At 50.7% G+C, this 138,451-nt stretch overlaps 1 protein-coding gene and 2 long non-coding RNA genes across 13 annotated transcripts; 1 reads left to right on the plus strand and 2 right to left on the minus strand.

Moving 5' to 3' along the window:
• Positions 1-66,439: 66,439 nt before the first annotated feature.
• LOC138428639 (uncharacterized) lies at positions 66,440-115,164 on the plus strand. Of its 7 annotated transcripts, none has more exons than XR_011252524.1 (4): positions 66,986-67,098; positions 69,228-69,635; positions 108,283-109,431; positions 114,856-115,153. XR_011252524.1 is itself a non-coding variant. In XM_069569358.1 (3 exons), exons 1-3 carry the CDS (start codon positions 67,080-67,082, stop codon positions 115,143-115,145), a joined length of 717 nt encoding a protein of 238 aa, XP_069425459.1. In that variant the 5' UTR covers positions 66,986-67,079; the 3' UTR covers positions 115,146-115,153. The 7 variants fall into 7 exon arrangements, 1 of the variants encoding a protein (XP_069425459.1); XR_011252527.1 differs by lacking the exon at positions 108,283-109,431 and having other exon boundaries at positions 67,035-67,098; positions 69,228-69,415; positions 69,502-69,635; XR_011252529.1 differs by lacking the exons at positions 66,986-67,098; positions 108,283-109,431 and adding an exon at positions 67,118-67,513 and having other exon boundaries at positions 69,228-69,415; positions 69,502-69,635; positions 114,856-115,164.
• Positions 68,610-87,373, minus strand: LOC138428642 (uncharacterized). Of its 5 annotated transcripts, none has more exons than XR_011252532.1 (4): positions 87,062-87,227; positions 86,647-86,926; positions 70,355-70,617; positions 68,610-70,132 (listed from the first exon to the last, which is right to left on the minus strand). It is a non-coding gene; the product is annotated as an uncharacterized lncRNA (long non-coding RNA). The 5 variants fall into 5 exon arrangements; XR_011252535.1 differs by lacking the exons at positions 68,610-70,132; positions 70,355-70,617 and adding exons at positions 73,898-74,873; positions 81,654-81,723; XR_011252534.1 differs by lacking the exons at positions 68,610-70,132; positions 70,355-70,617 and adding exons at positions 78,965-79,634; positions 81,654-81,723.
• On the minus strand, positions 111,377-115,023 carry LOC138428641 (uncharacterized). The gene is made up of 3 exons (XR_011252530.1): positions 114,584-115,023; positions 114,340-114,429; positions 111,377-111,602 (listed from the first exon to the last, which is right to left on the minus strand). It is a non-coding gene; the product is annotated as an uncharacterized lncRNA (long non-coding RNA).
• Positions 115,165-138,451: the final 23,287 nt, after the last annotated feature.

A 138,451-nucleotide genomic window follows, 5' to 3' on the forward strand; every position in this document is an offset into this window, starting at 1 on the left:
CTAAGGTACATTCATTTTAGCAGCCTGTGTGGACTAAGATGCCAGCCTAAAACACAGTATTGAATATACATTCACTAACGCCTGTTGACTAACAATTTCAGGTATTTTAGATTTTTTGTCCCAGAGGGATGTTAAAGCTTCCTGAGGGCAAAGACTACAGCTTTTATTTCTCTTGAGTAACAATCACATAGGAGAGCTTCCCGGTGGGCCGGGGACACTCCACAGGGATTAGGGCAACGGCCCTCTTGCCGTCTAGTCACCGAGTCGTGTCTGAGTCTTTGCAAACCCACACACTGCAGCCCGCCAGGCTCCTTTGTCCACGGGATTTTCCAGTCAAGAACTGGAGTGGGTGGCCACGCCCTGCTCCAGAGGCTCTTCCTAATCCAGGGGTTGAACCCGCATCTCTTATGTCTCCTGCATTGGCAGGCGGGTCTTTGCCACTAGCGCCACCAATTTTCATCTAAAGTGATGCATTTGAAATGCCCTTCCGAGTGGGTCCAACATGAGGCCAAAAGCTCTGAGCTCACCTTGCTGCCAGGCGTCAGGTCCCGCCCCGGCCCAGCCCAGCCCCACTCCCAGGGCACCCAGAGGCATCAGCCATGATCTCATTCTGTAGGAGGGTGACCTGGGGCTCTAAGTTTCCCTCCAAAGGCTCTTAGCCCTGCAGCTCCAGGGGTGATGTGGTCGTTACTTCTCACCAACACTCCCCAACCCACCCCAGAGTCGGATGAAGACCGTTCGTGTGTCAGCAGCTCCCCGGAAAAGGGACAGGAGCTGTCTGTTTGCAAAGCCCCAGCTCTGAGTTCAGATGGAATGCGGGATTCTGCTCCCAGTTTACCCACAGTGGCTGCCTCACTTAGTACTGAGAGCGAGACAGCTCTTGGCAGGGACACGTGACACCTGGCTTGATGCACCTGCCGGCCGGGACAAGAGGGCTGCTACTCAGCCAGCTCTTCCACCTTGACCGACAAGCCGGCTCCCTGACGCCACACAGATGCACAGCAGAAAGGAGAGCACTCGCTCTCTCTCTCTCTCTCCCCTTCTCTCTCGGTGTCTTTCCATCTCTCCCTCCCTCTGTCTCCCCCTCTGCCTCTTTGTCTCCCCCTCTGTTTCTCTCCCTCTGTCTGTCTCTCTCCCTCCGTCTCCGTCTCTCACTGTGTGCATCTCTCTGTCTGTCTGTCTTTCTGTCTCTCTCTCCATCTTTCCTTACAGAGAGGCACTTGAACGCGTTTCAATTCTTGGCACTGGCGTCACGCTACCACACCGCCTGAAGCACAGCCCTGAGACCTGATAGAGAATGTGATTCTTTGATTTTTGCGGCAATTAGGTGAAATACACACAGAGGAGTTGTGTTGTGTGTTTCTCTCTGCGCGTGCATTTTGAACTGTCCCAGGCAGGCCACAAAGGAGTGGCGATCTGAAGGCCTCGTGCCTGTGGAGAACGCAGGAGGAAGATGGGCTGCTGTTCAGAAACACAGCGGCAGCATCGGCTGCAAGTTGGACTCGGAGCTGCCAAGACGCGTTCTCCCTGATAGCGGTCTCTTTTGTGAGATACTGATACGCGGGATCCGTGCGGCACTGCCAGCAGCTTTGTGGACAACCCTGTTATAAGCCCTCCACAAAGATCCAGTGATTTGGCTGTTGTTATGGGAACAGCACAATTATGGCCAAATTGGAGTGGCGATGGGGGATAGAAAAGAAAGTGGATTGAGGGTGGGTGGAGCTGCTATTTTCGTTCACACGCGTTTTGGCTGATCACCTGCACTGAATGAGAACAACCGTCAGAAGGACCAGAGGGCAGAAACCCTGCCTGGGTTTGGGGGTTATGAGGCCCGAGTCTGTGCTGGAAAAAGAAGCTGCCTTTCAGAGAGAAATATCACATCCTCTTCCTTTCTTTGTAATTTTACAAAAATACCATAATTGTGCACCAGAGCAGGAACTTCACGATGTTCAGAGATTCTCTGTGGCTTCTCTGCCTTTGTCACCCAAGGTAATACATGCCTGAAATATGTCATTTTGCAATTTAAGGTTTTCGATTGAGAAATCTAACGTATAGGTCAATAATCTTTTTAAAGTATTGTTATCATTATCTAGACTTAATACAGCTATCAAGCCAAAGCCTGACTACAAACTAATAAAGATAGCAACTGAGACGCCAGGGTGATCCATGCTCCGTGCAGCCCTGCTGCTCTGTAGGCGGGCAGCGGGGGTTACCTTCCATTAAAACGGCAACGTGAGCTCACACAGCCCTTCTCCTTTCCAGTTCCAAAATCACAGAAACAACGAGCAAAGTATAAACATATTCTAAGACGTAACTGCCTTCAAAAAATATATAGATGCTTTGGGAGCTAAATCCTGCAAGACAAAGAGAACAGAAAACGGTCTCCATGTATCCCAGAACACGGTCCAGTCTGGGGAGGCCACTCCCATCCACGAATGGAGCTCAAACATTGCGTCTGTGGTCCAGGGTGATTGCCGGGGGTGACAGGGACCAGCAGAGGCACCTGTGGTGCTTAAGTCAAATCACACCTGCTCAAGGTCACTGTAAAAGCCCCCTTGTTACTCAGAAGCACCCCTGTTACTCAGAAACCCAATGGGCTTGGTGTGACCCCTTGGTGGTTACAGTGGGCAGTCCCAGGGTGGGGAAACGTACCCACAGACACAGAGAACTTCAATTCAAGATGGGCTTTCAAACGAAAATCCCAAAGCACGTCTCATAGGAGATGAGCAACAAATTGATCAATCCCAAGGAAACAAAAATGTGACGGTGGCATGAAATGGATTTAAAATAAGTATGATTACAATCCTCAGAGATAAAGAGAGGACTGATACCCACTGAACACGACCAAGCTGACGAAGCAGACAAGAATGAGGGAAAGAGCAAGATTTTTAAAAATTAAAAAATCTTGGAAATAGGAACTTCCACTCACAGGAAGATAGAATTCATGGACTTTTTCCTTAAAACCTTGTACATTATATTGAAAACAAATACATAAAGAAGCTGAAAGGTAGAAAGAAGAAGGCAGAGCTCTGAGGAAAGGAGAAATGAGATACAGCTCTGAGTGCTTTAGTTTCCATCTGCTTCATCTATCCCTTGTACATCCCACTGAAAAAGCTAGCAGTTTGAGAGCACCAAAAGGCACAGACCAAAAAAAGTTCCAAGGAAAGCTGGCTTTCTCTAACTAATGAACCAGGAAAGGGGCAGCCTAAAAGAAGACTTTAAGACAATAGCTGCTCTACTGCGGGTAAACGTCACAGGAGACACTGTGACCCCACCTGCGCTCAGCAGTCCACCAACAAAGGCCAAGTGAAAGCCAGAACTTTCACCCCCACTGAGGCGGGTATGAGGCCGCACCGCATGGCGTCACTGGAGACCACAGGGGGAGGGGGCCCTGAACGTCCACGTGTGCCCGGTAGGATGGCATGACCGTCCACCTCCCTGCGGCAGTGGTGTCAGAAGAGCCAAGAGGAGAATCAGACCGTTCGGCACCGTCCAGTGGCCACAAGGCTCCCCTCGCCTGACGACAGTGGACACCGCGCAGAGAGGAGTAAGGAAGGCCACGTGCTCGCCAGCCGGGGCAGCGGTGGTGGCCCCTGGGAGCCTGAGCCAGCCCTCCACCCGGCTCCAACCAGGAACACCTCTCCCTCTGATGTCACTGCACACCAAATGGGAAACCTGTGTTCCCCCCACCTCCACTGAGAGCAACAAGGGAAGGACCCCTCCAACAGCCGAAGGAGCGTGGAAAAGGCATGCTAAGACAGAAGGTTTAAATAAAATCCAAACTCTCATAACATAACACTCAAAATGTCAAGTTTCAATCGGATTTTACTCACCACATAGAGAACCAACAAGACTCAGCTTGAACGAGGAAAAGTGAATCGGCAGATGCTACATTGTGTTGAAGGGCATCCCCCCAAAGTCCATGCTGACCCGGAACCTCAGAATATGACTTCTCTGGAAATGGGCTTCCCAGGTGTCTCAGATGCTACAGAATCTGCCTGCAATTAGGAGACCTGGGTTCGATCCCTGGGCCGGGAAGATCCCCCTGAAGAAGGGAATGGCAACCCACTCCAACATTCTTGCCTGGAGAATTCCATGGACAGAGGAGCCTGGTGGGCTACAGGCTAGGGGGTCACAAAGAGTCAGACACAGCTGAGCGACTACAACACTTTCAATTCAATATCTGGAAACAGGGTCTCTGCAGATCATCATCCTTGGTTAAGGATGTCAAGATGAAATCACCACGCATTTAGGCGATTCCTCTCCTAATCTCATCGGAGTCCCAGGTGGCTCAGTGGTGAAGAGTCTGCCTGCCGACGCAGGAGACGCAGATCCAACCCCTGGGTCGGGAAAATCCCCTGGAGGAGGGCATGCAACCCACTCCGGTATTCTTGCCTGGAAAATTCCATGGACAGAAGACCCTGGTGGGCTACAAATCATGGGGTCACAAAGAGTTGGACATGCCTGAGCACGCATTTTTCCTCTTCTTACAGGAGTAAGGACACAGCAAGATTGACAAGGAAGAAAGCCATATGAAGACAGAGGCAGACACTGGACTTACAAGCCAAGAAATGACAAGGATGCTGGCAGCCACCAGCACCCCACAGTCTCTCCCTCAGACCCTTGAGAAGCAGCCAGGCCTGCTGACACCTTGATCTTAGACTTCCAGCCATCAGAACTGCGAAAGAATAAATATTTCTGCTTTAAGTTACTGAGTTTAAGGTAATTTGTTGTGACAGCCTTGGAAAACTAAGACAGATGCCAGCACGGAGATGATGCAGATGATAGAACTGTCTGACAAAGATTTTAAAGCATTCGTAATAAAATGCTTCAGTGAACAATCATGAACATACTTGAAACAAGTGAAAATAAAAGAAAGTCTCAGCACAGAAATGGAAAATAATTTTTAAAATAAAAATTTAAAAACTGAAAAATGCAATAATCAAAATAAAAACCTCAGTGGACAGCCTTAAGAGAAGAATGCAGAGGACAGAGAGTGAACGTGAACAGAGGACAATTGAAATGAACAAATCAGAACAACAGAGAAAATACACAGACACAAGAGCAGAGGCTCAGGGGTCTGCAGCGCGGTAACAAAATATTTATATTCATGTTATCTGAGTTCCAGAAAAAGAGGAGGAAAGGGTGGGACTGGAAAAGTCTTCAAAGAAATAATGGTTAAAAATTTCCTCAATTTGGCAAAAGACACAAACTTACAGATTCAAGAAGCTGAGTAAACCCTAAACAGGATATACTAAAAGAAATCCATATCACAAGCAAATTTATGAAAACCCTTTGGTTGAAAAAGAAAAAAGGAAAAGAAAAAAACTCTTGATAGCAGTGAGAGAAGTGAGACCTCATCTAACGGGGAAAAGGCAATCCATACAAGAGTGGATTTCCCACCAGAAATCGCAGAGGCCAGGAGCACTGACACGACATTTCTCAAGCGCTGAAAGAAAAGATCTGCCAGTTCAGAATTTTATATCCAGTGAAAACTCCCGCAGGAGTGGAGGAAAAGTCAAGACTCTTCGGAATGACTAGAAGCTAAGAGAATCTGTCACCAGTAGAACAATGCTAAAGAATAGCTAAAGGGAGTTTTACAAACAGAAAGGGAATGATGAAAGAAGGGATCCCAGAACACAAGGAAATAACAAAGAACACAGTGGACTTTTCCTCTTGAAATCTCCAAATTATGCTTGATGGCTAAAGTGAAAATTGTAACACTGATGTGTTTCTCCATGATTGCTTTATCATGATAGGGGAGGATAAAGGAATATTAAAAATAAGTAAAATTTCTACATTTGCTCAATCTGCTAAAATACAGACACCAGTAGACTGTTGAATATTTTGCATATATAACATAGTACCTAGAGCAACAATGAACAAATCTATAAAAGAGACACCGTCATCAAAGGCACTACAACAAAATGGCAATAGAAAATAAAATGGTTATGTAGCCTATTAAGAAAGCAAGGAAAAGAAAATGGGAACCTGATTTCCAACTTTCAGTTCCCATCCTCCCAAGTTATCACTCCCATCATCCCAAGAAGAAAAGATGCTGAACAAACTGAGTAACAGCTCTTCTTAGGTCCCTCATAGAACTGAGGTCACAGGGCAAACCTCTGCTTTGAAATCTGGAGAGATGGGTGAATACAGGGGAAAACAGCTTATGGGGAACAGAAGCTCCTGGAGAATTTAAATTCCTAGGGGCCCAGTTTTGGGGGTCCCCCAGTTACACAAGTTTTACCTTTTATTTACACCCAGAACATTCACTTCTCAGCCACACAGGCCTAGTCTCAAAGGAAACTTCCAGACTCTCTCTGATCTAGGGTAGGGGCAATTAGACAGCTGGAACCAACTCTAGCCTTCCTATCTCACATAAGTTGAAGGGAAAACAGCTGATAAACACTTCTGAAGGGTGCAGTCCATGGACTCCAGTCCCCGAAAAACAAAAACGACCAAAATCCAAGCAGAAAAAGGCCTGAGATTTAATCATAAGATGATAGAATGTCTCTGCTCGCCAGCGCCTCACCACCACCTCAGTAGGGCCCCGGCATAATCACAGTGAATTACAACTGAGAAATCTGCAAGACACAGACTCTATTTAAAAAGAAGTTTCCACAGAAACTCAGAGACACAGGGAGGAAAAAAGCAAGGACACCAGAGGCAACGGAAGCCTCTGACACTGAAGCTGCTGCAAGCATTAACACAGCGTAACCTCCAGCTGGTAAACAGAAAACCTCACACGGAAAGCGAAAGCCGACTCACTTCAGCTCCTATTGCCTGATATGCCATGTCTGACTTAAAAAAAAAAAAAACTACAGGCATGATAAAAGGCCAGGGAAAAAAATTCAGTCTGCAGAGACTAAAACGAGTGCCAGAATCAAACGCAGGTATGACACAGGTGTTGAAACTACCGGGCTGTGGGTTTTAGTAACAATGATTAAGATGCTAAGGGAACTAACGGGAAAAGCAGTGCATGCAGCAAAGGCGGGTGATGTAAACAGAGAGATGAAATTCATCACGAGCATTTTCATCTCTCTGCTTGCATCACCGGGAAACGCTATAAAAAACATAACAGAAGTGAAGGATTTTTTTTTTTTAAGATTTTTTGACGTGGACCATTTTTTAAGTCTTTATTGAATTTGTTACAATAGTGCTTATGTTTCACGGTTTGTTTCTTTGGCCATGAGGCATGTGGGATCTTAGCCCGCCAACCGTGGGTCAGACCCACATCCCCTACGCTGGAAGGCAAAGTCTTAGCCGTCTGACTGCCAGGGGAGCCCTGCGAAGGGTGCTTTCGATGGGCAAGTCAGTGGACTGCACACGGTCGAGGAAAACCACTGAGCTTGAAAAATGTCGGAAGACACTTCCCAAGCTGGAAAACAAAGAGAAAGGTCGGTGGCGAGAAACGAGGAACAAAACACCCAGCAGCTGTAGGGTGATTACAAAAGGCGCAAAGTTTGTGCAATGGGGACAACAGGGAAAGAAACAGGGAAAATAGAAGGGAGATTTAAAGTGATAATGGCTGAGGACCTTTCAGAATTACTGACATGCACCAAACTGTAATTGCAGGAGAATACCAAGAAGGATACATACCAAGCCATCTACACCGAAGCGATTCACACTCAAACTGCAGAAAATCAAAGACAGAGGGAAAAGTCCTGAAGGACGACAGAGGAAGAAAACACTTTACCTAGAGAGGAATAAGAACGAGAATCTACCTCACAGATCTCTTCACAAACCATGCAAGCAAAAAAGAATGGACTGGAATGTTTAAGATGTTGAGGGGAAAAAAAAAAAAGGCTTCCAGCCTTGAAACTGTATCTAGTGAAGTTATACTTAAAAAATTAAGAGGAAACACTTTCTCGAACAAACAAAAAATCAGGAATGTACTGCCCGTAGACCTGCCTTGCTAAGAAATGCTAAAAAGAAATCCTTCAGAGAGAAGTAAAATGATTTTTAGAGCAGAAACTCAGATCTGCATAAAGAAGGGAAGACCCGTAGAGAAGAAATAAGTGAAGATAAAAGTTCAAAATACTTTACTATTCTTAACTGAGCTGAAAGATAACTTCAAAATAACAACAGCAACAATGAACCAGGCGTTTGCAACTAACAGAGAAGTGAAATGCACGGCAGCAGCGTTATCACAGACGCTGGGACGCTCTGTGTAAGGATGCAGTGTAGGGCCGTCTGGAGGGAGGCTTGGACTAGCTGCACATACACACTGAAACCACTGAGACCTTTCTTAAAGGAAACGTAATTCACATGCTGATAGAGGAGTAAACTGAATCACATAAAATGCTTAATTCAAGGTGGTCAAGGCAGAAGCAACAAAGACACCCCCCAGAAAAGGAAGAGACAGAGAGAGGAGGGGTGTGAATGAAAGGCAATCACAGACATGGTGGGGCTTCCCGGGTGACTCAGCGGTAAAAAATCCACCTGCCAAGCAGGAGGCGTGGGTTTGATCCCTGGGTTGGGAGGATCCCCTGGAGGAGGAAATGGCGACCCACTCCAGCATTCTTGCCTGGAGAATCCCATGGACAGAGGAGCCTGGCAGGTGACAGTCCATGGAGGTGCAAAGACTCGGACACAACTCAGAGAAACAACGAAATAGATATGATAATTACACAACCCAACTGTAAAAAGTTATACTCAAGAAATCTCATTTCCTATCCCAGTCCCCTAACCTTTTAGGTAACTGTTTTCATTAACTTTTGCTTTTGTTTCCTGTATTGCTTTACAGAAAAAAAAAAATCAAATACATACATACAAAACTCAGCATATTATAACACTCTTTTGAACTTTGTTTTTTTTACTTAACAATATATTCTGGAACAGTGGACATGGAACAACAGACTGGTTCCAAATAGGAAAAGGAGTACGTCAAAGCTGTATATTGTCACCCTGCTTATTTAACTTATATGCAGAGTTCATTATGAGAAACGCTGGGCTGGAAGAAGCACAAGCTGGAATCAAGATTGCCAGGAGAAATATCAATAACCTCAGATATGCAGATGACACCACCCTTATGGCAGAAAGTGAAGAGGAACTCAAAAGCCTCTTGATGAAAGTGAAAGAGGAGAGTGAAAAACTTGGCTTCAAGCTCAACATTCAGAAAATGAAGATCATGGCATCCGGTCCCATCACTTCATGGGAAATGGATGGAGAAACAGTGGACACAGTGTCAGACTTTATTTTTCTGGGCTCCAAAATCACTGCAGATGGTGACTGCAGCCATGAAATTATAAGACGCTTACTCGTTGGAAGGAAAGCTATGACCAACCTAGATAGCATATTCAAAAGCAGAGACATTACTTTGCCGACTAAGGTCCTTCTAGTCAAGGCTATGGTTTTTCCTATGGTCATGTATGGATGTGAGAGTTGGACTGTGAAGAAGGCTGAGTGCCGAAGAATTGATGCTTTTGAACTGTGGTGTTGGAGAAGACTCTTGAGAGTCCCTTGGACTGCAAGGAGATCCAACAAGTCCATTCTGAAGGAGATCAGCCCTGGGATTTCTTTGGAAGGAATGATGCTAAAGCTGAAACTCCAGTACTTTGGCCACCTCATGCGAAGAGTTGACTCATTGGAAAAGACTCTGATGCTGGGAGGGATTGGGGGCAGGAGGAGAAGGGGGCAACCGAGGATGAGATGGCTGGATGGCATCACTGACTCGATGGACGTGAGTCTGAGTGAATTCTGGGAGTTGGTGATGGACAGGGAGGCCTGGCATGCTGCGATTCATGGGGTGGCAAAGAGTCTGACACAACCGAGCGACTGAACTGAACTAAACTGATATTCTGGAAATCACTCTATCACCTCTTAGGGATTTTCCACATTGTTTTTCCTAGCTGCCTAGTAATCTATTGCATTTCTAATTTTTCCAAGGCATCTTCTATGGACGGGTAATTAGGTTGTCCCTGATATTCTGGCATCAGAAATGGGACTGCAATAACTGCCTCACATCAAGTCGTTTCATATTTGTGGAGATGTGTCTTCAGGGTGAGATTGGTGAGACAAAGAGTAGACGCTTGGTATTTGGTTGAACACTGTCCAGTTCCCTGCAGGAGGTGGTCTCTCTGCACCCCACTACATCTTCCCCTGGGGGCTTCCCAGGTAGCTCAGCGGGTAAAGAATCTGTCTGCAATGGAGGAGATGCAGAAGACTCGGGTTTGATCCCTGGGTTGGGAAGATCCCATGGAGGAGGGCATGGCAACCCACTCCAGTATTCTTGCCTGGAGAATCCATAGGCAGAGGAGTCTGGCAGGCTACAGTCCTTGGGGTTGCAAAGAGTCAGACATGACTTAGCAGGCATGCACACATCTTCCCCTAGAGTGTTACTCAGTTGTTCTTAAATTTTTGTTAAAATGAAAGATAAGAAATGATACTTCAGTGCAGTTTTAATTTGTATATCTTTTTGAGGGTAAAGTTGAATACCTTTTCATTTGTCTAAAAGGACTATTTGTGTATTGATTTTAATGAAGTATGCGGTTATATCTTTTGCTCCATTTTTCAGTCAAGTTTGCCGGCTTTCATCCCTCCCTTTAAAAGGCTTTTCATATTTAGGAATAGTAACCCTTTACCTGTAATGTAAGTTATACTCCTGTCCCCTGGCTTCTCATGTGTTGTTTTTTACTCGGCTTACATTGATTTTTTTAAATCATAAAAGGTATATATTTTTCATGCAGTCAAATATACGAATCTTTTTATTTATTACATCTAGATTTTTCATCATAATTAGAAAGAGTTTCTCTACAGCCAAGTTGTAAAGGAATTCATCCATAATCAAAAAAACACACTTGTGCAGTTTCATTGTTTACATTAGACTTCTAATCCGTTTTGAATTTATTGTAGCATATGATATGAGAAATGGATTAACTTTTGATTCTATGTCCAAATACATATCACAAAACTGTTTATTTAAAAGTCTGTCTTGATAAAGACAAATACTGTATGATATCACTTATATGTGAAACCTAAAAAATACAACCAACTAGTGAATATAACCAGAGAAGGCAATGGCACCCCACTCCAGCACTGTTGCCTGGAGAATCCCATGGACGGAGGAGCCTGGTAGGCTTCAGTCCATGGGATCGCTGAGTCGGACACGACTGAGCGACTTCCCTTTCACTTTTCACTTTCATGCACTGGAGAAGGAAACGGCTACCCACTCCAGTGTTCTTGCCTGGAGAATCCCAGGGACGGGGGAGCCTGGTGGGCTGCCGTCTCTGGGGTCGCACAGAGTCGGACACGACTGAAGCGACTTCGCAGCAGCAGCAGCAGCAGCAGCAGCAGTGAATTTAACAAAGAAGAAGCCAACTCATAGATCTAGAGAACAAACCAGTGGTTCCAGTGGGGAGAGGGAAAGGGGGGAGGACAGTATTAGGGTAGAGGATTAAGATGTACAAGCAAAAAGTTTGTAAAATAAGCCACAGGATATATTCTACAGAGAATATACCCAATATTTTATAATAGCTATAAATGGAGTATCTGCTAAGTCACTTCAGTCATGTCCGATTCTGTGTGACCCCATAGATGGCAGCCCACCAAGCTCCCCCGTCCCTGGGATTCTCCAGGCAAGAACCCTGGAGTGGGTTGCCATTTCCTTCTTCAATGCATGAAAGTGAAAGTGAAGTCGCTCAGTTGTGTCCGACTCAGCAACCCCATGGACTGAAGCCTACCAGGCTCCTCCATCCATGGGATTTTCCAGGCAAGAGTACAACCTTTAAAAATTGTAAATCACTATATTATATACCTGTAACTTCTATATTTTACAGCAACTATACTTGAAAACAACAAAAAAGAAGTCTATCCTATCCCCCATGATTTGAGATATCACATTAACCACATACTAAATATTCATATGTCCTCGTATCTATTTCTGAACAATTTCCTACCACTCTTTCTGCCTGTTTATGCACCGAATCAACATTCTTAGTTATAGAGGCTATATAATGTGTTTTAATATCTTGAAGAGTCATTAGCCTTTATTGCCCTTTTTGTGACTTTCCTATTTTTGCATGTTTATCTTTCTATTTGAGCACTCAAATCAACTTGTGTAGTTTCAGGGGAAAAATTCTGGTATTTTTATGAAGGATTGACATCTTCATGACATTGAGTCATCCTGTACAAGACTAAGAAATGTCTTTCCATTCGCTCAAGTTTATTTTTGAAGAAAGATATTGGATCCTTAATTAGAAATTTCACATCTTGTGGTGAGTAGGATGGATACAAATGAGCTCACTCAGATGATTCTAGTGAAACAGCAGAGTATTAAGGATAAGCAGAAAAAGACTCATAGCTGCCAGGGGGAGGGTACTGACTGCCCACAAAGCAAAGACAATTAGGCAGAATCTCATCAGCAACATGAGATACCATAAAACTGCTAAGCAAAAAAATTTAAAAAAAAAAAAAACAGTCAGTCTAGAATAATATACCCAGATAAGCTATCATTCAGAGGTGAGGGCAAACTAAAGATATTTTCACATATAAAATGATTTAAAAGAGTTCATTTCCACCGATGGCCCCACCCTCACGTGAGAAAGCTACTAAAGGATGTGCTCCAGGAGAAAGATACGTGTCTCCTCCGGAAGGAAGAAAGGTGAAAGACTGTGGCATAGGGAACTCGAGTGACCAGAAACATCCTTAAGTGATTTGATAAGTCTTAGTTAACTATCGATCATAAGAAAAGCTACTTCTGTGTTTACAAAAGATATATACGAACCTCTATAGAACGGCAACATGGAAACTGGGAGGGAAGAGGCGGAATTTGCTAAAGCCCTTTTCTTGCTTGGAAGAACGGAGACATGGCATGCTGCTGCTGCTAAGTCACTTCAGTCGTGTCCGACTCTGTGCGACCCCACAGACCACAGCCCACCAGGCTCCCCCATCCCCAGGATTCTCCAGGCAAGAACACTGGAGTGGGGTGCCATTGCCTTCTCCGAGACACTGTATACCTTTAGGCTTTTGAGAAGAGTATCTATGTTTAAGAATTCGTGAGTTACAAAGGAGAACAGAACCATAAGCTGTCATTTCCATCCCAGTGAAAGAAACAAACGAAAATAAACACAGCTCATCAGTACATAGGAGAAAGGAAGGGGCAGGAACACGGCAAACAGGAAAAAAAGACAAAATCGGGTGACAGAAGTAGATCCTGATATATCAGCAACCACAATAAATGTGACTGGGCTAAACTCACGTATTAAATGTCAAGCTGGATTTAAAGTAGAGTTACATGCTGCTTGTAAACAGGAGACACACTTAAAGCAACGGCTCAGAAAGGTGAAGGTCATGAGGTGGCTGTTAATCTTCGTACACCCTGTAGCTGCTTTTATTATTCTTATCCCCGGGACAGAATTTTATTTTGGAAAACAGCCGCTTGTTAAATAGGCCCATCACTCCGGCCTGTTGATGAGTCTGATTCTGTCCTGCTTCGTGACAGGTCCCTCTTTGATAAGCCTTGAATCACTTCAGAAAAAGGCTAAGGAAAGGGTCCTAAAGCAATCCACTCGAGACACCAACTCTCTACTTGTCCTTATTTGGACACTTTCACTCTCTAAGTTGCAAAGTCACCTGGCCATCTTCATCCTATTTCCCCAGCTCACCCAGATATCTTACTATGCCAGGGCTTTGACTGCCAAGACGCAGAGAGAACTTGTGTTAAGCACAGACTTAACCACATCACAGGTTGTTTTGTTGTAAAGCCTCAAACAGCTTAAACCCCTTTCTTAAACTGGAGAAGGCAAACACCAGCTGACAGAGGATACTGTGTTCCTGCTGCTTAATTAGCACATCCTGTACTTCAAAAATGCCTCTGATGTCAGTTCTTTTGTTTTCCGTTTACAGTAATTGAGAAATGAAGGCTCCAAGTCAAGAAACAGTGTCAGAACAAAAGCCATAGCTGCCCTTACCAGTCACTCAGCATGTTTAAGTGGAGCCATCTTAAAAAGTTCACTGAGAAGTCCGGGCAAAGCACGCCAGTGGCCGCACCTGTCTCTTTCAGCTGATACAGGAATAATTAATTACATGAAAATGACTTCCATTGGAGGTTAATTTATTTTGGCTGACAGTCACATACATACACAGATACGTCTTATGCCGCAGTGGAGCAGAGCTTTATTTAGAACATTTTATTTATATCTTGGGTGATTTCATTCCTAAGAAATTGAGGGAGAGAAAGAGGAGACGGTGCAGGAATGCGAGAAGGGAAGGTTTCTCACCATTTTTTTAAAAAATAAAAGGGGAAATAGGGCAGTGTCACAACTAAGAAACTGGTTTTCCTTCCAGGGTGCAGTACAACTCGGGACACATCAGAAGAGGGGGTCAGATGTGTGTTGAGGGCAGGGGAGCAGGGGAGGGTGAGGGCAGGGGTGGTGGGACCTGCCAGGTCTTTATGTGTTTACTTTCTCCCGAGAGGTCGGGCCAGAGGCCAAAGCTGCCACAATGATGTGCTCGAAGGAAACGCAGTTCAAATGCAGGGCCTCGGATCAGCCCATACCACCGCATATGTGCAGGCACACACACACATACACGCGACCCCAGCCTCCCTGGGAGCCAGGACAGGGCCTCGGATCAGCCCACACCACCGCATGCGTGCAGGCACATACACACACACACACACACACACGTGACCCCAGCCCCCCGGGAGCCGGGACAGGGCCTCAGATCAGCCTACCCCCACCCTCTCCGTCACACACACACGTGACCCCAGCCCCCCGGGAGCCGGGACAGACCCATCTTTCCGAACAGCGGCTAAACTTCGCTGTGGGTTTTGTCATGTGCGCGTCACTCCACACGCATCATCTCACTCCGTCCTCACCCCAGCTCTGAGCGGTGGGCGCTTTCATCGTCACCATTTATGGATGGGGAAACTGAGGCTCACAGAGTTAGGGAATTTGCTCAAAGCCGCACAGCTAGCAGCGCCGGAGCCGGGTTCTGAACCGAGGACTGGAACGGACTCTCCCCATCCATACCTGTCTCCAGAGCACAGTGCCTCTCTGTCATCACCGTTACTATTACCATCGAGACAAGTGGCCCCACACACCTCTGGAAGATCTTGTGGATTCCTGGTGTGTATTTCTCAATACATGTGCTGGGTATTTAAATTTAGGCACAGACAGCATCATCACCTCTGGGGGGTCAGGGGAGCTTTAGCAGACCCTCTGCCTCACTGGCACACACAGAGAACAAAGTGAGGCGTGAGAGGACACTGTCTTTAATGACCACCGTGCAAGCCCCCTCCTCATCGGTGCTGGTTGTTACCATCAGCCACAGACTTACTTCACTCTCCCGGGGCGTCGGTTACAGTGGGGCATCAGCTCAAGCTCCCGGGAGCCCGAGCCACCAGCTTGTCATAATAATACTAATATCACCATTACCATCAATACTCTCCACTTGTTCATCGCTTACTGCAGCCAGGATCTGTGTTCAGCCACCCCCTCCCCGATTTCACCTCCACCACTAACTAGCTTTGTCATTTGGGGACAAGTCGTGTCCCTTCTCTGAACTTCATTTTCTGTTGGGTACAATGAGGCTAGCAATGCCCATTTAAAAGCGAATATTCGTCTGGTGGTGACGGTACATGCATGATGTACTTACATGCATGCTTTTATTCATTCTCACAAAAGCCCTGTCAGGCAGACACTCTCAGGATGTCCACCCTTAGATGAAGAAATAGAAACTTACAGAGGGGACTGAACCTACAAAGGCCACAGCTTACTAAATGGTCGAGTAGGGATCTAAATTAACTTCGGGTGACTCCAAGGCCCCAGCTTTTAGTCATCACACACCTCCAGGGTTTTTGTAAGAACTAGATACAACGTGTATGAAGGGCTTAAGCTGGTGCCCAGCACACAGTAGGACAGAGTCATCTACACATTACCATCTCCAGGGTGAGCCCCGGATCACAGGCTCCGCGGTCGGCAGCCACAGGAACACCCCCTCCTAGGCAGGCTGAGGAGAGAGTGAGTGAGTCGCCTGCCTGCAGAAGGAGGGTCACCAAAACTGATACTCATCTGATTTTAAAATAGGTACCTATTTTACAGCAAAACAAAGCCAAAACCTGTTCCGCCAGACTGCCCGGTTCCCTTACACAATAGCTATCTTAATGAAATCTCGAGTTCATTTAACTCCATCTGAGAGCCTGTTGAAAGGGAAATCCAGGTTCCCAGCCCCGGGCCAGAAAGAGTGCGCTGGGTGACCAGCCCACGTGTCTCAGCAAAACCTGGCCCTGACTCCACAGCAGGTAATCCTTCCGCTCCAGCTGCCAGGAATGGGGAAACAATCATTTATGGGAAAGGAGAGGGTGCCGCCTTGGAGCCCTGAGCGTGCTTGAGGGTTGTGGTGAAAGGCCTGCTATGTCTTCTGGCTGCCTGGGTTGAAACCCCAGCTCGGTAACAACGCTCCTGTGCCTCAGCCTCCTGCTCTGTAAAATGGGAAAAATAAGATACCTACCGCTGCAGGGTTGACGCTTGGACCGGACGAATTAGTCCCGCCACGTTAATAAACAAGGATGTCACAGTCATCAGCTATTCCGGCCCTCCAAATGTGAGGTTCTGAATCCAGAAACTGAGAATGTCAGTGGTTCAGCTGTGTCCGATTCTTTACGATCCTATGGACTGTAGCCTGCCAGGCCCCTCGGTCCATGGAACTCTCCAGGCAAGAATACTGGAGTGGATTGCCATTTCCTTCTCCAGGGGATCTTCCCAACCCAGGGATCAAACCTGGGTCTCCCACGTTGCAGGTGGATTCTTTACTATCTGAGTCACTGGAAAGAAACAAAAATACCTGTGACGTGGCAGCTATCAGATGGCTGCCACTCCCTATGATGAGGACTGAGGAACTCAGGATGTGAAAAACCAAATCGCAGGATGCTGGCCCCAGGTAGCTCAGAGGCGTGCGAAAGGAACAGTTTCAGTGAGCCCAGACTCTTGCGTCTTCCCATACACAGAAAAGCGCTACATTCTTTAACTTGGGACACCTGCTGTTCTTTTCTGATGCTCAGACTACCTGGCGCTTGTGGCAAACTTCTGTGTAAGCTGGCTCCCCGCCCCACCTCCTTGGAACAGTTCTCAGGTCACTTGAGACGCTGTCTCCCAGGCATGGAGTCCTAACATTCACACCAGATGAGACCTAACTCTCAGCTTCTAGGCTGGGACTACTTTTTAAGTCGACACGTGTAATGTGTTTCCAGCAGCACCTGGCACGTAGTCACACCCATGGGCCTTTCAGTAGTTGTACTATTTATCATGATAATGATCACAATGAATATTAGTTTCACTGTCATATGGAAATAGGTCTCAACCCTCCACATCCTGTGGCAACCCAGCTCCTGGAAATTCTTTTACAGGCAGATCTGCACAGTCAAGAAGATTTAAGTCAACAGGCTTGAGATTTGCAAGTCTGTTGTTGGGGTTTTGCAACAGATCATGGTGGGGGACGGGGATGGGGCAGGGTCAGTGTCTGCTGTTGGGGACAGAGCTGGTGGGAGATTAAAGTGAAAGAGCTTAGGAGAGGGGCAGAGGCTGAGGGTCCCCACCTGACAACGGGGCCTGAGTTGGGGTCCAGGATGCAGACTTCAGGAGGAGACTTCCTCAAACGCTAGGGCAGCCTCTCTGCTCAGCCCCCACTTCCTACTGCAAACCCTTCCAGAATTTGAGGGACCACCTCAACTGGGGGGGGGGGACAGGGTAGAAGGGAAGGTTCTAGAAGGGGTAGGCCCAGAGGATCATCAGATAGTTTTAGGCAAAGATGACAGTCTTCTAAACTATTCGTACACCGTGCAAGTGTTTTAGGTGACCCCCCCCAGGGGTGGCAAAGCTGAATTTTATCTGAGTCCCGTGCTCTGAGAAAACAGCAGGGTTAAGAAATCCCCCACCCTCTCGTGTTCTGGAAACAGCTCACTGAAAAGAAACACCCTCCCCCAGTATGACCTGGATAAGACTCAAGGGTGCAGATGCAACCACGAGGCCAGACTCAGACCCTCTCCCCACAAATCCCTATCTTTTGCTTCATAGATGATTCGCTGGATTGCTTGTCTAGCTGATCACACAGAACCAACCCGTTAACAGAGCTTGCGTTCACTCTCTCTCCGTGCGGGTCCCTGAACTCTGGCCATCCTTACGTGAGTGAGGCCAGCGAGCCCGCAGACGGGCGCCTCCCCTCCCGGGAGCAGGCTGGCCTCAGGGGAAGGCGCTCTCTGATTTGCTGCCGCAATCTCCCTGCCACTCCCGCCCTTTAGAATGACTCCCCCACAAGGTTTCTTCCTAGCCTTGCTGACTCTTTTAAAATAGGTATTTACTTGGCTGTGCCGGGCCTTAGTTGCGGCATGCGGGAACTAGTTCCCTGACCAGGGATCAAACCTGGGCCCCCTGCGTTCGGAGCACAGAATCTCAGCCACTGGACAGCCAGGGAAATCCCACTTACTCTTTTCCATAAGAGAAAAACCTCGTGATGCTAACGGATCTGTGGTCAGTGTTCCCCAAACTGCAAGGATCCCCCTGCCCCACCTCCCTGCTCACAATGATCCCGCCAGATAGCCTTGCCATAACAGATCTAGACCTGGTTTTTATTGGACAGAGACGGAAACCTTGGCGTGGGGTCTCCGAAGAGTCATGGTTTTCTAGACGGCTGAGGCCTGTCTCTGCTCCTGGCGGCTTTCTCGATCTTTAAGACGCAGAGGACTCCGCCCGCGGCCTAGTCTCCCCGGAGGAGCTGTGTTTGCACGGTGCCTCTGGGAGGTGGGCACCTGCTCGTCTCTCCTCTCCTGGAGCACCCCCTCCTTTTCCACATGGCTCCTCCGTACTCTCTCTCTCCGCCTCCTCCTGTCTCAGCCACTCCAGGACGTCAGCCAGAACTTGGTGAGCAGGCCGCCCACATGCCCCACGGCCTTGCAGCCTGGAGCCCAGGGCAGCAGCCAGCTTCCCTCCGTGTTTCCTGCGCAGGGAATCCCACCAGGTCTTTCATCGACTTCCGTCACCCTCTGCGTTGGCTGCACGAGGTCAAGTCCCCACGACTGGCCCCACCTGCCCAGCCAGGTGAGGTCACACGAGCAGGGCAGCAGGCGGCATCCTCTTCAGAGGGGGCACACGCGGGGCCGGTGGTGATGGGTGTTTCCTCCTCCGCGCCTCAAGGAGGCTTTGAGAAAGCCAACAGGCCTCTTAGCAACTAAAATGAACTCTTCTTTAAAAGCAAGTGTGAACCTAACCTCAGCTGCTTTATTTGCTCATTTCTCCACTTTCCCAGGACATCACTTTGTTTAATTTTTTCTATTTTACATGATGAAGAATAACTTAAAGTGACTTTGCGCAGTACTGACTCCCCTACCAAACTCTGCAGTTTGACCACCAGCCCCAGGAAAAGGAAATCTGTCCACCGCCTTGCTCGGTCTGGAGTAATTCTTTGTTCTATGTAAAAAAAAAAAAAAAAAATCTCTGTATTTTTGCTGGTGCTGCAGCAAACAGAAACCCTTTCTTCTTTTTTTAGTTTCAGCGGCTCAGGATGCTACACCGTGCGTGGATATGGAGGAGAACGGCCCACTCCGAGGGTGCTGGCGGTGCGGTCTGTTGAATAATACAAAGGCAGCGCCAGAGAGAAGCAGCGAGGATGAGCCGCGGGAAGCAGTGGCCCTGGAGGGACCAGATCAGAAAGTCCCAATTAGGGGCTCGGAACAATGGTAAGCGCCGTGGCCAGGACTGACCGCTGGCAAGGACGCTCCGGATAATTGAAATGTCAGGGTTCCCTGGCTCCTCCGGATTGATCATCCGGCCCGGGAGGTAACACTTGTCTGCTGGTCAGTTCCTGCTGATAAGAAACTCTGCCTGACAGTTACTGAGGTCTTTGATAAATAAAATATATAGGAAAACAGATGAATTATTACTTAATAAATGCAGTGTTTTTGGGGAAGCCTTCAGAGCGCACAGGCCCTATGCTGGCAGCCAGCAGATCACGGCCAGCGGTTGGGCATCTTCTCCTCGGGTCTGCACAGGATTCGGGGATCCGTTTCACTCATTTACAATATTAGAAAACAGAGGTCTCTCTCTCTCTCTCTCTCTCTCACACACACACACACACACACACACACACACACACACGCTCCCCTCAAATCCAGACCTGTGCCTTCGCTTGGGAACCGCCCTGTGTCCAGGTGGGGGTCAGCGAGTGGCTGAGGCTAAGTGCCGGCCACTGCCCACCGATGGGCTCGTGGGCACCGCCCCCTCCCCTCGCTGGCGGCCACAGAGCAGGCACTTGGGCTGCGTCCGCTGTCTCCCCGTCTGGGGACGAGAGGGGCTGGAACAGGTCAGGGTGTGTATCAGGGTGGGTTGCTTTTTGGTTTGTTCTGCTCCTGTTTTACTCATTGACTTGATCCGCTGGCCTTTTCAGGTAAGGGGTCAGCACACAGTGACACCTGGCCCAACACTTGTTTCCCTAAATAAAGATTCTTTAGAATGCTGCACGCTCAACCGTCTGCAGACTGCCCGTGATGGCGCTCACGTTTCAGCGGCAGAGACGAGCAGCTGCACGGGGCCCATCTGGCCCACAGCGCCTCGAATATCTACAGTTTGACCCCAGCAGACAAAGTGTGCTGCCTCGGTTCTTGGCACTTGAGCTTCTGGCCCTTGGGGAAGTGACTCACCCGGCTGGCTGTTCAACCGTGGGCAAATGACTTAAATTCTGAGCTTCAAGTGCCCCGTCTCTAAAATGGAACAGTATGAGATTCTGTTCCATTGGATTGTTGGGGGATTAAATGAGATGAAATATGCCTGGCATGCAGTGCGGGCAGGCTTTTCAATACATGTTATCTGCTGTTATTAGTCAAAACGCTGGTTCTCAAAGGGTAAAAATAACAAAAGTTACTCCATGTGTTTTATTTAATGTTGAGAGAAGTGACGTGGGAATTTTAGGACACTCCAGAGACTTTGTCCTCCCCCCAAACCAAAGGGCTCCAGGCGCCTCTTGGCCGAGCCAGTGGTGGGAAGAACACCATCTGGCTCCAGAGGGAAGGTGATTAAGAAACACGCCGGGGGCAGCCGGCTGGCCGAAGCGCGCCTCCAGGGGCTGCGTGTCTGCAGCTCCACGTCCCAGGTTTGCGTAAAACTCTAGAGAAACTGGTAAGAAAGCAGGCATCCTGCCAGCCTTACTCAGAGCCTCAGGTGGACCCGCTGTACCTTCATGCCCACACACCAGGAAAGCCGGTCCCAAGAAGGAAGGGAGTGGGGCGTCACTCTTGGCAGTGGGTCAGGACTGTGGAGGAACCAAAATGACTGAATAGACGGTCTCCTGTCTTTTAGCCTAGCTTGAGTGCTCAGCTGCTAAGTCGTGTCTGACTCTTTGTGACCCCATGGACTGTAGCCTGCCAGGCTCCTCTGTCCCAGGCAAGAATACTGGAGTGGCCTGCCATTTCCTTCTCTACTATTAGCCTAGACTGAGGCCACAATTCCTGGGCCCAGAGCCCAGAAGAGGACTACCTTACAAATCGGTTCTCTACTAAGGGCAAGTTGGATGACTCATGCTCACCCTCACCTTTGACCCTCAAACAACCTATTGGGGTTGGCACCTTTGCCAACTTCAACTGATGGAAGGAGAAACTGAGGCTCAGAGGGATTAAGGAACTCACCCCAAACCACACAGACTCAAGGTGGCAGAGCTGAGACTCAAACCCTGGAAGCGCACAAGCCTTTGTCTGCCTGGAACAGGGAGGAAGAACCCACGAGGCCCAGATCATCCTGGCTGATAACACTGGGGCCACTCCCGCGGGTAGCCCTGAGTAAAGGTGACCATCCTGAATGCCTACCCCTGCCCACTCAGGCCCCCTTTGTGACTTGCTCCTTACCTCCCAGTTTCGGCACTTTTTTCCCTTTTGTGATCGTTTTCCTGGAAGTGGTGCTTGCAGACACCACCCTTGTCTTGGCCACGAACCTCACTACATTCAATTATCCTGGTTTATTAGGCTCTTTAAAGCTACTTTACTGCTATCTCCTTGCCATGACCCTAATCTTCACTTTTCCTCTCGCTTTCTCCCGGGTTATTGATCGTCAAGAGAAAGTTGCCACAGACTCGAGAGAGACAGGGAACTAGGCAAGAGAAGGCTGATCTCTGGCTGTGAAGTCTGCTTTCGCCAACATTAAACTGATAGATGGAGGGCCTCCACTATTTTTCCTGTCTCTTCTCAAGATACATCTTACCAGACTCTAGTTTCAGAAATAACAAATCGTTATAATAAAATTCTCTACTAGCATCAGAGTCCCCAGTGTACTTTCATATACACGTACATCTTAGTTAATTCTCAGAACAGTTCCAGATGGCAGGCAGAGTAAGTGTTTTTATGTCAATAGCCATTTTGCAAAGTAAGAATAGAAAGGTCCTCTCACACCTGAACTTCCAGCTCAGGACGAAGTTGAGAGGCCCACGCCTCCCAGTACTCCTCCTCACAACTGAAGACCCCTGGACATGACGGAGCCAAGAAGCTCAAGCAGCGTCTCCGCCTCTGGCTGTGAGCCTGCAGCAACACAGCAGTGGGCTTCACGTGCCCGCTTCTCCCATCCCTGTGTCGGGGGAGCCTAGCAGCAGGGCTTAGAAGACAGCACCAGCTGTCCTCCGCGTTCACTGCAAAGGTGTCTGCAGAGCCAAGGGGAAAGCAAACTGCTACCAACCCAGCCCCAGCGAGGCGGTGAGAGTGGGCAGTCACTTCAGCCAGGATGGCACGGGGGCTCAGCTGGGAACTGGCCACACAGCCTGTCCACCCTCGTGCTGCCTCCCAGAGGAGGCTGCCTGCTCGAGAGAAAACTGGAACAGGACCAGGGCCTCATAGTATAATACTCCCAATGACCGAGACAGAATGGAAAAGTCGCCCTTCTTACCAAGAACCAGGAAAATCACAACTTGGGTGAAAAAACAGACAGTCGACAGGCATCCTACTGAAATGAATGGGAGGTTGGAATGGCCGAGAATCTAAGAGCAGCCATCATCAAAGAGGCTCAAGAAGCAATTACAAACTCTTTTGAAACAAATAAAATAGAAACTCTCAGTAAAGAAACAGAAGTTATTTTTTTAAAGCCAAATGGAAATTTAAAAACTGAAAAATACAATAACCAGGAAAAGACCTCACAGGATGGGCCCAACAGGAGAGTGGAGGTGACAAAGGACAGAGTCAGCAAACTTGAGGCCAGAGCAATAAAAGTCCCTAGTCTTAATACAAACATAAAATAAGCTGAAAAAGAAAAGATTCTCAGGGACTTTGAGACAGTGAAAAAGGATAGATATTCACAGCTCCTGAGTCCCAAAAGAAGAAAAAGTGGGACTGAAAAAGTATCCAAAGAAATAATGGCTGAAAACTCGCCAAATTTGGAGAAGGACAATAAACTATAGATTCAAAGGCTGACTGATCTCAAGTAGAAGAAGTGTAAAGAAACACACATAAAAATTACACATCTGCAAATTAAGACAAAGAAAAATATTTAAAAACATTGAGAAACAGCACACTGCTTACATGGGACATCAATCTGAATGATAGCAGATTTCTCATCTCAAACTATGGAAGCAGAAAGTCTTTCAACATTTTTCAAGTGCTATAGAAAGAGCTGTCAACTGTGAGTTCTGTATTTGGTAAAAATATCCTTCAGAAACCGAGGAAAAGAGAGATTCTCAAATGAAAGCAAACAAAGAGAATTTATTGTTGGCAAACATATCCTTAAAGACTAGGTAAAAGAAGTGGTATAAACAGAAGCTTTTAAAATAGAACTTCTGTTTCTTTACTGAGAATTTCTATTTTTTTCATTTGTTTCAAGAAAGCTTGGTACTTCAGAAAGAAAAAAAAGAGAAGTTTCGAATGAGTAGAAATAGGGATAAGTATAGCAGACTGTGACTTCTCCTGAGCATCGTAAGTTGTGTTTCATAAGCGAAGCAAAGTTACAACACCTGATGTGACTTTTGTATATGTAAGAGATGCTTAAGACAATCACATACATCATCGTACATGTATATTCACACATTATATGTATGTGTGTGATGTGTATTTATTTTTTCTTATATGAGGCAGTAATAGAGACCTAAGTGAAAGGAAGCTTACATTTTACCCAAGTGGTGAACCAATAATACTAGCAGACTGCACAAAGCTGTGTTTATATAGTGGAATCCCTACAAAAATCAACAATTCTACACAATCTCTCCCAGAAAATAGAAGAGAAAGTAACAATTTAAGCTTATTTTATGAGGCTAAGATTACCCTGACACCAAAATTAGATAAAGGCAGGTAGAAGGAAGAAAAATATAAGCTAGTATCTCTCATGCATTTAGATTAAAACAACATCAACAAGAATTTTAGCAAATTGATCTCAATAATACATAAAAAAGAATTTTATACTATAACCAAGTGGAATTTTACCCTAGGATGCAAGTCTGGTTCAATATTCGAAAGTGAATGTAATCTCCCATGCTGCTGCTAAGTCACTTCAGTCGTGTCCGACTCTGTGTGACCCCATGGACGGCAGCCCACCAGGCTCCTCTGTCCCTGGGAGTCTCCAGGCAAGAACACTGGAGTGGGTTTCCATTTCCTCCTCCAGTGCATGCATGCATGCTAAGTTGCTTCAGTTGTGTCCAGCTCTGTATGACACTATAGATAGCAGCCCACCAGGCTCCTCTGTCCACAGGACTCTCTAGGCAAGAGTACTGGAGTGGGTTGCCATTTCCTTCTCCCAATGTCATACTGACAAGCTAAGGAAGAAAAATCATATGATGTTAACAATTTGTGCAAAAAAAAAACAAACCTACTACATTTGGCAAAATCCAACATGCATTCATCACAAAAGCTCTCTGGAGACTAGGACTAGAGGAACTTCCTGAACTTGAGGAAGCATATACAAAAACCTTTCAGCCAAGATTGTATTTAATTGTAAAATACTAAATGTTTTCCCCCTAAGACTGGAAACAAAACAAGGATATCTTCTGTCACCACCTTATTCAACATAGTACTAGAAGTTCTAGCCAGTACAATAAGGCAAGAAAAGGAAATAAAAGTTATATAGCTTGGATGAGAAGAAATGAAACTGTCACCATTTACAAATGGCCTGACTGCCTATACAGAAAATTCTAAGGAGTCTACCAAAAAACTTGCAGAACTAATAGCGAGTTCAGCAATGCTGTAGGGTGAAAGATCAACTTACAAAAATAGACCACATTTCCACATAATAGCAATGAACTGCGAGGAGCGGGACTGGGAACAGTGACAGTTGCTTCAAAGAAAATAAATACTCGGGTATAAATCTAACAAAGCACGCACAGCATCTGTGTCTTGAATGTCACAAAATACTCACAAAATAAGCAGCAAAAGACCTACATAAATCGAGAAATCTACCACATTCATAGTGGGAAGATTCAATATAGTGGAGATGTCAGTTCTTCCCAAATTGATCTATAGGTTTAACACCAGTACCATCAAAAGTCCAGCAAGATTTTTTTACAGATAAGATTATTCTAAAGTTTCTGGGGCAAAGCACAGGACTTCAAACAGCAAACATGTTCTTGAAAAAGATTAAACTGGGAGAAATTTTTCTAATATTGAGGGTTACTATATAGTTACCCCTGGAATAGGAAATGGCAACCCACTGCAGTATTCTTGCCTGGGAAATCCATGGACAGAGGGGCCTGGTGGGCTACCGTCCATGTGGTCGCAGAGAGTGGGACATTACTGAGCACACAGGCATGCATATATAGCTACAGTGATCAGAACTGTGTGGATTTGCCAGAGGGATTAGACACATAGGTCAGAGAAATCAAACAGAGAGCTAGAAACAGACTCACACAAACACTCAACTGATTTTAGAAAACAGGAGAAAAGCAATTCAATGGAAGAAGGACAGTCCACTCAATAAACAGTGCCAGGGCCACTTTGCTCTTGCTCGGTTGCTCAGTTGTGTCTGGCTCTTCTGTGACCCCATGGGCTGCAGCCGGCCAGGTCCCTCTGTCCACAGGATGCTCCAGGCAGGAATACTGGGGTGGGTTGCCATTTCTGTCTCCAAGAGCAGCTGGACGCCTGTAAATAACAACCACCACAAAATGAACCTCTATCTAAGCCTCACACGTTATACACTTTATACAGAACTAACTCAAAATGGGCCATGGACTGAAAATACACTTACAGTCAGTGATTAGACAATGCAGGGGCTTCCCTGGTGGCTCAGGGGCAAAGAGACCTCCTGCTAATGCGGGAGACATGGGCTCTGTCCCTGGGTCGGAAAGATTCCCCAGAGAAGGAAATAGCAATCCACTTCAGTATTGTTGCCTGGGAAATCCCACGGACAGAAGAGCCTGGTGGGCTACAGTCCACGGGGTCACAAAGAATTGGACACCACTGAAGTGACTTAGCATACACATTCAACAATGTAGGGCTGGGGAGCCAGCCCTCCACCCAGTTGAAAATCCATGGTAATCTACTTATAGACAGCCCTTCATCCAGGAGTCATCTCCATATCCATGGTTTTGTCATCCACGGACTGAACCACCTGAGCATGCGTAATCCTGTAGTCTCTACTACTGAAAAAAATCTGCTTGTAAGTGGACCCATGCAGCTCAAACCTGTGCTATCCAAGGTGAGCTGTACACAATCCTTAGAGTTAAAATAGGAGAAAGCCTTGACAATATAGGGCTGGATGAAGAGTTTCTTGAAAGCACGTTTAATAGAAGGAACATTTGGTTAATTGGATCTCATCAAAATTAAAACCTTTGCTCCATGAAAGACCCTGTTAAGAGGATGGAAAGACAAGCTACGGACAAGGGGGAAATATTTACAAACCACATATCTGACAAAGGACTTCCGTCGAGAATGTAAAAAGGATCTCACAAAATTCACAGCAAATAAGCATTCCAATTAGAAAATTGGCCAAAAGCATAAACAAACATTTCACCACAGAGGACACACAGAAGGGGAAAGGGGCTCACCATCCTTAGCCAGTGAGGAAACGTAATTATACAGTCACGATGACCTCGCACTACATGCCTGTCCAATGGCGAAAAGGAAAACCCAAGGTAAGATCAAGTGCCGGTGAGGAGGTGGAGGAAATGAATCACACAGCGGTGGGCATGCAAAGCAGTGCAGCCCCTCCGGAAAGGAGTGCGGGAGACCCTCAGAAAATGGAGTGCGCGCTCGCCATCCGACCTAGCCACTGTCCTCCCAGGCGTGCATCCCCGGGAGATGGAAACTCATGTTCACACTAAAATCTACACAGGAATGGCCACAGCGGCTTATTCATAATAGCCCCAAACTGGAGACAACCCAAATGCCCTTCAAAGGGTGGTGACTAAACAAATGGCAATGTGTCTACACCATGGAATGCGACTCCGTAATAAAAGAGAAAAAAGAACAAACTATTGATACATATGATAACCTGGACAGATCTCAAGAGAATTGTGCTAAGTGCCAAAAGCGAAACCTCAAGAGATTACATAGCGTATGATTCCATTTTTATAACTCTCTTGAAATGATAAAATTAGAGGTGAGAACAGATTAGTGGTTGCCAGGGGCTTCCAGGGGAAGCGGGGAGGAGAGGTGGCTCTGGCTATAAAAAGGCAGCACTAGGGATTTTTTTTTTTTTTTTTTTTTTTGGACTGCTGCTACGTTTGGCTTGTAGGATCTTAGTTCCCTGACCAGGGATTGAAGCTGGGCCCTCTCAGGTGAGATCGTGGGGTCCTAACCACTGGATTGCCAGGGAATTCCCATGAGAGGTCCTTTTGCTGGAACTGTGTAGACTGTGGTTGACAGAAGTCACACAATACACACAGTTATAAAACTGCGTGGCACCGAACACACACATTAACATACACACGTGAAACTGGGAACAGTCTCCCGCTGGGGTGTTGTAATGGAGTCACACAGGTTGGTCTCGTTGGGGGAAGGTAACTGAAGGGTGTAACAGTATTCTGCTTGTTTCTTACCACTATATGCGTATTTACTGTGGTCTCAAGTTTTCATAGCAGGTCACACCTGTGTAATACACAGAGGGGACTCAAAGTTATGTCATTCATCAATCCTGATGTTCACGCTAAATGGAAGACGCGATTCTGGGTGAGCCAGGGGGACACAGCTGCTGCTGCTGCTGCTAAGTCACTTCAGTCGTGTCCGACTCCGTTGTGACCCCAGAGACGGCAGCCCACCAGGCTCCCCCGTCCCCAGGATTCTCCAGGCAAAAGCACTGGAGTGGGTTGCCATTTCCTTCTCCAATGCATGACAGTGAAAAGCAACAGTGAAGTCGCCCAGTCGTGTCCGACTCTTTGCCACCCCATGGACTGCAGCCTACCAGGCTCCTCCGCCCATGGGATTTTCCAGGCAAGAGTACTGGAGTGGGGTGCCATCGCCTTCTCCAGGGGGGCACAGAGCTGGAAACAAAGCCCAGAGCTTGTGCTCTAGCATCTTCCATGGGAAGAAGGAACTGGGTTGGTGGGTAAGGAAGATCTTGCAGGCAACGGAGGGAGCCACCAAGACCAGGTGGTGCCAAACACACGATCAGATGTTCCTGGAGGGAGCTGAGAAATGCCTAGTGGTGGCCCAGCCACCAAGGCAATGGGGTCAGACAAGGGGAGGTCCGCAGTGCAGGAGGGCCTGAGGAAGCGTCACAGAAGAGGCAGGACTGAACAAGCGTGAGTGTGGGCTTAGCCCCCAACTCACTTCTAGGGACGAGATGACAGCAACCGTGATGGACGTCATTCCTGAGATGAGGACACAGAAGTCTGGCTGACATCCTGATAACATTCTCTCCGTCTCTTTCTCTTTCTGACAGAGCCAGCTGCCGTGCTATGACACTGCCCCATGGTGAAATTATGCAACGAGAGCCTGGGGCGTGTCTCCAGCCAACAGCCCGAGAGGAACTGAATTTCACAGTAACAGGGAGCTGAGCCTGGCAGCGGATTCTGCCCCTGGTCAATCCCGCTAGGACTCTGGTCCCATCTGAGCCCTGTGTGCAGCCGCACAAGAGACTGCAAGCCAGAGGACCCAGCCAAGCCAAGCCTTGACTCCTGACCCACAGAAACCACGAGTTCACACTCGCGTGCGTTTTTGTGCTGCTTAGTTTGGGGGTGATTTGTTACACCTCCCAAGTGATTCAGTGGTGAAGAATCCACCTCCCAACACAGGAGACACAGGTTCGATCCCTGGGTCGGGAAGATCCCCTGGAGGAGGAAATGGCAACCCACTCCAGTGTTCTTGCCTGGAGAATCCTATGGACAGAGGAGCCTGGCGGGCTATGGTCCATGGGGTCACAAGAGAGTCGGGCACAACTGAGCAACTAACAGCATGCAAAGCAGCCTGGCCCAGGGTCAGCACGGAGGGCTTCCCTGGTGGCTCAGATGGGTAAGAGCCCGCCTGCAACGCAGGAGACCCGGGTTCAGCCCCTGAATCGGGAAGAGTCTCTGGAGCATTCTCTGGAGATGGAAATGGCAACCCACTCAGGTATTCTTGTCTGCGAAACCCCCAGGACAGAGGAGCTTGATGGGCTACAGTCCATGGGATCGCAGAGAGTCGGACGTGACTGAGCGCGGCTTGCTATGCAGCGAGCGCAACAGATACAGGAAGTGATGTCTTCATTATCCAGCGGGTGACAGCCCTGGACTCACAGGACAGCTGTGGGGTCGAGAAGAGAGAGGAGAGGAGAGCACGCAAAACACCACGGGGCCCGCACTTAGAATTCGGGCCTTTTACTTCTGACAAACTCTACTGGCCAAGGCAAGTCCCGAGGATTTGGGCGTGGGGCAACGGACTCGTCTGCAGATGGGAAGAGCCTGGAAGTCACTGTGCAAAGACGCATGGATACAATTTTGCAGACAATCGAAAGGCCCCCAGGGTCCGCAGGTGGCTGCCAGAGCTGCTGTGAGACCCACAAGGAGCGGGGTCAGAGGTTACAGCAGGCTCAGAACTGGAGACTACAGTCCAGCGGGTGCTGTGGGTGGCAGCTAGCTACAGAGTCCCCCCATGCGGCGTGCTAAGTTGTTCACTTGTGTCCAACTCTGCGACCGCATGGACTATAGCCCGCCAGGCTCCTCTGTCCATGGGATTCTCCAGGCAAGAATACTAGAGTGGGTTGCCGTGCCCTCCTCCAGGAGGTCTTCCCAATGCAGGGATCACACCCACGTCTCTTGAGGCTCCTGCATCGCAGGCGGGTTCCTTACCACTATCTGCGAATACTCCGCTCTCCCTCCAGTCCCTTCCCCACTGTAGCGGGAAACGAGCTTTCGAACAGGCTACCTTGGCACCCTCCACAGCTCCCCAGGCAGGCAGGACAAAGCCCTGCAACCATCACCAGGGTCTGGCCTTGGCTGGCCTGTCCAGCCTTCTACCAGAACCTCCCACTCTCCACCCCTAAGCGGCCTGGAGCCCTTGGGATGTGTTGGGGTCTCTCTCCGTAACCTCCCGCGGCCCCTGGACTCCTGCCTGGGCCCCACGCACAGCAGCCTGATTTCCAAAGGCCAGAGCCTCACGGCTGTTGGACAGTCGCTGGAAAGCGGCCGTGAATTCCCAGAACTGCCTAGGAACCAGCCTCTCCGCACCACAAGAGGCAGCCTCTCACCAGGCCGGGCACAAACGCCCTGGCCCCGCACTCGGGATCCCTGCTGTTTCCCTCTGGTTTGTTCTCCAGACTCCACTGGGAAGTGTGCTCTGCGAGTCTCTCCCCGGCCACCCTGCAGCCCCTCACCCGCGACCCGTCTGGCCCAGGCAGCTGAGGCGGTGAGGAGGCGCTCTCGCACCTTCCCGGGGCCAGCGTCCAGAGGCTCGGCGGACAGAACCGCCCCGAGTGGGCTCCCCATCCATGCGGATGGCATGAGAAGCAGGCTCCCCACACAGCAGGCCGCTTGCCGCTCCCAGCACGAAGGATGGAGACAGTCGGGTCCTCCTGGTCCCCGATGCGCGGGCTTCCGGCGCCCTCAGCCTCGAGTCTCCACGCGGAGGAGTCCCGGGCTCCTCCTCTGCTCACAGCCGCACCCGTGAGTTACGGGGGCCCAGGTCCACGCCTGCCGCTGCGCGCTGAGACCATCCAGGGCCCTCGAGAACATCCGGGTACCTAGAGAACATCCGGGTACCTAGAGAGCATCCGGGACCTCGAGAACCCGGAGGCCTCGAGAACATCCGGGGCCTCGGACCTGATCTCGCGGGAGGAGAGAAACGTGAACAGAGGCTGCACCCGCGGGCCCGGCCACGCTGCCGGTGCGATGGCGCCGGAAACTCGAAAACTCACACCACGAAGCTCAGACCCAGGGCCAGGGGAAGGGGGTCAGGGCGGGGCAGGGGGGCAAGCCAAGAAAGGTTGGCTGATGGGAGCGTGTTCGGTTCTCCGTCTCTGTGGGAACTGAGCAGTTCTAACCGTGCCAGGCACAGCTTCCAGGCTGGACGGGGCTCCAGGTGACGAGGCCGCGCCGTCCACGTGGCACCGCGCCCTGTGGGCGTCTCTTCTCCTCGCTGCCCGGTGAGGAAGGCGCTCGTGGAGGCCCCGCTTTCCTCTCCGGGGCCGCCTCGCTTCCACCGTCCCTTCCCTGACACCCCCCGGCCGCCTCACTTCCTCCCCTGCTGCAGAACCAGAGCTGGGCTTCTCCCCGCTCCCCTGGCGCTCTCCCCCTGGGGTCCCCTCCCCCGGGGGTCCCCTGTCGCTTCCAGAAAACCAACGTCTGCCCCCAAACCCCAGGCTCCCCCAGATAAAGCCCGCCAGCCAAGTTCACGGAGCTCAGAACTGAACTCATGGTATATTCCACCCTGCCCCGACCTCCCACCGCAGCTGCCCTTCCAGGGGCCGCACACTCTCCTAGCGGACTGGGGAGGCGGGGAGGAGCGCCTCCCTCCATTCCTCTCATTCGTTCACAAGTTTTCATGGAGAGTGTTCCCTGTGTTGGGCCAGGTCATAAGACGCGGAGCAGGGGAAAAGCCGGTTACTATTCTCGGGGCTCGCACAGGGGGAGCCGAGGAAAGAGGGTGTGCATCCCAGAGTTGACGGAGGGGCCTCATGAGTCCTGATCCATGTGGCTTCTGACAGACACCCATCTCGGAGTCTGGGCGGTCCTCGGTTGGTTTCTAGGTAGTCAGTGCATATCCGCACCGTATGGGGGTGAATTTCCTTTCCGCTCGGCTTCCCAGAGGGCCGTAGACAAAACTGCAATTTAGATTCAATCAATAAATGTTTATTGAGAGTCTGTTCTTTGCCTGCAGATCGTGGGCTTTGTGGGGACACAAAAGGAGAGGCTGTGGGGGGAGCTTGCCATGGAAACATCTCCCGCCTGCTTTGCTGTGTTTACCATGGCCAGGAAAACAAACAGGGACGGTTTTGCCCACAATGGAGGCAGGAAAGTGAGAAAAAAAGTGTCCTTCCTCTCCACACAGGACAACGTTCCGAGTGGGTGAGGCAGTCAAATAGACCCCTCCCTTCTCCAAACTTCTGCTTTCTAAAATTCTACCATTAGAGATTTACTCCTCCGATTAAACTCTGCATCCCTAGGACAGTTCTTATTTTTCCAAATGAAAATACTGATACTTCTATAAAAAGGACACAATGCCCTTAACCTCTTAAATGGCACATAATTTGACACGTGTGCCAATCTGGACCTGTGGGTAGTACTTGCCTGAAATAGTGTTGAGAAAGCCTCTGAGGCTCTATATGGCCTCCAATCCAAAGAATGCCTATTGATTCGTTATATCTGCTATAAATACAAGAAGGGAGGAGAGTATTTACTTTCCCTGTCTTAGAGGAAAGGAGATTAAGTGACTTTTTTGTCTCCTACTTTAACAGGAGAGAATCCGCGTGCTAAGTCCCTTCAGTTATGTCTAACTCTTTGGGACCCCAAGGACTGTAGCCCACCAGGCTCCTCTGTCCATGGGATTCTCCAGGCGAGAATACTGGAGTGGGTTGCCATTTCCTCCTCCAGGGGATCTTCCCAATTTAGTAATCTAACCCATGTCTCGTATGTCTCCTGGATTGGCAGGCAAGTTTGTTACCAAAAATCTGATGGTGCAGCCCCTGAAGGAGGGCCTTGAGACCCTAATCTCATCGTTAGCTGTGCCCACTAATCTCATCATGTTACCCCTGGTCTGTCCATGGCCCAGGCTTCCAGGACTTGCAGCGGGAGGTCTGGAGCCCCGCCCCTCCTCTCAGAGCCACCTCAGGTGTCAGCCCACCTGGGCTTCCAGCCATGTCTTTGACCACACTCCTGGTCCTTTCCTGTTCCAGCCACTCTGAACTCTTCCCCCCCCCCCCCCCCCAGCTTCTTGAGGTTTAATGGCACACAGAGAAATATATATATTTAGGTTGTACAATGTGACTTTTAAAAAGTGTATAATGCAATGATTTAATATGTGTATACAATGTGACTACCAAAATCAAGTTACTGTATCCATCACCTTCCATAGTTAGCATTTTGAGTGTGCTGAGGGAGGGGCTTTCAGCAACTTTCAGACGCTGTTAACTATACTTGCCATGCTGCGCGTTGGAGACCCAGAACTTGTTCGTCTTGTAACTGGAGTCTCTGCCCTTTGGCCAGCTTCCGCCATTTCTCATGTGGCCACTGCTCTAGCCTCGGGTTCTGTGACCTTTCCAAAGTGTGTGTGTGCGCTCAGTCGTGGCTGGCTCTGCAGCCCCATGCACTCTAGCCCACCAGGCTCCTCTGTCCATGGACTTCTCCCAGCAAGAATACTGGAGTGGGCTGCCATTTCCTCCATCTGGGGATCTTCCTGACCCGGTGATCACACCCACATCTCCTTTGCTTCCTGCATTGCTGACAAACTCTTTGCCACTGAAACACACATACATGTAAGTGAGACCCTACTTTAACTGTCTTTGTCTGTCTGGCTTATTTCACTCAACACGGTGTCCTCTGGGCGCCTCCATGTTGTCACAAATGGCACAGTTTCTTTCTTATTAAAGGCTAAATAGTCTGCAACCTCTTTCTCCGTTTATCTGTCACTGGACACTTAGGGTGTTTCTGTGTCTTGACTGTGGTGTGAATAACGCTGCAACAGGCAGTGCAGATTTGTCTTCAAGACGCTAATTTCATTTCTTTTTGGTGTGTATTAATAAATACACCCGGAACTGGATCGTATGACGGTTCTACTTTGAATTTTTTGAAGACCCTCCACACTGTTTTCCATAATGACTGCACCAATTTGCATTCTTATCGACGGTGTACAAGGGTTCCCTTTTCTCCACATCCTTGCCAACACCTGTCATTTCTTGTCTTCATGATAATAGTCATCCTAACAGGTGTGAGGTGATATCTCGCTGTGGTTTTGATTTGCATTTCCCTAACGGTTAGTGATGTTGAGCATCTTTTCATATACCTCTTGGCCATTTGTAGGTCTTTGGAAAAATATTCAGCTTGGGCCCATTTTTAAAGTAGTTATTTTTGCCCCACTGAGGCCTTTGCCAAGCCTGGATGTGTGTTTATCTGCTTTTCCTAGACCACCTAGAGCGTCCATGCCCACTGTCTCCGCAGGAAAACTCTTATGTCGTTCCGTCAAGACCCGACTCAAACATCGCTTCCTCTGAGAAGCCCTCCCTAATTCCTCCACCTGAAAAGGAATCACTCCCTGAGTCATCACTGTGGACCCATCCTCTGTCTGGGTCTGCCCAGCCTCTATCCTGGCCATCTTCACCCTACCCTTCAATGCATCTTACTTTCTCTTAAAACTGAGAGTTCCACTGAGGGCAGGGCTAGAGTTTGACCTCTGAGAGTCCAGACCCAGCACTGGGCCTGACACACAGCTGATGTGCAGTCACCACCGGTTGAATACAGGATTGACTGAGTGAGTGAATCAACATTTTAGACGTCACAACGTTGTGAGACTCAGCTCCACAGCCAAGTTGCTGTGCTTCTCCTCGAGTTCCTACGACAGTGCTCTACCCTAATGTGGTGCATCGCCCCCAGATCTTCATGGCTCAACATGACCCAGGTTAATTCCCTCCCAAAGCCCAGCATGAGCTGTCTTTGTATTAACCATGTCCCTTGTTTTCTGGTCTGATGCTGTCACATCTCGGGAGGAACTGCCCCTCCCAAGACTGGCTAGTTCCTAGAGACAGTAAACAACCCACCTGTGAGCACACCTTTCCAAGGCAAACCAACCGACCCAGAGTCCATCCACCACCCTCCCCCTCCTCCACGGGGCTCCCACACTCTGGGCCACTGTCCACCTGTCCTCTCCACCCTGGGCAGGTTCCACACAACCGGGGACGGGCCCTGAGCCTGCGGGAACGATCCAGACCAGCCAGTCCTCAGCTGCCCACCCCACCTTGTCCACTCCTTCCACAGAAACCTCAGTGAGGTCTCTGGTCCGCCCTGACCCTCCCTCCCTCTGCCTCCAGCCGCCCTGGGGTCTCCCCGTGCAGCCCTGCCTGGCATCGCATGCCCCCTCCTCTCGGGAACTGTGAGTAACAAACGCTCTTTCTGAGGGCAGTCGTCTCCTGACCTGCTGATCTTTCTGTACCTCGAGTTTTCTATCAATCTATATTTTTAAAGTCTCCCATTCAGTGACTCTGCCATCCAGGGAGCTTCCCATACTGCTCTCCACTTCACCACGTGGCCCCTACATTCTGTAAAAGAGAGTGGGAACATCTCATGCCAGCTCTTAACTACTCCTGCCCTGAAGTGCCTCGTGCCACCTCCTCAGGTCGCTGCCCATCGGCCGGAAGCAGTCACACGGTGCCCCTGAGGCATGAGGGTGGTGACTGGGGAAGCTGGGCGTGGGGGGCTTGGCCGCCTGTGCTTCTGGTCTTGACCCTCCCCTTCAAATTAGGAATGAATCAGCAACCTAAGGTCAGTGTGTATTTATTTAATAACGATGGCATGATATGATGGTAGAGTCCCCTTTGCTGTGGATATGACCTAGTTTGTCACCAGAAAATATGGAAGCTGAAAGTTAAAAAAAAAAAAAAAAAAGCAGAGACTGCAAGGAAATGAGGCCGAGGACTGACTGGGCCATAAAGGTGCTCAGGCATCAGGGCCGCCAGTGAGATTAATGGGCCTAGGCCCCAAGTGCTGACCCGCTCTCACCTCCGTGGGCCAGCGCAGATGGGGGCCGTCTGGGGACGGCTGGCTTAGGCTGGGAGGTGGCCAAGGAGGAAACGTGTCCAGCACCTCCCTCTCCTGCTAATATCCTCCGGGTGTGGTGTCTCTGGGGCCCAGATGTTCGCTCTCGGTGGTTGCATTAAGCAACTGGACCGTCATCGGGCTCTCGAATATTCATGACCAGGGAGGGGTCATCTGAGGAGAGGCGCTGAGAATCCTTGAAACACAGTCCTGAACGAGATGATGATTTCAGCTTCTTCCCCCCAGATATTAACTGCAGCTGCTCAGAGGTGGTAAAACGAGCGAGATTTCATCTCTTCCTTGTCCCACCCTCGGGACACAGAGGCGGAACACCGGATGGGGGAGGAGTCTGACGAGAAGAGAGAGACTGTGCAGGAGGCAAGAGAGCGACCGGACGTGTGACTCGGGCCCCGAGCACGTGTGCGTGGCCCCTCAGTCGTGTCCAACTCTGCGGCCCCGTGGACTGTAGCCCACCAGGCTCCTCTGTCCATGGGATTCTTCAGGCAAGAATGCTGCAGCGAATTGCCATTTCCTTCTAAAGGAGATCCTCCTAACTCAGGGACCGAATCTGCGTCTCCTGCTTGGCAGGCTCTTCACCGCTGAGCTACCAGGAAAGCTGGTAACTGTCTTTACTCCTCACGCGTGGAAGGAGCTTCTCACTTTTACAAATGAGGATGCAGAGGGAGTAGGAAACCCACCTGGAATCACACAGGATTTGAGTGGGTGGCTTTGACCCAGTGCTCCTTCTCGTACACAGGTCCGGCCTGCAGCTCTGGTGTCACTGAGAAGATGGTGTCCCAGTCCAGAGCCATTGCCCGCCTGAGGGATGGCCATTGACAGAGAACAATGGCTTTAACCTCATGGAGGATGCCTTCTGGAGGCTGGTGACAGCTGCACATGGTTTCTGCAGAAAAATACATGAAGCCGCAGGCGGTCACATGCTCCGTGGTTCCGCCCACGGCTTCAGGGTGTTCCTGGGTGTCCCAGATGGAAGCGCAGCCGGAGGGGTGCCAGTGAAGCACTTTCTCCCCAGCCTGGTGTGTTGCCGACTCCTTCCAGGCAGTCCGCGGACACAGAGCAGTTAGAGACCTGATGGGCCAGTGTGAGAGGAAGCAGTGTGACCCAAAGTCAGGGGGCCCCAGGGGACCCCTAAGGGCTTGTCACTCCAGACTCATGCTGTTTCCTGTGTTCCGCCCTCCCCGGGTGAGAACCCGGCTTCACCTTTGCCCCGCGAGGTGCGGGGAGGCTCCTGCCTTTTGCGTCTCACCCCCACACCCTCTCCCGGCCTCAGAAGAGGACCTTTCCTCCTCAGTATCTCAGGACTCCTTCTTCTCTCTTCCCCCAGACCCTTTCTCATGATCTCCATTCTCCCACGTGGTCGTCAACCTCCTCGATTCAGAAAGCTGGCAAGGAAGGTGAGCTGCCAACCACAGAGGGGCCAGGACATGGGAGACCCCACTTGGGTTTTGGCAAAGGGGCTTCTGCTTTCCAAAAGCAGCGGCATTGCCTGTGGTTACGCGGCCTCTTGTGTCTCAGTTTCCCCATCTGTAAAATGGGTCAATGTCAGTTCTAACCTTATAAGGTTGTTACACACCTGCAAAGCAAGGAGCACAGTACCTGGAGCACAGGACTCACGACACACCCAGGAGCTGAAGTCACTCCAGCCCCTGTGTCCACAAAAATCAGGTGATGGGGTCCTGGGGCTGCAAGGGGGTCTCCAGTAAATAAACCCCTTGTTCCCTGGGCTCTGAACAAGCCAAGTGAGACCAATGAGATAGCAAAGCATCTCCCTTGTCCTCCATGCCCCCGAAGTCCATCCCACCACCTCCCAGGAGTGTGCAGAGGCCAGGAACCAGGATGAGGGATGGGCACTGCTCTCTGCTCCGTCCTGCCAGCCCCAGGCCTGCGTGGCTCCCGTGGCCTGAGATGTGTGTATGTTTGTGATCATCGAGTCGGCTTTGCCATCTGGTTAAGCCCATCAGCGGAATCGTCTATGTGGGCTTTGTATAGAGACGCAGTCTCTGTTGCACTTGGGTTGTTTTTCCAAATCAAGTTCTTTGAGAGTCTCCATCTACTTGGTTTGCTTGTGGTCAGTAAGTCAGGAACACAGGCAGAGGCCAAGGGCGTGCTCCCCACCAGGTCCCCACAGGGCAGAGCACAGCCACTTGTACCCTGAGGATGGAAGGGAAAGGCCCCCCACTCCTAGGGGAAGCCCTGGCGCAACACAGCAGCTGACAGGGCAGTTTCTCCTCCCGCGCGGCCCTCGTGCGTGGTTGCAGCGGCCCCATCGCTTCGCTGCCCTCCTGTGCCGGCGGGTGCCCCGAGAGCGCCAGGGCACCTGCACCCCCAGTGACTTGGCTCAGCATCCGCCTCTGATTGGAAATGTCTGAAGCCTGAAAGCCAATAACGAGGGCTTCTTGGCTTCAGCTACCTCCAATTTAGTTTTTCAGCAAGAGACAAGCATCTGTATTATTAATGAAATCAAGATTTGGGCATAAAAGGCATACTTCCAGCTGACTCCTCAGTTCAGTTCAGTTCAGTTGCTCAGTGGTATCCGACTCTTTGTGACCCCATGGACTACAGCATGTTAAGCTTCACTGTCCATCACCAACTCCTGGAGCTTGCTCAAATTCATGTCCACTGAGTCGGTGATGCCATCCAACCATCTTATCCTCTGTCATCCCCTTCTCCTCCTGCCTTCAGTCTTTCCTAGCATCAGGGTCTTTTCCAATGAGTCAGTTCTCATCTTTTGGCCAAAGTATCGGAGTTTCAGCTTCAGCATCAGTCCTTTCAATGAATATTCAGGACTGATTTTCTTTAGGATGGACAGGTTGGATCTCCTTGCTATCCAAGCGACTCTCAAGAGTCTTCTCCAACACTACAGTGCAAAAGCATCAATTCTCAGCTTTCTTTATAGTGCTCAGCTTTCTTTATAGTCCAACTCTCACATCCACACATGACAACTGGAAAAACCATAGCTGACTCCTGCTGCTGCTGCTGCGAAGTCGCTTCAGTCATGTCCGACTCTGTGCGACCCCAGAGACGGCAGCCCACCAGGCTCCCCCATCCCTGGGATTCTCCAGGCAAGAAGACTGGAGTGGGTTGCCATTTCCTTCTCCAGTGCATGAAAGTGAAAAGTGAAAGGGGAGTCACTCAATCGTGTCCGACTCTTCATGACCCCATGGACTGCAGCCCACCAGGCTCCTCCACCCATGGGATTTTCCAGGCAAGAGTACTGGAGTGGGGTGCCAATAGCTGACTCCTGGCCTTACATAAATACAGTCCACTTGAAGGAATGCAACAGACTGGGAAAACCATTGACACTCCTCACAGAAAGAAGATTACGTTTGATCATATGTAAAGAGCTCCTACAAATCAAAAGCAAACAGAAACCACCCAGCATTAAAAGGGGTGATGAGCATCGTCTCGAGCTGTGCTGGTTGCCTGCTGGGGTGGCCACTCCTGCGGCCCCATCCCAGGGCCCCGGGTCTGCTTGCGTCACCACTTCCGCGTGGACTTGTGCTTGGGGCAGGGCCCAGCCCCAGTGCCCTGGGATCTGGGCTCACCGTGGCCAGTCGCCCATAGACAGGATGGGTGAAGGACAGGTGATGTCACTTGTCCCATCCACTGGGCGGGGGAGGGGGAGAGGAGGACAGGGGACTTCCAGGAAAAGAGCTTCCTCAACCTCAAAAAAGAGACGCCGCCAAGACAGGCCCCCTTTCCTGCTTGCTGTCACCATGGTGAAGCTGTGAGATCGGAAGAGGCCTCAGAGGTCTTAGACCAGGAGGGGAGATGGCTAAAGACGACAACGTCCCGAAGGTTGGCAGGGCAGAAAAACGGAAGGAACCAGGGCCTCCCTGCCATCACTGGGCTGCGGAGTTCACCAACCCAGGAGATTAGTTTATTTTTACTTAAAAAGTCGTGTCTACCTGTGATAAAGTGCATGTAACGTAGAATGTACCGTCGTGATGAACTGTTGCTTTCAAGTACACAGCTCAGCGGCATTAAGCACATTCAGGGTGTGGTGCAAGCCTCCCCGTCCTCATCTCCAGCACTTACTCATCTTCCCAGGTTGAGGCTCCGTCCCCATTAGACACTAACTCCCCATCGCCCCCCACCCACAGCCTCTTCTGCTTTCTGTCTCCATGAATCCGGCTCCTCCAGGGATATCGTGCAAGTGGCATTGCGCTGTTTGTCCCTTTGCAACAGGCTCATCTCATTTCACATGACATCTTCTGGGTTCACCCACATTGTAACATGTGTGAGAATTCCCTTCCTTTTTTAAGGTTGAATAACCTCCCACCGTTTGGTCGGACCACACTGAGTTTATCCCATTCATTCGTCGATGGGCACGTGGGTTGCTTCTGCCTTCCGGCCGCTGTGAATAATGCTGCTGTGAGCATGGGTGAAGAAAGGTCTCTTTAAGTCCTTGCTTCAGTTCTGGGTATAAACCCAGAAGTGGAGTTGCTGCGTCATAGAATGATTCTGTTTATGTTTTTTTTTTTTGAGAGAGAAAGACATACTGTTTTTCAAAGCAGCTGCACCATGTTGCATTCCCCCATCTCCAGCTCTTTTAATATAAGAAGATATATTCCTTATCACTCAAGCCAGTTGAGCCGTGGTTTTCCGTTCCTTGCTCCCCAAAGCACCCTAATTACTACAGTTAGGAATAGGCACTTTTACAGATGAGATATGATTGGCCAATTAACATATGAAAATATGCTCAGCCTAAGTAGTTACATCGGGAAGTGCAAATTGCAATAACTGATATAGTTTGTGGCCATTAGACTGATAAAGAGTAAAAAGATCGGTAATAGGTAACATCAGGTCCACACAACCAAAGCTAGGGTTCTTCCAGCAGTCATGTATGGATGTGAGAGTTGGACCCTTAAGAAGACTGAACACAGAAGAATTGATGCTTTCCAGTTGTGGTGCTGGAGAAACCTCTTGAGAGTCCCTTGGACCGCAAGGAGATCCAACCAGTCCATCCTAAAGGAGATCAGCCCTGAATATTCGCTGGAGAGCCTGAGGCTGAAGCTGAAGCTCCAGTACGTTGGCCACGTGACGCGAGGAGCCGACTCATTGAAAATGACCCTGATTCTGGGACAGATTGAGGGAAGGAGGAGAAAAGAGCAACAGAGGATGAGATGGGTGGATGGCGCCACTGACTCCATGGACATGCGTTTGAGCAAACTCCGGGAGATGGTGCAGGACAGGAAAGCCTGGTGTGCTGCGGTCCATGGGGATGCAAAGAGCCAGACCAGCCTGAGTGACTGAGCACCGATAAAGTCAGTGAGGCTGTGATGCATGAGCTCTTGCACGCAAGTGGAGGAAGTGGTCACTAGAAAACATTTGGGGAAGGCAATTCGGTGTCACTAAAACCTCTTTTGTAAATTTTCACTGGAGTATAATTGATTTAAAATGTGTTTATTGTGTACAGCAAAGTGAATCAGCTATACATATCCACATATCCACTCCTTTTTAGATTCTTTTCTCATATGGGTCATTACAGGGTATTGAGTAGACGGCCCTGTGTTCAGCATCACTAAAAAGTTTAAGGTACCTACCCTTTAGTCTCACAATGCCAAGTCAAGCTGTATTGTAGGAACGCCAGTACAAACACACAGAGAAGTAAGGAGAAAGAAGCTGATGGTCTGGAGCAACGGTAATAGGAAAAAAATATGGGAAACCTTCCAAACCGCTTCCAAGAACTTGGTTAAACAAACCACGACGCAGTCACACTGTGGAAAACTACGCGGCTGTAGAAAGAATGCGTCTCACCACCAGCTGTGCGAACACGGGAAAATCCCCGAGACAATCGGTTTTGAAAGCCCATTGAACGTCAAGTCACAGAATAATGCAAATAACATAATTGCACTTACGTCAAACCTTATATCTGCACGCATGTACGTCTGTGTGTTTACACATATGCAAATTCGTAGAGAAAAGACCACGAAGGAACAGACTGCCGGGTGAACAATAGCTCCTCTGTCGAGAGAAAATGAGAGCTGGAAATGAGGAGAAACTTGAACTTCTCGTTCTACACTCTGTTCGAAAAACACTTTTTACAGTGTGTGGCTGCACTGTGCTATTTCCTTACAAGGCAAGCCACTCATGTTCAAAATCAATATATGAAAGGGTTGTGTTGTGGAAAGAAAGGTTTTCATTGTAAGAGAGGTGGTGCGCCTGCCCCCTACTCCTCTGACGCCTGACCCCATTTCACAGATGCATGAATTTCCCTGCCAGTGAGGAAACGGCAGCAGCTCAGAGGCCAACCAAGGCAAGGCCAAGGCCTCCAGTCTCTCAGCCTGGGAGCCAGAGAGGCCTGAGCACAGAGCTGCTTTCTGCAGCCCCCAGGCCTCCACCTGCACAAGCCAGACTCTCGCCCACCCCCCCCCCCCCCCCGTTTCTCCCTACCTGGTGGAGCCTACGGAGCCCTGGCCTCGGTGTGGAGCCGGCTGCCCCAGATCTGCGGGCTGCAGCCGCCTCAACCACGTGTCGGAGCCATGTTCCTGGCTGACTGCCTCGTGGCTGGAAATCCACCCTCTCTCAGTCTGGTTTGCTTTCAGAATCTCTGACAGCTCTGGGGGGCATCTTACCTTGTGGGAGGGGAGCTGAATTCAGGGGGTACACTGGGCTTTGTTCACCTCTGTCTGCGGTCCTTAACCAAGAGTTCCACAGGTGCAAGTCAGAAGGTTTGGGAACCTGGTATCGGGCAATCTCATGAATTTTATTTTATGTATTTCCATATCTTTCACAGCCCCTCCAGGGATGAGACCCAGCCCTGCCAATTTGGCAGTCGTGGACCTGGGCAATGTCTCTTAACCTTCCAAGCTCCAGCTTCCTTATCTGTGAAGTGGGGCTAGTGAGGCCTGGCTCACAGAGCTGCTGCAGGGATTAACACACAGCGTGAGTGGTGTGATCAAAGAGCCTGGAGCAACGGGAAGGGGCCCAGAAGAAGGAATGTCTTGACCCAGCCTAGGCATCCTGGAGGGCTTCTTAATGGAGGAGCAGAGCCGAGTTTTAAAGATAGTCTAATTACCACTGCTGTGTAAGTTTAAAAAAAAGACAGCCCACGTTGAAATATATGTTGCTGCTGCTGCTACTAAGTCGCTTCAGTCGTGTCCGACTCTGTGCGACCCCATAGACGGCAGCCCACCAGGCTCCCCCATCCCTGGGATTCTCCAGGCAAGAACACTGGAGTGGGTTGCCATGTCCTTCTCCAATGCATGAAAGTGAAGAGTGAAAGTGAAGTCGCTCAGTCGTGTCCAACTCTTAGCGACCCAATGGACTGCAGCCTACCCGGCTCCTCCGCCCATGGGATTTTCCAGGCAAGAGTGCTGGAGTGGGTCGCCATTGCCTTCTCCGGAAATATATGTTACCACGTGTAAAACAGACAGCTAATGGAAGTTCAACCCAGTGGTCTGTGACAATGCAGGGGGCTGGAATGGGGTGGGACGTGGGAGGGAGGTTCAAGAGGGAGGAGACGTGCGTACTTATGACGGATTCACGCTGATGGGCTGCAGAAGCCAGCACAAGGTTGTAAAGCAAGTATCTCCAATTGAAAATAAATTAAAAAAATAAGTCTAGAGAAGAAAAAATAAAAGCACACTGAAACTTAGTAGCAGAACATAAGCGTTTCCTTAAGCTCATGGATCCACAGGCCATCTCTGCTCAGTGTCTCACCAGGTGCTGGCTGTTGGCAGGGACCTTCCGTCCTGCTGGCTGGAGCACTCACCCAGGGCCTCCCTGTGGCCTCTCTGCACAGGCTAGCTGGGCTTCCTCGCCATATGGCAGCTGTATACTCCCATATGCAAGAGAGAGCCTCCCAAGAGAACCAAGAGGGAGCTTTATGACCCTTTAAACCTCACCCCAGAAGTCACATAGTATCACCTCTGCCAAGGTCGTACACCCTCCAGATTCAAGGGGATGGAATGTGGACTCCAACTCTAGATGAAAGAACCATTACTGTAAGGTCACATGAGGTGGGAGATGTCATTAGCAACAATATTTTGGAGAATAGAATCTGTCACAAAGGCCAGAGCAAATAGGAAATGTCTGTGCTAGACTAAGGGGAAAAGAATACATTTCCTGGACTGCCTGGGACTGTTGTTCAGGTCACACACTGCAAAAAGGCACCTAGCCGAGAGGGCAAGTGGAGCTGAAATCCATCCTATCCTCCATTCACTGAGCTCTGTGTTCATGCATGTATGAAGCTGCATCTGCGCAGAAGGACAGACTTTTCCTTTTCAGAGGGTGTTGTCCACTTGCTCAGGTGAGCACCCGCAGAGTTGAGTGCACCCAGAGAGGGACACTTTTCGAATACCCACATGGAGCAGTGGGGGTCCTGGGCAAGGTGAGCAGGAGAACTAGAGCCTGGAACAGGAAGGGGAAGGAGGGAGAGGAAGGAGAGGAGGGGAGGGAGGGGAGTGGTGGGGGCAGGAGGGGCCAAAGCTCAAGACTCAGGCTGAGGCCAGGGTCCTTGCCCCTCTTTCACCAACCCCCCACCCCTCCCCAAACACACACACCCAGGAAGTCATTTCCGTCTCCCTTTCGCATCCTCTGCCAGGATTCTAGTTTGCTCTGCTCCCAAATCCAGCACACCTCAAGCTCACAAAGCCCCAGTGGGTCAATATGACATGGAGAAAACCTTCAACTCAGAAGAGGTGCAGGAGGCAGGACTTGGGCCAGACACCAGGTGTCTCCAGCCTGTCCTGGAGAAGAGACGGAAAGAACCAGGACAAGAAGTCCCTCCTTAGACGGTTTAGAAGAGCATCCTGCAGGGGCTGAGGTGCTGAAGCAGGAGGCAAGGACTCCTAGCCGGATAGAACAAACATCCCGCTGCTTAGCATTTACTCACTCCCCCCTCCCCAAGTTTCCTTCTATGGAGATGGGGCTATTTTGAAGATGCTCAGCGCTATAAAAATAAAGCCAGAATCACATATCTGGGCTTCCGGAGAGACCGCAGTAGGAAACGTGGAACGCCAAAGCTATTTATACGGTGAGGGGGCGTTTGGGCAAGAAACTTACAACCGGCTTTTAGAATTAATTTAGCGCCTTGTCTGCTCTAAGGACATATGCTAGGTGTCTAGAATTATGACACCTCCAACACCGTACGTGTCTGTTTGATGTGGTCGGGCAGGATCGCGGGGCCTCCTGGCACACAGGCTCCATGTGTCGGCGATGATCACGCCTCCCTGTGTGTGCGCACACCGCCCAGGCGTCTACAATCCTGGAGTTTTTGGAAACAAGTGGACATATGGCGTGTGTCTCAGATTTGGCAGTAGACACAGGAAATAAACGGTGTGTGCGATCCAGGGTGAGGCAGGGGGTGGCCTGTGCTGTCTTTGCTGTCTCGACACCACAAGATACGGCAGGTTCCCAGCTCAGAGGGGGCGTCCCCAGGCTTGGCCTCTGCACATCCTTCAGTCCGAGGTGGGGCCACTGGAACCAAGGGAACGGGCACCCCCCTTTTCCATAACTGGCAGCTCTTGGCCGTTTTCACCTTTGAAACACTAATAAAAAGGTGACGCAGAGCTAGAAAATCTGGATTAGCCAGAGACTCAGTCACTGCCCCAGCAGAGAGGCAGGGAGGCAGCCTCATGGCGACAGAGGTGGGGTCATAAGCAAGAACCCAAACCTGCTCCAGAAGGAACTGGGGAAAGCACTGATTGTCACCAACCAGGTGTGGACTCCTCACTGTCCCTGTGGTGCCCGGACACACTCAGGAGCCCCCAGACCCACCCCTACTTTCCCTGGAAGAGCCAGAAACAAACTACCTTCAGCCCTCAGCAAATATATATTTGGTACTCTCGCAGGAGGTGTTCATACGGAAGAGACAGGAGATCCGCATGCCTGTCCTCACGGAGCTGACGTTCTCATGGGGTGATGCAGTTGTATTGTCAGCCTCGGCTGCTGTGGCCAGAGACCACAGGCTGAGAGGCTTGAACAACAGACCTTCCTTTCTCACAGTTCTGAAGACTAGAAGTCCAAGGTCAAGGTGCCGTCAGGGTTGGTTTCTAGTGAAGCCTCTCTTCCTGGCTCACAGGTGGCTCCCTTCTCATTGTGTCCTCTGGGTGGCCTTTCCTCTGGACACCCAGAAAGAGAGAGATTCGGTGTCTCTTCCTTTTCTTATAAGGCCACCACTCCTATTGGACCAGGGCCCCGCTCTTATGACCTCATTTAACCTTGAGAATGAAAGTGTTCGTCACTCAGTCATGCCCAACTCTGTGACCCCAAGGGCTGTAGCCTGCCAGGCGCCTCTGTCCATGGGATTCTCCAGGCAAAACTGGAACGTGTAGCCATTCCCTTCTCCAGGGTATCATCCCATCCCGCAGATCAAACTGGGGTCTCCTGCTTTGCAAGCAGATTCTTTACTGTCTGAACCACCAGGGAAGCCCCGTTTAACCTTAGTCACCTCCTTAAAGGCCTCATTTCCGGATATAGTCACACTGTGCATTGGGGCATCAAGAAAAATTTTAGGAATGGACACAATCTTGTTCATAAACGGGGAAGAGATGCACAGAAGAGTTAAGTCCATTACACTGGATGTTAGAAGGAAGCTGCCATGAAGAGAAAGGAGGCTGGAGAGGGGAGTGAGGAGGGCAGGGTGGGTTTGCAAATTGAATGGTAGTGGCCAGGAGGGCCTAGGTAAGCAGTGACACTCAAATGGAACAAGCCGCTCAGCCTCACAGAGACCCGGAGGGACTGCAGGGGCCAGAGACAGGTGCAGAGACACGTGCAGAGCACAGGTGCGTGTCAAGAAGCAGAAGGGAGGCCACCTGGCAGGAGAGGTGGACGCGGGGGCAAATTGAGTCCAGAGAGGGCAGATGAGGTCAGACCAACTCGGGGGGACAGGTCACGGGGCCCCACAGAGCATGGTGGAGACATGGTTTCAGAGCCAAGTAGCCACGTGACCTGACCCCCATGGCGGCTGCTGGGTGAAAAATATTCTATATCAGGTTAAAGCAACATTAAAAAATTTTTTGAACTCAATGAATTGTTGCAGGGAAAAAATCAGTCTCTGATCTTCCAATTCCAGTTTTGGACCCTGTAGAGAAAGCACAAAGTCATAGGTTGTTGCCATTTAGTTGCGCAGTCGTGTCCGACTCTTTGAGACCCCATCCCATGGACTGCTACACGCCAGGCTTCCCGGTGCTTACTTATCTCCCAGAGTTTGCCCAAGTTCCTGACTATTGAGTTGGTGATGCCTTCCAACCATCTCATCCTCTGTCGCTGCCTTCTCCTCCTGCCCTCAATCTTTCCCAGCATCAGGGTCTTTTCCAGTGAGCTGGATCTTTGCATCAGGTGGCCAAAGTATTGGAGCTTCAGCTTCAGCATTAGGAGAGTCAGGAGAAGAGTCGGGAGATGCATAGTCAGGAGACCCAGGTAGAGGCCCTCACTCTGTCATCGTGGACACGTCACTTAAATTGCCCTGCCTGTTTCCCCATCCATCAAATGGGGACGGTCTGGGGGCCCTCCCCCTGCTCACTAGTAACCAGCCTGAGCTGAGATTACAAATGCAGGCATGCAAAGCTTTGACAGTGAAGGTGCTCTTCAGCTCTGGAGAGGGGGTGGAGATGGGGGGTGGTCCCAGGAGTGAAACCAGCACTTCTTGCCCTTTTGCCTCCTTGTTCAAGCCAGGGCAGAGTGTGTTGGCATGGCTTCTGAAGTGACCCCGCACAAGGCTGTGTCTCAGCAATGCGAGCTGAGCTGCGAGAGTTGTCAGCCTCAACAGGAGAGGCTCACAAGCAGGAGTAGGCTCTGCTTGCGGAGTGGGGAGGGATGGCTGTCAGCACTGGGTGATGACTGACCTCTCCCTGAACCCTCTTTGTACTGGCGGAATTTTTCCTTTCTGCCTCCAGTGCTCTTGCCTGGAAAAACCCACGGACAGAGGAACCTGATGGGCTAGAGTCCACGGGGTAGCAAAGAGCCAGACAGGACTGAGCACGCACGCTCACAAGCAGGGTGACTTGTGTGGTGTTCTCACCATGGATCATCCCGTAAAGCCCCCTAAACCCCGCCCCCACCCCCTGAGGCTAGCAACTTGCACCAAATAGACCTTTTTCTTTTCCACTTAACAATCACAAAATTCATCTTCAAATTGTGCACACTGAAAACCAGCTCATGAACCAAGAATAATATTACCAACCAGAGCATGCAAGAACTTAAAAAAAAAAAGTTAGTTTAAAAAAATTAGGGGCACTTCCCTAGCGGTCCAGGGGTTCAGACTTTGCCTTCTGACGCAGGGGGTGTCGGTTTGGCTCCTGGTCAGGGAGCCAGGATCCCATATGCCTGGCAACCAAAAAACAAAAAACATAAAAACAGAAGCAACACTGTAACAGATTCGATAAAGACTGTAAAAGCGGTCCACATTAAAAAAAACTTTAAAAATATTAAAAGCAAATAAATAAATTAGGTACTACTCGAAGATTTCATCATACAAAGGGAAAGGCCAGTCATCCCCCTGTCCTGACACCCATCTCTCCTCCCCAGAAGCAGAGACTGTCACCAATGTTCGTGCTTCCAGGCACACCTGTAACTCTGCCTTGAGATATGTTTACACACACATGCATGGATGTAGTTCCTTTAATTCCAGAATGGGTGTGAATCCTACTTCCTTTGGCACCTCCATTTTTTTTCACTTAGCAATAATGATTTGGATACTGCTCCGGATCAGCACTTAACTTCCTCGCTCTTGTCCATTTTCTTTGCTCCTTCTTTTTTAAGGAGTGAAAGCATCATGGTTTATTCAAGCAGACTCCTATTGACTTGGGTTGCTTTCCCTTTTTGGCTAATTTCTGCCATGCTGGAAAGAATATGCGGTACAAATGCTTCTGACGACCTGTGTGAATACATCTGTGGGATAAATTCCCACGACAGGAAGAACTGGATCAGGAAGCGTGGGCTTTACGCATTTGGATAATCTCCCCAAGTCGCCTTCCCAAGAGCTTGCAACCTACCCCACAACCCCCAGGGCACGAGCACCAATGCTCCCCGAGCGGATGTCGTACCTGTTTCCTGGGGCCCACTGCAAAACATGACCAACAGTTGTGGCTTAAAACCACAGCAGTGCCTTCTCTCACAGCTCTGGGGGCCAGAAGTCCAGGTTCAAGGTGCTGGCAGAGTTGGTTCCTCCTGGAGGCCCAGGGAGAACCTATCCACGTCTCTTTTCTAGTTTCTGGCAGCTGCTGGTGCCCCTAACAAGCCTTGACTTATAGGTGAATCAACCTGTGCCCCTGTCTTCACAAGACCTCTCTCTCCTGCAGGTCATGTGTCCGGACTTCTCTCGTCTTCTCAGAACACCAGCTCAGATAATGGATTGAAAGCCCACTCTCATCCAGTACGACCTCCTCATACCCTGAGTCCGTCTGCAAAGGCCCTGTTTCCAGACACAGTCACATGCACAGGTGCCAGGCGTGAAGACTTGGACTTACCTTTTGGGAGGACAACCTGCAAGAGAGGGGTGATGGGATGTTTGAACTCTGACCTTCTGAGGGACCCCAGGCACTTTTTTGGGGAGGGAGTTTTGGGGGCTTCTCTCCTAGCTCAGTCGGTAAATCATCCTCCTGCAATGCAGGCGACCCAGGTTCGATTCCTGGGTCAGGAAGATCCCCTGGAGGAGGGAATGGCTGCCCACTCCAGTATTCTTGCCTGGAGAATCCCGGGGACAGAGGAGCCTAGTGGGCTGCAGCCCATGGCGTCACAAGAGTGGGACGCGCCTGAGCGACTGACCCACCACCAGCAGCTGCTTTACAGTGTTGGCTAGTTCCTGCGTACAACGCAGCACCCCAGCTGTGCGTCTACAAACACCCGCTCCCGCGTGGGCCTCCCCCAGCCTCGCATCCCACCCCAGGCCATCGCAGAGCTCTGCGCTGAGCTCGCTGTGCTGCGCAGCAGGCCGCCGCTCGCCGTCTGCTTTAAACGGGGTCGAGCGTGCGTGCCGCCGCCAGTCTCCCGGTCGCCCCTCCCGGATCAGGTTCGCGCGTCCTGCATCCCGATTCCTGCGCTGCACATACGGTCATCACAGGCATGCATTAACACAGCGATTCCGGCTTTTCTCTCCCTGACTTGCTTCACTCTGCGTGACAGGCGCGAGGCCCATCCACGTCTGCACAGATGACGCTGCTCCCTTCCTTTCCCTGCGGAGGAATATTTCGTTGCATATATCCGCCGCATCTTATTTTTCCATTTATCTGCCGACGGACGTTTCGGTTGCTTCCACATCCTGGCTTTTGTAAACAGTATTCCAGTGAACACTGGGGCCCATGTGTCTTTTGGAATTGTGGTGTTCTCAGGGAATGTGCCGAGTAGTGGGGTTGCTGGGTTGTATGGTACTCCTGTCTTTAGTTTTTTTAGGAAACTCCGTACTCTTCTCTCCATAGCGGCTCCACCAGCTTACATTCCCACCAACGCTTTGTCTCAGAATCGAGTCAAATTAGCGGCGGAAAGCCCAAGCCAGCCGCTCGCACCGAAGCCTTCCTGGCTGTCCCCTCATCGCTGCTGACACCTGAAGCCCTCTGGCCACCTCTACCAGAAGCTTCCTGAAGCTCCCTCATGGCTGAAGTGGGGGGTAGGGAGGTGGGAGGAGTGGGGGGCTGTGAGTGCTGTTCTAAGATCTCCCCAAACCCGGGACCACCTGGGGAGGCTTTGTCAATACAGATGCCTCCTCCAGTGGAGCCGCACGTTTAACGGGAGCTTGAATTCTAACGTTCTGCAAAGTAAAAACCACATAGAGTTAAAGTTATGCTTGGAAAGGCCCCTTAGACATTCAAAAGCCACTACCCAACTTTTGTTTGCCTCTGGCAATGCAAAATGGTCCATGGAGGCCAGGGTCTGGCCTCCCATCTGCTTACTGGGGAGACAGAATTCTTCTTCCCTGTACTTGGAGAAGGATACTCCCATCCAGGGAAAGCTTTGATCTCTTCAGCCTCTCTCTTCCCTGCAGCCGAGGTTTGAAGTAAACAAATCTGAAAGCACTTAGTGCCCGGAGCACAGGCTTAGCCTACAGGGACCCCTCACCTGCTGTCCGTCAGCAAGTTGAACTGTCTGGAGATGGACTGGTGACCCCCGGGGACACAGAGGGCGTCTCCGACCCTCTCCGCAGCCCCGCCAGCCCCCTTTCCATCTTCAGTCAGTGGGACGAAGATTTGCTCTGGGGCCGGCGCCCTGGTGATAAGCCCATGTCCTCAGCCTTGCGGTCACCTTCACTTTGAGCAGAAAGTGAGTTGGGGGAGGGTGGAGGGAATCCTCTCCCCACCCCTGACCCTGCTCGCTAACCCAGGAAGATGGCCATGACTTGGGGAGTGAAAGCAGGAAAAATGAGAGTTCCCCAGGCTCCGACAGAGACGAAGAGAACCCCGGGTCCGGTCGATGAAATATGTAATGGGCTGAGGGAATTTGCTTTGGGAAATTCCTTCATCTGCTCTGTCCAATTATCCTGTCTCCTGATGAGGATCCTAAGTGTTTTACCCCCATTTAATGATATTTAAAGACTTTGTGTTGGAAGAGGGGGGTCAGCTCCCAGCACACGTCAGGTTCTCTGGAGCTAATGGGAATACTGAGCACATTTCATGTCGTATCGACTTACTTCTCCTGGCCAGTTTCCCACCCGGAATGGCACGGGGCTGGACGCCACGTGAAAACCTTGCGAACGCTGCTCAGGAAACAGGGGGTCGCCCCCTGAACACATAGCCTGCTCCCTGCAATGATCAGAGAGGAAAGTCCCAGAGCACAGTGCATCAAGGGTTCAAGGTTCCTCCCCACGCAATCAGAGTTCACAATCGGGGCCTGATGAATGTACCAAGGTGTGGAATTTGACTTGCCAGAGTTTCTCATTACAGAAGTTGTTTATTGATTTTTTTAAAGCTTTTTCTTTTTTAAAAAGAAGGCTGTTACTGCTTACAATTTTATTTCCTTTAATATTTTAAGAGAAACATGATCCAATATTGGAATTACTTGCAATTAGTGTTATTTGATGGTTTGTTCTGCCAACGTGATCCTATACTGAACAGAGCCTTGTAGGGTCTGGGGGATTACTCAAGCTACATTTTGCGGGGGTCACACCCAGATTCTAGTTCAAAGGTGTCATACTCAGCATTCAGTTCAGTTCAGTCACTCAGTCGTGTCCAACTCTGCAACCCCATGAATCACAGCACACCAGGCCTCCCTGTCCATCACCAACTCCCGGAGTTCACTCAAACTCATGTCCATCGAGTCAGTGATGCCATCCAGCCATCTCATCCTCAGTCGTCCCCTTCTCCTGCCTCCAATCCCTCCCAGCATCAGAGTCTTTTCCAATCAGTCAGCTCTTCACATCAGGTGGCCAGAGTACTGCAGTTTCAGCTTTAGCACCAGTCCTTCCAATGAACACCCAGGACTGATCTCCTTCAGAACGGACTGGTTGGATCTCCTTGCAGTCCAAGGGACTCTCAAGAGTCTTCTCCAGCATCACAGTTCAAAAGCATCAATTCTTCGGTGCTCAGCTTTCTTCACAGTCCAACTCTCAAATCCATACATGACTATTGGAAAAACCATAGCCTTGACTAGATGGACCTTTGTTGGCAAAGTAATGTCTCTGTTTTTTAATATGTTATCTAGGTTGGTCATAACTTTTCTTCCAAGGAGTAAGCATCTTTTAATTTCATGGCTGCAGTCACCATCTGCAGTGATTTTGGAGCCCCCAAAAATAAAGTCTGACAGTTTCCACTGTCTCCTCATCTATTTCCCATGAAGTGGTGGGACCAGGTGCCATGATCTTAGTTTTCTGAAGTTGAGCTTTAAGCTAACTTTTTCACTCTCCTCTTTCACTTTCATCAAGAGGCTTTTTAGCTCCTCTTCACTTTCTGCCATAAGGGTGGTGTCATCTGCATATCTGAGGTGATTGATATTTCTCCCGGCAATCTAGATTCCAGCTTGTGCTTTTTCCAGCCCAGCGTTTCTCATGATGTACTCTGCATAGAAGTTAAATAAGCAGGGTGACAATATAAAGCCTTGACGTACTCCTTTTCCTCTTTGGAACCAGTCTGTTGTTCCATGTCCAGTTCTAACTGTTGCTTCATGACCTGCATATAGGTTTCTCAAGAGGCAGGTCAGGTGGTCTGGTAGTCCCATCTCTTGAAGAATTTTCCACAGTTTATTGTGATCCACACAGTCAAAGGCTTTGCCATAGTCAATAAAGCAGAAATAGATGTTTTTGTGGAACTCTCTTGCTTTTTCCATGATCCAGCGGATGTTGGCAATTTGATCTCTGGTTCCTCTGCCTTTTCTAAAACCTGCTTGAACATCTGGAAGTTCACGGTTCACGTACTGCTGAAGCCTGGCTTGGAGAATTTTGAGCATGACTTTACTAGCCTGTGAGATGAGTGCAATTGTGCAGTAGTTTGAGCATTCTTTGGCATTGCCTTTCTTTGGGATTGGAATGAAAACTGACCTTTTTCCAGTCCTGTGGCCACTGCTGAGTTTTCCAAATTTGCTGGCATATTGAGTACAGCACTTTCACAGCATCATCTTTCAGGATTAGAAATAGCTCAACTGGAATTCCATCACCTCCACTAACTTTGTTTGTAGCGATGCTTTCTAAGGCCCACTTGACTTCATGTTCCAGGATGTCTGGCTCTAGGTGAGTGATCACACATACTCATTGTGGACCTGGGCAAAGAGAATGTTTTCCCCTCCTGGTTTCTGGACGTGTGAGGTCCGGGATTAAAGGTCCATCTGACTTGAGTCATTCCAATTCTTAGAATACAACTGCAAAGTCAAAGAGGCATTACAGAGAGGACCTTAAAGAGAAACCATGATTCCTAGGAAAATGCAAGTGGGGGGCAAGATATTTTTTGTGGAGCTTCTCAAGAGTTTCCTCACCCGGTAATGGATATGGGTGTGTGTGCCCTGTTGCTCAGGCATGTTCGTTTTGCCACTCCATGGACTTCAGCCTGCCAGGCTTCCCTGTCCGTAGGATTTCCCAGACAAGAATCCTGGAGTGAGTTGCCACTTCCTGCTCCAAGGTGGGCAGAGAATATTGCCCCACATTCCGCCCCTGGGTTCACCCACGGGACCTGATGTGCCCCACAGAGCAAGGAGGGTGTGAGGCTTCGTTCCCAGCCAGCTCCCAGCCGGGGCCTCAAGACTGCCTGCACGGCTGCATTTGTCCTTCTGTCCTTCTGCCAGCTGGAGCAGCGCAGGCCTGGCTCGCCCCGACCGGCAGGAGAATGAGAGGCCTGGGGATCCGAGCCATCCTGGCCACGCGCAGCCTGGGTCGTCCAGTCCTCAGCTGACCTTCAGCCCCGAGAGCTTGAATAATGAGAGTTTTAGGCCACTGAACTTGAGGGTCTTTTTTGTCATGCGGCAAAAAATAGCTAACTGATACAGTGCCTTCCCGTGAGCCACTTGGTCCTTAGCATTCCGTACCTTTTTATTTTTTAAACAGTGTTTGTCTTATTCATTCGGCTGCAGCGGGCCTTAGCTGCGGCATGTGGAATGCTCTTGGTTGTGGACGTGGGACCTAGTTCTTCGACCAGTGATCAAACCCAGGCCCTTTGCAGTGGGAGCACAGGGTCTCCGCCACTGGGCCAGCAGGGAAGCCCTGCATGCGTCTTAGCTAATCTGCAGCTCCACCACCAGCACACCAGCTGCCCTTCTGCATTCTCTACGCTAGTATTGACTCCCTAAGACCCTTCAGCACCACCATCGATTTTCCAGGCCCCGTGTGTCCCTTGCATCAATGCTTCCATCTCCTTTGAACCTTTCTCGGCCCCTTTACACAGGGAGCTGGCTCATCCTGCCTGGTCCCCTCCTCTCCCTGCACTTGGCTTCCACTCCTGCCCTCCCCCTGCCTCCACCATCTCTCCCGGTCTCGCAGAAGGTGGGCAGGTGCTCGCCCTTCCCCCGGGAGTCTCTGCTCCTTCTTTGCAGGAAGGCATTTAGAAGCGCTCTGTGGAGGCATTATTCATACACGAGACACTGTCACCATTGGTGGGGCAGGTAGGCCCCACCAAGGGCTCGGTGACCTCCGGTGCCAAGCTCTCCTGGCAGAAGCAGCCTGGCTCCCATGGAACAGACGCAGCCTCGTCTAGCAGCAGGCAGCCTCTGCCAACAGCAAATTCCGCCCGCTGCAACTGTTATTTGACAGCATTTGTTAACATATTAATGACAGGAAAAGGCTTTTGGCAGAAATAGCTCATCCCTGGGTCTTCCTCTCTGAAAGAAAGCAATGGGGCCATGAGGGAAGGTAATAGAATCAACGCCCTCTGAAATGATCCCCGACGTTGCCGAGGTTGTTTTAGAATGTCAAGTCTCAGAGGCAGACACGCATCTGTCCGTTCAACCCCAAAGTCACACAGCTTGGATTCCTTGCACCCAAGGAAAAGAAATGTCTCCACTGGGCCCCCCATCTGTTGATCCTGATGGGAAGCCAAAGATAGATTAGTCCATTGATATCATCTATACAGATCCGGGAAGGAGAGAGGAAAAAGGATCTGGATACTCGAAGCTCTCAGGCAAACCCCAGGACAGATGTTCAGGGCTGGGTTCCACAAAGTCTGGAGGATTCCAGGTGTGGTAAGACACAGACAGAAACAGGGAAGATATTTATACCCAGGAGGCTTAGGCAATGCAGCGTCACACCTGGCAGCACCGGGGTCAGCCAGGAGACAGAGGGCGGGGCAGTGCGGATTGGAGGCCTCCCTGAGGTTTCTGCAGAAGGCGTGGACAAGGTGGGGTGGGCAGCTGAGGACTGGCTGGTCTGGATCGTTCCTGCAGGCTCCGGGGCACAGTGCCTGTCCCTGGTTGTATGGAACCTGCCCAGGGTGGAGAGGGCAGGTGGACGGTGGCCCAGAGGGTGGGAAGCGGTGGAGGAGGCGTGGGCTGTGGGCTCTGGGTCTGTTGGTTTGCCTCGAAAGGTGTGCTCACAGCTGAGCTATTTGCTACCTTTAGGAATTTGCTGGCCCTGGAGGGACAGTCCTTCAGAGTCAGCAGGACTGTACATGTCAAAGCATCAGAACCCAGAAAATGAAACAAATGATTAATACAAATGGTAAGGCCAGAGAAGAAGAGTTTTGAAAGGGGAGGCTGTACTCACAGCAACTTTTTCAGCAGAACCTCCTGTGTGTGAAGACCTGGGCCGAACACAGGAGAATTCCAGGAAGCGAGGGGTCCCTGCCATCATCACGCATCTGATGCGGACGCAGGGTCTTCTGGGCAGGTGGACCGGGAGCCCCCGTGTGTGCAGGCATCGCCCACCCCAGGGGGGACCCTTGGGGTCAGTGCCAGGAGTGGGCAGCCAGGGGTCTGCTCCCAGAGCCAGTTCTCAAAGCAGCTGAGCACGCACATTGCTGTCCCCTCTGCCACAGCCAACCCCTGGCTTTTCAGGACTCGAGGTTTTCCGCTGAACGACCACTAAGAGGCCCTCTAGGGAATGGGTGGAGGCGGCAAGGGAGGTGGGAAGGTGGCATAAAGGATGCCCTGGGGGATGTTGGGGTGGGTAGGGCAGGCTAGCACCCCCTCAGAGAAAGAACATACCATGAGGGGCGGCACTCGCTGCCAGCTTCTTTGCATTTAAAATAGATTACGCACTGAAATGTGGGAGCCTCCAGGGAGCAAATGCCAAAAATCTTCAAACAAGGCAATTAATTTTCCCGCTCAAACCACATCCCCAATGCTACGAGAGGTTTCTTTCGGCAAACGTGGAACATAAACGTGGCTGGAAGTCAATCAGCCACCCACACTGAAAATAAGAGCTGCACACCAAAAGGAAAACGGGAAAATGTCAGGAGGGCCCAGGTGTCAGTGTCCTTTGAAAAACAGCACTGGGTGCTTCCAATGGCTTCCAAGTTGACGGCCCAGTGAAGCTGCTTGCCCTCCTTCACAGGTCACCCTCTGCCCAGCACCCTTGGGGTCCCTTTGACACAGATGAGAGCCAGCCCTGCTCCCGACAGCCCTCCTTCTCTGGGGGACGAGCGGGAGGTGGATTGGGGGGTGTCTCTGCATTGGGCCAGGGAGACCCCAGTCCCCTGCAACTCAAATGCAGCATCACATGAAACGTTCAAAGCCCAGGACAGTTGCAAACGCCTTTCTTCATTATGATTTTTTTTTCCTTGAGCTTGCTAATTAAATCATTAAAATTTTATCTTCACTTAACTATGGATAAGAACCATTTGAAACATTTAATTAGTATGCTGCAAGAGACGCACAGGAGCCAGGAGTCTCTGCAAGGTGGGACTGTTAGGAAGGGGAGAGGGTGGGGAGGGAGAGACACGGGCAGAGAGACAGAAAGAGAGTGGACAGTTCCCTTACGAAGGAACCTGCAAAGGAGTCTCTCCTGCCCAGGCAGGAGCTGCAAGCGGAGCCGGGTCCTCCTGCCTAGTCCTGCCTCTCTGCCTTTTCTCGTGAGCTCTGGCTGGCAGCCAGGTTCTCTCCCTGTGTGCAAGCCTGTGTGTGTGTGTGTGTGTGTGTGTGTGTGTGCGCGCGCACGTGTGTAGAGAGAGACAGACAGATAGAGACAGAGAGAGTGGGAGAGACAGAATGAGAACGAGACAGAGCAAGAGGCCCCCGGCTCCTGGCTCAGAGATCTAAATTGCATTTTAAATTTTACATGCATTTACATTCAGGGTCTCCAAGTTCCCTGCCCTTCTCTCACTCCCAGCCAGCAAAATAAAACATCTTGAAATAAAATTGAAGTAGTGCAGCTCCAAGGTCAAGCTCATATTCAGCAGGTTGGGAAAAAGGCCCTTGAGTCCCCTGGGGATTGAAGCTGCCAGTTTCGAGCCCTCCCTGCTGGCCGGCAGCTTGCTAAGCATTTCTCTAGGGTAGCACACAATCCCACGATAATCCCGGAGTCACAAAGTTGGCGGCTTAGAAAGCTGATGGCCTCACATATCTGGAGGCCAGAGGGCCGAAGTCCAGGTGTCTGAAAGGCCATGCTCACCCCCAGACCTGCAGGAGACCCTCTCCCGCCTCTGCCGGGCTTCAGGAAGCCCCAGCTGTTCCCTGGTTGATGGTGGCCTCAGTCCAGTCTTCACAGTGGGTCTCCCCGCGTCCATCTCCACATCCTCTCCCCTCTTCACATGTCTCTGGGTCCAAATCTCCCCGCTTATAAAAGGACTCCCGTCCTCTGGACCCCAGCCTATCCCAATGACCTCACCAACTCCATTACCTCTGCAAAGAGCCCATCTCCAGGTCAGGCCACATCCACAGGGACGGGGGTCAGGACCTCAGCGTACCTTGTTGGAAACACAAGGTGACCCATCAGCGGGCCTGGGAGAGATCTCAACACGCCTGCAAGGCACTCAGCCGGGTCAGTGTGGGAGCTGGCTTTACAGCGCCAGGTGGCTACCTGCTGCGCTGTCAGGGAGCTTTCCAGGCCTTACATGCAGGGCTTCTGCCCCGGCCTGGGACCAGCAGGGGTGGCGCCAGCCGGCCAAGCCCAGCCAGAGCCTGCAGAGAGCCTCAGCCTCTCCTGGAAGCCACCGGCCTCCGTGTCCCTGTTATTCTGTGGGTCCCTCCGCAGCCGCAGGACTTTCTCTGCCCCCACACCCCCATCCTGCTCAGGGCGGAGCTCCAGGTGCCAACCAGAGACAGGAGGCTGGGGAGGGGCAACGAGGGGCGGTCTTTGAGAGCCAGACACCCACTGGTGTGACCTGCCCATTCAGGTCAAGCGGATTCTCTCTTCAGGCGCTCCTCGCCAAGACGCACCAGGCTTCCGGCAGGAGGGGATTAAAAGAGGGGAAGGAGTTCCCATTAAACACAGCAATTACTAAAATCCTTTGAGGCAGCACCCAGGAGGGAGTATGCAAAACATTTAAGGGAACTTCTGGTACCAAACCGCTATTATCCTGTCGAGTTCCAGACGCGGGGGAGGAACACACGGAGGAAGCACCGCATTAGAGGGCCACAGGTGAGCGCCCGCGCCGGCTGCGATCCCGACCTGTGTGTTAGGAGGTGATGAGAGTGTGCCCGGCTTTGATTTCAGCCACTACCTGGCTTGTTTAACCCTCCTCTCTGGTTCCTGTGCGCTCACTCACGTCCAGACTCTTTGTGACCCTGTGGACGGTAGCCCACCAGGCTCCTCTGCCCATGGGATTCTCCAGGCAGGAATACTGGAGTGGGCTGCCATTGGGATCTTCCCGACCCAGGGATCGACCCCAGCTCTCTAGCTTCTCCTGCATTGGCAGGCGGATTCTTTACCACTGAGCCACCTGGGAAGCCCTCTTCTCTCTGGGTCGGGGGTAGAATATGTAGTCTCACCAAGGCCTCTTTGCAGCTGCTTGTTGGGGAAGCAAGATTTGTGCTCTGGGACAGACAAAGCTGGTGACCAGACTCTGGTCTCAGTGAATTCCAGAGATTTCTTAAAAGAGCAGAGGGAGAGAGTGTCTGAGCGGGCGAGGAAGGCAGGGAAACAAGCCCTCCATCGTGGAGATCACCTCCCTCACTTAGTCCATTTCTTTCTGGCCAGGGAGGGGCAGACTGAGAGCCAGGATGGAGGGGTGGCATGCAGACCTCGGTTGCGGACGCAGGACTCCCCCTCCCCATAGAAACTGAGACCCGGCCGTCCACCCCCACCCCAGAGCGCATGCCCAAGAAAGTTCCGGTTAGGTTCTTGGGCTGGGCAGAGACAGGGTCGTTCTCTCTTCCTTGTTAGAAGGGAACATGCCACAAAGCAAATGCAGAAAGGTTTTTGTGAGGTGCATCCGGAACTTTCTACTGCCCGGGGCGCTCCCTGGGACTTTATTGATGCCCCAGGCAATGAAGTCGAGTGGGATCTGCCGTGAGCTCCTAATTGCTCCTGAACTCCTGACAGCTAAACGCCATCGTCCGTACTTACCAGCTCCACTCTCTCCATGAAAGGAGCCACGCGGCTTCCGTGGCCAGTGAGACTTCTCCGCTGCAAGGCTGGACATGCCCCCTCTGCCAGCCCTGGGGATAGTGTCCAGGGAGGGAAAGCCCGCTTGTGTTATTTCTCTGCCAAATGATCCCCTGGGGCTGTTGCCAATGGCATCCTAAGAGTCTTGGACTTGCTAACAGAGAGGTGTTCCAGGGACCAGCCAAAACCCATGCCACGTTCTTCAGCTCATCCGGGCACATCACAGCTTGAGAAGCCGGTCTGTGAGATGCTCCAGCCTGGACGGCACTCATGTCTGCCCTCCGCACCCACCACCTTGCAAGAGGGCAGGAGGGAAGAAATCTCCAGATTGGTCTGAAGGAACAGTCCAGAAAGCAAGGACTGGATCAGGGACATGACCTCTGCACCTCTGTATGGACGGGATGTCTGTGTCCCTCCCCAGCACCCACGAGTCACGTGTGACAGTGTTGGGAGGTGGGGCCTTTGGAGAGGGGCTTAGGTCATGAGGGTGGAGCCCCATGATGGGATCAGTGCCCTTATAGAAGGGACCCCAGAGAGCTCTCCCACCCCTCCATCAGGTGAGGACCCAGCGAGATGAACCAGGGAGAGGGCCCTCACCAGGCACTGAGTCTGCTGGCACCTTGATCTTGGGCTCCCCGGCCGGAGAACTACAGCCTCCTCCCCACCACCTACTTCATTACAGGAGCTTGAATGAACTAAGAGAGTCTCCTTTGCACATGGAAAAGAAAGAGCTGCTTTTTGAGCTGGGCTTCTTGCAGGGTGTACCCCCACAGTTCTGGGAGGAGATGGTAACCCCCACTCCACCCCAGAAGGAAAACCAAGAATGCTGAGAACACAGACAAAGCGAAACGCTCCCTTGATCGAGTATGAATACCACTCTGCCTGCCCCAACCTGCGATGTGCGTGAGCTGTCGCCCTCTGCTGGACTCTATGAGAAGTACGCCTGGGGGCGGTACTGGACGCCTTCGGTTCAGTTCAGTTCAGCTCAGCCGCTCAGTCGTGTCCGACTCTTTGCGACCCCATGAATCACAGCACGCCAGGCCTCCCTGTCCATCACCAACGCCCGGAGTTCACTCAAACTCATGTCCATCGAGTCGGTGATGCCATCCACCCATCTCATCCTCTGTCGCCCCCTTCTTCTCCCACCTTCAATCTTTCCCAGCATCAGGGTCTTTTCCAAGGAGTCAGTTCTTCACATCAGGTGGCCTAAGCATTGGAGCAACATTCAGGGCACAGACGTCACCACTTTAGCCGGTTCGGAGTGTACAGCTCAGCAGCTTAACGCACATTGTTTCACCATCATCGTCCCCAGAACTTGGTCATCTTCCCAAACAGAAACTCTGCTGATTAAATCCTAATTCCCCAACCCTCTCCTGAGGATGTGTTTTCTACTTTGTGTCTCCGTGACTTTGCCTACCCTAGGAACATCACACAGCGGGTCAAGTAGTTTTCCCCCCATAATTAGCTAATTTAAACTAAATTTCCTTTCTTAAAGGAAATCAACCCTGAATATTTATTGGAAGGACTGATGCAGAAGCTCTAATACTTTGGCCACCTAATTCAAAGAACCAATTCATTGGAAAAGACCTTGATGCTGGGAAAGACTGAAGGCAAAAGAAGCGGGTGGCAGAGGATCATGGCATCACTGAGTCGGTGGAGGTGAATCTGAGCACGCTGGGAGATGGTGAAGGACAGGGGAGCCTGGTGTGCTGCAGTCCATGAGGTCGAAAAGAGTTGGACACAACTTACTGACTAAACAACAAACTAAAATCATGTAGCGTTTTACTTGAGGCAAACAGACATGCTGAAGTACACATGCAGTTTATCGCAATATATAAAAATAATTTTTAAAAATTAACTGTGTGGGGACTTGCCTGGTAGTCCAGTGGTGAGGACTCTGTGCCTCCAGGCCATGGGTGCGAGGAAAGTAATCCTGCAAGCCTCGAAGCAAAAAAAAACCCAGCGAAATGAGGAACGTGATCCACAAACTGTCTTGTATTTCTGGAAATGGACCTCAAACATGAAAGGCCAGGGCAGAAATAACAGCAGCCACCCCAGCCGCTTCAGGAATGTTCTAGAAAGTGGGACGTGGAGCCGTTCGCGCTGGCTCCTGACCTGGGAAGCCTGTGTCCACCCACTGGCTCTCCAGGTGGCAGGAGGCCTGCTCGCAGGGCGTTTCTAAGCCAAGCTGCTCTCCTGTCTGAGCGGCTGTCCCAGCCCGCTGGCCACAGCCAAGTCTGGGAGCCAAAGGCGGTGCGGTCGGCGTCTGAGGCGCGAAGCCAGGCAGCTGGCTGTGGAGATGCGCCCAGCCTCGTGGATGCCCACCGGTGCCCCCCTCCCAAAGCTGGCAGCTCCCAAGAAGGCTGGACCTGACCCCCGGGTGATCCCAGCGTCCTGTTGGCAAGGGAAGGAGAAACTCAGAGATCCCGCCCAGAGGCCCCGCTCCCTTGGAGGAGGCTCCCCTCTCCCGCCAACACTACTTCCAGGTCCTCTCCCTTCTTGGGAGAAGGCCTTTGCCCCCAGGGTGAGCGGAACCGCCTCCTGCTAATCGTCTCACCTCCAGAAGCTGGTCTAGACCTGAAGGAGGTTCCCGGCCACCAGACCAGCGTTCCCAGACCAGGATCTGCGACCGCGGCTCTCAACGGGCCGCTCTAAGAGCCCGATTCCCTCAAACCGCGCTCCCGTCTCCTTCCCTCGCTGTGTGCGCAGGGCTGGCCTTTGGGTCTGTGTCTGGCATTGAAACATACACCACAATGGGAGAAACAGACCGCCGTGTGTGACGCAGGGAGCTCAAGCCTGGTGCTCTGGGACAGCTAGAGGGATGGGGCGGGAGGCGGGAGGGGGGCTCAAGGCGGAGGGGCCACATGAAAACCTGCGGCTGGTCCTCGTGGCAGAAAGCGACACGAGAGTGTCAAGCGACTGTCCTGCGAGCAAAAGTAAGTTTTAAAAAAGTCTCAATTCCTCTTCTTTTAATGACATCGTGGGGCAGGGCCCCCTGGTGAGATGCAGGCCGTCCTTCCTTTTATTCAGTTTTTTAAATTTATTTTTAAATTTTTATTTATTTATTTCTGGCCAAGCCATACCGCTGTGGGATCTTAGTTCCCTGAGCAGGGACGAAACCTGGGTACCCCCCCCCCTTGGAAGCGCCGAGTCCTAACCACTCGACCGCCAGGGAAATCCCTTGCATCCATTTAAAGGATGAAAGAACTTCCCAGGGGCAGAACCTGAGCGAGCAGAAGCAGCACAACACGCCCCCTTCCCCCAGGACCAGCCTCATCTCCACGAAGAATCACAGCCTGCTTCCTAAGAAACCTCCCCGGGCCTGCCGGTTGAGCGGCGAGCCAGCCTGAGGGTTTGCTGAGTTTCACCCTCCCATTTAGTTTAGGGAAGTCTTCGCGGCTCACCTGTCACCACCCCCTCTCTGACTCTCTGCTTTCCAAAGGGAACCGATTCAGGACCGGAGACATGACCTCTCTGCTCCATGCCCTCATCCCCTCCAGGCTAAAGAATGAGGCAGGGGACGCGCTTCAATTCCCCAATTTAATGAGCAAGACTTCCACCCCAGTGGGGCTCAGCCATGGGGAGCTCAGCAGGGTACAGGGGGTCTGCCTGGGGGAGGGGAGGCGGCACCATCTGCAGAGCTGAAGTGGGGGAGGGCTTGGGGGGCGAGGGGCCCAGATGGCCCCCAGGCAGGCCCCTGGAGGCTGGCTTTGATGCGGTCCCAGAATTTGGTTCAGAGTCAAAGCAGAGGAATGGATTTGTTAGCTGGAACGCAGCCCTGACTTTTCCCCAGGAAGTTCTCTGAAAAAGAGATTTAACCTGGGAGGGTTTCGATGAGGTGATGAATCACCCAGCTCCTCTCCAGCCTTCATACCCAGCGGCTCTCTTTTCTACCTTGGATGAGGTAAATGGACGCAAAGCATCCTTAGATTCCCGGGCGCTTTGAAGTTTTCAAAGGCCTTTACTTACCTTGTCCCCTAGGGGGAATGGGTGAGGTGAGCTACGGGGAGCTGGGAGTCGGGAGAGCGAAGGTCCACCTCCTACCAGTAGAGAAACAGGATGTCAAGAAGTCCAGCGACTCTCCCCAAGTCCCACGGCCCGGGAAGTGTGGTTGGGACCAGAGCCAGGTCTCCACCAAGGAGTGGGTACCTCTGGGACAGACCAGAAAGCACAGTGCGCGGTCACAGGAAGCCCCCCTAGACTGCAAAAGGGCCGGAGAGCGGGGCGGGCCCAACCGCAGCCCCAGGCCAGTCCCTGCTGTTCCGCGTGAGCAGTGTTACTGGAGTCCGGCCGGCCACTCCTTCATCCCAGGCCTAGGGCCACTCTCAGGCTCCAAGGGGAGAGGCCAGTCATTGCCACGGAGACCTGTGGCCCGCAAAGCCGTGAATATTTAGTGCCCAACCCTTTACCAGGCTTTCCTGGTGGCTTTCCATACCAGATGGTAAAGAATCACCTGCAGTGCAGGAGACTCGGGTTCAATCCCTAGGTTGGGAAGATTCCCTGGAGAAGGAAAGAGCAACCCACGCCCATCTTCTTGCCGGGGGCATTAGGCCCTTTCCCAGAAGTTTGCCTTTCCTTGCTCTTGCTGTTGTTTTCAGTCCCTAAGTCGTGTCCAACTCTTCGAGACCCCATGGACTGCAGCACCCCAGGCTTCCCTGTCCCTCACCACCTCCTGGAGTTTGCTCAGACTCATGTCCATGGCATCAGTGATGCCATCCAGCCATCTCATCCTCTGTCGCCGCCTTCTCCTCCTGCCCTCAATCTTTCCCAGCATCAGGGTTTTTATCCAATGAGCCAGCTGTTCACATCATGTGGCCAAACTATTGGAGCTTCACCATCAGTCCTTCCAGAGAATATTCAGGGTTGATTTCTTTTAGGATTGACAGGATGGATCTCCTTGCTGTCCAAGGGACTCTCGAGTCTTCTCCAGCACTAAATCCCTAGTTCCACTCAGGACTGCTTAGGGTCACCCAGAGCCCAGAACGATCTCAAACCACAGGATGATTTTTTTTCTTCCTTGTTTCATCTTAGCAGCTTTCTTCCTGCTCTGTGTGCACCCACCCCTCACCTGTTCTAGCTGCTGGAGCCCTCTCATGTGCCCCTGATGGATCAAGTCCACAGGACTCTTCAGAGTAAAATAATCCAGGGGTCACAGAGCAGTCATGGATTTATCCCTTTGCCAAGCCCCAGACCAACAGCATCTTACGGAATCTCCCCAACAGCCATGGGAGAGAGCGGCTGTTACCAGCCCATTTTATAGATGGAACACCCAAGTCTTCCTGAAACCAAAACTTATATTCCAACCACGGTGCATTATTGCCTCCTGGATGATAGCTATGACTTGTTTTCAAAGAGACAGATTTTCACTAAGGAAAACCCCAAATGTTCACGTGTTTGGGTCCATGCTAGTCATCCTTAAGGATGCTGGATGGTGAAGGGATTCCTCCGCACCAGCTCCCCCCACACTTTTGGCAGCCTCTAGCATAAGAGCCATCCATCATGGTTGATCGGGTCAGGGAAAGACACGGTCCCCTCACCTGGCCACAGGCTGCAGCATTCCAGCTGGCCAATCCGAGATTTGCCCACATGAAAACGCATGGTTCACACAGCAGCCGTAAGTAGAGAATGTTCTAGAACCCAGGCAGGTGGTAGGAAGGGGCAGGCACCCTTCATGGTCAAGAGTGAGAAATGTGGACCCAAGTACCCATGATGAGGGGTGTGTCTAGTCAGGTTGTATTTGATGCAAACACTGGCCCTAAGCCTGCAAACACGCCACAGCCGCACATGCACACAGCTACTGCTCATGGGGACAAGCTGCCCGAGCTCCAGTTCCACCTGCTGAAACACACAGATGCTCTCACATCTCAGAGCTGGCCAAACAGCTCGGTTCGATAAAGGAGTAGATTCTCTTTTCAAGACACCTCTGTGTCTTTGTAAGTTTCCCTTCCTTCTCTTCCCATCTCAGAACTCAGGCTGTGCCAAGCAAGGCCATCGTGGACTCACCAGGGAATGTCTAGTCTAAGCGGGATTTCTTAGGCCGTTTCCAAAGTCTGCAGATCCCCACTGGCATTCTCTTTATTTGTTCAGTCCCTGCTCAGGACAGGATATTGGAGGTGAATTATTTATACCCCCAAGAAACCAAAAGAGAGAGAGAGAAGAAGAGAGTGCAAGAAAACAGTAATTTCTGTGTGGCTGTCTTGCAGGTGTCTGCCTTTCTCACCAAAAAATATTTCATTCTCCCTTCGTTTTTGAAAATTTCATTTGTGTACTGCCACTGGAGGACAATGTTATTGATTTATTTAAAATATTTATGCTGAATTACAGCATCAGATAGACACATGCATTAGCAGGAGCTGTGCGGAACAATATGCCCACAAAGTTTATTTTTGAACAGAAAGTTGAGAAGGCTGTGTCTACAAACATCAAATGACTCATTCTTCGCTAATTACTGACACCTGCAGCAGAATCACTCTCCTAAAAACTCGGCATTTCGGTTCATTTCTGCTCCAATTAGTGTGGTAACAAATGCATCGCCTGCTTGATACAGAAACGCAGAAGCCTCACAGTGACTTCGAGAGCTTTCCGTCTTCTTCCTGAAACCCTAGCCAAGAAATTAAGAATAGGCAACCAGGTGGGCTTCATGGATGGACTCAGGTGGTCAGGGTCCCTCACCAACAGCACAGAGGCTTCAGTTCAATCTTTTAAGCTGGGACAGCAGAGAGGTCGGGGGTTGGGGGATCATGACACTCTTGGGTTCATGTGGCTGCTCTGCTATTCACATGCTGTGCGACCGTGGGCAAGTCACTTAGCGTCTCTGTGTCTCAGGATGGGGATAAACAATCGGTCCTGTTTCGCTGGGATGCTGTTGAGGCAAAGTCCTTGGACTTTGGTTGGTGCTCCATGGACACTGTTCCCTGTGGCTACTGCTCAAGATCAGCCCCATTTTTTACCCCAAAACGCCCCACCCACGTCGCCCCTTATTTCAGTTCTCCAGGCTTAGCTCTTACTCTCGGTTCTGTGCTGCAGGCTCCTGCCTTCCACCGGTCCGGTCCGAGGGCGCCTTCATCCTAACCTGGCCCCGCCCACCAGACGGCAAGAGCAGGGATGAAGCAGCCACCGCAGCTTGGTGCCCACCAGTGAGGGGAAGAGCACTTCCTGTGTCGCAAGGGGCCTCACGTGCATGAAGACAACAAACCCTGGTAGGTACTGTTGCTCCCCCATTTTATGGATGAGGAAACTGAGATGTTAGAGAAAAGCTGTCCCAAACAGAGACAGACAATTCACAGAGGAAAGAATCCAAACTGCCCGCCAAGCTTAGGAAAAGTTGCTCGGATTCACAAGCCACCAAGGAAAAGCAAACTGCACTGGCCTTGAGACACCCTTCTTCAGCAGTTACGTTAGCAAACGGTTCAGAGGGCAGCAGCTTCCAGTGGTGGCAAGAATGTGGGAAGTCAGGCGGTCACAGACCTTGCGAAACGGCGTGATTGCTGCAGCCTCTACGGGAATTAACCTCACAGTAAATAGCTATGAAATGTTTAAATGCGTGTCCTTTGAACAAGTATTTGCACTTTGGGGCATCTGTCCTACACGAGCCAGTTCAGTGGTGCGTGAAAGGTGTGTATCAGGGCGTCTGCGGTAGCATGGTTGGAAACAGGGACAAAGAAGGATTCCTACAGCATTGTAGTGGAGAAAAAATGGAAGCAATCCAAGGATGTCAAAGGATTGTTTGTATTAATACTGTGGGAAAGTGGAAACAAACTTAATATCCATCAATAGAGAGGAGCTGAATACATTTCATACATCCACATTACAGACTATCATGCAACAGGTGAAGGATTTCTTTGATGTGGGCCATTTTTAGAGTCTATTGAATTTGTTATAATATTGCTTATATATATATATATATATATATATATATGAAAGTAAAAGTGAAGTCGCTTAGTCGTGTCCAACTCTTTGTGACCCCATGGACTCCAGCCTACCAGGCTCCTCCATCCATAGGATTTTCCAGGCAAGAATACTGGAGTGGGTAGCCATTTCCTTCTCCAGAAGATCTTCCAGACCCAGGGATTGAACCCGGGTCTCCTGCATTGTAGGCAGACGCTTTACCATCTGAGCCACCAGGGAAGTCCATTTATATATATATATATATATATATAATGTTTTTATATATATGATATATATACACAGGCCAAGAACAAGTGGGATTTTAGCTTCTGACCAGGGATCAAACCCACACCGCTGCACTGGAAGGTGAAATCTTAACGACTGGTCCACCAGGGATGACCCCATGTAACAGTTCAAAAGAGCTAATTACAGTTCTACACGCCAGATGGCTACCTGAAAAAAAACAACCTAGGAGGCTCCTTAAAATGGGTCAGAGAGCAACATTTTCGCTAATAGGAAACTATGTTATTGTTAGTCATTCGGTCCTGTCCGACTCCTTGCAACCCCATGAACTGTAGCCTGCCAGGCTCCTCCATCCATGGAATTTTCCAGGTAAGAATGCTGGAGTGGGTTGACATTCTATATTCCATTATTTTAAGGGGTGTAATATAATGCCTTTCCAGGTTCAAAAACCCCAAAGTCCCCCAAATTACTAAAACTCTCTCCAATAATCACGAAACAACCCACCGAGAATTTATAATATCAGGCATTTAAAACATCAATAACCTATTTAACACTTCACACACCCACTCCAGGGGCCCTGTGAACACGTTCAGTGGCATTGTTTTCCTTTATTGCAAATTAAGGAACCCCGTGATGTCAGCAGACGACAAATAATATGTTAAAGGTACCCAGTGAATGCAAATAAGATTTAGCAAACTACAGTGAACAAGGGAACGTTCTAATAATGGTGGTTTACCGATTAGTCATCTGAGAGGCCTGGCAGATGGGGCTGTGATGGACGCCCCCCAGCCCCCCCTTCCGTGGGAAGCTTGTCTCTCCAGCTGCCGGCAAGGCCGTGGGCAGACAGGCTCTAGCTGTGAGTCCTTCAGGAGCGGCGTCCCCCGGGGCCACGGCCCTGCCTGGGACAGCTGGTCCATGTGGGTCACTGGTTACCCGATCTGATGGACACGGCCAGATGTCTGCTCACCCATCAAGCCTGAGCAGGGTGGCCAGCTGCGGACTGGCTGGTCTGGCTCGTCCCCGCAGGCTCCGGGGCACAGGGCCCGTCCCGGTTGCGTGGAACCTGCCCAGGGTGGAGAGGGCAGGTGGACAGAGGCCCAGAGGCTGGGAGCCCGCGGGGAGGGCCGGGGCAGGGGCTCCGGGTTGGCCGGTTTGCACAGGGATGGGTGCTCGCGGCTGAGCCGTTTACTGCCTCTAGGACCCGGCTGCCCGGGACCGGGCGGGCCCTGCGGGGTCACCAAGGCCCCGGATGTGGCGCCCTCAGGACAGAGAATACGAGTGGGCACGCCTGTGGACCGAGGCGGCCGGCGGGCTGCAGTCCACGCGGCTGCAACGAGTCGGACAGGACGGAGCACGCACGTTCACACCTGTACGCTGAACCAGCAGGTGAGGACAGGGAAGCCTGTTGGCAGGAGGGGCACAATCGCAGGAAGACTGGAGCCTGCCCCGATGCCCCGCCGTTTCACCTGCAGCCTCCGCGGACAGCTCACAGGCTCCGGGACACAGACCGGTGAGCTCGAGTGCCCCAGGGCGACTGCCCCTCGCCTGGCGCCGCTTCACATCTGCAGCTTCTCCGGCTGCGCCCGCGAGTTCAGCCTCCTGCCAGGTAGGGCGCCCTGAGACAGACCCGGCTGCAGCGCGCAGGGCATTCAGTGAGGGGGCTCGCGCCGTACACGGAGGAGGAGGCGGGGGAGAGCTGGGGACAGGTCGCGGGAGGCCACCTCACCCTGTGCAGCCCCGCGGGGAGCCCCTGGCGGCGCCAGCTGGGCCTTTGCATCAGCGCCCTGGGAGCCTGGAGGAGACCCAGCAGCAGGTCAGAGAGGTGAGGGCCGTGCGGAGGAGGGTGTCTCGGCGCGGGAGTACCAGCAGCGGAGGAGCAGGGCTCCGCGGAGGCTGGGAGGCCGGGTCTGGCGAGGTTGGAGGGAAGAGGGCCTCAGGAGCAGCAGGGCCTTGGCGCGCGGATCCTCTTGGGTACTGCAGGGCGGCTTGAGTGATGCCCCCTGGGCAGAGGGAGTCGGTGAAGAGGGTTCAGCAGGGCTGGGATAAGCCTCGCCTGAATCTGCTCTGGTGTCGGGGCATCCACGCCTGGCTCGGTTTCTGCGCCTGAATCAATGGACGGGAGCAGTTTGGAGCTGTTGCAGGCGGTTCGAGAGGCCGCGGACAGAGCCTGCGATCCTTGGTGACCGATGGAAATGCGTGCGTGCAGGGTGGGCAAGGAGCGGAGGGAGCCGCAGGAGGCTCCCTGGTTTAACTTGCCCCTCTGTGAGTGGCCGGCATTTACCTGAAACAAAACTCAGGGACGCCATGGATCTGGGATGTAGTTACCTTCGTGTGAGCAAAAGGCGTCATGCGCGGAATCCAGTAGAAGACTTTCAAAGTGCTGGGCTGTAATTTTCCTTTTCCGCAATACCTTTATCTGGTTTTGGTATCAGAGTGATGTAGGCCTCAGAAGATGAGTTCAGAAGTGTTCCTTCCTCTGCAGTTTCTGGGGACTGTTTCAGAAGGACAGGTGTTAACTCTTCTTTAAATGTTTGGTTGAATTTGGGAGCTTCCGGCCAGTGTCACTGATGAACACAAATGCAAAAATCCTAAAAAAAAAAAAAAAAATCCAATACATTAAAGGATCAGACACCATGATCAGGTGGGCTTCATGCCGGGGATGCAAGGATTTGCAAATCAATCCGTATCTGCAAATCGATTAACAAACTGAAGAACAAAAACCCTGTGCTCATCTCAATAGATACAGAAAAAGCTTTTGATAAAATTCAACATGAATTTATGATTAAAAAAACAACTCCCAGAAGGTGGGCATAAGAGGGAACATACCTCAACATAACAAAGGCCATGTAGAGAAGCCCCAGCTAATGTCATCCTCAGTGGTGAACAGCTGAAAGCATTTTCTCTGACAGCTGCACCGACGCTCATATTGAGGGCAGCGGCTGCCCTGCCTCCCTCCTCCCTCCCCTCTTTTCTGTCCCCCCTTCCTCCTCCCCAAAGTTCATTTTCAGCATCAGGGAATTGGACAGCCTACACACGGCATTAAGGAAAACCTGGCAAAAATTCTATGTGACTTAAAATTCATTTGGGATACCTAGTCTTTCCTTAATTATTCCAAAAGCTGTATCCACTGCATCCAAAACTAGGGTGAGATGGTGAGTAGGGGTGTACACGGAGGTCTGCCGACGCAGGCTGAACGGTCCTGCTGATGGCTTATCCTCCCCAAATCTGCTTCCTGGGCGCTTAAACACAGCAGAAGCCACCCCTCAGCGTGCAGAGAGGGCCTGTGGAATCACCATCATTCTTTTCCTTCTCGAAGCAGCTCTTCTCTCTGAGCTTGGAGGTATGAACTATTCAGCCCTGGCCAGAGTGGGCACCTCCCTGTCACCTCTCTATCCCTTGTCCCCCCGCCCCCCGACTCTCCTTCCCGATTCTTTGGACGTGACCTGGGGCTGCCATTCCACAACCCAAAGGCAGCGGCGGGGGTCCCCCCCAACCCCACCCCTACCCCCGGCCTCACACAAGTGTCCATAACCTGAGTCCTTCCTCCCCAGTTAGCAACAACTTCCTTGGCAGATGATTATGAAGCAGAAAGTGGTCCCTTCTAGGCGAGAGATTACTCAGAATAAATCTCGGCAGCTTTTTGCCTTCTTGGTTTTTTTTTTTCCCCCTCCGCTGCAGTCCGTGCTCCATCATCTTAAAGATCTTTGTTTGACGGTTAAGTGCATTCACCTAGACGGGTGTGATATTTCTTCCCTATTGTAGTGATTATTTCCTCTTTTAATTTCTGGATTTATGGTTGCTTCCCGTGGTGTGGCCCCCAGCTCTGGAACATAAAGGTTTCCACCTCACCTCAGCCGCTGTGCTGCCGGTGAACGGCAGTGGTGAGATGGAGCAGACCGACCCAAACCCAGGACTGAAACAACAGCACCGATTCTCTAAGCAGGGTGAGCGTCGCCCTGGAAGAAAGGTGCCCGCCTGTTCACTTAGCACATGGTTCCACAGGCAGCTGAGCAACAAGGTTTGAGGCAGCTCACGTCACCTCCGATCATAATATGATTCTTGACGCGGCACCTTTAAGCACGCGTGCCAAGTCGCTTCCCTTGTGTCCGACTCTGTGTGACCCCGTGGGCTGTGGCCCGCCAGGCTCCTTTGTCCATGGGGTCCTCCAGGCAGGAATGCTGGAGTGGGTTGCCTTGCCCTCCTCCAGGGGGTCTTCCCGACCCCGGGATCCAACCCGCGTCTTTTACATCTCTTATGTCCCCTGCGCTGGCCGGCGAGTCCTTCACCACCAGTGCCACCTGGGAAGCCCATGGCGCCATTGCGATTAGGTTCAGGATGTGTGTTTACCAAAAGGTCTGCGGGGACATCGAGGGGTTCTCCGTGTGCTTCACGAAGAGCTTGCCGCTCTTTCCTCTGCCTCACTGATGCAGCTCCACAGCGCCCGGAGGCAGAGGGAATCGAAAGGCGAAACGATCAAACCTCGACCTCTCTCTGCCCAAGCCTCGCGTACTCCGTCAAGCGCCATCAATGTATCCTTTGCTGCCCGGCCTTAAGGTGGTGTCAGTGACTTGGACTTTAGGGAGGTAAGCCGGGAAGCCAGGAAGTCCTTCATCGGCCAGAGATGACAGGTGATGGAAACCCTGGCCACCCAGACCAGCAGCCAGCCTAGCATCACCCGCAGTCCCGTTAGAAGCAGACCCCACCTGCGGCAGTTTCTGGACACTCGCAGGTGACCCATCTGGGCACTGGAACCTGAGAAGGACTGGTTAGGGGAGAGCTTCTCGAAAGTAAATCCCAGAGCGATGCTGGCGCTCTGGTGTGGATGGAGACCCGGGGACATTAGGTCGGGGCCAGTTTTCAGGGCTTCGAGGCAGCAAGCTCCCTGGAGTTGGGAGGCCTCGCTGAGCCTTTGGGAACGTTTCACTCAAGTGCACAGGCACGCCTCCGTTATTACTTGCTGCAGACACTGCATTTTCCACCAAGTCAAGGTCTGTGTCAACCCTGCATCTGGCACGTCTTTCAGCTCCATTTTCCCAGCAGCTTTTGCTCACTTCCTGTCTGTGCGCCACGTTCTGATCATTCTCACCACTTCTCAAACTTTTTCATTATTACTGTGTTTGTTATGGGGACGTGTGAACAGTGATATCTGAGTTACTACTATGACTTGCCGAAGGCTGAGAGGATGAGGTGCATTTATCAGCAAGAATGAACTTTTTAATTAAGGCATGTGCGTTTTCATTTTTTTTTAAGACACAATGGTATTTCATACTTAATAGACTACAGTAAAAGTGTGAACATCACCTTTCTAGGCTCTGGGAAGCCAAAACGTTCATGTGACTTTCTTAATTTCAACAGTCGATCTGCTGTGGTGTCCTGGAGCCAAACCAAACCTCTCTGAGGTCTGCCTGCAATTGTGCTGTTTCCAGTCGCTCAGTCGTGTCGGACTCTGTGATTCCATGGGCCGCAGCACGCCAGCCTTCCCTGTTCTTCTCTATTTCCCGGAGCTTGCTCAAACGCATGTCCATCAAGCCGGTGATGCCATCCAGCCATCTATCCTCTGCTGCCCACTTCTCCTCCTGCCCTCAATCTTTGCCAGCATCAGGGTCTTTTCCAATGAGTCAGCGCTTTGCATCACGTGGCCAAAGTATTGGAGCGAGTGTGTTACTCACTGTTTTCGGATCAGTCAGATTTCAGCAATTACTTTTTCAGAAAGTGTGTGTGAACTTGAAAGAAGTGCTCAGGTGGTTTTCTCTGCCTCGCATCTGGCCAACTTAGATTTCTAAATCATGTACCGTGCAATCTGGTATTCTGATATGATGAACGAGGGCGGAGGGGGAGAAAAAGAAAGAAGGCAGCAGAAAGAAAAAATGGAAGTAAAAACTGCTTTTTATTTTGGGGAAACGTTCCAACCCTGGTCGCTGGTTGGAAAGCATCATTTATTTACAGAAATGTTTATTTTTCTCAATAGTGATCCAGTGCCAGGTAGCCCCAGGGCTTCCCAGGTGTCTCAGCAAGTAAAGAATCTGCCTGCCGGTGCAGGAGACACAGGACACCTGGGTCTGATCCCTGAGTCGGGAAGATCCCCTGGACAAAGGAATGGCTACCCACCCCAGTATTCTTGCCTGGGCAGTCCCATGGGCCAAGGATCCTGGTGGGCTACAGTCCATGGGGCCACAGAGTCAGGCATGACTGGGCGACTGAGGATGCGTGCTCGCCAGCTAGCCCCGAGTCTTGGGCTTCATCAGTATGCTTCTCTGAGTGGGACAAAGGATATCAGCTTTGCTCCCCATCAGGACTCCTGACTGGTGCAACACTAGAGGCCGAAAGCCTGGAGACAAAGGCGCTTGTGGTGACAGTCAGGTCCCAGGTGAGTTAGGGTCCTGCGGCTCCCGTAACGAAATACCACAAACCAGCAGAACCGTGCTCTCTCAGCGTTCTGGAGGCCAGGAGTCTGAAACCGAGGTGCCAGCAACCCGGGGCTCCCTCTGCAGGCTCCAGGGAAAGATCCTTCCGGCCTCTTCCAGCTTCTGGTGGCTCCTGGCATGTCTGTCCATCCAGTCTCTGCCTCCGTCTTCATGTGGCCTTCCTCCTTTGTCCTTATCAGAAACGTGACCTTCTTACTGAGGGTGCCTGCATCCCGACTTAAATGATTACATCCGCAAAGACCTTATTTCCAAATAAGATCAAGCCCGAGGTACTGGGTGGACATGAACGCTGTGGGGAAGGGCCAAGAGACGCTATTGCGCCCACACAGCTGGCAGACGGCGTGGCCAGAGCCTCAGACGGGCAGCGGGCCCCTGAGCTCTCCCGGCTGGGCTCCCTCTCCAGGCCTCAGTTTCCACACCTATGATAAAAAAGGCACCGTCAAGGCCTTGATTGAATTATTTTCTTAACTTCAACAGTGGTAGAGCATCCACCATGGATAGTTGCAAGAGGACCAACAAGAAGGAGCTGAAATTCCTCCCAGATTTGGGGGCAAAGTCCTGAGTTTCGGTGGAGTCACTGCTTTGCTTCCATCTCCTTGCTTTTCCAGTGAAGCTAATAACTCGAAACTCATGCGCAGAAGTGTTGCGGAGGACTGGTATTTACAGGGAATGATTCTCAGGCGTGTTGCAAATAGGAGGTGCTACAGGAATACCAACCAGAGTGACCTAGCAAGGTTTCTCAGATTCTAAATCTGGCAAGAGGGAGGAGGAGGGGAGGGTGGGGCAAGTGAGCTACTTTTAATTCCTGGCCAAGAAGTGATTTTTTTTTTTTAATCCACACTAATATTATGAGCTCAGCCTGTTCCAACAATGAATTCTGTTTCCATAATTGTCCTGCCCACGGTTATGCTGGTAGAGAGAACAAGAATCGTGGTGATTTCTCATCTAAAGCTGCCAGGTGGCCGAGTGGGGGAGGAACTGCGGGACACCCGCCCCCCCCCGAGAACCCGGGGATGGGGGAGGGTGGCCCCCTGGGGAGCCAAGCCATATGACTAATAATTAATATTTCACACTGCTTTTAAGAATAAGTGGCAAGGCCCTCCATCAGCACATAGGGTCTAAGGTCAGAAATAGAAGAAACGCATTTATGTATCGATTCGCCCTGAACGCTCTCCTCCCTCTCTGTGTCTCTGGGTATATGTGAATCAATATTGCCTACCACTCCAGATTTTTTTTAAAAAAGGACTCCTGGAGGCAACTATGAAGACAGCCAGCTCCCTCACGGGGAGGAGGGTGTGTCGGCAAGAAACTCTCTCATTTTAGGAGGGGTGTTCCTTTTCCTTCTGCCATCAGACCTGCTGCAGAACAACTCATTATGAATCGAAAAGGGTCAGATAAACTCAGGATGCAGTTTCTTGTTCATTTTAATTTTTTTGAAATGTTTAAAACACAGAAGAGGGCAGAGACCATAGAACAAATTCCCAGGGGCCCACCACCACCCTGGAGCAATGGCACCCCACTGCAGTGCTCTTGCCTGGAAAATCCCGTGGATGGAGGAGCCTGGTAGGCTGCCGTCTATGGGGTCGCACCGAGTCGGACACGACTGCAGCGACTTAGCAGCAGCAGCAGCATCACCCTAAATTAACAAATGCCACTTTCTGTCTTTTATGAGCTAAGCTGCTTCACTCGTGTCTGACTCTATGTGACATCATGAACTGTAGCCCGCCAGGCTCCTCTGTCCATGGGATTTTCCAGGTAAGAATGCTGGAGGGGGTTGTCATTTCCTCTTCCAGGGAATCTTCCTGGCCCAGGGAGTGAACCTAGGCCTATAACATCGCTTACTCTCCTACATTGGCAGGTGGGTTCTCCTGGGTCTTTTGAGCGTTCTCAAAATATAAAATGAACAGAACATTGCAGCTCAGGCTCCATTCCTTTCAACCCCCTGGTGACCGGGGCCTTCCCTCTCGCCTCTGGACGGGAGTGTGGGTCATCAGGCCGTCATGAAGGCTTCTGTGCTCCTTCCCGTGTGTCCCGTGAGCAACCTGTGATGTTGTTTCGGCTGCTTTCAGATTCCTGGAACTTGCTGTCTCTCACTTGACATTATGGTGGCGATAACTACCCGTGTTGACCTGTTACCTCTTGTCACTCGACCACACTTGCATATAGACGCCTATGGTATGAATACGCCTGGGCTTGCTCGTCTGTCTCCTGTGGATGCACACTGAAGCTATTTCTGTTTTCCGTAGTGTTTGTCTTTTCACGCTACCTGTGTGTGTGCACACGTGGGATTTGGGGCTTCTATTACATGCGTTTTCAGCCTCAGTGGGTGCTGCCAAGCTGGTCTTCAGAAAGGCTGGATCGATTTGCAGTCAATCAACAGGGCGTGAGAACTGCGTTTCCCTTTCATTCTCTCCGACATTTAATAGTGTCCAGCTTTTCTTCCTTGTTCTAAACAACTTGCTAGGTCTCGAGTAGGAAATGGCAACCCCCTCCAGTACTCTTGCCTGGAAGATCCCATGGACAGAGGAGCCTGGCAGGCTTTAGTCCGTGGGATCGCAAAGAGTGACTTAGAATAATGTACTCACAGGTGGGGGAGGGGCAAGGGCCTCAAGATAGTTTTCAGCAATTTAGAGAAATGGTATATATGATCTAATTTGCAAAACAGAAATAGAGAAACAGAGAGAACAAACGTATGGATACCAAGGGGGAGGGGAGGGGAGGGGTGGTGGTGGGATGGATTCAAAGGCTGGGATTGACATATATGCACTCAGATCAGTTCAGTCGCTCAGTCGTGTCCCACTCTGTGACCCCATGGACTGCAGCACGCCAGGCCTCCCTGTCCATCACCAACTGCCACAGTTTACTCAAACTCGTGTCCATTGAGTCAGTGATGCCATCCAACCATCTCATCCTCTGTCGTCCCCTTCTTCTCCCACCTTCAATCTTTCCCGGCCTCAGGGTCCTTTCAAATGAGTTAATTCTTCACATGAGGTGCCCAAAGTATTGGATTTTCAGCTTTAGCATCAGTCCTTCCAATAAGTAAATATTCAGGACTGATTTCCTTTAGAATGGACTGGTTGGATCTCCTTGCAGTCCAAGGGACTCTCAAGAGTCTTCTCCAACACCACAGTTCAAAAGCATCAATTCTTCAGCATTCACCTTTCTTTATAGTCCAACTCTCGCATCCATACATGACCCCTGGAAAAACCATAGCTTTCAGTAGAAGGACCTTTGTTGGCAAAGTAATGTCTCTGCTTTTTAATATGCTGTCTAGGTGGGTCATAACTTTTCTTCCAAGGAGCAAGCATCATTTAATTTCATGGCTACAATCACCATCTGCAGTGATTTTGGAGCCCAGAAAAGTAGTCTCTCACTGTGTCCACTGTTTCCTCATCCATTTGCCATGAAGTGATGGGACCAGATGCCATGATCTTAGTTTTCTGAATGTTGAGTTTTAAGCCAACTTTTTCACTCTCCTCTTTCACTTTTATCAAGAGGCTCTTTAGTTCTTCACTTTATGCCATAAGGATGGTGTCATCTGCATATCTGAGATTATTGATACTTCTCCCGGCAATCTTGATTCCAGCTTGTGCTTCTTCCAGCCCAGCGTTTCTCATGATGTACTCTGCATAGAAGTTAAATAAGCAGGGTGACAATATACAGCCTTGACGTACTCCTTTCACTATTTGGAACCAGCCTCTTGTTCCATGTCCAGTTCTAACTATTGCTTCCTGACCTGCATATAGGTTTCTCAGGAGGCAGGTCAGGTGGTCTGGTATTCCCATCTCTTTCAGAATTTTCCATAGTTTGTTGTGATCCACAAAGTCAAAGGCTTTGGTGTAGTCAATAAAGCAGAAGTAGATATTTTTCTGGAACTGTCTTGCTTTTTCCATGATCCAACGGATGTTGGCAATTTTATCTCTGGTTCCTCTGCCTTTTCTAAAACTAGCTTGAACATCTGGAAGTTCATGGTTCATGTACTGCTGAAGCCTCGCTTGGAGAATTTTGAGCATGACTTTACTAGCATGTGAGATGAGTGCAATTGTGTGGTATTTTGAGCATTTTTTGGTGTTGCCTTTCTTTGGGATTGGAATGTAAACTGGCCTTTTCCAGTCCTGTGGCTACTGCTGAGTTTTCCAAATTTGCTGGCATATTGAGTGCAGCACTTTCACAGCATCATCGTTTAGGATTTGAAATAGCTCAGCTGAAATTCCATCACCTCTACTGGCTTTGTTCTTTGTGATGCTTCCTAAGGCCCACTTGAGTTCACATTCCAGGATGTCTGGCTCTAGGTGAGTGATCACACCATCGTGATTATCTGGGTCGTGAAGATCTTTTTTGTACAGTTCTTCTGTGTATTCTTGCCACCTCTTCTTAATATCTTCTGCTTCTGTTAGGTCCCTACCATTTCTGTCCTTTATCGAGCCCATCTTTGCATGAAATGTTCCCTTGGTATCTTTAATTTTCTTGAAGAGATCTCTAGTCTTTTCCATTCTGTTCTTTTCCTCTATTTCTTTGCATTGATCTCTGAAGAAGGCTTTCTTATCTCTTCTTGCTATTCTTTGGAACTCTGCCTTCAGATGCTTATATCTTTCCTTTTCTCCTATGCCTTTGACTTCTCTTCTTTTCACAGCTATTTGTAAGGCCTCCTCAGATAACCATTTGGCAAACCATTTGGCCTTTTTGCATTTCTTTTTCTTGGGGATGTTTTTGATCCCTGCCTCCTGTACAATGTCACGAACCTCCGTCCATAGTTCATCAGGCACTCTATGGTAGGCCCTTAAATCTATTTCTCACTTCCACTAAATAATCAAAAGGGATTTGATTTAGGTCATTCCTGAATGGTCTAGCGGTTTTTTCTACATTCTTCAATTTAAGTCTGAATTTGGCAATAAGGAATTCATGATCTGAGCCACAGTCAGCTCCTGGTCTTGTTTTTTCTGACTGTATAGAGCTTCTCCATCTTTGGCTGCAAAGAATATAAACAATCTGACTTTGGTGTTGACCATCTGGTGATGTCCATCTTCTCTTGTGTTGTTGGAAGAGGGTGTTTGCTATGACTAGTGTGTTTTCTTGGCAAAACTCTATTAGCCTTTGCCCTGTTTCATTCTGTACTCCAAAGTCAAATTTTCCTGTTACTCCAGGTATTTCTTGACTTCCTACTTTTGCATTCCAGTCCCCTATAATGAAAAGGACATCTTTATATATACAAAATAGATAACTTATGAGGTCCTAGCACAGGAAACTCTACTCAATGCTCTGTGCTGACCTAAATGGAGAGAAAATTCAAAAAAGAGCGGAAATATGTATACATCCTTGTTGTACAACGGAAACCAACACAGCCTTGTAAAGCAACTCTACTCCAATAAAAATAATTTTTAAAATAAACAAATTTTTAAAAAAGATTATTTTTCATTGCATCATTCTTTGGCTTTCTCTGTTGGAGGCGTGAAAAGAGAGCAAAAGGAGCAAAAAGCAGAGCAGGAACCAGATTTAAGAGATCCGATGCTGGCTCCCCAGAGGCCTCGCCAAGAAGACACTGGCCATTTCAGGAAAGAGGAGTGATGCAATAGAAGTATCTTGAGGAGGAGCACTGGCGTTGCAAGAGCTGGCCCCATGTGCTGGCTCTAAGCCTTTCTTCAGACAGCAGACTTCACTCTCCGAACCGCATTTCCTCAACAGTCAAACCTGGGCAGTACTTTGTATCCCATAGGCTTTGTAAGGATAAAAGGAGGCAATATTCGCTAAGGACTGAACACATCACATGGTCTCTGGTGTTCAGAAATGGCCACCTATTATTGTTAAGAATCAATAGTATATTGAAAGGATTGAGTCTGAGCTCTGGAGGCACTGTCTGGGTTTCTTTCCTGGCTTGGCTGCTTGCTTACTGTGAACCTTGGTTTTCTCACCTGTAAAATGGGGATACTATTCATACCAATTTTGAAAATCAGGAGAGATCATTCACATAAAAAACTCAGTGCCTGGTACACAGGAAGTAAATTGCTGCTCCTGTTCCTAACAGAACAGACTACCAAAAGCAGAACCACCCTGTGAAGTGGGTGGGATGCGTTCAGGAACCTTGGCCTGGAAGGTTGCCGAACGTGAAGGTTTCACAGTGGGATGCAGCTCATTCAATGTCTTCCAGGCAGTGGAAGCTCCGTCTTCCTTCCCGTTGACTTTGGCAACCAGATGAGGGCCGATGAGCGAGTGGAAAGCACCCCGCACACCTGGTGGTCCTTCCCCGCTCCCCACTGGGTTCTGCAGCATGAGCACAGGTCTGGCCTCCAAACACCCAGGCTTCGAGCGGAGGGCAGAGAGAGAGCATAAGAGGACAGAAGGGAGCCGCTCGTAGGAAAGCTGCCTCGTGCACAGCCCCAGGAGGAAAGCACGTCAGACCTGTCGGGTAGCAGAAATGCCAGCAGGAAGCAGCAGCAATTCTCTTCTCTTCTGAGATTTCCCCTGCCAACACTCTGAGTGATAATAAATCACTCATTTCTGACATGGTTTATTTTTCAAGGCATTTTTATAGGAAGCACCCAGTCATCTCATTTCAAGCATAATTTAAATGCAGGGGGAATACGCTGCAATGTTTATTATTAATTAAACGGGATTACAGGACCGACTTGGTAGAAATGTGCAGAGGGGAGCAGGCATCATCCTGAATACTTCACGCCCAGCCCCCAGATCTTTCTGGGAGGGGCTTCCCAACAAGATTGCTTTTGTCATAAATCCAAATCTCTCTTCATGCCTATCTGCATTTTGATGCTGGAATTAGATGCTCTGTGTGTGCGGATGTTGGAATATTTATTGATAGTTAAAATTTCATGTTCCCTGGATTGATGTTTGTACATCAGGACAAATGACTAGTGTCTTGCAGGTAGTTTGAATGGGTGTAGAGTAAAGATTATTTAACACCTGCTTTCTGTCTTTAGATTCTCCAGGAAATGAGAAATCAAATCTCCAGGGACTATCCAGGTGGGAAGTGGAAATAAGTGATAAACACATAAATAAGTTAGTTCTGTCTCCCATTGGTCGGAAACAGGCCTTTTCTTTTATGATCTTGTTACTGTTCCAAATTTATGAATTCTAAAAAATGTAGAGACAATTTGAAATATTTAAATGTGTTTAAAAGACTCTGCTTGGGAAACGGAGCTATAAGCTGACAAGAGCCTGAATGCCTCTCACGAGCCAGCACTTACCCTGGGAGGGCTTCTGCAGACAGGGCCTGAGTCCGTCCACGGGACGTGTGAGCTGCGTGAGAACCTGCGGCTGAAGACAGGTGTGGGTGACTGCACCCACGTGACTGGCTGGGTACCATCCGGTCACCGTCCATGACTGGGGTGACACTGGGCACCCAGAGTGAACCTGGGGACCACCTCCCGGAGCACTGTCCTTGGAGCATGGACAGCAAAGACCCCCAAAGAGTGTCCGGCGCAAACGCCTCCAAACCACTGGTGTCAGCTCTGTTTATTCAAAAAGTGACCCCTCATTCCTAGAGACGTGGATGGACCTAGAGACCATCACACAGAGTGAAGTAAGTCAGAAGGAGAAAAACAAATATCGTATATCAACACATAAACACGGAAGCTAGAGAAACGGTATAGCCGATCTTACTCGCAAATCAGAGAGAGACACACAGATGGAGAGAACCCATGTGTGGACACCAAGGGGGAGTGGGGGGTGGGCGAGATAAACTGGAGGCCGGGACTGATGGGCAGGCACTGTCGATGCTGAGTGAGACAGGTGACTCGTGACAGCCTGCAGTGCAGCACAGCGAGCGTGTTCAATGCTCTTTAAAGCAACCATCCTCCCGTAAAATTCAATTTTTAAAAAAAGGAAGAAAAAAACGTGACCCCACAGTGTCCTGCGCATAGTTCGTAACCGGACAGAGCATTCCTCGGTCGTCCCAGGAGTGGCATGTGTGGGGAGGCGGGCTGAATGCGGAGTAGGGGGCATCTTCCCCAGGGGCCCCAGGAAGGAGAGTGTCCCCTGCAGAGAATTTGAAAACAGTGATAAACCAGTTCGAAGCTGACCTGCTTGTTGTTACCGCCGACACTGGCAGCTCTGTGCAGCGCCTGTGGCAGCATGTCCTTATGTCCCGGGGTCCTCTCGTTGGTTTTGGTCCTCTGTTACCACCGGGCTCCAGGGATGTAGCTTCCGGCTGGCGCAGCTGTCTGACTCATCCTCTGATAAACACTGGATTCAGTGTGGAGGGTTGTACAGTTTGCCCCCAACACTCAGGAACGTGGCTGTGTGTGCCCATTTGAAGAGGAGGTTCTCCAGGGTTCGTAACTGTGAGGACTCACTTGGGGTGCTGCTCAGGTCCACGGCGCTGTGATGCCACGTATTCCTGTGTTTCAACGGTGGAATCAAAATAAACAGCAGCTCGGTTGTGACGACAAGGAGACGGAGTGTGAGTGACTTCGGTTCTGCTGTTCACTGTGGCCACTTGGAGTTTTTGTTTTCAACATTTAAAATACCAAAACAGAAGGAGACCCGAGAGCGCTCATATTTTTCTTTGGCGTGTGCAAATGTTTGTGTAGAGCTCTCATATTTTTCTTTGGCGTGTGCAAATGTTCGTGTGTACAAGAGATATATTTCACTGACTTCAAATCATATCTTTAAAAGTTTATTTCTGAGTTGTTTCACTGTTTGTTTTAAAATTGAAGGCTGTTTCAGGAAAATAATTCTTGGTCTGTGATTATTACTGAAAATAGTTTTGTCTTTCAGAGGAGGGGTTGTTATAAACGATGGGCTTTGGTGTCTGCTTTGCCTGGCACGGTACAGCCGCCCAGCGCCCTTGAACCAGCTGGGTGTGTGCTGTCAAGCTTGTTCCTATAAGCATGTCCTCCAAGTGCTCCTGCAGAGACCAGTAGACATCTCTTTTTTTGTACAGGTAAAGTTTTATTCTTTAGAAGGTGTTCGTCAGTGGTTTTTGTGTGTTATTCATGCATCTGGGCGTGCTGGGTCTTTCCTGCGGCGCTTGGGGTCTGCACTCTGCCATGTGGGATCTTCCTTCTTTAGAAGGCGTCCGCCAGTGGCTTCGTGTGTTAAGGTTTATTCTTTAGAAGGCGTCCGTCAGTGGCTCCGTGTGTTGTCCGTGCATCTGGGCGTGCTGGGCCTTCGCTGCGGCGCTCGGGACCTGCACTCTGCCATGTGGGGTCTTTAGGTGCAGCTCTCTGGTTGCAGCACGGGCTAGTTGCTCCACAGTGTGGTGGGTCTTAGTTCCCCAACCAGGGGTCAAACCTGCGTCCCCTGTGTTGCAAGGCAGATTCTTAGCCACTGGACCACCAGGGAAGCCCCATTTCTAAAGAGTGAGCTCCACAGCTAGTTAAGCATAAACGTCATGAAAGGGAGCGACACCAGAAGGGACGGGATCAGCTGCCCGTTGCTAGGTAACGAATCACCACAAAACGCCGTGCCTTGGAACAACGAACAGCGACTGCCTCCATTCCCACGGCCCCGCCTGGTGGGCCTGGCTGAGGCTCGGGTGCAGCTGCAGACAAGACGTTGGCTGGCGCCACTTCATCGGCAGGCTCGACCGGGGACCAGAATCCGCTTCCAGACTCACTCACAGGCTGGCCTGGAAGCAGAGGGTCCGCTGGCTGTAGACCCAACTGGAGGGCTGCTTGAGTGTCCCCACAGCGTCTGCCAGCCGTTCCCAAGCGGGTCCCCCAGGAGAGGAAAGCGGGGGAAGCCACCGTGCCCATTATGACCTGGCCTCACAAAGCACACATCGCCCCTTCTGCTGTATTCCGCCCATCGGGAGTGAGTCCAGTCCAGTCCACTCGAAAAGGGAGGGAGTTAGGCTTCACCTTGGAGGGAAGAATATCAGAGGATTCATGGGCTTATTTTAAAACCCACACGCCAACTCTGCAGCGTGAATGGGAACTCAGTAGGGAAAGAAAGAGGGAAGAACACGCTGAACACAGGGGAGCCGTGTGCACGGAGGCCGTCGACGGAGGAACGGATAAGAAGACGTGGGGCGTGCGTGTGTGTGTGTGTGTATATATGTATATGAAACTGGGTCATTCGTAGAGACATGGGTGGACCTAGAGTCTGTCATATGGGGAGAAGTAAGTCAGAAAGAGGAAAACAAATATAACACCTCCCTTATGGCAGAAAGCAAAGAGGAACTGAAGAGCTTCTTGATGAAAGTGAAAGAGGAGAGTGAAAAAGTTGGCTTAAAACTCAACAGTCAAAAAAGTAAGATGATGGCATCTGGTCCCATCACTTCATGGCAGATAGATGGTGAAACAATGGAAACAATAAGAGACTTTATTTTCTCGGGCTCCAAAATCACTGCAGATGCTGACTGCAGCCATGAAATTAAAAGATGCTTGCTCCTTGGAAGAAAAGCTATGACCAACCTAGACAGCATATTAAAAAGCAGAGACATTACTTTGCCAACAAAGGTCTGTCTAGTCAAAGCTATGTTTTTTCCAGTAGTCATGTATGGATGTGAGAGTTGGACTATAAAGAAAACTGAGCACCAAAGAATTGATGCTTTTGAACTGTGGTGTTGGAGAAGACTCTGGTAGTCCTTTGGACTGCAAGGAGATCAAACCACTCCTGAATATTCATTGGAAGGACTGATGCTGAAGCTGAAACTTCAATACTTTGGCCACCTGATGTGAAGAGCTGACTCATTGGAAAAGACCCCGATGCTGGGAAAGATTGAAGGCAGGAAGAGAAGGGGACGACAGAGGATGAGATGGTTGGATGGCATCACCGACGTAATGCACATGAGTTTGAGCAAGCGCCAGGAGTTGGTGATGGACAGGGAAGCCTGGCATTGAAGAACCTAAGCTACTCCATTTTGTTAAAAGAAAAACTCCATTTTGTAAGGTTCCGGGAAAAGAGCCTTTGGAAATCCCCTGACCCCACCCCACCACCCACGAGCCAATCAGACCCCAGACCAGAATCTCCTGACTCAACGTTCAGGAACTCGTGGTCTACCTAGGTAACAGGGACCAATCAGAAACCAACACACAACCCTGCAAAAGAAAGTGACCAATCAGACGTCCCCCTACCTAGAAATTCTTTTTCTCATGAACACTCCCTATATAAGCAACGTAATCCAAAACCCGGGGCTCCTCCCTATAGCCGCTGCATTGGTAACGGTGGGAGCCCCAGCTCAAGCTTGGTAATAAAGACTCTCGTGCTTTTGCATCGGATATCGGCTCCCTGGTGGTCATTGGGAGATTCCGCAACTTGGGCGTCACAGCGTGCTGCAGCCCATGGGGTCTCGGAGTTGGACATGACTGAGTGACTGAGCTGAGCGCATGTATGTGGAATCCAGAAAAATAGTGCTGAGGAACCGATTTGCAGGATACGAGCAGAAATGCAGATGTAGCGTGTGGACTTGTGGACACGGCAGGGGGAGGCGAGGGCGGGTGACTTAGAGTAGCACTCACGTACTTCCATGACCGTGTGCAAAATAGACAGCCAGCGGGAAGCTGCTGCCTGGCGCAAGGAGTCGCTCGGGGCTCTGTGATGATCTAGGGCTGGGGGTGGTGGGAGGGAGGCTCAAGAGGGAGGGCATATGTGTATATATATATATATATGCTTAAAGCTAATTCATGTTGCTGTACAGCAGAAACTAAGACAACATTCTCAAGCAATCATACCCCAATTTTAAAAAAATTAATGGAAAAAAAGAAAAATACAAAATAGTCATGGGATGGGAAGGAGGAGAGTGGCTGGAGAACAAAGAGGAAGTTGGGTCCAGACGAGGAAGGGGAGGATCACACCCTGGGAAGGATGTGGGATTCTATCCTAATAGTAACAGGAGGGTATGCATCAGAGGACGGGCAGGATCCATCTGTATTTCTAAGGATCTTGATGGTGACCAAGTGGATAAAAAGTCAGAGGGAGTCAGGAATGATGAGAGATGGATCCATTAGAACAGCGGTCCCCAACCTCTTGGGACCAGTTTCACGGAAGACAGTTTTTCCCTGGGCCAGGGTGGGAAGGGTGGTTTTGGGATGATTCAGGTGTGTTCCATTTACTATGCACTCGATTCCTAAACTAATGCCGCCAGTGACCAGACAGGAGGTACCGGTCTGTGGCCCAGAGTCTGGGGACCCCTGCTTCAGAAGGAAACTACCATAACCTCCAAGGAGGGGAAGATGACTCTGCTAGGGGGTGGGGGGCCAATAGGAGAGATGACTGGGCTGGAGAGGTACTTACTGAGTGACTCCGAGCAGAAGAGAGAGGGAGGCCTCAGGGATGGTGCTGAAGTTCCCGGCTTGTGCAGTGACTGAGAAGGTGGCGGGTGCTGCCGTCTATTCCACCCTGAAAGGGGAACGCTGGAGGAGGAGCGGCTTACAGGAGGAGGGGCGGGAGCTAAGCTATGACCAGCCGAGCCTAAGAGCCCCGCCAGACACACAGATGGCGGCGTGAAACAGAGGACGGGGCGTGCGATGCGGGAGCTCAGGTTCGAGGACATCCATCTGGCCATGAGTTCAGCCTTGTAGACAAAGAAAGAGGGTCTCAGTGACTCCGTGGGAAAGAATCCGCCTGCAGTGCAGGAGACCCAGTTCCCATCCCTGGGTTGGGAAGATCCCCTGGAGGAGGAAATGGCAACCCCCTCCAGTATTCTTACCTGGGAAATCCCATGGACAGAGGAGCCTCGGGTCACAAAGAGTTGGACACTCCTGAGCTACTGACACCTTTCAGCCTTGTAGACCAAGAAAGAGAACAGTTTTGAGAAAAGAGGAAATAAGAAAGATGACCTTTGAATCTCTCTCTTTTTCCCCCAGCTTAATTCTTCTCTGCTTTCATGGTTCGGTTAGACAGAGTCACCTGTTTTGCTTAAGCTACTTAGAATTGGGTTGGCTTTCTGTCACTTGCATTCAAAATGTTGTAACAGACACACAAGACTACCTGAGAAGAGCTTACTACTTCTTAGAATGATAAGTCAACTTTTCTTCCTACTTGCAAAGAAAAAAGATGAGAAAGCTCTTAATTTGTATGCAAATGGGGTGGATGGTGACCTCTTCCTCAGCAGTAGCAGCATGTCCTCTGCAGAAAACAGAACTTGCTTTCCACTTTTGACAAATGGTGTGCCGCAGAATGGCAGCCCGAGGCAAACATTCCCTTCTTCTGCTGCTGCTGCTGCTGCTGCTGCTGATTATTAAGCGAGGCCTCACTTGCTGTGTAAATGCTTCCATAACCTTTGACATGATCATTTCAGATCTTTCCTCCTGGGTAAAAACTTTCAGCAGAAGTGCCTGGGCAGAGAAGTCTAATTAGAAAGCGGGTCAGCCTCCCGCAGGTGATCAAAATTCGGAGTGTGTGGGTCCCTCCTGGCAATGATTCTAGAAAGAGGAACTGATGGAAACCAAATGGGGGGTGGCCTCCTGTGTCAATATCAGGTGCCTGGTCAGCAGACCATTCTCCTTTCCTAGAAGAACACGGATTACCGCAGACCTGACGTGTTGCAAATCCCATGGACAGAGGAGCCTGGCGGACTATAGTCCACGGGGTCGCAAAATGTGATGTGTGGCAGAAACCACACGATATTGTAAAGCAAACATCATCCAGTTAAAAATGAATAAATAACAACGGTAACTATTATCTTAGAGCTCCTGGGGGTCGGACACGACTTGGTGACTGCACAGCGACACTTTGGGATGGAAAGAAGGGCGCCAGACAAGATGCCTGAGTGTTATCTGGGATCCCACGGCGACACTCGTAGGGATAATGATCGGCGAGGCATTCATCACCTACAAAATGTTCCCGTACGGATTGCTCACCAAGCCTTCTGCTTAGAGCAACTCCCAACAAACCCCCAGGGTCCAGAAATTCTTGTTCCTTCAGACCCACCTTCTTCAGTTTTAGAGCTTAACATATCTGGGGGCAAAGTGGCGATGTCTCTTGTATTTCAGTGCACAGACAATCACTCCAGCACATCACGTCTTAGAAACAGTAACTACTGGGGGAAGGAGAGGGTGGTGTGAACAGAGAGAGTAGCATGGGAACATGAACATTACCACGCGTGAAACAGCCAGCCAGCGGGAACCTGCCGTGTGGCGCGGGGAGCTCAGAGCCAGCGCTGCGGGACAGCCTGGAGGGGCGGGATGGGGCGGGAGGCGGGAGGGAGGCGCGGGAGGGAGGGGCCCGACGTACACCTGTGGCTGATGCGTGTTGCTGTGTGGCAGAAACCAGCACAATATTGTAAAGCAAACATCCTCCAATTAAGCACAAATAACTGAAAGCAATAATTATTATCTTAGCGTTCCTGGCGATCAGGAGTGTGGGAGCGGCCTAGCTAGATGATTTGGGCACAGGGCGTCTCATGGGTTTGCAGTCAGACGTTGGCTGGGGCTGTGTGATCTGAAGGCTTGAGGCTCCCCTTCCAAGACGGCTCGTGCGCGGAAGGCTCACTCCTCAGGGCTGCCTGAGAGGCCGTACACCGCGGCAGCTGGCTTCCTGTGGAGTGGGTAGTCCGAAGGAGGGCGCCAGGTGGAAGGCCCATTGCCTGTTCTGACCCGATCTCCGAAACCAGCTACCACCATTTCTGCCGTATTCTGCTCATCAGAAGTGAGTCACTAAGTCAAAGCCACACGCAAAGGGAGGAGTATCAAGTAATTTGTGGACATATGGTAAAACCAAGTCTCTTTAAGTCAAAAAGCTGGGAGAAGAAGCATCAAGTCACTTTAATTATTCCTTGAGCAGAGACTAGCCAACCCAACTCCATCACGCACATTGCATTTTGCAGTGAGCACTTTTTACCAGTCAGGGTCCTCCCAGGAAACAGATGGCACACTCACATGGCGAATCATCTCAGAGACACAGAAAAAGCAATTGACAAACACCACCCATTTGTGAGAAAAAAAATCAACAAACTAGGGATACAAGGGAATCTCCTCTACCTGGTGAAGCACATACTTAATGGTGAAAGGCTGGGTGCTTTCCCCAAAGACTAGAAATGAGGCAGAAAGGCCCAGTCTCCCCACTTCTAGAGATGGCATCACTGACTCAAGGGACATGAGTTTGGGCAAACTCAGGAAAGTGTGAAGGACAGGGAAGCCTGGCGTGCTGCTGTCCATGGGGTTGCAAAGGGTCGGGCATGACTCAGCAGCTGAACAGCAACATGCCGTTGATTCTAACCATTGAAATGAAGATGGTTTCTTTATTGATTAATAAAGATTCTAACCACTGAAAGAAGGCCCCCAAATTAAAGGCATTCAGGTTGGAAAGAAAGAAGCAAAACTTTTCTTCTTATCTTAATGTGCACACATACACACATACTCTCCTAGAACTAGTAAATTTAGCAAGTTTTCAGGATAAAAGATCAATACACAAAAATAAGTTGCATTTTTTTATATTAGTAATGAACAATTTAAGCATTAGATTTTTTCAACTTTCATTTGCAATAGCATCAGAAAAGAAGAAACACTTCAGAATAAATTTAACACCAAAATGTGGAATATCCATACACTGAGAGCTATTCAACCTTACTGAGAAAAATTAAAGAAGATGCAAATAAATGGAGACATATTCCATGTTTATGGATTGTAAGATTTGCTCTTTTTAAAATGTTAATCTCGTCAAATTGATCTATAGACTCCGTGCACCATCAATTCAAATTCCAGCAGGATTTGTTTTGAAGAAACTAACAAGCTGGTCCTAAAATGTATGTGAAAATACAAAAGACCTAGCTTTGCCAAAACAATTATGAATAGGGGAAAAAAGGTTGGAGTACCTCTACTGTGCAGTATGAAAACTTCCTTAAAGACGGCCGTCACAGTAAACAGGGCCACGTGGCGCTGAAGCAAAGATCGGAATGCTGACCGAGGGAACAGGAGCGAGACTTCAGAAATCCAACCCTCGCATTTTGACAAAGATGCCAAGACAATTCAACAGGGGAGAGGAAAGGACAGTCTTTACAAAACTGGTACTTTAGCAATTAAATATTCATTTATTAAAATTTTAGTTCAGGCCCTTGCCACATACCATGTATAAAAATGAACTCAAGGTGAATTACAGACCTAACTGTGAGACCTGCAATCATAAAACTTCCAGGAGAAACCGCAGGAGAAAATCTTTCAGACTTTGAGTTAGGAAAAAGATTTCTTAAGCATGACACCAAAACCACAAGCCAGTTGTTAATTTGGCTATCATTAAAATTAACATCTTTTCCACTTCAAAAGACACCATTAAGAAAATGAAAAGACAAGTCACCATCTGGGAGAAAATATTTGCTAATCACATATATGACAAAGAACTTGCATCCAGAATATAGAAACAGCTCTTGCAACTCAATACGAAGACAGTGTGAATGAGCTAAAAGTAACCAAAAGACCTGATGGACATTTTGCTAAAGATGGCAATAAAAGAGACTTCACCTTCCAAAGCAGGGGCTGTGGGCTTGACCCCTGGTCGGGGAACTGATATCCCACATGCCCTGAGGCCAAAAAACTGGAGCATAACACAGAAGCAACGTTGTAGCAAATTTAATAAAGACTTTAAAATGATCCACATTTTAAAAAGTAAAAAATAAATTTTCTTATAAAAAAAGGTGGCAATACAAATGACTAATAAGTACATGAAAAGACACTCAACAGTATTAGTTACTAGGAACAAATTAAAACCATAATAAGATACCATGAGACACGTAATAAATGGCTAAAATATTTAACAGTCAGACAGTACCAAGCACAGGCAAGGGTGTGCAGTAGTTGGAACTCTCATTCATTGCTGGGGACTATGTAGAACGATACAATAGCTTTGGAAAATAGTTTGACAGTTTCTTTAAAAGTTAAGCGTAACCTTACCATGTGATCCAGCAACTGCTACCCAAGGGAACCGAAAGCGCACGTCCACACAAAGGCTTGCACATCAGTGTTCACAGCAGCTTTACTAATAATAACCCTGACCTGCAAACGACACAAGTGTGCACGAACCACAGGTGGTGCATCATGGAACACCACCTGGAGTACAAGGAAGAGAATACTGAGGCACATTTTAACATGGTGACCCTCCAAACGCTATGCTGAGTGAAAGCAGCAGACAGACTTGGGATTGCGTGGTTCATTTATACAAATCAACCCTGGATATTCGCTGGAAGGACCGATGATGAAGCTGAAGCTCCAGTACCTTGGCCTCTTGATGTGAAGAACTGACTCATGGGAAAAGAGCCTGATGCTGGGAAAGACTGGAGGCAGGAGAAGGGGGCGACAGAGGACGAGGTGGCATCACCGACGTGATGGACATGAGTTTGAGCAAACGCTGGGAGATGGTGAAGGGCAGGGAAGCCTGGCACGCTGCAGTCCATGCAATCGCAAGGAGTCAGACACGACTGAGTGACTTAACAACAACAATTCATACTGTATATCCAGAAAAGGGAAATTCTGGAAATTGCCTGGAGATACTGCAAACAGGCTGGGGCTGAACTATGGGGACTGGTAATGGAAATGTTCTGAAACAGGATTGTGGTGATCAAATTACTAAGAATCACTGAAGTTTACCCTTATCGTGAACTCTATAGTATGCAAACTATACATTAATAACTGTGTGTGGGGAGAAAAGAGAGAGAGAAAGCGTCAGAGGAAGGGAGGCCGGTGATGTTTACAGACATCAGTCTCGGGGCAGAGAGGCCAGTGGAGAGGGTGGCGCGAGATCGGAAGGGGCAGACGTGGAGTACCGAGGCACGCGTCATTTCTGCGTGCCCCCAGCTTCCCCGCTTCCTGTTACAGCCCTGCAATCCTCCTGGGGAGAACAGCTCCCCCAGGGCTGCAACGACTTCTCACGTCTGCCTGCAGGAAGAAGCGGGTGACCGGGGCCCAGCCAACCAATGTCGACCCTAAGGGTTTTAGCAGAGCTCTTGGGAAGTGGTTTCTTCAGCTTCTAAGCAGGTAACACAGAAGACTGTCGCTGTTGGAGGACAATTTTTCCACCATGGAAGAGGTCAGCGCAGAGGAAAGAAGAGCTGAGAGATGGAGGAAAGGAGAGAGAGACACTCACGACGTCTTGAGGTCCAGCCACTTCTAGACATTTTAGCTGAGTCATCTGTGATTTCATCAGCGTCTGCAAGGCTTGTCACTAACAGCCCTAACCGCCTGTTCCCCCTTCGCCCCCTCACACCTCTCCGTTCTCCCCTTCTCATTCCTCTCACCTCCTACCATGAGGCTTCTGAGTATGCAGGGGGAGGGGAACCAGCCTCTCACCGCCTGCTGCATGAACTCGTTGGACCAGTGACTTCCTTCCCTGAGCCTCTGCCATCCCATCTGTAAATCAAGGCTAATGACACTGACCTACACGTTTTGCCAGAGGATGAAATGAGGCCCTGTATGCCAAGCGCCTGTCACACAGCGCGTGCGTGCCAAGTCACTCAGTCGTGTCCGACTCTTTGCGACCCCATGGTCTGTAGCCCAGCAGGCTTCTCGTCCCATGGGATTCTCCAGGCAAGAACACTGGAGTGGGTTGCCATCCCATTCTCCAGGGTGTCACATAGTAGGTTTCCCATAAACATAATACTGCTGTTTTTAGATTTTTTTTTTTAATGTTGACCATTTTTAAAAATTTTATTTATTTTTAATTGATGATTGCTTTACAATACTGATTTGATTGCTGTCCGACATCAACAGGAATTAACCATGTGTACATACGCCTCTCCCTCCTGAAGCTCCCTCCCACCTCCCACCCATTTGCACCCCTCTAGGTTATTACAGAGCCCCAAAATCACTGCAGATGGTAACTGCAGCCATGAAATTAAAAGACGCTCACTCCTTGGAAGAAAAGTTATGACCAACCTAGATAGCATATTCAAAAGCAGAGACATTACTTTGCCAACAAAGGTCCGTCTAGTCAAGGCTATGGTTTTTCCAGTGGTCATATATGGATGTGAGAGTTGGACTGTGAAGAAAGCTGAGCACCAAAGAATTGATGCTTTTGAACTGTGATGTTGGAGAAGACTCTTGAAAGTCCCTTGGACTGCAAGGAGATCCAACCAGTCCATCCTAAGGGAGATCAGTCCTGGGTGTTCATTGGAAGGACTGATGCTGAAGCTGAAACTCCAATACTTTGGCTACCTGATGCGAAGAGTTGACTCATTGGAAAAGACCCTGATGCTGGGAGGGATTGGGGGCAGGAGGAGAAGGGGACGACAGAGGATGAGATGGCTGGATGGCATTACCGACTCAATGGACATGAGTTTGAGTGAACTCTGGGAGTTGGTGATGGACAGGGAGGCCTGGCATGCTGCGATTCATGGGGTCGCAAAAGGTTGGACACGACTGAGTGACTGAACTGAACTGATGTAGACTATTTTTAAAGTCTTTATTGAATGTGTTACAATATTACTTCTGGCTTATGTTTTGGTTTTATGGCTCCAAAGATGTCTGGGGTCTTCGTTCCCTGGATGAAACCCACACACACTCAGGACTGGAAGGTGAAGTTTCAACCTCTGGACTGCCAGGCAAGTCCCCAGTGTATTACTAAGAAAAGTAATTTTTAACAATTACTATTTCTTAGCATTAGTGGCCCAGCAGGTGGTGTTTGGTACCAGAGTTCTGCTCAGGACCAACCCTTCTGTGCCATGTCCAGGTGAAGATGTCAGAGTTGACTCACGGGTCCCCCTGGAATGGCCAGCACCACTAGTCCATGTCCCCGCAGGCTCAGGTGGGAGCAGCTGGAGAGCAATTAGATAGGGTTGAGGGCAAGGGGGCTTGGAATCGTCAGCAATGAGCTACAGTCCTCCCAATCACCACGTCAGCCAACGTTCCCAACCTCCAAAAGCACAAGGATCAGCTGAGAACCTTATCAGTGCATGGATTCTGACCCAGGTGGCCCTGCAGTTCGGGAGCACCGGTGTGGGGCCTGAGACTGTTCCTCTAGCGGCTGCCAGGCCCGTGGACCACACGTTGAGTATCAGGGACTCCCAAACACGTGTTCATGTTTGGCTTCGTGTTGGAATCGCCTGCGTGCATGCGTGCGTGCTGAGTCACTTCAGTTGTGTCCAATTCTTTGCTACCCTACGCACCGTAGCCCGCCAGGCTCCTCTGTCTATGGGAATCACCTGGGGAACTTAAAACACTGCTGGTGTCTGGTTCTGCCCCGAAACGGTCTCCTCAGTTGCTCTGGGGTGTGGCCGGCGCCCCTTCCTTTAAGGTGTCCTCAGGGGCAAGCGGGGATGGGATCCATGGTCCTAAAGGAACCGCGGTCTCTTTCCCCACACGTCCTCAGGCGGGAGAGATTTGCTTTAAACACCAGAGCGGGCATTGACTTTTTAAAAATGCTTCTCGTAGTACCCCCCACACACACACACACGCACAAGAAGGAAATAGGTGACTCATAGCTTGAACCGTCACACGCTGAAATATCAACAGAGATGGCACGTGCAGGTGAAGAAGCAGCGCCGTGTAGAGCCTTTACCCTGACTGAGACGCCTCAGTGGTCCCGGGGCAGGCGAGGTGCAGGCCGTGAGCTCTGTTCAGGAAGCAGAGCGGTGACATTTCACTCGGGGAGAAGAGAGCGCCTCCCCAAACCGGGACCTTGGCGACGCTCGGAGTCTGTTCAGGGAGCCTTGAATGTTAATGTATGCGCGCTGGAAATGTCTCGTTCCCAAAGAAATGTTATCCCTGGCCCTCTGGGCTTGGAGGTGCCCCTTTGTCTCTGTGTCTGGGATCCGACGTGGGGCCTGTCGCCCTCCTTCTTGAGACCCTAGAATCCAGCCTCTGTGCGGAGCGCAGTGAGCCGAAGGCCAAGCCTGCCCTTGTCCTTGCCGTGGGCAGGGTGGGGTCAGCCCCGGGGCGAGAGCTGCTGCACCTACACTCGGCCGTCACCCCCGAGTCGACCAGAACTGGGAGCAACCGTCCTCAGGGTAACAGGAATGAGTGGAGCCTGTATCAAGAGGGCAGACTCTTCCCAAAACATCTGCCTGAGCCCGGGATTTCCAAAAGCTCAGCGAGAAGACCCTGTACCTGATGACAGAAATCAGGCTGGTTAAAACGGGGCATCTTTGCCTTTCACTGGAGTCACTCCAGGGAAACACCGCTCAGCACGGGGTCAGTAAAGTGCCGGCCGCCTGTTGTACGTCTTTGATTAATATTAATAATTTTTAAGTGAGCTCCTTATTTCTTGAGTAACGCAGCACAGGGGGCCTCTGTCTTCGGTTCCTCAGCGTGGGTGTCTTCACCCCTAGGATCCCTCTGTCCTTAAACTCCTCTCCACACCGGGTCACCCTGAGATGCAGAGCTGAGGGGAAGCTAGCTCATTTCTGTTCTGTACAAGAAAACCATCTGTGGGCCTTTTCCCCAAAAATGAAAAGGAAGACGTTAGCTTGTGCTGAACTAGTTTCCAGCTTTTGTCTAAGTGTTGTTTAAGAAGACCTTCGTGGGAAACGGCGCTGGCCGCTTAGAGTGTTCAGCAGGGTTTCTGGCTGAGGCTGAAAAGGTGCTGGTAGGGCCCCGTTGCTACGGAGACGGCGAGGAAGTTCATTATATGTAAATTCCAGGCAGATAGGAGGCTGTGCAGGTGAGTTCTCTCAAAAGGGGGAAATTTCGGGAGAGATGGGGAAGCAAATTGGCAGAGAAACTGTGATTGGAGAAACTCTGTCTCAGGGGCTCTGTTCTCCAGGGAGATGTGGACAGAGGCAATCATATTTCTCTTTCTCTCCCCAGGAAAGCAGTATATTCTCACCTAAGCTTTTCTTCTCATAAACCAGGTGTCCAGGCAGGGATGTCAGATGGGATAAAAATATTTATGCTAAGAAAGAGCTTGTTTGCCTGAAATCCGCATTTAAGTGTGGCGATCCTCAGTCCAGGGGACCACAGCCTGCCCCCGAGCTTTTTCAAGACCGCACCAACACCCCACCTCAAGTCCCAGTGTCTGCTCTCAAATCTTTATGGAGTTAACTCGTGTGTGTGTGTGTGTGTGTGTGTGTGCACACAAGCATGAACTGGGAACATGACAGAATGTGAAACTGCCCAGGGCATGAAATCGGCCTTGTAAACTGTAAGCATGAGTCTATGTATTCTATGCCTCATACAGTGTAAATCACATTTCAGAAAAGACAAGACAGGTACTGAAGAATAAAGATAAGCCTGGGACACCATCGCCTAAAGAGACTGACCTCTGTTAGAGCATTTGCAGTGGGCAGAGTCCCACCGCTCTGACCCCAGCCCCCTTCCCCACCCCTGCACAAGCTTTTTTCCACCTTAAGCCCCCATCTTGAAGCTGCAGCTTTTCTTCAGATGCTTCGTATCACTCAGCTGATTTCCTGCCGACCAGCCTGGAGCCCATCCGCCCAGGGCTGTGCTCCCACAACTCAGCTCAAGCGCTCTGCCCAGCAGAACTTGAAGGAGGCCAGAGATGGTCCCCAGCTTCTCGAGCCTGGGTCCCCTCCGTGCACTTCACTTCTGCTATTATTGTGTCAGCTCCACCTCAGCTCATCAGGCATTAGATCCCAGAGGGCGGGGGCTCTGAATATTTTAAGGAAAGGCAAGAGAATCCCACTTGGCTGGGTGGGCGGGTGGCACTGAGGAGAGAGGGGAGGAAAGCTGATCTAAGTCACTAGTAGCCCAAGACAGAGGCTACAGAGTTCTATCAAAGCCTCAGGTCCAAAGGGCAAGGTGAAGCTAGAGACAGAAACGCAAGCGGTGGGTGATCAATGAGCTCAGATGCTGGGAGAATTCCGAACAAGAGGGTGGGCAGGAGGCGGGGCTGGGAGAAGCGCGGTTCAGAGCCAGAAGTCAGTGAACCTGGACAGAACTCTGATGTGCCCCTTAAACAGAGAGGGTGTGGCCAGATGCAGGGCTGGGTGTGACAGCTAAAAGGAGCCTGCAAGGCTGGCCAGGTGTCGTGCTTAGACTCGAACAGTCCATCCATCCGCCTCCTTGCTTTGTCCTTTCCCAGTCTGGTCGCACTTTGATTCTCAAGCAGCTCTCAGCTGCTGCCCTGCCCACGTTCCCGAGCCCACCGCCTTCAGCCCCACTCGCCTCTCTCTAATATAGAATTGAATCCTTTCCTTACATTTAGAAAAGGAACACTCTCTAGAGAAATGCCCCCTTCCTCTCCACCCCCACCCATTCTGAATAATAAATCTAGGAGATAAAAACTAAGGCCGTCAAAATAAAGTCACTTGCTGATGAGCTCTGACTTGGGAAAGCTAAATATTTATGGATAGAAGGGCACAGGGGAAATCCACTTGGGGGAAATGATTTCTAAAGTTTGCTGTCTACTTATGGCCTTAAAAGTTTTCAATTTCTCAAGTTGCAGGAAAAGATCAATCATGGGGAGGTAAAAATTTGTTTTGGAAAAGTCGTGAAAAATGTCTTTGCTCTGACATGAAGTAACAGAGTTTTGTCTCATGCTCCTGGTGGGCACGGTGAGGAAGATGGGGCTGAGACAAAAGACGGATGGTGCTGGTGGCTTATGTTGCTGACACACAGGCTTAAAGAAGATAATCAGCTCGCCTGGGAGAGCTCAAGGGAAGAAGGCTACGCGGGTGGAATGAACACGTATGGTCTATAAATAGGACACATGCTTGAGAAGCCATTCTCTTATCTGGAGGCAGGCTCGCGTCTGCTCCTTCATTGAGTCTCTGCCCGTTAATGGTGTTGCTGGAGCGTCTATTAATCTAATGACTGTGCTTTGGAATAATAATGCTTGTCTCCTGGCCCATCTCTATTTGACGGACAGCTTGGATTCATCAGAGAAAGGGCCTGAGAGCTACATCAGTCATTATTAAATAGAAATCGATGGAGGCTGTTCCGTGAAGTAAGCAGTGGGTCCGTGATAGGCGGCCACGTGTTACCTCTCAGCTGCCAGGTCCAGTACAGCTCCCGAGTGCCAGGGCCCGGTGAGGCCACGGTGGGCCTCTGGGGCCTGGAAACCTGTGCGTGGACATTGGAAGTTAGTCTTGCTAAGAGGACAATCGGGAAGGGATGCAATGTCAGTGATGCCCCCGGCGGGGAGCTCATAGGCAGCCCTGGTTCTGGGCTGCCCAGGTGGGCAGAAGTCAGCTGAATCCTCAGCTCCAGGCTGCTCGGTCCCCATCATACAGCCCACACACCCACTCTGAACCAGCGCAGTGGGAAAGACTACTTGGCCCCCCAGATGGAAGGAAAACCAGGAACTGTTGGTCATCTGAGGGTCAGCGAGCTCCCCAAGGACTAGAGGAAGGCGCTGCTTCCTAAGGGTGCAGGCGTCCCCAGCTCCGCTCCGCGCTGTTGGCCCAGCGGTGGCACCCAAGCCTCGGGTGGGCTCACCCGTTCCTATTCAGACAGGTGGCGCGTGTGTGCACGCTCAGTCGCTCAGTCACATCCAGCTGTTCGAAACCCCATGGACTGTAGCCTGCCAGGCTCCTCTGTCCATGGGATTCTCCAGGCAAGAATGCTGGAGTGGGTTGCATTTCCTTCTCCAGGGGATCTTCCCGACCCAGGGATCAAACCCACACCCCTCGCATTGCAGGCAGATTCTTTACCGTCTGTGCCACCAGGGACACTGCCGATGAGTATGTGTGATCCCTGCAGAAATAGACGGTGGGCTACAGTCCCTGGGGTCACAACTCCCAGTCTGCCACTATGACCTCTGTTTCCAGGACAGGAAAAGAGACTTACAGAAATGAAGTAGCTTGAGCAAGTTGGCAGGGAGAGCATCACAGCCACCGCTCAGCCCACGTCTGCGGTGTGACGCTCGTGTCCGCCTCCGCCACGGCGGTGCCCCCGTCGTTCTATAGCTCAGGTCCATTCCCTCTGCTGGCCCAGGGCTGACTTCTGTCCTCCACCCTACAGTGCAAAGCCCCCGCCTTCACCTGGCCTTCATGCCTGAACCCGCCCAGAGCTGCGGTCACTCTGGTCAGGACACAGATCTGAGTGATGGACCCCTCGCCTCTGCCCTGTCGCTGCCCGCCCCCCCAGCCCCACCAGCCTTGGTTCAGAGGGTGTATGTCTCTTGTGGCACCAGGCACAGGCTTGGCGGCTGCAGACGGAACACCCTCTTCTTGGTGAAAAAATTCGCTTCCCCTGAAAATTATGCTGGAGCCCCATCACGTTGGTGCCGGGGTTTCCCTGAGGACCAGAACTTACGAGCCTGGGCACAGGGCCTGGCAGAGGCTGCTGGAGGAGGAAGTGGATCAGGGGTATGGGGGCCGTAGTCTTGGCTCATTCAGATAAGGCAAGTCCTCTCCCAAGAAGAGATGCTGGTTTAGAGACACCAGCCTGAGCTGGGGAAACTTCCTGCTTGTAAAACTCAAGGACTCCCAGGATAACGCCTAACTAATTAGCCAGTGGTTCTGTGTAAATTTGCCTTTTATAAATTCAAAAGACCAAACTCCTTGGACAAAAGTCCAACTGAAGTTCAGTTTTAAAGTAAGTCTCAGAGAGAGTATCTAGCTGGGTTTGTTTAGACTTTTATTAAAGAAAGATATACATATGCATATATACATAGATATTGAATATATATTGTGCATCACATTTTCACATATATTTTACACGTCTTACATTAAAGATTTCTGTATAGATGATAAGTCTATATCTATGTATGTGTTCTGTGCATGCGTGCTCAGCCGTGTCTGACGCCTTTGCAACCCGTGGACCCTGCCATGGGGTCCCCTGCCAGGCTCCTCTGTCCATGGGATTTCCCAGATAAGAATACTGGAGCGAGTTGCCATTTCCTCCTCCAGGGGATCTTCCTGACCCAGGGATCAAACCCGAGTCTCCTGCATCTAATGCCCTGGCATAGATTCTTTATCACTGAGCCCTCTGGAAAGCCCATTTATGTATATATACTTATCATCTATATATCTTGTATATATAAATAGATCTTCAATCTATGTTGAACTTCGAACATGAAGTTCAATGAATTTTCACCACCTGAGCTCATATAATCAGCATTCTCATCACAGAGGAAGATCTCAGCTCCCCAGAAGTCTCCTCACTTGCCTCCCAGTCACTGGCTCCCCGCTCGTCCAATGTCCAGTACCATAAATTAGTCAGGCAGAGGTCATGTGTCATTTTTAATTGAACTATAATTAACACACATTAAAATGCACAGATCTTAGGTGTTTGGGTCGATTTTGACAATTGCATACACTAAGGCACCACTACCCAAAACGAGATTCAGCCCAGCACTGCTCAATAGCAATATAACGAGAGCCACACACATCATTTAGAAATTTCTAGCAGCCACATTAGGAAAAGTAAAGAGAAACAGGCAAAATTAATTATAATACCATGGTTTTAGCCCAGCACATTAAAAATACTATCACATCAACACACAATGAAGATTAAAATTATAATTAAAAATTTTGCTTTTTTTGGTAGCAAGTCTTTGTAAGTGTATATCGTATACTTAGAACACATAACAATTCAGATGCTAACTTTTTAGCTGTTAATGTGAAACGCCATCCTACCAAACTGTGGGCTTCCCAGGTGGCGATAGCGGTAAAGAACTCACCTGCCCGTGCAGGAGATGAAGAGACGTGCTTTTGATCCCTGGGTTGGGAAGAGCCCCTGGAGGAGGGCACGGGGCACTCTCACCTGGAGAATCCCATGGACAGAGGAGCCTGGTGGGCTACAGTCCGTGAGGTCACAAAGAGTTGAGTGTGACTGAGGCGACTTAGCACACGCGTACCAAACTGCAGCATGAACAGTGAATCACGCTGCTTCAGTGTTGGATTTCACTGAGCTTAAATCCAGTCTTAACTTCATCTCCTCACGTAGCCACAGTTCAAGTCACGTTTTGTGTGGCTCGTGGCCACCATACGCGAGTGAACGTGCTTCGTTTCACAATACACGGCTCTCCAAAGGGGTGGAACCGTCTCGCACTTGTAACAGCAGCGTCCGAGAGTGCCGTCTTCTCCACATCTGTGCCAGCATTTGTACTGTTGATCTTTTTTGTTTTAGTCTTGTATCTACTGTGCTTATAATTTGCGTTTCCTTGGTGACTAAGATGTTGAGAAACTCTGATATATGTACAGGCATTATTCTTAGCTCTTTGGTAAGGGGTCTGATCAAGTCTTTGGTTCTTTTTAAAAATTGGGTTGTTGTCCCTTTGTTGTTCATTTGTAGGAATTCTCTACGCATTTTGGATACAAATTGTCTGTCAGATATACGTGCAGCCAATATTTCATCCATTCTGCCCCTGTCTTGATGGTGTCTTTTTAAAAGCATTTTCTTACCACTGTCTTGTGATGAGCAGAAACTTCAGGTTTGAATCATATCTAATTTACCCAACTTCTAACTTCGTGCTAGTGTTTCTTGTGATCTAGCAAGAAAACCTTGGTCGGGGTCATAAGATTTTCTCCTATGCTTTGAGAACTCTCAGAGTAGATCCAGCCTAATGCCTGTGCCCGGATGGCTTATGAACTAAGAATGATTTTACATTTTTTAAATAGCTGAGAAAAAAAAATCAAAAGCAGAATAACATTTTGCTACACGCAAAAACTATATACACGATTCAAATTTCAATACACATAAAGTTTTATTGGAACACGGCCTCATCCATGTTTACGTGCTACCTGTGGCTGCTTTTACACCACAGAGGCAGAGCTGAGGAACTGTGTCCTTGAGACCTGAAACAGTTGATAGCTGGCTCCTTATAGGAAAAGTCTGCCCGCCCGTTCTAGAAGCTCCTGGTGCTCTGGGTTTTGTGTTTGGGTCTGTGATGCATCCTGAGTGAAGTTTTGTGTTTGGAGTGAGACGGTGGTCAAGTTGTGTTCATACAGATATCTTTAAATGGTCGTTTGAAATATGTGACTGATCGGAAGACATGAGGATGCAGCCCAAATTTCTGGCAAAAAGCGCCTCCTTCCGCCCCTCTGGCAAGGGGCCGTGTGCCTCGCCCTCCCCACCTTTCCCCCGGCTCCCTAGGGTCTGGTGTCCCGGCCGAGGACTGGGCAACAGGGTCTCCTCTGGGCCTCTCGATGCCCAAAGAAAGCTGACTTAGAACTGCCACGGCCTTCAAGTTGGCCTGTGGGTTTCTCCAGATTACAAGAACCACTTCAAGTCTGGGTTTTTTATATTAAAATTGCAGCCCTCTCCTTGTGGTTGCCCACCGTTCATTTCCTCCCTGGTGTGACGTTCCTCTCCAGATGGGGATCACGGCCTTACAAGGGCTCTCAGCAGAGCTGAGAGGCTCCGCGGCAGCTCAGGTCCCGGTCATCCATCCATCAGCTCCCACTTTTCTCAGCCTTTTATCTCGCAGAGCGATCTGCTACTGCTCTGTAACCACAGGAAGACGCGGTGGAAGCCTCGCAAAGGCTAATAATTAGTTTGAATCTCTTTATAGCCCGTCCAAGTCTGCCCCAAGAATGGAGTTCAAAAAGTCACCCCGACTCACAGCCGCCCAGAAATGTTTGCCTGTCGCTGAAACTTCCACCGCTCGCTCTCGGGGCCGCCTTACCCTAAAGTGCTTGTTATGCAGAGCATTCGGAGATGAAATTTAACTTCAGCGTTCGGGGAAGGGCTATGGCGCATTGATTAACCGGCGTTATTTGCTTTGCCTCTCGTATTCCGCGCTCTATCTTCTCCGTGTTATCTTTCATGCAAGGCCAGAGCTGGTGGCTTCCTGGCCTTTGTAAAGCCTGTTTTTAATAGGAACCACACACACACACGCACATGCACACACACACGCACACACGCACACACACTCCCTAGGTGTGAATCTAAGGCAGCAGGCGCCCTGCCAGCCTCTGCCTCCCCTCTCTGCCAAGATGACGATCATGTAATTATGGTAACACTCTCCATCCACGTGCCATCCTTCATCTACAGCTGCAAAGGCTTTCACAAGCTACCCTATCAGGTCCTTCCAAGGGGAGAGGCCGGCCCCCCCACCCCGCCCCCCTCCGCGCCCCCCCGCCCCGCCCCCCCTGGGCCCCCCCCCCGCGCCCCCCCGCCCCGACCCCCCCCCCCCCGCGCCCCCCTGCCCCGCACCGACCCCTGAGACATTTCATGTCACTGACCACCTCCCACCTCGCAGGGATGCTCAAACCCATCCCTCCGTTCTGAAGGAGCCCGATGCTACCCACCACTCACTGTTCTCAGTGTGTCGGGCTCTGCTCTCAGAGCCTTTCAGGGTCCACCAAGATTAATCTTCGCTACTCAGATATGCAGATGACACCACCCTTATGGCAGAAAGTGAAGAGAAGCTAAAAAGCCTTTTGATGAAAGTGAAAGAGGAGAGCGAAAAAGTTGGCTTAAAGCTCAGCATTCAGAAAACGAAGATCATGGCATCCGGTCCCATCACTTCATGGGAAATAGATGGGGAAACAGTGGAAACAGTGTCAGACTTTATTTTGGGGGGCTCCAAAATCACTGCAGATGGTGACTGCAGCCATGAAATTAAAAGACGCTTACTCCTTGGAAGAAAAGTTATGATCAACCTATATAGCATATTCAAAAGCAGAGACGTTACTTTGCCGACGAAGGTCCGTCTAGTCAAGGCTATGGTTTTTCCAGTGGTCATGTATGGATGTGAGAGTTGGACTGTGAAGAAGGCTGAGCGCCGAAGAATTGATGCGTTTGAACTGTGGTGTTGGAGAAGACTCTTGAGAGTCCCTTGACTGCAAGGAGATCCAACCAGTCCATTCTAAAGGAGATCAGTCCTGGGTGTTCTTTGGAAGGAATGGTGCTAAAGCTGAAACTCCAGTACTTTGGCCACCTCATGCAAAGAGTTGACTCATTGGAAAAGACTCTAATGCTGGGAGGGATTGGGGGCAGGAGGAGAAGGGGACGACAGAGGATAAGATGGCTGGATGGCATCACTGACTCGATGGACTCGAGTCTGAGTGAACTCCGGGAGTTGGTGATGGACAGGGAGGCCTGGCGTGCTGCGATTCATGGGGTCGCAAAGAGTCGGACACAAGACTGAGTGACTGAACTAACTAACAGTTTGTATGTCCACGTGTCACGTGGGGAAAATGAGGCACTGGGAAGGCTTGGAAAATTGCCCAGGGTCACCAGGCCAGTGAGAGGCAGAGCTGGAATCCAAACCCAGGTGTGTGTGTGTGTGCGTGTGTGAGCGTGTGTGTGCAGGCTGAGTCATGTCCCACTCTTTGCAACCCCATGGACTACAGCCCACTGGGCTTCTCTGTCCATGGAATTTCCCAGGCAAAGAATACTGGAGTGGGGCACTTCCCTGGGGTCCAGTGGCTGAGACTCTGCGCTCCCAATACCAGAGGCCTGGGTTCGATCCCTGGCCCAGGAACTTGATCCCTTGTGCTGCAACTAAAGGACCTGCATGCTGCAGCGGTAGGAGCTCTTGTGTGCCACAACTGAGCCCCGGTGCAGCCCAGTGAGTAAATAATTAAAATAAATGAGTATATAAAGAAAGAAGACTGGAGTGGGTTGCCATTTCCTCCTCCAGCGGATCTTCCTGACCCAGGGAATGAACCCGTGTCTCTCAAGTCTCCTGCAGTATCAGGCAGGTGCTTTACCACTAGCGCCACCGGGCAAGTCCAAATCCCGGTAGGGGAGCGCCAAAGACCGCGCTGGCATCTGCTTCATCTCACACGACAGATGGTGCTGTGTGGTCACGATCCGGGGGTAGGCGTCCACATCCAGACCTGGAGAATGCCTGAATGTGAGCGAAACGCGGGTCTCATCTGCTCGGCCACGTTGTCCAAGGATTTCTCTATGACTCAAAGGAAAATTTAAACCGCAGACTTTTACTGGGTGTCTTTCTTAATTTATTGTATTTTGGGGCACAGCTGATTTACGTTGTCATGTTTGTTTCAAGTATTGTTGCTGTTCTTGTTTAGTTGCTAAGTCATATCTGACTCTTTTGTGACCCCGTAGACTGTAGCCCACCAGGCTCTTCTGTCCATGAGGTTTTCCAGGCAAGAATATCAGAGTGGGTTGCCATTTCCTTCTCCAGGGGATCTTCCGAACCCAGAGATCGAACCCTCGTCTCTGGCATTAGCAGGTGGGTTCTCTACCACTGAGCCACCTGGGAAGCCCCTTTTCTGAGCGTTTTGAAGCCGTAACTACACTCCAGGGCGCCTCACCTAAGAGTGTGTGGCCAACTACGTAGCTCGCTCTTTGCGAACACAGAGCTTCAGAAAGAAACGCAGTGGAGCAAGACGGCTGTAAAAGCCAGTGGAACGTCAATTTCACATTAAAATAAGTACGTGTTTTCACACGCAGGGCCTCCGTCTGTATGCAAAGCGGAATGAACCCCACATCAAAACTTTTATCTAGACTTTTCCCTGCCTTAGCACACAACCCTCCAAGGATTTTTCTGTGAAGACAAGTAAAATTACAAGGTTGGTTTTGTTTAGTGAAGTCACAAATTATAGTAGTATAAAGGGCACTTAAAAGGCCAGTGATCGTAGTGCGAATTGACATTTGTTAACACCGGAGGAGAGAAACACTGCAGAGGAAGCTGCCAACGAGGGTCTGTGTGAGCGACCTTTCCTCCTTCCCCCCAGGCCAGCTACCAAGGCAAGTGCACTTCCCATGACCTTGGGGACGGGAGGAGATGGAAGGGGAGTCAGAGACCCTCCCCCAGCCCTACCAGCTCATGACATCTTCAGGCTGGAAATGTTTCTGAGACTCTGCTTCTAACCTCTTGGAAATCTGTCAATGTCTTTCACTTATTCAACAACATTTAACAAATATCTGAGCACCTCCAACATACCAGGCCTGGTGATATGATGGTAAAAGACACGAGAGGGGTCCCTGCCCTCCCAGAGCCTGCATCTGGTGGGGAGATGAGCTCTGCAAGTAGTGTCCCAACACAGATGAGGAATTCAGGAATTTGCAAATTCAGGAATTTGCACATCCACTGCAAAGAGCAAATTCCCAGCTAGGGAGGCTCAAACCAAACAGAGGTATTTTTTCTACATAACAAGAAGGTCCAGGTAGGCGGCTGTAGGTATTGGTTCAGCCACTCAATGATGTCAAAATCCGCATCTTGGCAAGTGTCTTGGCCTTTCCCTCAGGATCACAAGGTGGCTGCTGCAGCTCCAGCCATCGTGTTCTCGTGCTAGGCAGAAAAGGGAGGCAATGGGAGTGCACTGTTCTCTTTCAACAGGAAAGCAAAAGCTTTCTCAGTACCCTCAGTGGCATCACATGACCATCCCAGCTGCAAAGCAGATCAGAAGAGCCAGTGTTTAGCAAGGCACATACCCAATCCAAATAAAACCAGAATTCTCTCACCAAGGGGGAGGGAATGGGCAATGGGTTTTGGTAGCCAGTTGTTTCAGTTGTCTGTTGGTGTATAAAAACCACCCAAACATAAGCATCTTTTCTGACCACAGTGATATTAAACTAGAAGTCAACTACACAGAGAAAACTGGAAAATTCACCAACATGTGGAGATTAAGCAGGATCACAGCCTCAATGGACATGAACTGGAGCAAACTCCGCGAGGTAGTGGAGGACAGAGCAGCCTGGCGTGCCGCAGTCCACGGGGTCGCAAAGACTCAAGCATGACGTAGCAACTGAACAAAACAGCCAAAAGGAAAACAACCCATGGGTCAAAGAAGAAACAGAAAGAGAAATGAAAAAATATCTTCAGACAAATGAAAATGGAAACACAGCGTACAGAAACATATGGGATGCAGCAAAAGCAGTTCTCAGAGGGAAGTTCACAGCCACAGACACCGGCACAGAGAGAAATCGAATGTGGAGCTGGCTGCCCTCCACGTGTTCTTCGTTTCAGTATAGTTGACTTACGATATTGTCCCCATCTCTGACGTGCAGAAAGTGACTCAGTTATACCCCCATACACACACACACATATGCATGTACACATCTATCTATACACACACACACACACACATATAGATGTGTGTGTGTGTTTTATATTCTTTTCCATCATGGTTTATCACAGTGCCATTTGCTCTTTCCATGTTCCTCAGTGGACTTGGAACACCTATGATGATAACGACTTCACTTCTCTACAGACCACCCAACGACCCCGTGGTGGGACACGGTCGCATTCCTAAACGCAGACAATAAGCACCGCCCCCTAGCCCCACCCACCCCAGCGCCGCCGCACCCAGTAACAGACGCCGGGTGCCTCCTAGACTCTAAACACTCTCTGCGTTTTTAAATTTCCTTTTTGATGGGAAGGAGAATCTGAGACGCAGGACGTGCGCAGGGTAGAAGATGAGGTCTCATTTAACACGTTTTCATGTAAGGCTGGTAATGCAGTTTCCTCTCATTAGAGATGGTTTCTTCCTAGAAGCGCACCATTCAAGCTGCGTTAAATTTTAAGACCTAGTTAAACTTGTATTTCTTCAGGCTAAGTGGAAACTCGGTAGATTATTTTTTCCCAATTAAAATAATAATAAAACTGATTTGGAAAAAGATAAAATTAAACAAGCTTGAAGAGATCTAAACATATCCGTTTGTCAGTTTTACCATTACAAATAGAATTAGTCCAAACATGTAAGTGGCTTCCAGGAGCCTACCTCCTATGGGTTCCTTCTCCATGCAGAATGTTATTAGCTATAATTTATCCTCCACTCATTTATTAGATTATGTCTATATACTGCTGTACTTATTTTAACAAAGAGGGTTTTAAACAAATAGAAGTAAATGTAGATTTAATTTATTTCACCAGGCGAGGAATTCTCCAGAAAATCAATTTTCATTTGCACGGGTATTCTGGTTGCCTGGCACTGCCCTCCCCCACCATTATTACACTTCTGGTCCTTCCACGCTGGCGTTTACATGACAAATAGCTTCATTTCTCTGCCACGATTCTATTACTTACAGGAAAATACGTTTAAGGAGTATTAAAGGTCTAAGGTAAACTGACAAAGGTCACCAAAGCTTGTGTCGAGGCTTTAACTTACTCGGGCGAAGGGGAACCACGGGGAAAGGAACTCGTCGCCTATGATGACGGGAGTGCGTCTGTTTTTATTTGCAGCCCCCCATGTTTTGTGAACTTATGAAAAATATTTAAGGCTTTCTAAATGGAAGAGAATATTCATTGGAAGGACTGTTGCTGAAGCTGAAGCGCCAATACCTTAGCCACCTAATGTGAAGAGCTGACTCATTGGGAAAAGCCCTGATTCTGGGAAAGATCGAAGGCAAAAGGAGAAGAGGGCAGCAGAGACTGAGACAGTTAGATGGCATCACGGACTCGGTGTGCATGAATCTGAGCAAACTCCAGGAGACAGTGGAGGACGGCGGAGCCTGGCGCACTGCAGTCCCTGGGATCGCGAGTCTGACACGGCTTGGCGACTGACCAGCAGCAAATAGAGGAGGGGGTCTCAGACCCGCACGGGAGCGTCTGAGAATGGATTTTCTCTCTTTTCTCTGAAACTGTGCTTCTCAGAACCAGTGCGTGTATGGGGTGCCCCTGCCAAGCTTCTAATGTGGCGAGGTCTTAGGTCTACTTCTGAATGCTACAGCTCGTCCCATTTTTTCCCTACCCTCAGGGCTCATTGACAGACATAAATTAGGTCATCTTTTCTGTCCTCTGCCCAAAACCCTTCTAACAGTTTTCCATCTTCCTTTCCAAACTCCTTACCGCTGCTCCTTATTATGAGTGAGAGAGCCGGCTGGTACCCACTCTCTAGAGCCAGACTTGCATCTCTTTCCAGTTCTGCGTTTAGGGTTCACCTTGGTGGATGACATCAGCCAGGATGTGAGTGTTTACATCGTGGAAATTGGCAAACACTGCAAATTGAGACTGTAGGGGGGTTAGGGGAGGAGGGTTAGTTTTTTTTTTAATGAGCCGGCTGAAAATATTGACCACCCCCTCCCTGGCTTCCCTTCCCCGATCCCTGCATTCCTCACAGGGTTCTGACCACACTAACCTCCTGGAACTCCTCCAGCGCTTTCCGCCAGTGTCAGGCCCCCTGGCACCCAAACCTCTCGCTCTTCGTGGCAAAGGCTTTGGCTTCCCTGCTTAGAGCCCATTCCGTTCGCCCATCCATGCATGAGGCTCCCAACTTCAAACTTGCAGCACACGTTTATCCCAAGGACGTGCTCTGTTCACCCCTGGCTGGTGGTGGAGACAGCCCAGCTGCCAGGAATTGAAGCACCAGCCCCAACCCTAGCCTTGATAAAGGTGAGCAGGGGTCAGTGGGTCAACAGCCCAGCTCCCTGGCCCTTGAATGACAAAGGTCCGGACGCACTTTCTGCACACGTGTGCCCGAGTCAGCGGCTCCTCTTCCCTGTCTCACTTCCCCAACCCTCTGTGGTCTTTCCCAGGATCGCCCCCTAAAATAAACATCTTGTACTTTGCTTCGAGGGGAATCCAAACTAAGATGCCCTCAGCTGGGTTTCTCAGGCGGCTCAGATGGTAAAGATTCTGCCTGTGATGCAGGAGACCCCGGTTCAATCCCTGGGTCGGGAAGGTCCCCTGGAGGAGGGCATGGCAGCCCACTCCAGTGTTCTTACCTGAAAATCCCACGGATAGAGGAGCCTGCTGGGCCACAAAGAGTCGGACACGACCGAGGCAGCTGACATATTCACTTTCAACTGTCCCCTGGCTGGCTGCTTCCTCCGCTTCGGATGTCAGCTCAGCTTTCTCCTCCAGGAAGCCTCTCCTGATTACCAACCCATCCAACGTCTCCCCACCCCCACCCCACCCCTCATCAACACCAGAGCTGCTTTTGAACTCAGATCTCTGTGGCTCTCAGACCCGGGACTCCCAGAGTTCCATCTCCAGGGGAGGCTGTTAAAAGGCAGCTTACTGATTCGAAGCTTTCCAGCCAGGCCTGGGAATCTAGAACCTATATTTTATTTTTAACACGTTTTCCCCCAAGTGATTTTTATTCATACTAAATAGTCCCCAGAAGAGAGCTCTCAGAGGTGGTTCAACAGTGAAACGCAATGTCTTTGTAGAACTACTTTATCGTGTAATTTACTGCATATTCATTCACTCAGCACGTATTTGTGGAACTGACATTGCGATGCCTAACAAGACAGGCGTGGCTCTCTCTTTGTGTGGAACTTCCATGCACACTTGTTCTTTTGTGATTGGAAAGTGAACTCAGCCTGTTTACAGTTCAGTTCAGTCGCTCAGTCGTGTCCGACTCTTTGTGACCCCATAGACTGCAGCATGCCAGGCTTCCCTGTCCATCACCTTTGTTGTCTGTTTACAAAGAAATATTAAATGTACAGAAACATCTGTTGATTGAGGGAAGGAATGGTCACTTTCCTGGGCTGCCTATGGGGGCTCCCTGGGTCTGGTGCCTCCTCCAGAAGCCTGCCCTCTCCGGGGCTGACTCAGCCAGCACTTGGCAGTGCTCGCTCGGGCAGCTTTCTCCGGGCATTCCCACCAGCTCCTCTCATCCCCCTTCTCAGAATCAAGTTGTCCTGATTACGATCCATTGCCCACTGCAAAGTGAGTCTCTTAGAATGTTGGTCCATCTGAATGTCAGCAAGCATCACAGAGAGAGGTTCCACCATCGAGTGACTTTGGAGGATGTGGTGTCTTAAGAAGCACAGCCCAGCGGAGCCCCACCTTGGAGATTCTCAAAGCACACCTGGGCATTAAAGGCCCTGAGAAGTCCTGCAGCGAAAATAACGAAAAGTCAAAACACCGTGCTGCCTTATCTGTCTCATCCAGTGCTGCTTTGTGAATCTCAACAAGGAAAGCTCACTCTCTCATCCCAAACTGGCCTCCACTCTCAATCCAGGAGCATTTACTGCAGGCCCTGCTTCATGCCGTGCAGCACAATGAAGGCTGGGAGCGTGATAATGAAAGAAATGGGCACGGCCCTTACCCTCGGGGATCTTGCAGTTATCAGGGGAGATGACCTGTGTTTTCAGCTACAGTTGTCTTCTGGGCAGTGATGGAAAATTCCAGGGTGGTGAGCCTGCAAGCCTTTCCATGGATACAAGCTCAGACTCAGCACTTCCCTTGAGGAACAGGGCAGTGCCTCTCAGCCTTCTTTAGGGGACCCTTCTGCTGTTGAAGGACGTGACTGTCTGCCTGCTCCGTTCTCTGCCATTGCCGTGTTCTTCGAGAAGAACGTTTTGGTTGTTATGACAGGCAAAAGGCAACATTCAGAGGAGTATTCATTTATAGGCAAATCATTTCACATCAGAAACGAACAAAGCGTTTGCAAATTATGATTGTCAGAAAGTCTGCTTGAAGGTGTTTATGGAGTACGAAGTCTGAAGGTCTGAGAATCCTGGGTTTAAACCATCCATGAGTTTTCCAAAGTTCCTCCCTTGCCCCGCTGCTGAATGGATATAATCGCATCCCTCCACCTTCCTGGTTGAGATCTTCTGAAACGAAAGGAAGCAGATTGATGTTCTCAGCATCCAAGACCCCTTACGTAATCAGTCACTCTTACCGGGGACTTGAGTGGTTTCCCAGCTCTTCCCAGGCTGAGACCCTACCCTGGAGACCCCAAAACTTGGTGTGGAGCAAGACTGGGAGAGAGCTTCAAGTCAGAGACCCAAAAATAATGAGGAGAGCCTGCTCTGGAGCAAAGAGCGTCTCAGACTCAGGAAATCAGAGGCCAGTCTTGGGGCATCCCTGTGCTGGTAACCTCCTGGGAGGCAATCTCTGGGCCCTGACCTGGACATCTGTTGACCATGGGGCTTTAGTCCATGCTAGGTAGGTTAACCACGTGATTGATGGTGGGGACTGTGGGTCGCGAGAGGTCAGTGACACGGGGAGTCAGCCATGCCCACGCGATGGAGCCCAGTGGACTCGGGACAGCGAGGGTCCCACTCATCACTGCCGGGAGGGGTCAGTGCCATCCATGTTTCCATCGCAGGAAGGGTACAACCGGGAGTGCCGCATGGGGACACTCCTGGACATTGTGCCCGTGGCTGATTCTAACCTCTGTCCTTCGCTGTGATCAACCATGACCATGAGTATCAGCTCTCAGGAATTGTGCTGTGGTTACGCATCAGAACTGAGAGTGATCTTGGTGTCAGAAGTGAGGGGAGTCTTCTTGACTGCCCACTAACGTCAAAGAACCTCAAGTGGGACTCCTCTGGTATGCCAGTGGTTGGGAACTCACCTACCACTGCAGGCAACACAGGTTCGATCCCTGGTTCGGGAAGATTCCATGTGCTCAGGGGCCACTGAGTTCATGTACCACAGCTACCCAGCCCAGGGGCCCCAGAGCCCGTGCTCAGCCACAAGAGAAGCCCCGCTCCCCACAACTAGAACAAGCCGCGTACAGCAACACAGACCCAGCGCCACCAAAAAGAAACAGCGACCCCCGAGCTTCCAGGGTCAGGAGCCCCTTGCCCCTTCCCAGACCTCGGGGCCCCCAGCCGTGGCCGCTCCCTGGGACGCTGCCCGTTCTTGCTGGACTCCATGCCGTTCGCCGCCGGCCTGTGCACCCCGAGTTCCCGACCTGCTCCCTGCCCCCGCCCCTGTGCCAGTCTCCCCAGGCCGTCCTGCCTTCTGCCTCTACCTTTCGGAACCTGGCTTCTGTCTCCCCCACACCTGTGCCCACCGCCGGATTTCTCCCCCATGAACAGGAACAGGGGCATCTCCACGGGCCCCAGCCCTGCCCTTCCATCTGAACTGATCTCCCGCCTCTCCAGGTAGCGCCATCCGAGGTGCCACGAGACAGAGATGTCTGTTGATTTGGGAAAAGCCCAGCGGGAGCTTTCTCTCTGGATTTCCTGGCTCTCTGCACCCAGGGAAGGTCTCTCTAGTCCCAGACTGAACCTTCCATTTCCCACTTTCACAGAACAAGCTTGTCCGATGTTTTTAGCCTCCGTGGGCTCCAGGGGTGAGGAGATGCCCTTTGTCTTGTCATGACCACGGTTCGCTCTCTGGGCATCGATGGAGACCCTCGGGTCTCACGGTCTGCTCTGGAGGGAGCGTGGAAGGGTCTCTGTGTCACGGTCCCAGTATGTTTCAGACCAGGCGACGCTTCCTCAGAGTCTTTCTCAGCCATCCACCCAGGGCAGCTTCTTAACTTGCTCACATGAAAACAGAAACGAAACCCAGGCTTCCCTAAGTGGGGATCATGAGAAAGAATCTGTCGTAGAGTCTCTTGGAAATTAATTAGGCTTGAGTGTGCTTTAGATCTTCGCTAAGGAGCGGCTGCGGCCCTCTTGACCCTAGTACATCCCGCTCTGCTCCCTCATGGGTTCCCGAGCAAGGCCGCACGGTCGGCATTTACTTCCCAGGTTAGAAGAAAGGTCGTGGTTCCGGCAGTTCCGAGCCAGTGCTCTCACGCCAACTGCTGTAACCGTCCCACTGCCAGGCTTCCGGATCCTTCTCCGTGAGCTCAAATTGGTTCCAAAGGTGGCTTCATGTTGGACATTCCCCTGCCCTCTTTCCATCGGCACCATCATGGCGCTCCGTTGTTTTTTTGTTTTTTTAAAGAGCTTCACCGGGTTATCCATCTCATGGAAACTGGAATAGGGTGTTGACTTCTTGCGTCATAAATGGAGCTGTTAAACAGCTGATTCTGTGGGCTCCACCTGAGCACAGCTCTGACCACTGACCTTACGTGTCTGATTCCTTTTGGTCAGGATTTGTCCCTCTTCTCTGAAGGGCAGCACTGGGGCTGAGTCCAGGGCAGTGAGGGGACCTGGAGGGGAACACCCTGACTTATCTACTTTTAGCCCGAGGTGGCAGCGGATGCTCTTGGTCCACATGGAGCCAGGCCATGGAGCTAAGTGGATCTGGATTCCATATCAGGCCAGGCATTTCCTAGTGACACACCCACAGGCGAGGCCCTGACTCCCTAAAACCTCAAGCTCTTCATCTGTAAAATGGGGACAACCACAAACCTCCCTTCCAGAGCTGCTGGGGGGCTTAAAGGAGATAACGACCCAGCAGGCCCAACACTGTGTCTACCCGGGGTAGGCACCAGCCAGTCCCGCACCTGCTGAGCCCCGGCCCCTCACACTCTAGGCATTTCCCTCTTCAGTCTGATATCTGCGGCCTTGGCGTATCTGAAGGGTGTGATGTCAATCAAAGCATGGTTATAATTAAAAGCATCCAGCTTGGAGCTCACCTGCCTTAGCTACATCCGATTCTTACCTGTGAGGATTCACGGAGCATCGTCAGAGAAATAATTATGTTGTCAGACGGCAGTCGTCAAAGTAGGACACATTCACCCTGACTGTAATTCTTCAATCGTCAGCAAAAGCCAGAGAGAGAAGTAAAAAATGTATGAGAACTAAATGAATTGATTTTCATAAAATTAACATTATATCATATAATAACATTTCCCAATGTAAAGACGTTTTCCTATGAATATTTATAACCTGGGATTAAATCATACCTTTGTGATTGTTTAATCTTTTTTATTTTTAACTTTATTCTGATTCAAAGATAAGAGTTAGTTATAGGTATGTTTTGGGGTTAAATTTTTTTTTTTTGGCTTTTATCTTCAAGAATGTTCTGGTGACATTCTGTCTTCTTCTAAAATCTTGTACCTATAATAACAGTCATAAACAACACACACAAGACTCTGTCTTGAAGTTGGTGGGACTGAAAACTCGGCCTCAATACCCAGCTTGAAATAGCTCTTCTTTTTTCTTGTTTCATTTGCAGTTATCTCCCTCCTTTGCCAGGGAGAGAGAACCAACATGCTGAGCCCAGCTGCCCGCTCCACCCCGTCCCGGGGGTCCTGCCCTCCGGGCGTGGGTCTCAGGCAGAGTTGGGGATTAGAAGTGAACTGCAGTTCCAGCCAGCCAACTCCCGAGCTGCGGACGCAGGAACTGCGCAGCAAACCGCAGGCAGAGCAGGAAGTCGGCCCTGCAGCCACATCCCGAGACCTCGAGAAGGGGGAGCCGCCCCTTCTTCCTTTCACAGCAACAGATTTTTTTAAAAACATCACTTAAAAAAAAAATTTCAAACTCACCAGTATTTAAAGTTGGGGCCTCCTGTGAACATGTGAGTTCATCACTCAAGCTGAGTGATGGTGAGAGGCACACGGTTTACCCAATCATGGTGACAAGCCGCCGCAGGCTAGGTGGTTTGAACAACAGAAGCGTAGGGTCTCCACGTTCTGGAGGCCAGAAGTCCGAGATCAAGGTGTGGGCAGGGCTGGGTTCTTCTGAGGCCGTGAGAGAGGGTCTTCCCAGGCTCCTCCCAAGCTTCTGGGGTTTGCCAGCATCCTTGGCACTCCTCCGCACGGCCGTGGATCACCCTGAAATCTGCCCTCATCTGCACGTGGTGCCCTCTCTGTGTGAGTCTCTGCGTCAAACTCCCCCTTTGTGTAAGGACTGCACTCCTGCTGGATTAGGGTCAACCCTGGTGGTCTCGTCTTAACTTGATCCTCTGCAAAGAGCGTATTTCCAAACAAGGCCACGTTCACAGATCCTGGGGTTAGGACTGCAACATATTTTATGGGGGACCTGACTCCACCCAATACCACTCCCCCACCCTACCCTCCCCACCCCAGTGCAGACCACCAGCTCCCTGGCTGGACCTAGGGAGCTCACCCCCTCACGATGCACCCTCTCTGACCCCTTTCCACCCCTGACTGACACCATCTCCTCCTTCAAGAATCACTTCCTCAAAAAAAACCCCACCAGCTCCATGCTCAAGTCAGACTCTTACAATAGGATGTCAGCGCACCAGGCAACTTCCCTAGGACACACATCTGCAGCTTTACGTCCATTTAGGCGATTATTTGGTTCTTGTCTAGTTCCAACTGAATGGTAAGTGCCTGGATGAGGGGCACCAAGTCTGGGCTTTTGTTTTTTTTTCCCATCATTGTTTTCCCAGAACCTGGCGCAAGCCTGACGAGTGTCCCTGGTGGCTCAGTGATAAAAAGAATCCCCCTGCCAATGCTGGAGACACAGGAGACGCCAGTTCAATCCCTTAGTCGGGAAGATGCCCTGGAGGAGGGCATGGCAACCCACTCCAGTTCTTTCCTGGAGAGTTCCATGGACGGGCAAGCCTGGCAGGCCACAGTCCATGGGGTCATGAAGAGTCGGACATGACTGAGCAGTAGCGCACACACGCACACGCACACACACGTGCACACACGCATGCACACCCGCACACACGCACACACGCACACACGCACACACACGCACAAGCACACGTGCACACACGCACAAGCACACGCACACACGCACGCACATACGCATGCACGCACGCACATACGCATGCACACACGCACACACGCATGCACACACGCATACGCACAAGCACACGTGCACACACGCATGCACACGTACACACACGCACGCACACACATGCACACACATGCATGCTCACACGCGTGCGCACACACACAGAGCACAAGCCTGGCACATAGTAGGTACTGAATAAAATACTTATTGAATGAGTCAGTTCACTCACAGTTTACTAACATGGAATAGTCTTCACACTATAATAGCGCTCATGAATGAATGACTGACTATAGACGACCGCTCATCAGTGATGAAATCCGCACAGTGGAGGGTTTCACAGGAAACCTGGGAGGCATTCACGTTCACTGTCAAAAGCGAAAAGCAAAAAGAAAAGCAAGAACTGGCGGTGTTCGGGTCCCTGAAAGCTGTGAAAGATCGGCTCTCCAGCAGGTTAATAAACAGCAGTGGGCCCTGGAAGACGCCAGGGAGCTGTTTTTCCGAGCAAGGACACGATTCATCGCTTGTGGGGATTTAGTAAATGGCCCCCCAGTGGGCTGAACTTGAATTTGCTTTCCCAAGTTGGGCCTGACCCGCCCCCTCCGCAGGTCCCCTGACGGAGGCGGGGAGGGCGGATGTGGCTCCTTGCCTGCATCCCAGAGTTCTTTTCCAACAGGTTTACAGTCCTAGCTGTGAAGGTCCTTCCTGGCTAATACGTGCACGCCAGAGAGAGACAGGACCGAATCACGGGCCTTGGAGTAGTAGCCCCGAAGACCCACAAGGAGTCCCATTTGTGTATCTCCATTGGAGTCGGACGTGACCTGGTCCACTAGCCAGGAAGCTGCCCTCTGCTCTGGCCCCCTTTCATCGGCATTTTTCCGTTCTGTCTCACCCCACTGTTCCTGCTTCCTGGGGTCCCCACACCCTCCTCTAACATCAGCAGCCCCCACGTGGCCCGCACTGAGCTCCTGAATGTGTTCTCTCATTTTCATGTTGGCAGCAACCTGGCAAGGTACCCATTGTACAGATGGGGCAGCTGAGGCTAAGCCATCTGCCAGGGCTTGAGTTCTGCCTCAGCCCAGGGTCTCCCCGCAAGTCCCACACAGACAGTGCCGAGCACAGGGTGGGGACAAGAGGGTCCAGGAGAGGGTCTACAGAGCAGCAGAGACAGGTGGGTCGTCCGTGGCTAACGCCTGCCCTTGGCAACCGTGTGCTTTCCCAGGCCTTCTGCGGGGGCCGAAAAGGGTGTTTGTCCTTTTGCAGAGCCCGGAGGACGGAAAGACCTAAGACGTGAGATGCTGAGTTCTTGGCCATCAGGCTCGCTGACCCCGCCAAGGAATCTCTCGAAGTTCAACTCCACCCAGGGCGCCCATCAGCTCCCTCCTGTCACTGTTCACTGTTGCTGCACTGAGGCCAACAGCCCACCACCCCGTTGGAGGAAATGGGTCCCACACCAGGCCTGGGAAACTGAAACCAGCCCCAGACAGCCACCTCGCCACTGATCCTGGCCCCGGAACAGAGCTACAGACACAGAGAAGCGCCTCTGGACCCCGGAGTGTTTTCCTGGCGTCCTCATCCTAAATGGCAGGTCAAGCACAGGACCACCTGACAGGCGGAAGCAGCGCCCCGCGCCTCCCGTAGCCTTCTGTTCCCAGCCCTGCGCCGGAAAGTAAATGTTATGCAGTAAATTCTTTCCCAGCACGTCAGCAGTGCATGACCAGAGCATTCCCCCCACCGACAGGATCATCCGTCAATGCCAGGAAGCGGGATGCAGGTTTCCGAGCTCCCGGCAAGACGCGGCAGCTAAAAGCACACACCTGTTTCAGGGTGGCTCTGCCAGCCCCGGAGGATGACAGCCTCGCCGAGAGAATTCCACGGAGGAGCGCTCAGAGTCTGAGCCTCTCCTCCGCCAGGTGAAAAGAAGGGTCGCTATTACCCTGGAGGGTGACCTAGGGCTCGCGAGAGCTGGGTGAGGCTCCTGGTTCTTTGGGGGCTTCACGGACTCAGTGCCACCCCATCAGGGTTAAGGTCAAGCTGTTTCCAGGTCAGGAAAACTCCCCTCCTTCAACGTGCCTGGGTCCCCGAGCAGAACCTGCATCTCCTGCAGCCCCGTGGGTATCACCCCAGCAGCCCACCTCGCCAGGGCTTGGAAAGCAGGTCGTCTCCCTGGAATCTGAGACGCTTTGTCTCGTCCCGGGGAGAGAGGCAGCCTCCGCTAATGAGAAAGCACACTAGAGAGCATCTGAAACAGCAAATGAAAAATGACACTCTTCGGCTCAGCAAAACCGAGAAGAAAGACCACTCCCGAATTTCTCTGAAAGCTGGCTTTGTAGCCTCCAGGCAAGGCTGTCATTTTGGACTAAACTCAGCCAAGGAGAAACGAATGCTAATGGCTTATCTTTGGCGCCCAGCTCGCCTGACTTTGCCTTGTTAATACATCCAAAGTAATTCCCCTCCACCGCCCCCCACCCGCCCCGGCCCCCGCCCCGAGTTAATGATGGCTTGTTTCCTGCCTGGGCATTTTGCAGGCATGACAGTGAGAATCTTGGGAGAAGGTTCCACTGCCGCCATTAAATTAATAAATAAGATGAAATCGTCCACTTTTCCTGCCCCGAAACCCCATCTCAAAGTATTAAGTCCCTTCCTGCTCTTCAAATATATGGCCAGCATCCCTGTCTGTGTTTCGTAAGGACAAAATAGTAAATATCACCTCTCTTCTCTGGCCACCAGCTGAGGACGCGAGGCCGAGAGCATCGTAATTCTTCTCCTTATGAAGGTGAGAAGCATAACCCTGAGGACATTATCCGAGCCTGAACCGGAGTCTCTAGTGTTTCTGGCGCGGCCGGCCTTGCAGCCATTGCAGACAGCCTGTGCTCACCCCCAGCTGGTCTGCGGATACCCCTGGGCTTGTGTCTGAGTCTCTGAACGTCTTCACCCTTTCTAAAATGAAAACAGGCTAAACTTAATAGGAGTCTAAATTATGTGGGCCTGAAATCAGAATCTAAAATAAAATAACACCAAAATAGAAAGTGGGGAAAAAAAGGTCATTTCCCCGGGCTTGTTTCATTTTGGTGTGTTCTACTTTTTTAGTTTTTGGTCTGTGAGATGCTAACAACTCATTTGCCTGGTGTCCTCCGTTACCTCCAGGACGCTCTGTGTGCCCCGGGGTTTTACGCATTCACTTCTGCTTTTGCTTCCAGGGAGCTTGTTTCAGATCCACGTGCCAGGCTCATGCTGGAAGCTGTTTTTGTCTTGGGAATGCTGGATGTAGAATCGGGGACCTGGATCCCCAGGGCGGCTTTGTAATGGTCTTCCCGACAAGTCTCCCCATTCTGAGCCTGCCTCCCGAGGGCCCAGAGCCCTTCCCAAACAGGGACGCTCCTCTGCTGTCCTCACCCAGCGCCTGGTGACTCCAGGACCCGACCAGCGTGACCCCACATCCTTCAGTGTCGTCAGCTGAGACCACCCCAGCTTCCTCTTCTTCTGGGTTTGGGTGTGACCCACCAAGCTGGGTCCGCTAACCCTGACTCCCCACCACCGCCGGGGGGCTTCTCCAACAGCTCGCCTTGGTCATCTCTCCCTGGAATGTCTCCACGGCCGGTCCCCACCCCGGGAGCCATCCACCTCTCCGTCTTCTGCTGGACACACACGCGCTCCGTCTGCTGCCACCACAAACCTTTCCGGCTTCTCCTCCACACCGGAATTTCACTCAAAACGTCACCCCTGGCCCCTGAACTGCCTCTGGGTCCCCACCCATCCCCAGCCAGGACCGGTGCTGCTGCTCTGTCCCGGTCAATCGCCATATGCCCAGCCTTCTGCAGGGCATCCTGACTGTCTCTGCTCAGCCTCCCAGGAACACCCAGACCCCTCTGGCCCCGACGGGTCTGGCTGTTCCTGGGGGGTTGCAGCTCCTCGTTAGCGGCGCCATCAACCCGCTCCTCGGCCCGAATGAAGCTTGGCCCCGCTGCCCGCGTCTGTGGTCGTCTACGATGTCTCCGATTCCATCCGTTTGATGAATTATGTGCTGCGGACATTGCCTGTATTTGCATAGAGAGTCGGTAATTAGCTGTGGAGGGTTTTGTTAAACTTCCTTGTGCAAGATACTGGAGAGAAATAAATTGCCTCGGGTCATATGTCACTTCTGAGCCCGCCCCGCGCCAGCCTCTCTTTCCTGCTGCAGCGCCGCCCAGAGCATTGCTATTCCTGTCTTGATGGCTGGGTCTTTCCAGCCTTTCCAGCCTCAGCATCAGTTTCCCTGGGCTCAGAGCAGTTCCTACCAACTCCATCCTTTTTTTCAGAAGGGTCTTATTTACCAAAGTTAATTCCGCTCATATTGCGACGTGCTTGAAAATAAGTATGAATCTTGTTTATTTTCATTTGCAGTGTTCCACCAGCGAGTGGCAATTGGAACTAAATTACACGTGTTCAAGGAATGTGCTCGCATATTTCCAAGCTGTTGAGAAACATCTTGCTGGACTAAGCTGGGTTCAAACAGAGCCATAAACCAAGGCATTGTTAGCTTTAGGACACCCCAGAGAGCGGGGCCGCGGGGGCCACGGCAGGCCTGGCGGGGGTGTCGTTTGTTTTAGTTGCAAAAGCTGGTCACAGTTTTACCATCTGTCTCGCTCACATCCCTGGCAGGCAGTCTGGGGATGGCATCAACTTAATGGTTCCTAGCCCATTAGAAATGCAAACCTTTTTATTTCCTTGTAAATAAATCTCTGCTTATTTCCAAAGCTGCCCGTAAGGAATGGGGCTGCCAAGGAAGGACTTTGTACTTTCTCACAAGGTTATTCTCCGTTTCTTCCCGGGAAGCTGGGGGGAGGGGGGTATCGGGGAGGGGAGGAGGCGGCAGGAAGTCCAGCAGCCAGTCTTTTTGGTGGGCTTGCCATGAGCTGGGAAAGCAAGATGGGCAAGGTCCCTGCCCCCATGTGGTTTGCAATCTAGCAGATGAGGAAGGTGCTAGATTGTGGGGAACAGCCAGGAGCCCCAGGGAAACCAGAGTGGTGACACCTCTTCAGGCTTGGGACCCAGACAAAGGCTTTCTGAGAAAGTGATATTTCAGCCAAGGTCCTAAGTCCTGACTCTAGCAGCCAAGTTCTGTTGGACTCAAGCCAGGGACTCCCACCAGCTTCATCACTTAGTATGTGTAGATTTCCTGGGGTGCAGCATCAACTTGGAAAACCATGTCCCTAGAAATGTGTGGAAAGGTTTGGATTTTCCCATCAGACTTAACGTCAGGCAACCTCATCTTCATCTCTGACTGATGGCTCCATGGCAAGGACCCTTAGCTCTTATTTCTAAGTGTTTCTGTGCCTTTTGTTGCTGTGTCTTTCAGCCGCTAAGTTGTGTCTGACTCCATGGACTGAAGCACGCCAGACTCCCCTGCCCTCCACTATCTCCTGGAGCTTGCTCAAATTCATGTGCATTGAGTTGATGATGCTGTGTAACCGTCTCAGCCTCTGTCGTCCCCGTTTCCTCCTGCCTTCAATCTTTCCCAGCATCAGGGTCTTTTCCAATGAGTCAGCTCTTCACATCAGGTGGCCAGAGTATTCTTAACCACCTCCAAAGTACTCAGACTTGAATCTCAGGTTTTTATACTCAAAATAAAATGTTTAGTGACCCTCTCACTAAAGGGTGAAATGACCCCATTTCTTCGCCCTTCCTGAGACACACCCCCTTCACCTCTAGCTCCGCAGCATCTCCCGTGGGCCTAGTTCCCGCCCCTTGAAGCAGAGCTGGTTGTGTGGTTTGCTCTGGCCAAGGGGATGCAGCGGAGTGATGGAGTGCTTGTCGGGAGCCCAGGCCTCAAGGGCCTGGTGCACAGGTCGTCTCTCCCCTTCTGTGTCCCTCGCCCCTGCTGTTGCCATGACGACACTCCCAGGCTCCCTGCCGGAGCATGGAAACCCCAAAGCAGCACGGCCGCATCACTGCTCGAGCAGCTAGGGCCGCTGAGGACCCGCTGCCGACCACCCCCCGATGCAGGGGGGCTCGGCTGGGACCACCCAGCCCACCTACAATCATAAATGGTCAGACTGGGTGGCTTAGACCACAGAAGTTCATTTGCTCACAGTTCCAGAGGCTGGGAGTTCAAGGGGCCAGCAGGGTTGGTCGCTCCCCAGGCCTCTCCCCTCGGCTTGCAGGCAGCCGTCTCCTCCCTGTGTCCTCGCCTGCTCTTTCCTCTGCATACGCTGCTGTGTGTGCTCAGACATGCACACAGACTCTGCGACCCCATGGGCTGGGGCCCAGCAGGCTGCTCTGTCCATGGATTCTCCAGGCAAGAGTACTGGAGTGGCTTGCCGTTTCCTCCCCCAGGGGATCATCCCCACCCAGGGATGATCAAATTCGCGTCTGCTGCTTCTCCTGAACTGGCAGGTGGGTTCTTCACCAGAGCAGCTGGGAAGCCCTTCCTATGTGAGTGTAGTGTCTCAATCTCCTCTTCCCATAAAGACACTGGTCATGTTGAATTAGAGTCTCTCCTAAGACCTCATTTTAGCTTAACCACCTCTTTAAAGACCCCATCTCCGTGTAGATTCTGAAATCCAAGAGGCTAGGACTCTAACATATGACTTTGTTGTTTGTGTTCCGTTGCCCAGTCATGTCTGACTCTGCAACCCCATGGATTGCAGCTGGCCAGGCCTCACTGTCCCTCACTATCTCCCAAAGTTTGCCCAGGTTCCTGTCCGTTGCGTCGGTGATGCCATCCAGCTGTCTCACCCTCTGATGCCCTCTTCTCCTTCTGCCCTCAGTCTTTCCCAGCATCAGGGACTTTTCCAGTGAGTCAGCTGTTCGCATCAGATGGCCAAAATACTGGAGTTTCAGCTTCAGCATCAGTCCTTCCAAAGAGTATTTGGGGTTGATTTCCCTCAAGATTGACTGGTTTGATCTCCTTGCTGTCCAAGGGACTCTCAGGAGTCTTCTCCAGCACCGTAGTTCAAAGACATCAATTATTTGGCGCTCAGCTTCTCTACCATCCAGCTCTCACAACCATACGTGACCACTGGGAAGACCGTAGCCTTAACTATCCCCTGAAGCATATGACTTTAGGGGAACATAATCCAGCCCATCACAGCATATCGTGTTCCACAGCATTATCACGGCAATTAACAACACAGATGTCCTCAGTAAGGACCAGGCGCTGTGTCTGCACCGGGATTATAAACAAGCACAAGAAAGGACCTGAGCCCTGCCCAGCAGCCCACAGTCTGTTGCCTTTCCTCATCTGTCACCCCGTACGCAGAGCCAGCCACGTACACGTCCGTACACACACCCCAGTCCGCAACCATCCACTGCCGGCCGGCAGGCTCTACATCCACTGCCGGCCGGCAGGCTCTAGAAACACGGGCGGTAGCGAGAGGAAACACTAGACTCCCCTCATACCCTCACATTCAGTCACATAGTAAGCAGTTACATTTTGCTGCCCCAGGCAACAGCGTGTTCTGTTTTAATTAACTTGCCTTTTTATTGAATTTCCATATCCGTCGCCAAACACCAACGCACCTTCACGTGCGTCTGTAAAGTCAGCAATCACAGCATGAGGTGCTCTGGGACGCGGGGGACCTCCGATCCCGGGGAGGAAGGGTCTGGCCAACACCAGCTAGTGTCTTCACGGTTTGATTGGCGCGATTGGGGTGGGTGCGGTAGGAAAGGGTGTGAGGAGGAGAGGAGGGTCACAGACGACGGGGGAGGCGAGGTCGGGGCATCCGCAGTGGCCCGGGGAGCAGGGCGTCTGGGGCTCGGTTACGAGGCGTAAAGGATGAGACCTGCCTCGCGCTGGCAGCTTCATGGAACGTGCCCTTGATTTCTGCTTGTAAGAGCAAGAAACCGGAGGCGACGGGGAGATGTACCAGGCACAAAGCAAATCTGCACTGAGGGTCGCCTTCTCCAGTCTCCACCCGGGCCTTGTGGGATAAGGCCGCACCAACAGTAACCAAGCAGGGGAGAGCACCGTCGGAGCAGATGCATAAATTCCACCCCAGCCCGGAGAAACCTCCCTTCCACGGCCAACCAAGACAGCACATTAAACAGCAGAGACATCGCTTTGCTAACAAAGGCCCGTATAGTCAAAGCTATGGTTTTTCCAGCCGTCATGTATGGATGTGAGAGTTGGACCATAAAGAGGGCTGAGCACCAAAGAATTGATGCTTTGGAACTGTGGTGCTGGAGAAGACTCTTGAGAGTCCCTTGGACTGCAAGGAGATCCACCTAGTCCATCCTGAAGGAAATCAACCCTGAATATTCTTTGGAAGGACTGATGCTGAAGCTGAAGCTCCAATACTTTGTCCACCTGATGTGAAGAGCTGACTCAGGGAAAGACCTTGACTCTGGGAAAGACTGACGGCAGGAGGAGAAGGGGAAGACAGAGGATGAGGTGGTTGGATGGCATCATCGACTCCAAAGACATGAGTTTGAGCAAACTCCAGGAGATGGTGAAGGACAGGGGAAGCCTGCCATGCTCAGTCCATGGGGTCACAGAGTCAGACACGACTTGGCGACTGAAGAACAGGCCAAATGGAAAGATGCCAGCCCCACCAGCAGAGGGTTCCGCCTGTTGGCTTCACTGCCCCACCCCCAGTACCTGGGAACACGGCTTGGTACCCAGCAGGTATCCAGCAGGTGCTCGGGGAATGTTGATTTCAACAAAGGCACGTGACTGCACCATCTTGCTCCTCCCATCACGTGGGGTCTGTCTTAGGTTGGGTTTCCCTGAAGCAGATTCTGAGACGAGGGTTTGAGTAGTGAGGGGATGAGTGGAGTGGGTGGGGAGAAAGAAATTTTCCCAGAGGAAGACCCCAAGATCTGGTGGGGGAATACAGATGGGAGGAACTTTTTAAAAATTGAGGTAAAATCGGGACTTCCCTGGTGGTCTAGTGGTGAAGACTCCACGCTTCCACTGCAGGGCTAGGGTTCAATTCCTGGTGGGGGAAGTAAGATCCTGCAAGCTGTGAGGTGTGGCCAGGAAAACTAAGGTGAGATTCTCATAAGATTAATCTGTTTACAGTGAACGATTCAGTGCCGTGTAATACATTTACGATGTGCGACCATCACCTCTGTCTCGGGCCAGCACATTTCCATCACCTCAAAAGAAACTGTGGACCCATCGAGCCGTCACTCCCCATTCCTTTCTCTCCCCTGCCCCCACCCCGCACCAGTCTGCCTTCTGTTCCTGGGGATTTACCTACCCTGAACGCTTCACATAAAAGGAGCTGTGGAATCGGCGCCTACTCGTACCTGGCCTCCTGGTGTCGGGGCTTCCTTCCCTCTGTGGCCGTGTAGTACTCCAGTGTCTGGATGTACCGGTTTCCCATCCAGCCACCCACTGACGGACGCTTGGGTTGCTGCTGTCTCTTGACTCTTGTGAACACTGCTGCCACGAACACTCACAAACACGTGTGTCCGTTCAGGAGTTTATTTCTGAGACCATACAGGCAGTGAGAAGCAGATCTTAAACGGTCTAGGTTCCCTGGCTCCCAACCTAACGTATATCCTTGGACTGGGTTAGACTTAGATGCAGCCAAGGGCTACAAGGAAGGAGGCAGGCAGCCAGGCCCTGGCTGTTTCAGAGGTGATTTTAGCAGTGAATCAGAACCAGAAAACCGCTGTAGAGTCGGCTCCTTCCCAGATGTTCAGACAAGTCTAATATCATACAAATAAAGCCACCCAGCAAAGAGGATTCAAAGAACCAGAGAGGGTTTGATCTTATTCTTTCCTTTAAGAGCTGAGCAAGCACGTGTGCAGACAGGCACACATACACACACATGCTCCATCCTGCCGTACGCTGAGCCCTTGAAACAGCCCCAAACATTTTAAATACTTGGAATTGATCCTCAAAAGATTCTTCCGCCGTAAAACCCATTCAGGATGCTCCTTTGCACCTGGGGATTTTCTTTCATCTTCCCAAACCCAGGAGAGATCCTACAGTAAATGACAGCTGCTGAGGAAAGATGAATATTGTCCCCAGAACAGAAAGAACCCAGCATTTCCAGCTTTAAAACCTCTGCATTTCACGGGTCCCTGGCACTATCTTTGTGGCTGTATTTTGAAAGAAGCATTATCACCCTCAGGGGCCCCGGCAGGTTGCAGGCTTTGAGTTTCGGCTTCAGATCTTGCTATATGTTGGTTGTTATGCAAAATTAATTATCTTGGTCATTTGAATGTTTTCCCCTAAACATAATATAATCTCATTACAGACTACTCCATACCAGAATGAATCTCGAGCCAAATTCCATTTAGGAAATTGAAGGTAATTTAGAGTTATATGATTTGCAAAAAAAAAAAAGGAAGAAGAAGTCCCTTTCTGTGCTAAATGCTAATTTGCTCTGTCTCTGTAATGTCGAAGTGACATTCGTTTGTTGGGGAATTGCTGTAAGGATGTAGGGGACTTGGGGCAATGGATGGGGCAGCCCAGAACTGTTTCATGCGTTCTCTGGAAGTAAGCCTGTGCAGGAGAATTCTGGGGTACAGGCCGCAGAGTACAGAGGCCACCGGGCTTCCCGGGAGGTGGCGTTTGCCAGCTGGGCAGGTGCATGGGCAATGCTCCCCGTCCAGCGCAGACTGCTATGACTGAGGAGGTAAGGCTGCGGGGGAGCCAGCTGGCGAGGGAGGGGGCCTGGGCCTGGGCAGGCCTCGCTTCAGCGGACACCGTGGGGGTCAGTTTGCAGGGGTGGGGGAGGCTGGGCTGCCTTAACAAAGTACCGCCCACGGAGCGGCTGAAAGAGCAGAAATTCCTTTTCTCACAGTTCCGAGGCTGCAAGTCCAAGATCTAGTTGTGGGCTGGACTGGTCTCTCCTGAAGCCTCGTTCCTGGCTGCCGTCTCCCCGTGTCTCCACGTGGTCGGCCCTCTGTGTGCATGTGGGTCCTCGTCTCCTCCTCCTGTAAGGACACGGTCAGATGAGTGCCACTCTTGCACACGTGCGTGCTAAGTCGCTTCAGTCGTGTCCCACTCTTTGCAACCCAATGGACCATAGCCTGCCAGGCTCCTCTGTCCATGGGATTCTCCAGGCAAGAATACTTGGGTGGGTTGCCACTCCACGCCCTCCTCCAGGGGATCTTCCTGACTCGAGGACTGAACCCGAATCTCTTACGTCTCTTGCGTTGGCAGGCACGTTCTTTACCACTGGCACCACCTGGGAAGTCCAGGTCCACCTTCTAACCTCATCTTATCTTAATTACCTCTTTAGAGACCCCATTCTGAGGTCCTGGGGTTAGGTCTTAACACACGAATTCACGGGGGACACAGTTCAGACCATAAACGTCTGTACAGCCAAGGCCGTCTGTCCAGCCAAGAGCTCATCTCATCAGACCCCCGGGAGCCGAACGTGGCTTCCCTGCTCCCACCCTCCCCTGCTCCTGATGCTTTCTGCACGGAGTAGCCAGAGTGAAGACGCTCTTAAAACATCTACCAGGTCATGACCTGCCCCCCTGTCCTCGGGTAGCTTCCCTCTGCGTTGTGAGTAAATTCAGACCCTCCAGCAGCAGGGGCCCCGAGCGGCCCCTGCCTCCCTCTCCAGCTCTGAGCTTGGTCCCTGTGCTAAGGATGCCTACACCCCGTGACTCCTCCTTGAACTCCTGAACACTTTCTTCTCTGGCCCAGGGCTTTGTGAGTACTGTTTCTTCTGCCAGGACACACCTCTAACCAGCTCGCTCCTCCTAACCCCTGGAGTCTGTTTAAATATCACTTCTGCAGAAAAGCCCTCCAGTCTCCCCGGTCCTGACTGAAAGAAGCCCTGCCCACTGCCTGCAGCTGGGGGGGCAGGCACCCCCCCAGAGACTGGCCAACAGAAGAAAAAATGAAGAACATAGGACCCAGCAACTTCACGCCTGCCCACATATCTGAAAAAAACAAAACCTCCAATTCAAAAAGATTCCTGCAGCCCAGTGTTCATAGCAGCACTGTTTACAATAGCCAAGGTATGGAGGTGACCTAAGTGCTCGTCAACAGGTGAATGGATTAGATGTAGCATGGACTACTACTCAGCCGTTTAAAAAAAGAGTGAAAACTCGCCATTTGCAGCAGAATGGGTAGACTTGGAGGGCAATATGCCGAGTGAATTAAGTCGGACAAAGGCAAATACTGAGTGATATCACTTCTATGTGTGATCTAAAAAATACAGTAACCTAGGGCTTGGCTTCCCTGGTGGCTTGGTGGTAAAGAACCCACCCACTAATGCAGGAGACTTAGGTTTGATCCCTGGGTCAGGAAGATCCCCTGGAGAAGGAAATGGCAACCTACTCCAGTGTTCTTGCCTGGGAAATCCCATGGACAGAGCCTGGCGGGCTACAGTCCTTCGGGTTTCAAACACTTGGACACAACTTAGCAGGTAAACAATGACAAGTGAACATAACAAAGAGAAAGGGAACTCACAGACATAGGAAGCAAACTAGTGATTAGCAGTGGGGAGAGAGAAGCGAGAAGGGGGCCCAGTAGGGGTGGGAAGCAAATGGGTTATTGCAGGATTACAGGAAATCGTGTGTGAAACTTCTGGAAATTGTAAAGCCCTATAGAATTTAACACATTTTTCATTCATTAGAGAAAAGAGAATGAATGAGCAAGTAAGTGAACAAACGGACAAACATTTCCAAACACAGTACGATAACTTTCCCTCCAGTGAGAGCCGACAGCGTCAGCCATGGGGTCGTGATCTCAGCCTTGGTGCAGAGGAAACACTCTCGGAAACTCAGGGGTGTTCTCGCCCTTGGCCACCCAACGGGGCCTGCCAGGAGGAGCTCACCTCTCTCGCTTCTTTTCCCCCTCAACCCACTGCAGGTGAAACCCACAGCTGTGGGAGCCCTGTGACCTCCACCCAAACTTCCACACCCGTAGAAATATCAGCTTATAAACGTAAAAAGTTGAGAGCTAAGCTGCGGAGCATTTCAAGCCGCGGTGAGAGTCCCCTTTAGATTTCTCCCTGATTTCTCTCTCTGGATTATTATTACCCGAAAACCTATTCAAGCCAATCACTCCTTCCTCCTCAGACTGATGGCTGCAAGTTAATGAACAACCCTCCAAGAATGTAACATCCTTGTTCAGACTCGGGCAAGTGTAGCTGTTAGTGAAGTGTGAGTAGGACTTCAGTAAATGATTCCTTGAAAGCATAGATCAGAGTGTCATTCCCTGTTAACTGACACGGTCAGGAGTGGGGTCCTCACCCTGAGATGAGGAGGGGTCTGGGGCTCATTCATGGGGAAGTTGATTCCAGGAAGAACTGAGGAAGAGACGGGACGGTGGGCTGAATCACAGCACACGCTCCGATGTGATATCTGAGTCCTGCTTCCTGTGACCTATACAGCGTGGTGAGGTTCAGGGTCTTGAGGCACAGAGGTGTTCCTAGATTATGTGTGTGCTCTTAACACAATCACGTGTATCCTTGTAGGGCTTCCCAGGAGAGGGTAGTGGTGAAGAACCAGCCTGCCAATGCAGGAGACATAAGAGACGCAGGTTCGATCCCTGGGTCGGGAAGATCCCCTGGAGGAGGGCATGGCAACCCACTCCAGTGTTCTTGCCCACTGAATCCCACAGACAGAGGAGCCTGGCGGGCTACAGTCCATGGGGTCACACAGAGTGGGGCACGACTGAAGAGACTGAAGCGACGTGGCCACAAGCCAAGGATACTGGCCGTCACCAGACACTGTGAGAAAACTGTGTCTATTGCTCTGAGGTCAGCAAGTGTGTGGTCATTCATTATGGAAACCAATACTATGCGTGGAACCAAGAAGCTTCCCACTACGGGCAGCTGGGGCCCGGTCCACAGGCCCATCCCAGATCCGTCCCAGCTGGGGACGGGATAAGCAGCTGGGCGATTGAGTCGCTGTCGCATCAGTCGTTGGAGGAAGCCCGTTCCTGGGAGGCTCCCCTCTGTCCCACGTGCAAACCACATGCCAGCAGCCAGAGAGAGCTTCCAGAAAGAGCTGCAGCTACTACAGTTAGAAGCCAGCCGTGGGTGAGACTGCCCAGAAATGAGGAATGCCAAGGGCTCATGGGTGGGGCGCCGACAACGTCTACTACACGTAGAAAATAAAAGAAAAACTCCAGAGTGAAAAGCCAGGGACTTCCCTGCTGGTCCAGTGATGAAGAATTCGGCCTCCAACGCCAGGGATGTGGGTTTGATCCCTGGTGGGGGGAATAAGATCCCACAGGCCATGGGGCAGCTAAGCCCATGGGCCACAGGGATTAACAGAGAAGCCCGCACGCTGAGAGGAAGACCCAGCGCAGCCACAACAAAAACAAACAAACAAAAAAAAACAGTGAAAACCCAAACTAGGGCACAGCGTCGAGCCTGCACCAGGACGCGGATTGAAGCTGAGCACCCACCCGCAGCTCCGACGTTGCCTATGACAACATCCCGGCGTGGCAAGAACTAGCACTGGCTGAGGGTTTGCCTTGACCTTTTCACTGGCTGGACCACAGTTCTCCTTAAAGGGCTAGATCAGTTTCCTGGGGCTGCTGTAACCAACTGCCACGAAGTGGATGGCTAAAAACAGAAGCCTATTTAGTCCCTCGTTCCGGAGACCAGAAGTCCAAGACCCGGGCACTGGCAGGGTCAGCTCCTTCTGGAGGCTCCAAGGAAGGCCCCACTCCATGTGCCCCTCCCCTAGCCCCTGGGGGCCGCTGGTGATCCTCGGTGTTCCTGTACACGCATCACTCTAGCCTCTGCGTCCATCCTCACGTACCCTTCCCCTGGGCACGTCTCTGTCTCTCTGTATCCTCGCCTCTTCTTACAAAGACACTCATCCTTGGATTAGGGTTCACCCCAAACCCAGGATGATCTCATCTCAAGACCCTTAACTAGGGACTTTGCTGATGGTCCAGTGGTTAAGAGTCTGCCTTCCAATGCAAGGGGCTCAGATTCCTTCCGCCCCTGGTCGGGGAGCAGAGATCACACCTGCCTCAGGGCAACTAAGCCCACACGCCCCAACTACTGAGCCCACACACTGCACCGGAAGATACCCCATGCTGCAGCAACCAAGACCCAGTGAAGCCGGAATTAAAGGAATAAGATATGCTCAGCCAACTACCTCTGCAAAGCCCCGATTTCCAAACACGCTCTCCTTCTGAGGTTCCAGTGGACATGAATTTAGTGAAAGTGAAAGTCGTTCAGTCATGTCTGACATTTTTCGACCCCGTGGACTAAACAGTCCATGGAATTCTCCAGGCCAGAATACTGGGGTGGGTAGATGGTCCCTTTTCCAGGAGCTCTTCCCAACCCACAGATAGAACCCAGGCCTCACGCATTGCAGGTGGATTCTTTACCAGCTAAGCCACCAGGGAAACCCAAGAATATCGGAGTGGATAGCCTAGCCCTTCTCCAGCAGATCTTCCTGACCCAGGAATCGAACCAGGGTCTCCTGAATCGCAGGCAGACTTTTTACCAGCTGAGCTATCATTTGACCCATATGAGGAGTTACCGGTATTGGCATTTTTACAAACAAGGGAACTGAGGGTGCCCAAGGTCACAGAGTTAGTGTGTGGAAGACGGATGGTTTCAGCCCAGGTTTTAGGACATGCACGTGCTTGAGTTCTCGCTGCACTGTCGCTGTGGAGGCTGTGGAGCTTTTGGAAGCTCCGAGAAAAGGTTCCTAGCAAAACAGGCCCAAGGCGGACCAGGCGCAATGCAGGCTCAGTCAATATTAATTGCACAGCTGAAGTGAATGTTCCGAAAGGGCCCCAAATTCCAGGTTCTAAACACAACCAGTGCGTTCCCTTCCTGCCTACTGATGCTGACTTTGCCCTGGAAAACCAATGGCTGGGGAGTGGGGGTGGATGGGTGGGTGGCATGATCCGGCCAAGACCAACGGTCCACGGTTTGCACTTCTGTCTACCGCCCCTGTCCTTGGCATTAGAAAAACCCTCGGCGGCAATCCGTTTTGTATTTTATTGCCTTTCTACCTGGTTCTCAAACAGTTTCAAGCACACTGGCGCATCTTTTATCCTTAATGATCTGTCCTCCCAAAATTTATTTTTGGAAACAAATGAGGAAACAAAAGAAACCAAACCCAGCTCGATCCCCGTAGCTCTGAGCCAGACAAATTGGGTCTCCTTTCTCATTTCCGTGCTGCTCTCAGGCTTTAAAGGGTCCTACGAACCATTAATTTGTTGGCTCCTGTGGAAGTATTTATGCACAGCCATTAAGTAGCACAAACTCTGGAGGGCGGTTGGGATTCTTTATGCATCTGACCCCTGCCCCTAGCTGCCCGTCTCCTCTCCAGAGGGGAAACACAAACAAGACTTTCAGCTGCGCGGCGGCCAGTTCATCAGAGCCTGGCTCTCCATCCCCAGACAGTCGCTTGCCACCCTTACCCTCCTCTTCAGTCAAAAACAGAAGACTAAACACAAAGGCAGAAGGTTTTCTTAGGGGAAAATCTAGGTCCTTGAGTAATGCATTAGTCACACCCTAAGAAGTGATTTCTCCACCCGGAAACGGCAGGTTTGCATCTAAGTTGTTTCCTCTCAGCCATGGTACGAGGAGGAATCTCTTGCAGTGCAATTCTGACGCCAACGGCGGGCGTGGCGTCGAGTGTGACAGGCTAAGGCTCCTCGGTGCAGACCCTGCAGCCTCAGAGGCCCCCAGGCCGCCGGCACGTCCTTTGCTTTTATTTCATTGGTATTGCTAATTATCTCTTTTAAAAAAATATGATTGACTGATTGATTTTCGGCTGCACCATGGGGCACTCAGGATCTAGTTCATCGGCCAAGGAGCAAACCTGTGCCCCAGCAGCGGGAGCGTGGAGTCTCAACTACTGGACCACCAGGGAAGTCCCTACCTGCACTTCTGACCGTCTGGCTACAGATTCAGGGCCCCTACTCTGCCCCCAGGTTTGATGATTCACTAGAATGACTCCAGGAACACAGGAAAGTGATGTGCTGACTACTGTCTTTTTTTTTTTTTTCATGAAGGATACAGATGAGGACCAGCCGAAAGATGAGACCCAAGGGTGAGGAGTGGGAGAGCCCCAAGGGCAAGGCTCCATGTACTCAGACACTGCACACTCCCCAGACACGCACACCGGATTACCACCCGCCAGGGCAATGAGCTTCAGTGTCCAGAGCTTTTCCGGAGCTTCATCAAAAAGGCGTTATTCTTTTGAATCATCAGTTATGTGACTTAACTCTCTCTCAGCCCCTGACCTCCCCAGAGGAATGGCTGATGTCACCTGTCACCTCAACACCCACAGGGTGGTCTTTCTGTGTGGCCTGTCCCCATCCTGCACCATCTTTCTGGCTTGAACTCAGGTGCGGTCTGAAGGGCCCACCAGGAGCACCAGACTCGCCTGTCATGAAGCCTCCCCCCAGGAAACAAGATCAAGTAAACCTACTCTTTTTTAGTATTTTATTTATTTATTTGGCTATGCCGGGTCTTAGCTGCAGCATGCGGCATCTTTTTAGTTGAAGTACATGGGATCTGGTTCGCTGACCAGGGATCGAACCTGGGCCGCCTGTGTTGGGAGCATGCGGTCTTAGCCACTGGACCAACGGGGAAGCCCCCAAACTTATTCTTCTGCAACACAATACCATTGATGGGGTCCAAATTAGAAAGTGTCCTCTCTCCTCTTGAACTGATAAAAATCTGTTGTCACTGGGTCAGTTTTCCAGTGCCAAAAGAGAGAGGATTCTTGCTTGCTGGGATCTAACCTATAGGACAGGCTGGAAAGGGTGGGAGAGGAGTCTGGAAGCCAGGGCTTGGGGCATGAGTGGACAGTGGAGCTGTGGGAGCTGGGGGGATTGGGGCTTTGGGGACTGCTCAGCGTGGCTTTAGGCTGGACTCCCTGTAATATGTTTGGGGAGACATAACATAGGAATGAAACTCACCTGGGTTTCTTTTGACTGTGGGCCCGTGCTTTTAACCATCTTCTCCCTGCAAAGATTGAGCTGCAAGGCAGATTCCCCTGGGACGTGTCATGATTCTATGCACATATAGATCTGCTTCTGATTGGGGGCATTTCCCTCTTTCACATGACAAACCCTCACCTTACAAATGGGAGCCTGTGCTTCGGCCCCCAGACCCAGGCAGGAAGGGCGTGAGCCAGGCCCAGTAGGGACCAAGGGTGAAAAGGCAAGGCCGAGGCCCCAGGGACTGGTGGTTGGGTCGTGGATGTGATTCGTGCCTTTTCCTGTATGACGCAGCCCCCCCCTCCCCCGGAACTGGAGGGGAGACTGGCCTTGGGGAGGGTTGGAGGTGGTGCAGGTGGGAAAAGGTGGTTGAAGGGACTCACCAAGGGTGGGGTCAAGGCAAGAGGGAAGGCGCCACCTAGGGGTGGGAGGAGGAGGTGCCAGAAGAGTAGGCGTGAGCTGAGACCAAGGGCAAGTGGCTCAGCACGTCCAGCTCTCTGTGACCCCGTGGACTATACAGTCCATGGAATTCTCCAGGCCAGAACTCTGGAGTGGGTGGCCTTTCCCTTCCCCAGGGAGTCTCCCCGACCCAGGGATCGAACCCAGGTCCCACCCATTGCAGGCAGATTCTTTACCAGCTGAGCCACCAGGGAAGCCCAAGAATACTGGGGTGGGCAGCCTATCCCTTCTCCAGCAGATCTTCCCGACCCAGGAATCGAACTGGGGTCTCCTGCGTTGCAGGCGGATTCTTTACCAACTGAGCTCTCAGGGAAGCCCAGAAGAGCAGCAGGACTGGCCAGCGTCACCCACCCCAGAAGAACTGAGGTCTTCACGCTCCTCAAGTTTTCATTCTTGTTCCGTGTCAGTCGCTCAGTTGTGTCCGACTCCTTGCAAGCGCAGGGACTGTAGCCCGCCAGGCTCCTCTCTCCGTGGGATTCTCCAGGCAAGGATACTGGAGTGGGTTGCTATTCCTTCTCCAGGGGCTCTTCCTCGCAGGAATGAATTTCTCAGAGTCTGTGCCCCTGGTCCTGGGAATCTGTGTAGCTCTCTCCTTCTGGTGGGAAGAGGGGTCTAGCACTGTTCCCACCCCCATGGTTCAGGTAGGAAAGGGGGACTCCTTCACCTAAACTACACTTTTTTCCTTTTTTAAAAAAAAATTGTTATTGCTGTTATTTATATCACTTTTGGCATAAAGTTTAATTAGCATCGGAGAAGCACTTCTTATTTATAAACTGCCTTTCATCTGACACTTGTCTGACACTCACCAAAGGCTCTGGGAACTTTAAAGAAGCCACATAGAGCTCAGCTTGACTCCACCCTCCTGTCAAGGGCAAGCGTTGAGAGGGGAAAGAAACAGACCGCGGGCCTCACTCACCATCCCCACCAACTTCCCACAGCAAAGCGGTGACGTGGGAATTATATCCCCTCCTCGCAGGCACGGAAAAGAGCTTCCCAGAAGCAAACTGCCTGGCTTCTCTGTGCAAGGTCGCATGACCCAGGCCACACTTTTCCAAAATGCCTCCCACCCACGCGGACCTATGAGATCTCCAAATAAGGTTCACTAACGTGTTAGAAAGGAGACAGCCTTCCTCGTTCGTCTTTAAAGCAACCCACATCAACATCCTGCATAATTAATCAACATCTTCTTTTTAAGATTTTTTTTGGATGTGGACCATTTTTAAAGTCCTTGTTGAATTTGTTACAATATCGCTTCTGTTTTAGGTTTTGCTGTTTTGGCCAGAGAGGGATGTGGAATCTTAACTGGAGACTGAACCCCCACCCCATGACTCGGAAGGCAAAGTCTTAACCACCAGACCACCAGGGAAATCCCTTTTAAAAATAAATCCCCTAGTCACCTTGGGAGTTGCACACTCAGTGTCGTCATCGCAAGAAAAACATTTTCTAACTATGTGAGGTGGTGGATGTTAACTAAATTTACTGTGGCGACCCTTTGCTACATAGTCACATATCAAATTATTAAATTGTACACCTGAAACTAATACCATAATATGTGTTAATCCATGCTCAGTCAGTAAGTCATGACCAACTCGTTGCAACCCCATGGACTGCAGCCCGCCAGGCCCCTCAGTCCATGGGATTCTCCAGGCAAGAACGCTGGATCTTCCTGACCCAGGGATCAAACCCTCATGGCCTGCATTGGCAGGTCGGTTCTTTACCACTGAGCCACCAGGGAAGGCCTATATGTCAATACATCTCAACAAAGCTGAGGGGAAGAGAGCTTCAGTGAGATTCTCCAAGAGTAAACATCGGGCGTGAGATCAGAACAGGTGCTGACAACTGTCGGGCCCAGAACCGCAGGGCGGGTTTGGCCCATGGACTGGCGTTTGCTGACTCCCTCCTCTGGCAGGTGATGATCAATCAAGGAAAAAAATGGAAGTGGTCCTGGCCTCCCCTGGTTCCCGAGAGCCCCTCGGTCAGCTGTCTTCATTAGCCTTTTGTTCTGTCTTGAGCTGGGGACCCCAGAATGGGACCTGTAAACAAAGACTCGAGGGCACGTCATTTATACAGAAAGTGGTCCCCGGACTCCCCAGGAAGGCAGCGAGGAGATGAGATGGGAAAGAGAAGGCAAGGACTGAAGGGTCTGCCACTGACCCCGTTGCCATGGTGAGCAGCTGGCGCTGGTCCCACTGGGACCCCTGAAGACATAACTCACCTGGGAGTTACCCTCCCAGCCGGGGGAGTGACTTGGAGTAATCACCCTCCAACCCCACTGGTAGCTAGCTGGGCGCTGCCCCTATGAGTCTGCGAGACTCCCTGGCGGTTGCCTTGATAACGGTGAGGACTTTGTACGTGGAGGGTGAGGAACCAGGGGATGGAGTGGGGCCCTGGCAGCATCTTCAGGAGCACACACTTCCTTTGCAGAACGATTCTCCCGTTCGCCCTGTAAACAGCAGCTCTCAGTTACTGGGCTCACGTAAGGAAATGACACCCTCTCCATTCCCCCTAATATGTGCAAAAAAAAATGAAACACATCTTGAAATATATTTTGACAAGCTCAAGGCTGTGAGCCCCTGGAGGGCAGGGATGATAGAAGCAGGTTGCTTCGCCCTCTGTTTATTCACAAGGCCTCACTCCTTCAACAGCCGCACCCCCTTTGCCTTGACAGCGAAAGAGGGAGGGGACCGAGGTGGCGGCGGCGGGTCAAGATCGCACCTTTGTCTCCGTTTCACGGAAGAGAAACCAAAAGAGCTGCAGCCGTGAGCCCAGGGCCACACGATGAGTAACAGCAGAACCGAGCCGTCGCCACAGGCCCTCGCTGCGCCCGAGGGTTGCCTGCAGCCCCCGCAGCTCGAGCTGCGCCGGGACAGAGACAGGACAGACAGAAGGGAGGCTGGCGCTCAGCCGGCCCCTAGGACCGTCTCAGTCGGCTCGGCCACAGGGGTGAAGGGTCTTCCGTGCGCAGAAACGGACGCCTTAGCCCAGGCCTGTGCATGGTCTGCCGCCCACACCAGACACAAAGCTGTCCAGAAGTCGTGACCCCAGAGACTGGCGGCAGGCAGGAGCGGGCACGTGCCCCACGAAGAAGGCAAGGTCACAGTAAAACCAGCTGAAAGTGGGTGCGTTTCTACCATCAAGTTGCCACCAACAGCTCTACACAACACCGACGATAAACTCCTCTTCCCTGGAAAGTATCTTCCGTTGGTCTAAGTGCTAAACGGTGGCTGTGGTTGCTAGTTGGGTATTTTTCAAATTGACGTATAATTGATTTACAGCATCATGTAAGTTTCAGGCGTACAGCACAGATTCTTCCCCCTTCTAGGTTATTACATCACACTGAGTATACTCCCCTGTGCTGCACAATAGGTCTTTTTGGTTACCTACTTTATGAATAGTAGCTTGTATCTGCTAGTCCCAAACTCCTAACTCATCCTTCCTCCGCGCCCCCTTTCCTCTTGGGTAACCACAGGTTTATTTTCTGCACCTGTGAGTCTCTTTCTGTTTTGGAAATAAGTTCATTTGTGTGCTCTCGTTTTCTTTTGTAGACTCCACATATAGGTGATATCAGATGATATTTGTGTTTATGAGACTTATTTCACGGGCAGTGACCATCCGTAGGTCCAGCCGGGTAGGTGGGGACGGCATTATTCTGCCCTGTTTTATGGCTGAATAGAATTCCACCGTGTGAGTGGGTCGCATCGTCTTTGTCCGGTCACTGCTGGGGGACGCAGGTTGCTCCCGTGTCTTGGCTGCTGTGAGCAGTACTGCTGTGAACCCTGGG

The sequence above is a fragment of the Ovis canadensis genome, chromosome 24 (genome assembly GCF_042477335.2).
Source record: "Ovis canadensis isolate MfBH-ARS-UI-01 breed Bighorn chromosome 24, ARS-UI_OviCan_v2, whole genome shotgun sequence".
Classification (NCBI taxonomy): Eukaryota; Metazoa; Chordata; class Mammalia; order Artiodactyla; family Bovidae; genus Ovis; species Ovis canadensis.

What these genes read in the sequence shown, in the direction of transcription:
- LOC138428639 (XM_069569358.1), top strand. An exon ending in CGAGTTCAGCCTCCTGCCAG is followed by an intron (nt 69,636 to 114,855) that starts GTAGGGCGCCCT and finishes TTTCATTTGCAG; the next exon opens with TTATCTCCCTCCTTTGCCAG.